At 40.2% G+C, this 144,179-nt stretch overlaps 5 protein-coding genes and 1 non-coding gene across 17 annotated transcripts; 3 read left to right on the forward strand and 3 right to left on the reverse strand.

Moving 5' to 3' along the window:
• Nucleotides 1–14,839: 14,839 nt before the first annotated feature.
• Nucleotides 14,840–41,554, forward strand: LRRC31 (leucine rich repeat containing 31). Its single transcript, XM_045863687.3, has 9 exons — nt 14,840–16,263; nt 21,499–21,642; nt 23,368–23,535; nt 26,175–26,342; nt 26,580–26,747; nt 27,525–27,692; nt 30,013–30,180; nt 33,858–34,025; nt 40,173–41,554. Exons 1-9 carry the CDS (start codon nt 16,074–16,076, stop codon nt 40,502–40,504), a joined length of 1,674 nt encoding a protein of 557 aa, XP_045719643.1. The 5' UTR covers nt 14,840–16,073; the 3' UTR covers nt 40,505–41,554.
• On the reverse strand, nt 21,657–55,864 carry LRRIQ4 (leucine rich repeats and IQ motif containing 4). Its single transcript, XM_064585595.1, has 6 exons — nt 54,826–55,864; nt 50,717–50,890; nt 49,339–49,477; nt 48,221–48,417; nt 42,806–42,975; nt 21,657–21,781 (listed from the first exon to the last, which is right to left on the reverse strand). Exons 1-5 carry the CDS (start codon nt 55,846–55,848, stop codon nt 42,823–42,825), a joined length of 1,686 nt encoding a protein of 561 aa, XP_064441665.1. The 5' UTR covers nt 55,849–55,864; the 3' UTR covers nt 21,657–21,781; nt 42,806–42,822.
• A 6,645-nt stretch (nt 55,865–62,509) lies between these two features.
• LRRC34 (leucine rich repeat containing 34) lies at nt 62,510–78,293 on the forward strand. Of its 4 annotated transcripts, XM_045903412.3 has the most exons (11): nt 62,514–62,650; nt 65,594–65,714; nt 66,411–66,529; nt 66,630–66,694; nt 67,732–67,815; nt 70,379–70,507; nt 72,227–72,322; nt 75,356–75,510; nt 75,873–76,028; nt 76,584–76,710; nt 77,964–78,293. In XM_045903412.3, the coding sequence occupies exons 1-11, from the start codon at nt 62,548–62,550 to the stop codon at nt 78,165–78,167; spliced, it is 1,359 nt and encodes a 452-aa protein (XP_045759368.1). In that variant the 5' UTR covers nt 62,514–62,547; the 3' UTR covers nt 78,168–78,293. The 4 variants fall into 4 exon arrangements, with proteins under 4 accessions (XP_064441712.1, XP_045759368.1, XP_064441701.1 ...); XM_064585642.1 differs by lacking the exon at nt 65,594–65,714 and having other exon boundaries at nt 62,510–62,650; XM_064585631.1 differs by lacking the exon at nt 75,873–76,028.
• Nucleotides 67,786–107,631, reverse strand: MYNN (myoneurin). 9 transcript variants are annotated; one of them, XR_010409715.1, is made up of 10 exons: nt 106,981–107,631; nt 105,829–106,125; nt 100,669–101,462; nt 99,761–99,920; nt 97,937–98,115; nt 96,958–97,041; nt 95,873–95,959; nt 93,874–94,194; nt 86,383–86,461; nt 67,786–68,809 (listed from the first exon to the last, which is right to left on the reverse strand). XR_010409715.1 is itself a non-coding variant. In XM_045903414.3 (8 exons), the coding sequence occupies exons 2-8, from the start codon at nt 106,092–106,094 to the stop codon at nt 93,932–93,934; spliced, it is 1,833 nt and encodes a 610-aa protein (XP_045759370.1). In that variant the 5' UTR covers nt 106,095–106,125; nt 106,981–107,630; the 3' UTR covers nt 93,048–93,931. The 9 variants fall into 9 exon arrangements, 3 of the variants coding, with proteins under 3 accessions (XP_045759370.1, XP_045759371.1, XP_064441684.1); XR_010409718.1 differs by lacking the exon at nt 86,383–86,461; XR_010409711.1 differs by lacking the exon at nt 67,786–68,809 and having other exon boundaries at nt 86,254–86,461.
• Nucleotides 107,632–108,607: 976 nt separating this feature from the next.
• On the reverse strand, nt 108,608–108,680 carry TRNAV-AAC (transfer RNA valine (anticodon AAC)). Its single transcript has one exon. It is a non-coding gene; the product is annotated as a tRNA-Val (tRNA).
• A 1,502-nt stretch (nt 108,681–110,182) lies between these two features.
• Nucleotides 110,183–112,092, forward strand: ACTRT3 (actin related protein T3). Its single transcript, XM_045863688.2, has 2 exons — nt 110,183–110,643; nt 111,174–112,092. The coding sequence occupies exons 1-2, from the start codon at nt 110,444–110,446 to the stop codon at nt 112,090–112,092; spliced, it is 1,119 nt and encodes a 372-aa protein (XP_045719644.1). The 5' UTR covers nt 110,183–110,443.
• Nucleotides 112,093–144,179: the final 32,087 nt, after the last annotated feature.

Below are 144,179 nucleotides of genomic sequence, written 5' to 3' on the forward strand. Positions count from 1 at the left end.
GGGGCCCTAATAGAGACTCTGGACCCCAAGGCTTGGGTAAACCTCCTTGGTTGGCAATACTCACTGCATATTGTGTCACATCAATGCCAAGAAAGTGACAGTGTCATGGGTTCATGGGGAGAGGACAAAAGTTCAGGATTTCGTACTTCATCTTGACTTCTGCGCTAGGTACTTCTTCCCTCACCTGATTCTAATCAGTACCATTCAGCTGTGTTATAGCCTAACCATTGCATAATAGCTTTCAATGAGTTCTGTGAGTTCTAGCAAGTGATCAAACCTAAGGATAGTTTTAGGTACCCCTGAACTTGCACCTGGTATCAGAAATGAGGGTAGTCTCTTGTGCAGACTGTTTGTTCTAATTTCTCAGTTGGCTAAACTCACACAGGTATAAAGGCACATTAGTATGTCCTACAAAACTCCCTGTGAGTTCAACTTTACTGCCTGAAGGCTGTCCATCCTGGCCTATCCTAATAAAGTACAGACTAGGATTTTTCTCCCCAACATTTTGGTCAGGAGAAGTCACATTAAAATGAAGATTAAGGGCAGTTTGGGAAAAGAGGACACATACACACATAAAGATGTCCATTGGGCGTTTGGCTTTCGGCTCAGAGGAGGAGGTGAAGATGCAACTGTCTTTGGTCATCCTGATTCTGGGCTCATCTGACATCAGCCACTTCCACCATGCCACCTCAGTTCAACCTCAGCAAGATCAAAGTCATGTACCTGAGGTGCACCCATGGGAAAGTCAGTGCCTGTCTGCCCTGGCTCCCAAGATCGGCCCTGAGTCTGTCTCCCAGAAAGGTTGGTGATGACATCACCAAGGCAACTGGTGATTGGAAGGGTCTGAGGATAACAGTGAAAATGACCATTCTGAGCAGATAGGCCCAGACTGAAGTAGTACCTTCTGCCTCTGCCCTGATTATGAGAGCCCTCAAGGAACTGCCAAGGGACAGAAAGAAGCAGAAAAACATTCAGCACAGTGGAAATACCATTTTTGATGGATTGTCAACATTGCCTGACAGATGTAGCACTGATCTTTAGCCAGAAAACTCTCTGGAACCATTAAAAAGATCCTGGGGACCCCCCATTCTGGGGGCTGCCATGTTGATGGCCGATAACATCAACACTGTTGCACTGGAATGCCTCACTAGTTAAGAACTACAAAGGAAAATATTTCAATAAATATTTCAATCAATTTGATGATGCCCCCTAAAAAAGATGTCCATTGAAGTATTTATCATAAGAATGAATAGAGAACTGATTATATGAAGTATGATATTCTGTAGAGTGAATACTATTTTAAAAATTAGAAATACATGTACTAATATGAAAAGATCTCCAATATAACTTATTAAATTATAAGAGCAAGGTGCAAAGAATTTGCTTTTTTTTTTAAACTTTTTATTTTTTTATTTTTTTTAAAGATTTTATTTATTTATTTGAGAGAGAGAGAATGAGAGACAGAGAGCATGAGAGGGAGGAGAGTCAGAGGGAGAAGCAGACTCCCCGCTGAGCAGGGAGCCCGATGTGGAACTCGATCCCGGGACTCCAGGATCATGACCTGAGCCGAAGGCAGTCGCTTAACCAACTGAGCCACCCAGGCGCCCCAAGAATTTGCTTTTTTTTAACCTCAATAAATAACCCTGAGGCAAGGGGGTAAATGTTTAATGATGAAATAAATAAACAAGTTTATTATTTATTTATTTATTTTTAAAATAAGCAAGTTTAAAGAGTTTTCTTTCCTTATTTGGGCATGAGGACTTACTTCTTTGGGGACCTGGAAGATGAAACAGAAGAAGGAAAAGCCAGTCCAGAGTGTGTTAAAGAGGGCAGTGGTGGTTCACTCCCTTTGGGGACCCCCTGTGGAAATATGTAAAACACCCTCAGAATTGTCAGCCCAAGAGACAGAAGAGGGGAGCATGTATCTGCTGCATTTCCTCCCCGCAGAGTTCCCCTTTGGTGAGGTTTGCCCCAGAGGTGCTAACTCCCTGGCACTTGAGGCTTGTGCCCACAGAAGAATGTCTGGGCAGCTTCCTCCAGCATCTTTCAAGATGGCGGCAGAGCTCCAGAGCAGGGAAGAGCCCTTGGGTTCGGCCAAGGCAGTGCTGTTAGCTTAGGCCTGCTCATGCCTGCTTGTGGCAGCAATGGCCAGGACGGCCATGGGCTGAGAGGATGTCAGACACACACAAAGATGTTTGACGTGACATAGGATTTGGATATTAATCCCAATGCTGGACTTCCTAGAAGACCTAGAGTTTCTGGATTCTCAGGTGCAATTATGACCTGAGGACAACCCGACATCAGGACTGACATGGCTGGACCAACTGGAGGCCACCACTGGGCTAAGTCCCCTGCTTTCAGTATTTCTCCCCACTGCTTCGGCAGCATCCTCTCTGCATCCGTTGATGGTAAATGTTCTCTCCCTATCACTGTTGCTGATCATGCTACTCTCTGTCCTCTCTCAGGCTCTCCATAGGGAAGCCCAGGCCTGGTGGTGGGGTGGGGAGAACCATACTCTGCTTGCTGAAACCTACCACCCCCCAAGCACAGATCACTTTCCACATACCCCCACAGACCTGACTATACAACACTATGTGGAATTTTCTTGCCTCTGAAATTCTTTTTATCGCCCCACCACTGAGTCTGTGTTTAAAATTTACATGGCCATGAGTTTAGGTGATATTTAGGGGGGTTTACATCTTGTTTTCTCAGCTGGAGTTAGTTCCTTGAGGACAAGAGCCATAAATTGTATTTCTTTGTCCCTCTTAATACCTAGTAAAGGAATTACAGGTAACAGATGTTCAATAAATGTGTGGTTGATTGGTGATGCAGGCCCCATTCTGCAAAGCCCCAAGAACAGCCAATTTCAAAGCAAATGAATGAAAGCAACAGTACACCCATGGTTCATGTGTAACAAAGGGACTAAATCTGCTTGTCCTCATTAAGGCAATGAATAGATGATGAGCCAGCTTGGGTAAGCGAATTCTGCTATTGACCTAAAGTTCATTTTCACAGGGACATTTCTGGTAAAGCCCTGAGCTTAGGACTGCCAAGATATGAATGCACATTAGCCAGTAGAGAACATAACAATAAAAGTGAAATGGGAAAAATGTGCCTTAGAACAAAGAATGCAATGTGCTTGCTTTAGGAAGTAAAACTCAAGCCACTACTTACAGACTAATCAGTTCTTCTCCCTATCCCAGCCTTAATGTTTGGGTTAGCCTCTCGGGTGGGGAGCTGCAACAGGCCAATATTTGCAGTTCTCTTCCCATTCTCGATCACCCTTTTGAATGCAGATGGCCTCGTGACTTGCTTTGGCCAATGAAATGTTAGTGGGAAGGGATGCATGTCACTCCCACGCAGAAGCATTTAGGAACCTGTGGCCGATCCTGCAGGCTATCTTCCCTTGCTGCAACAATCTGGGGGCAGGTGTTCAGATAGAGATACGACAAAATTGAACCAGGAAGATGGAGCGCGTTCACTCAAACTACACTTATTGAGTACCAGCCATGTGCAAAGCACTGTTAGACACCTTGAATATGCTAGCCCACAAGGCAGTTTCTGCTCCCATGAACTTCCTTGTCTGCAGGGCAGACGTCTATTTTTAACTTCCATAAATCAGTCTTTAATTCTGGCTGTGACTTATTATGAAGGGAGATAGAACATGTCAAGAGAACACATAACATGAACATGCCAAGGTCTGAGATTTGATGGGAGGATTGACTTAAGAACAAGTAGGAGTTATCAGTTAAGAATGTCCCAGGCTGGGGTTCTGAGGCAGAGAAGGGCATAGTGAATCTGAAAAAGAAAAGGCCGGCATGGCTGGGCAAGAAAAAGTGGGGGAACAGTGCACCAGGCTTGTGAAACGCAGAGAAACCACACTGGATGGGCCTTGTGGGCTTTGTTAAAGATCTCAATATCTTATTCTAAATTCATTTGGGTTTTCTTGAAACAAACAGTGGTCATGCATCACCCTTCTATAATCCTTCTCTTTACCCCAGCAGCCCCTGTGGAGCGGCACTGAGTTCCTCCTTGTTGGGAGGCACAGAACCAAGTTGAGAGATTGAGCATGTCCCCCTGTCCTGAGTTCAGCGAGTGGTGTCTCCCACCCCTTCAGAAATTACCATCACCTCCTACCATCGGAGGTATCCAGCCTGATCCAATCTGGCTAGATTGGTAGAAAGGCATCTGTTACAGGTATTAAATGGCTTATGGAATCATGGAGAAATGGGTTCTACACTGTGTTTCCAGGAAGAACCTAGAGCCACCCCACATGACTGGCCCAGCAAGAACGCCACTGCCCTGGAGCCATGAGGATGCTGCTTGTGAAACTGGAAGCAGCTGTCCCAGCTGCTGGCTTGAAATCACACAATCAGGAAATTGGGCATCACGTGACCTGCCCCTGTTCCCCAAGTACCTCGCTTGCAGAGTCAAGGCTTGCACAAATGAGAGGGATCAGCAAGACCTAGATCACATCCAGAACCTCACTTCAGGGGAGGCTGGGAAAAGTCCTTCAACGTTTGTAGTCTCAGGGCTCCTGGGGGGTTCAGTTGGTTAAGCGTCTGACTCTTGCTTTCGGCTCAGGTCATGATCTCAGGGTTGTGAGCCCCGAGTGGGGCTCCACGCTCAGCATGGAGTCTGTGTGAGATTCTCTCGCTCCCTCTCCCCCTTCCCCCAGCTTGCATGTGCTCTCTCTCTCTCTAAAAAATAAATAAATAAATAAATCTTTTTTAAAAAAGAAAAAAAAAAAGCTTGTAGTCTCTGCAATATGGAAAAGCTGCTGGAAGAGGGTTGAAGGAGATTCTGAATGTGCAAATCATGGTGCTCATCACACCATGTCTCAGAGGAACCGAGTTTAAATAAGAGCCCGGCTTTCGAAAGCCTTCCCAGCTCTCACTTTAGCTTTTGCAAACCCTATACTGATCTGCATTTATTTTATGCAGAATTGACTCCCAGGCCATAAGTTTTTGTTTCTTCAGTTTCTTCTGGGATATCTTGTTCTTCTGTGCGACCTCCTCTTCTGGTTTAGGAACAACCTGCTCTTTTTCAGTAAGGATCATCATCTTGATGTGGCAGGGAGGGCTCATGCACAGGTTAATCTGACCAGGAGCCCCGTAAGTTCTACGCAGCCTCGTAGGGGCTTTGTTTTCCTGGATGTGCTTGATGATCAGAGAATCTACATCTAAACCCTAAAGTTCAACATTACTCTCTGCATTTTTTAAGCATGCTCAGTACAAATTCAGCACTCCTTTTGAGCCCACAAGCCTGTGTCCAGTCCCACTGTTTGGCCCAGGCACACCTACTAGGTCCACCACAGTAGGGATGGAATGGCACACGTGGCTTCAGATACCTGGTGGCTTCTCGGATCTGCATACCCTTGATGGCCTGGGCAGTTTCACGTGTGTTCTTAAAGTGAACACGAAGATTTGAAACTCTTGCATGATTTTGTAAGGTTTTCTGGGTCAAGCGAATAGCGAACCATTTTCAGAGCTCACCTCAGGCCACTTAGGGGAAGCTGAAAACCCTGTACGGATCTAGTGCTGCACTTGTTGTCTTCCGTCTTTTCTCTGCCAAGAGTGAAACCACTGTCTTTCTCCATTTCTCCTGCATTTCATTAAAGCATGTACCCTTCTGTTTATCTGTTCCTTATGTTAGGAACGTTAGAAGCTATAAGAGGACAAGTTCATCAAGGGTGAGCTTTGTCAGAACTCAGCGCTGTGTAGTGTACAAACACATGCTTATCATACAAATGTTGTTTGTCTCATTAAGTTCCTCTGTAAGGGAGTCACTACTCCAGACTGCTTGGAGAAGGTTTAAAAGGGAGTATAAGGAATACAGTTGGGATGAGCTACATTGAGCATCTAGCTTAAGGACCAGAGGGGAGTAGATGTTTCAAACCTCTCTGGACCTATATAATTTTCTGTGACTAACCGGGCAGTGTTTTTACAGCTTTCTAATTCTCTTAAAGCATTTTCTTTACCTTAAGCTGATTTCACGATCAGGATTTGTCTAGATAGACCTTTGATGTTTGGGATTCTGTTTGAGTTTTAATGTTTTCCTGGCACTGAGTACAGGGGAACTGCTAGTTTATTGTCTAAAGTGATTGTGCCCCTCCCCAAGAAAACAAACAAAAACAACAAACAACAACAAAACAAAAACAAAAACAAAAAAAGCGAACAAAGTGGTTGTGCCATTTTCTGTTCCCACCAGCAGTGTATGAGGGTTTTGAATTCTCCACATCCTTGTTATTATCTGACTTTTTGATTCTAACCATCCTAGTGAATGTGAAGTGGTATCTCATCGTAGTCTAGGTTTGCATTTCTCTGGTGACTAATGATGTTGAGTGTCTTTTCATGAGCTTATTGGCCATGTGTCTGTTTTCTTAGGAAAAATGTATATTCAGATCATTTGCCCATTTTAAGTTACCAATTGGGTTAGTCTTTTTATTATTGAGTTGTAATAGTTCTTTATATGTTCTAGAGACCAGTTTCTTATCACATAAATGATTTACAAGTATTTTCTCCTATTCTGTGAGTTTTTTCACTTTCTTGATAATATCCCCCAAAACTCAAAAGTTTTAAATTTTGATAAAGCCCAATTGATCTATTTCTTCCCTTTGTTGCTTTTGTTACTTGTGTTTTTGGTATCATATCTACGAATTGGCAAGTCAAAGTTCACAAAGATTTACTCCTATGTTACCTCTTAAGAATTTTATAGTTTTGCCTATTACATTTTTTTAAAAAAGATTTTATTTTTAAGTAATCTCTACACCCAATATGGGGCTCAAACTTACAAACCCAACATCAAGAGTCACATGCTCTACTGACTGAGCCAGCCATGCGCCCCACCTCTTACATTTTAGGTCTTTGATGTGGATGGAACTAGAGGGTGTTATGGTAAGTGAAATAAGTCAGTCAGAGAAAGACAGTTATCGTATGATCTCACTCATATGTGGAATTTAAGAAACAAAACAGAGGAGCATAGGGAAAGGGAGGGGGAAAAAAAGATGAAATGAGAGAGGGAGACAAACCATAAGAGACTCTTAATCATAGGAAACAAACTGAGGTTGCTGGAGGGGAGGGGTTGGGGGGATGCAGTAACTGGGTGATGGGCATTAGGGCACTTGATGTGATGAGCACTGGGTGTTATATATATGACTGATGAATCACTGAACTCTACTTTTGAAACTAATAATATACTATATGTTAATTAATTGGATTTAAATAAAATAAAGTTAAAAAAAAAACTAGCTGAACCACAAAAAAAACCCTCAAAACATTTTAGGTCTTTGATTTATTGAAATTAATTTTTGTAATGGTGTGAGATGAGGGTCCAATCTCATTCTTTTGCATGTGAATACAGTTGTTCCAGCACTGTTTGTTGAAAGAACCTCTCTTTCCCATTGAATAGTCTCAGCACCTTGTTGAAAATTAATTGACCATAAATAAGTGAGTTTATTTTTGGACTCTCAATTCTATTCCATTCATCTTTGTGTCTATTCTAATGCCAGTAGCACACTGGCTTGATTATTGTTACTTTGTAGTAAGTTTTGAACAGGGAAAATGTGAGTCCTCCAACTTTGTTCTTTTTCAAGAGTGTTTTGGCTCTTGGGGGTCCTTTGAGTTTCCATATGAATTTTAGGATCAGCTTATCAATTTCTACAAAGAAGTCAGTTGGGATTCTGATGGTGATCGTGTTGAATCTTTGGACCAATTTGGGGAATACTACCATCTTAACATATTAGGTCTTCTGCTCCTTGGACATGGAATGTCTTTCCATTTATTTAGATGTTCTTTAATTGCTTTAAACAATGTGTTATAATTTTCAGAGTATAGGTTTCACACTTCTTTTGCTAAATTTTTTCCCAAGTATTTTATTCTTCTGATACTATTATAAATGGAATTGTTCTCTTAATTTCATCTTCGGATTGTTCATTGCTAAGTTATAAAAATTCAATTGATTTTTGTATATTGATCCTACAATTTTGACAAACTTAATACTTCTAATAGTTTCTAATAATTGTTGCAATTAATTTTTTAAAAAATGTTTCAAGTTTTTATTTAAATTCTAGTTAGTTAACAGATAGTGTAATATTAGTTTCAGGAGTGGGATTTCATGATTCATCACTTACATATAACACCTAGTGCTCATCACAAGTGCCCTCCTTAATACCCATCACCCATTTAGCCCATCCCCCTACCCCCCTCCCCTTCAACAACCCTTAGTGTGTTCTCTATAGTTAAGAATCGCTGCAGTTTAAAATTTGCTTTCTGTTGTACTTATTACTAATTCATGCACAGACTCTGGCAGAGCTTCAAAACTTCCTCCAATATGGCCAGATAAGTCAGAAATCACTCCTGCCTGTTTTTTTGTTTTTTTTTTTAACTGAGAAATCCCTCTTAAAATCCTCTGTTTTTGACCACTAAGGGACTGATTGACCCTAAACCTAGGGCCTGTCATTCTGGGATTTCCCTTTGTAAACATCTTGGGACTTTTTCCTTTCTGGATCCTATGTTTTTTCTTTATCTTGGCTAATTGCCTCATTTTCATGGAGCACATAATCCATTGGCTTCCTGAGAAAGTATACATGAGAGGGAAATTTTTTTGAGACTTAATTTGTTTAAAAAGCTCTATCCCTTACCTTCCACAAAACAGGTTACTTGGGAATGTAGACTTCTACGTTGGAAATAACTTTCCATAGAGTTTTGAAGACACTATTCTATAGTCTTTTAGCTTTTTTTTAAAAAAAGATTTTATTTATTTATTTGTCAGAGAGGAAGAGAGAGCAAAAGCAGGGGGAACGGCAAGCAGAGGGAGAAGCAGGCTCTCCGCTGAGCAGGGAGCCCGATGCGGGACTCGATCCCAGGAGCTTGGGATCATGACTTGAGCTGAAGGCAAATGCTTACTGACTGAGCCACCCAGGCATCCCTATGGTCTTTTAGTTTTAAAGTTAATGCTAAAAGTCCAATGCCAGTTTGAGTCCTAATCTTTATGGACCTAAGTTTTTCCTCTATAGCAGCTTCTAGGATCCTCTATTAGTCATTGTTTAGAAATGCCAGGAACAAGTGCTTTTTTTTTTTTTTTTTAAAGATTTTATTTATTCATTTGAGAGACAATGAGATAGAGAGAGCATGAGAGGGGGGAAGGTCAGAGGGAGAAGCAGACTCCCTGCCGAGCAGGGAGCCCGATGCGAGACTCGATCCCGGGACTCCAGGATCAAGACCTGAGCCGAAGGCAGTCGCCCAACCAACTGAGCCACCCAGGCGCCCAACAAGTGCTTTGATACAAGTATTTTCTTCTTCATTCTTTTAATGACTACTCGGGAGGCTATTTCAATGTAGAAACTCATACTTTCCAGTTCTGGGCAATTTTCTTAAAAAATTTCTTTGCTTTTTTTCTCTTTCTGGAGAGAATAGACTATTATTGATAGTTTTACTTGCAGCTATTTCTTTTTAGCTTTTTCTGTAATACAGAAACCATATTCTGTTATACTATAGTTGCTATTTCTTTTTCATAGTTTTCATAATTTAATATTCATAATGTCAGAGCACATAACCATTAAATACTTGGTCTCCCTTAAATGTATCAATTATTCCTAGACCCACACATAAGTATACATTCAGTGATCAACATCAGTTAGTCCTTATGCTGATGTCATTTCAATTACTTTTGTTGTCTAAAGATCATTCTTTAGATTAAGATTCCCCCAGGAAGAGTTCATGGCAACAGTATTTCCTTATTCTTAAATGTTCATAGCAGAGTTCAACTTGGCTAATTATAAAATCCTTGGCTCATTTTCTTCCTTCAGTATTTTAAATATGTATCCCACTATCTGGAAAAAATAGTAAACTATTGTTGAAAAGTCTGCTGACAGTCTGATTACTTTCCTTTACAAATGACATCATCTTTTTGCCTATTCTTTATTTCTTTTTTTAAAGTTCATTTGTCTTACTCGAATATGTCTTGGTGTTATCCATTCCAGGTAGATTGTCCTAGGTATGCTCTATGCCATTTAAATACGCCAGTTTAAGTCTTCGTTGAGAAGTAGTTTCATGAATTAAAGGTTTTAGTATTAGCTTTGGGTTTCTTCAGGGAATCCCCTTATGCAGATATTGGTTTGTCTTTGCCTATCATCTATTTATATCTCTCACTTTCTAATTTTTTTTAATATTGTAGGACTGTTTCTAATGTCCACAAATTCTTTTATACTCCTTCCTTGAAGGGGTAGAACCTAATTTCCCTTATCTTGTGTGAGGGCAGGACTTAGTGACTTACTTTTAATGAATAGAATGTGATGGAATGGATGGTGAGTTACTAGGGCACCATAGGCCTCACAGCTTTCTCCTAGTTCTCACTCATGAATCATGTGCTCTTTTTGTGAGCTGCCATTTTGTGAGAACACATCAAACAGCCCTATGAAGAGGCCTGCAAGGGGTACCTTAGGAGAGGAGAGTGGGCCAGGACTGCTTCCCTAGCTCAGTGGCTATTCTGTTGTTACTAGAAAGAGTTAAACCTGGGCGCCTGGATGGCTCAGTCAGTGAAGTGTCTGCCTTTGGCTCAGGTCATGATCCCGGGGCCCTGGGATCAAGCCCCGCATCGGGGTCCCTGCTCAGCAGGGGGTCTGCTTCTCCCTCTCCCTCTGCCGCTCTCTCTCTCTCTGACAAATAAATAAATAAAATCTTAAAAAAATTGCCTTGTGCTTTTTCAAACTACCTTTTCTGCCTCCTCCCCCACTTTATCTGGATCTTCTCTTGCCTTTGCCCACAGTGTCTCTGTGCTGCTCTATTTAGATTCTACTCAGCAGACTCTCCTCTGAGAGGGACTTTGTTCTGCAAAGGAGATTCCATTGGTTAGTGCTGAGACTTAAGAGGGCCTAGACCATCCCATACAATGTAACCTTTCTTTTGCCTCCACCCTCAGGAATCCCTTTCCAGCTCTGGCACCGCTCCCCAAAAAGTTCAATTAGCTTTCAATGCCGAGTGGGAACATTTACATTTTGGGATAAATACCTTTGGCAGTTTGATTATGAGTTTGCTGGCACTCAGTGCCCCCAGAAATCCTTTCTTTGCCTGCTTTCGACTGTCTCCTTCCACTTGATGATATCATGTGGGTCTTGCTGCTGCCAGTTAATCAGCCCTCTCCTTGTACTTGGAAACTCACAGGATACCTTATTACTTTTATAGTAGGTCACCGTTGTGCATTTGTGGTGGTGATGGCTATTGTTGGAGGATTAGGTAGATTCAAAACAATACCACTTTACTCTTATACAGAAAATATCACATTTTTCATTTCTAGAAGTCCTTCTGTTCTCTGGATTTTCCCTTTCTTACATCTTCTGGTTCTTGGTTTATGGACCCTCCATCAACTCCTAACTCTCTAATAGTGATTTTTAAAAAATCTTTTAGTCTCCCTACATTGTCCTTATTTTCTCTAAGTTCCCTTTCTCTTCTTGTTTCTGCATCTCATTTGCATGTCAGTCTTCCCTCCACTATCTTGAGATGTTTGGCCCTCCAAGCATATATAGAATTTAGGCATATTTTCAGGAGCTCTGTGTATATATTTGGAACTTCTCAATCAGTGAGCATCTCTGTAATTGCTTGGCAGAGACAGATTTATGTAGTTGAGGGATGCTGCACAGTCAGTATTGGTTTCCCCAGATTGGTGTCCTCCCATATGCCACTTTGGGTTGGGGAAGTGGGGGATCAAGCTTGGTTGCCAGTGTATTCTTAGTGGAACTGAAGGGGGAGTAGGGAGGAGTCTCATGGTTCAATATACAGACCTTACTTAACTTCCCTATCCAATAAGGTACTCAAAACATGACCAATGTTTGAGTCCAGATCCTCTATGTTTCAACCTGTCCTGAAAATAAACTTTCTATCTTTTGCCAGGGTGGAGGAGAGGCCATCTCTTGTCTGCCCTGGTGTGAGAAATAAAATTTAATTGTTTAACCTCTCACAGATTGGGGCACCTGGCTGCTCAGTTGGCAGAGCGTGTAACTCTTGATTTTGGGTTTGTGGGTTTGGGCCCCATGTTGGGTGTAGAGATTACTTAAAAATAAAATCTTAAAAAAATAAAAACCAAAAAAAGGTCTTACAAATTTTTAACTAATCACTCTGTTTTCAGTCCACCCATACTCACCTCTTCCTTCAGAGTTACCTGGTACAATTATTGGTTCATTTACCAGTCTTTCGGGATACTGAATTTTTAAAAATTTGTTCCCCAACTCTTGCACACACTTAACTATAAAGTCAGTTCAATTCTTCTTATGCTCTCTAGATTCCAAAACTTTGCTGGCATCTATCCAGTTCTCTTTATCCTTAGAGATTTATGAAGTGGGTTTTTTTTAACCCCTTAATTATTATTTAAGTGGGGTTCAAAAGGATGCAGGCAAATACATGTTTACCTCTGCCACCCTCTTAATAAATTCTTTTTCTGCTTAAACTGAGAATAGTAATATTAACAATAATGCTAGAAATATATCTACAAATAGTGTGTTTTCTAGAGAAGAGTTCTGAATAGGGCTGAACTAAGTCCATCAGATATATAACTCAAGACACCATAATACTTTTTTAAACAATTACCTAGGATTTTTACTTTGTACTCAATAAAATATATTTTAAAAAATCATATCATACTTGTACACACGTAAGAAAAGTAAAATCAGAAATTAAGGTACTTCTAAAACTTCTTGCATTTAGTGTTCTAGTCCTCTGAGTCATATATCTAAAATGTGTAATTGTGTTAAAAAACCCACATTACATAAAATTTACCATCTTCACATTTTTTTTTAAAGATTTTATTTTAAAGCAATCTCTACACCCAACATGGGGCTTGAACCCACAACCCCAAGAGTTGCATGCTCCACTCACTGAGTCAGCCAGGTGCCCCCCATCTTAACCATTTTTAAGGGTACAGTTCAGTAGTTTTAAATATATTCACATTGTTGTGCTACCCATCTCCAGAACTTTGTCATCTCGTAAAACTGAAACTCTGTACCCATTAAACAACTCCCCATTTTCCCCTCCCCTCTACCTCTGGTAACCACCATTCTATTTTCTGTTTCTATGAATTTGACTAGGTTAGATCCCTCAAGTAAGTGGAATCATACTGCATTTGTCTTTTTGCGACTGGCTTATTTCACTTAGTATAATGTCTTCAAGGTTCATTCATGCTGTAACATGTGTCAGGACTCCCCCTTTAATGAAGCACATTTTGTGGAGAAAGAAAAATGCAATTCCCTTTAACAAGCAACAGTGGAAATATGATTCACTCTGAAACACTGGATCAGAAATGTTAAATAAGTGTTAAGCCCAAACCTGAGGATGGAAAAGAAAGAAAAGGCATTTCTCACTTTTGCAAAAATAAATAAAAACAGCTTAGATGCAAGAGAAACAACATGCCAAATATGTATTATCCTTGGGGTTTCATGGCAAATAACCTTATCTAGTGATAATATAGTAAATATAAAAAAATAACCGCTCAATTAATGTTGTTAAGTTGACTTGGAGTACCAGCCCTTAGTTTTCCCAAAGGGCTCTTAAATGAATGTGTCTGATCCTAGGAGAAGAGACAAAGCCCAGTTTTTAGCTGCTGTAGTCTGGTTGTTATGTTGTGATCTGCAAATTTCCCAATTCTGTTTCCAGGCTTTGCCTTCACACAGTAAAACCCAGCGCAGGGACAAGGGGAAAATGGAAGGTCTGTGTAAGCCTGAATTGGTACAGGAAGCTGGAGTACTTGTTCAAGTTTGTATATAGAGAGAAATTTCCTGAACACATATTGGAAAAAAAAAAAAAAAGATGTTTTTAGAGTGAGCATGGTAACCTACTACTCACCCACTGTAAGTTAAGCAACGTGCAAATGCTTTCTGCTTGACATTGACACGTCTGCCTTCCTTATATTTGGTCCTTTTCTATCTCCCTGGCTTCCTGTCTGTTGTTTCTTACCCTTGCCTTTCTCTTCTTTCTGCCTTCCCCCACCGAACTTCTGTTTGCTCTTCTGTCCCCTGAGTCCTGAGTCCTGCATCCTGGGTTGTGTCTTGCCTCCCCCGCCCCCTCTGGCCCTTCCCATTCTGCCTGCAAGGGCTCTCCTCTGCAGAGGACCTGGAGGGGCCTCCCAAGCTGGGTGGGGTTTCACTTGGCTAAATTACCACATCCTGGAGCACTATCCAGCAGTGTTTTCTTAAGACTTGGAAATTGAAGTCAGTGCAGTTAGTGGGGGGAAAAGTGAAACCATTTCGTGGGATGACACTCCAGAGAATGGCTCTGTGTTCATCTCTAAAAGGTGCAGTTGCATGACAATGACCATGGAGGTAAATCTTTGTTGTGGGGGAGGGCAGAGGACCAGCCAAAGGACAAAGACCCCTGAGGTGAGGGTGGAATCAGGATGGGACAGCCAGTGCTGCTGGTTGTGGCTAGGTTCATTGCCAGTGGTCTTTTTTTCTTTCCCACCTAACCCACTGACCTTGGTCAGCTGTGGGGCTGTAGCAGGAGGCTACTGTCTGGTTCCATTGCTGTCTGTTCCTGGGTAAACCTGGGCCACACCCTGCTCTAATTTGAAAAGAAAATGCAAAAAGAAAAAGATGCCCAATTGTGACTTCTAAAACAGTACTCCAGGTATTTTGAATATTCCACCTCCCTGGCATGGAGGTGGGCTCTCCAAGGTCATTTTTAGGAGCCCCTATGCAAAGGTTCTTGAGTCATTCTAGAATATAGTATTACAGAAGGACCTATTTAATAGGGAAGAAGCCATGAACAATGTAATTTCAAGAATACCTATTAGACTCTGTCCCAAGGACAGGATCTAAATTTTATTAACAAAAGCTAAAATTCCAAGAGGGAGTAGGGGATGGAGTAACTGGGTGATGGACATTAAGAGGGCACGGGATGTAATGAGCACTGGGTGTTGTAGAAGACTGATGAATCATTGAACTCTACCTCTGAAACTAATAATACACTACATGTTAATTAATTGGATTTTAATTTTGTTTAAATGCCAAAAAAAAAAAATCTAAAATTCCATTGATGTTTTATCCCCAGTTTAAGTATTCAACCCTCCCTTAAAATGTAAGCAAATCCCAGGAGGGACAATAGATTGACCCTTATGAATCTTTAGCCTCAAATCACAGCAGACCCATTCCTTACCTCCATCCCCTACATCTTTTGCGCCAGGTAAACCAGAATTCACTGCTGGAGCCAACCCTAGGCTTTTTCCAGCCTTCATTCCTGGAGACTTCTGAGCTTGTTTTTTCTACCTGGGACACTCTTCCCTCTCCTCTTTTTTTAGCTAACTCCCCAGGCTAAAAATCAGGCTCCAAATTTGTTCTCCAAGGCAGGCATAGTCCATTGGAGCCTTCCCTGACTATCTGGGTCCCTCCTCCCTGGCAGCCCTTACCCTGGGGTGTTCTCTGGCTTACAGGTTAAGCCTCCATCAAAGACAGGAGCTGTGTCTTGCTCCTTGTCGAATCTCCCATCTGGAACAGTATCCGACCCAGAGTAGGCTCTGCTTATGGAGTGAGTGAACGTTTTACTGCCAGTGTGTTTTTTGTGGGGTGGCAGAGGAGGGCTGGAGTGGAAAAGGGAAGATGCCAGGAGAAAAAGCAGCAATACGTGAAGAGAGGAGGCCGGGCTCACCGAAGGCAGACTCTTCTGGGTGACAGTTTTGCAAAGGGCCAGATAGTTGAGAGACATGCTAAAATCCTCCTTTACTGTCGTCCCTTAGAAGGTAACTGTAATTGACTGCTGAAATATCAAATGTATTGGCACATTTGATGCATTTGCCGGAGTGGTTTTAAATGACCTGTATCTCACACAATAGAATAGGGCAAAGTTAAAAACCAAGTTTGCTTTAGATTTGTATCTGCCACCATCTGTTGGTTCCCAGATCCTGGCTTACGTCATTCTTATTTTTACATTAAACATTACCAGTAATAAAAACAAAGGAAGGGGGGAAATAAAAACTCGTGTAGGGAAATTCTGATTTCACACAGGCTTGACAGTCTTTTTCTTCTCAGTAATCCTAGAAACAGAAAACAACAGGAAGATGTCTTACTGAGAAAGGCCCCCTTTAACTTCACCATGAGTCAAACACGGAAGAAAAATTCTTCAGATGGAGAAACTAAACCCCGGACTTCATTTGTCAACAAATTCCTCAGGGGCTCAAAACTTATGTCCTCCAAAGCTGAAAGCAGAAAAGAGAGCAATGACCTTGCAACAACTGATTTCCAACCCAGCAACGACGCACAGAAAACAGCCACTTTAGATACGGGTAAACTTCTGACTGCTGTTATTTCTTTACTTTTTTAGAGTAATGTTTTTCCCTACAGAGATCATATGGGTTAAACTAAACCTAATCTGAGTCTCTATTCTAAGCATTTACTGTGTGACTTAAATGCTTTAAATACTTGCCTAATTTGACTTTTAAATTATCAAAAGTAACACTACAGGAAGGTATAGAGAAAATACCTTGTTTCCTTTCATTCTAACACAAATGGTCATTTCTTCAAGATTCTTTTCAGTCTTTTGTTCATATGCATGCATTTACGGTCAGTCAGCCAGTCAACACTGACTGAGTACCTACTGTATGTCAGCTACTGTTGTAAGTGTTAGAAATGCAGCCACGAAAAACAGGACCTCATGTACACAAAGAACCGAATGCAGACATAATTTCAGTGTGATAAGTAATAGGAAGAAAAATAAAGCAGGCTAAGGAGACAGAGGATGGATGGGGTCCTACTCTAGGTGGGGTTGCAAGGAAGGAGTCTCTGATTTGGTGGCATTTGAGCAGAGATCTGAATAAAGTAAGCCAAGTAGAATGAATGAATCAAGCCAGTCCCATGGATGTCTATGGCAATGGCTTCCCAGGCAAAGGGAACCGTAAATGCAAAGGCCCGAGGTGGGACTGGGCCTGGCATGCTTGAGAGTGAGCCCAAGGTCAGGGGTGCTGAAGCAAGATGAGAGAGGAGAGAGGACAAGAGCAGTAGAACAGTCACCCACCCCCCAGGGGTTCCTGGGGGCCAGAGTGGGCATCTTTTGTAGTTATAATAGCTTACAAATCCCTCTTGAGCTTACACAGAGCTGATATCCTACTTCTGGAACATATGATTATATTGCTCAGTCCCCACATGGCAGACATACATAAAATGATGTTCGTATGCCTAATTTTAACAGCTGCATAATATTCTATCCAGGCATATGCCATAATTACTTAAGTTCCTTTTTTGCCCTTCAGTGAATATTTTTATTTTTCCCTCTTGCTTATTCCCAGCTTCATTGTATTTCAGCCTTTTTCTTAGAACAGAGATTAAAAATTCAAGGGTTATGAAAATAAATATTGGCAGGTCTCTCCCCAAAGCTATGTGTCATACACAATGCCATTAATATAGTATCTATTAGATTAAATGTATTTTTTAAACATCTATATACACAGAAGTAGAGAGAACAGTCTAAGAACTCCCCATGATCACTTCCCTCTAACAATTATCAACCCGTGGCCAATCTTGATTCATTTATACCTACCCTCAATTCTATCAGATTATTTGTATCAAATACCAAAAATAGTATCATTTTATGTGAAAGCAGATTAAGTATCTTTTTAAATCTATTTTGGAAATAGGAAGTTAAAGTCTACTTTTTAAAAAAAGGACAACCTCTATCAGAAAATTGTTGATACTTGTTCTAAAGTAGGAATTGAACCTTCAGGAACATGGCTCATGAATACCTGTAACCATGATGAAATTAACAGTGCAAGGCTAGGCACTGGTTATCCCGGCTGGGCAACACTGGCCCCTCAACCTTGCATGGCTTCTCCATTTCCATAATTCAGTGGCTCCTGGAGTCATGTCAATTCTGCCCCCAAAATGGCTCTCAGACCTGGTTCCTCTTCTCCGTTGCTGTTCTGGCTTTCATTGTTTTTTGACCGGACCACTGGGCCAGCTTCCTAATTGGTTTCTCTACTTCTAGTCTGGCTTTCTTGCCAACTTGTCCTCCACAGTGCCATGGGGTGCTCTTTCTAAATCACAGACATGATGTCTTTCGCCTGCTTAAAATCTTTCCCTGAGTCTTTCTTGCCTTGAAAAGAAAGTCTACACTCCCAAGCATGGTCTTCAAGGTATTTGTGATCAGATGGATCTCTCTTCATGACCTCTGCCTTCCCCCAACCTCATGTTCATCCTCGACTCCTGAAATTCAGATTCACTTGCAGTTTCCTGAACTGGCCATATTCTTCCAAAAGGGTTCCCTGGGCTTATAAAGACCTTCCTTTGTGTCACCATGCTCCTTCTGCACCCCTCCCCCATTTATTCCTCCTTCCTCTCCACCCACCTGCCTGACGATTGCTCACCCTTAAGGTGCAATTCATGTACCCCTTTCTCTTGAAAGCTTGCCAAGACCTGCCCATGGGACCTGAGGTGCTTATTGTCACTACCATGTGTTCTCATGCACCCTCCACATGCCTCCATCATTGCACGTCTCCTCTGTACTGTAAGCATGGCTTTCGTGTCTGTCTCTTCCATTAGACAGGTAGCTCCTTGAAAACAGGAACTTGTTATCTTGGTTCCCTGTACAGCTCCACCCATGTTACAAACATGTAATCATGTTTTATGAAACCACTGGGATTCTTGGTTGTTTATAACCAAGAAACCAACCCTTAGAACTTTAGGTTAGAAAAGAACTTAATGTGAAGATACTGCTTAGCTCATAGAATCCCGTGGAGAAGGCAGAAGCTCAGTTCAGCAGTAAAGCAGCCAGGAAAAGGCCCTGAGTCACTCCACAGAATTGCTCACGTGTGATAACTTTGTCCTCTTCATGATGTGCCCATCATCCTACCTCAGCCAATGGGTAGCAACTCTGACTCAACTGTTTTATGTCTTGAGCTGTGATATAAGCTATCCTTTGAAGAAAGGGTTTTATGTATTTAAAAAAATTGAAATATGTGGCCTGTAAGGACATGTCCAGGGATCTCATAAATTGGTACTCATATTTATACTTAGGCATTTGATAAAGATTTGCCATGTTGATTTATTTTGGTCATTAAGGAGCTTTAAAGCTAATATTCCTTCCTTCCTTCCTTCCTTCCTTCCTTCCTTCCTTCCTTCTTTCCTTCCTTCCTTCCTTCAATTATCTGTGCATTCAACAAATATTTACAGAATACCTCTCATATAAAAGACACTGCAGAGTCCCATCTCCCTGGGAGGCCCCAATAAATGAGAAGTGAACCAGGCAGGAATTATAATCTCTACTTTATAGATGAGTAAACCAAGGCTCAAAGAAGTTCAGTGACTTGCTCACCTGAGGGACCCGTGATTTGAACCAGGTCTTCCACTTATGCTGTCTTAGCCTTGCCAGTCCTATCAAACATTACGGAGGACCCAAGTAGGATGCGGTCTGAGAAGAGATTCCTTGATCTGTCAATTGGTAGGTCACTGCTGGTGACCTTTGAGAATGTGAATGTGGTCACCAGAACATAGAGGGTTAATTGGCAAATGTGGTGAATTGGGACCAGCAAGTACAAACCACCCTTTCCAAACAGATGACAGTAATCATTTCCTAATGATAGACAAAACAGTGGCTTGAGAAAACAAAGAAGCTTTTGTGAGGCTGGAACTTGAGCATGATTGTAAGTTGAGCCTATGGAGATAAAAAGTTCAAAAAGAGAAGGGAGAAAGCATCAGATAGCATGCAGAGAGATTTTTTTAACACAAAAATTCAAAAACATACACATATATATAATGGGTTTTGGAGCAGACTGTTCTGGGTTCAAATTCTGACTCTGCTACTTAATAATTGACAGTCTCTCTGTGTCTCAGGTTCCAAACTTATGAAATAGTGCGATTGTGTCTCCTTGCATGAAGTTTACACAAAATGTCCTGACACATAAGAGTTAGTCCCTCTGCACCCCCCACCCACCATTCTCTTCTGCTCCACCCAAAATTAGAGTTGCCAGATAAAATACATGCAATATTTGGGATATAGTTTTACTAAGTAATGATTCCTTGTTTACTTGAAGTTTAAATTTAATTGGACAGGCTGTTTTTGTTTTTCCTAAATCTGGCAACCCTACCCAAAATGAAATACGTTTTATTTACCAGTGCATGATACAAGTGGAAGACCAGAATGGGAAGAGGTAAAATGGTGGTTGGTGCTGTCTCCTACTGGCGGAATGTGGCAACACCAGCCATCCCTGCAAAGATGTACACCCCATGGGCGTCAGGGCGTGTTTTCTTAAAAATAGCCAGCCACCAGACACACCGCGGAGGAGAGGTTGAGTTTGTATTACTCTCCTAATATTTAAGTCTAAGTTGATTACTACTGAAATCCTACTATTAATTTTCACTGGTACCAGTATATTTCTTTTTAGCGATGTGGTTTTATACTTTGGAAGGTATAGTAGAATATCACTGCATATTTGGAACTTAACACTTTCATGTTGGATTCCAGTATACTCTTTTTATATGTTTTAAATTGTACATTTTCATCTACAAAACCTCCTTAAAGTCACTGTCAGTACCTGCATATTCGTTTCTCCTTACAAAAGTATGATGTGTTTTTTTGTTTTTGTTTTTGTTTTTTTGTTGTTTTTTTAAAGATTTTATTTATTTATTTGAGACAGAGAGAATGAGATAGAGAGAGCATGAGAGGGAGGAGGGTCAGAGGGAGAAGCAGACTCCCTGCCGAGCCGGGAGCCCGATGCGGGACTCGATCCCGGGACTCCAGGATCATGACCTGAGCCGTCGCTTAACCAACTGAGCCACCCAGGCGCCCAAAAGTATGATGTGTTTTATATGTGTCTTAAATGCTGGCACATACTGGGACATAATAGGTGTTCAATAAAAGTAAAGCTTTTCTTATTTTAGTGTTCGCATGTTAGCACAGCGTTAGTACAGAGGAACTTGATGAGGGTGCCATGTAAGTGGTCTCTAATAACAAGAAGGATAAACGGGGCTTTCTGAGCATATTCTCTGGCAGGGGTGGAGACAAGCTCTCCCCGGCACTCCCCTCTCTGGATCTGTCAACTGAATGGTCTAGGAGACGAGCAGTGTTTCATTAGCTCCTAGTAGGCAACTGAAGCTCCCAGCCGGGTGACAACGCTTCCCCTTCTTCACCTGTTTGGTCAAATACCTGTGCTCCCCACCTGGCGTGCACCCGGCTGTGTGTCCCTCAGCAGCGCTCGGCTTAAACGCTGTGCTAACAAGTTCGCCACTTCGTTCAGGAAGACAACACTTTCTACACGCTGAGAACCCTGTCAGGCCGTGAAAGAAGAGCCCCTGAGTGCCTCAGTTTCATTGCTAAGAAGAGGGTCACTGGAGCGATCAGTGTCCAGCACCTGGAGGCAGGACAGCGGTCAAGTTCTGTCTCTGGTAAATGTTTCCCCTTCAGGGTTGAGGCTTCACAAAGGACCTGCTCAGGATTGTTGTTAGTCTGTTGACTTGTCTTACTGCGATCACTGTGCATCTTTAACACGATCTGTCATTCACGCAAGTTCTTCTTTATTCTTATAATGTAGCTCAGCCTCTCACTTCAGACGAGGAATGGGGATCCAGGATGGAGAAAAATGAGCAGTTCCTGCAGAAGCTGGGCAGAACGGCTGTGGACAAGTGTCTAGATCTGAATAACTGCAGACTAACGGCAGCGGACGTGAGGGAAGTGGGTCTGTATGCAGTTGACTTCGCACGGAGGGCCACGGGAGCCCTCAGGTTGAGATGAGCAGGCAAAACACGCTCATTACTCACCTGGCAACCCAAGGTCTCAGGGTGGCCCCAGACAACTCAGGAATAGCAGCTGTACCACTAAAACAAACAAACAAACAAAAAAACAAAAAACAAGTTAATTGATCCTTCTTCAAACTTCAAAGATTTGAGCTGAGTTTAGGAGGAAGGTTCATTTGTCTGTTTGTTCTTCCCAAGCATTTTACCTCCCTACTGATGGCTCCTTACTCCCTGAAAAACATTTGTCTTGCACACAATATGAGATATAAACTCGTGCAACTCATCCATTAAGCTGAGCCCCGCTGGGAATGTAACGGGGTGTTGTGCTCAGTTGTCTGTGGAATGAAAGAGGAACTACCAGCAATTATTGCTTACAACTTGTGTACTCAACAGCGTAATCACCACTTGTCACACGTAAGCGGGCGTCTGGTTGTGAAGACGCCCCTCCCCACACAACTATTACCACCTTTCTTTTCTCTTTTTCTCAGAGACCTTAAGTCGAGTCTTTCATCAAACTAGATGTGTCTACCAGCACAGAGGTATCAAAAAAACTGAATCGGGAGTGAGGGGTCCTTGACTATTTTAATTAAAATCCATGCCACTGTATTTTGGACAATTCTCTGAAGAGAGAACCCTAACCGTGTCTGTGTTTCCAGATACCTGTGTGTCAGAATCACTAGCAGAGCTCGTGTTCACTGCAGCTCAACCCAAGCCCACCAACTTGGAGTCTCTGAGAGCGGGCCCCAGCAATATGGTTTTTAATTTTTTTTTTCCTTCTTAATGTGTTCAAAAGACTTTCAGGCTTGATAAAGTTAGGATTTTGGCGAACAAGTTGAAATTGAAGGCTAGTAAAAAACCAAAAAGCAAAAACAATTTCACTCCTAATCATGGGCTCAGAATTTTGGACGCAGCTGTGTCTGTAACTGTAAAAGCTCAGCTTGCTACTTCTGACGGCTGCCCTTACCTTCAAGACAGAGATTTAAAAGCAAACAAAGATTTTTCATCCACTCTTCGTTGGCATTTCCACCCTTGAGTCTTGTTGCTTCAGGAGATAAAGATGGCCTTAGCAAATCTTTTTTCACAGACAGTAAGGTCACTTAATGGGCGATGGCAGATACTCAGAGAAGGTTCCGGACAGGCTTTGTGCCTGTCTAAACCTCTACATGTTGGTCTATTTACATATAATGGGAGCTTTTTAAGGTGATGATACCCAGGTAAACAAGATATAAAAGAAAGGGTAACAGGTACCCTCAATCTCAGCAATCCTGGCCAACAGAGAGTCCTCTGGCTTTCAGCCCGAGGGTCCAATAGGATGAAGGGGTGAGGAATTATTTTTGCAAAATAAAGGGCTAGTATACATATCACAGTGGCAGTGGTAGTAACAGTAGAATTACCATTTCTGCTACAATAAAGGAGCTCCTATGAAATCTTATGAAGATACCACTCCATTTTTGGAGTGCATTTATTTGGCAGAAATAGAAAATATCCTAGGAAATAGGAAATATAAAGGTCACATTCTCCCCAGTTGCATGGCTGAGGGATCCCTGCTTTGCTGAAAGCCAATACATCCACCCCTCCCTTCTTACAGTGCAATAGGCATTGGATCCTATTTACTACCAGTCGCACATTACATATGCAAATCTGTATATCCTCTTGTTCTTTTCCAGTTGCTTTGCTGCCTTTTCTCCCAGACTTGGAAAAACTGGATATTTCCTGGAATGATTCTGTAGGTGGAAACCTCCATTCAATCACCCAGCAAATGCATCTCGTCAGCAAGTTAAAAATCCTGAGGCTGGGAAGTTGCAGACTTACCATGGATGATGTTCGAGCCCTGGGTATGATGAATGCTTCACTGGAAGCAGCTTTGAAGTGTCAAGGGCAAACTATCTGGGTCACACCCCCTCGGGTGCTCATGGATGAGAGCACATGGATGATGGAATGCCATGCTGAGCACTTGCATAACTTCTAAAAGGCTACACAGCCTGTACCTACTAGCACTGTGGTAAGCCCCAGGATAGAGAAGGGAACAAGGCTGGCCAGATAGATACCTGCTCTCATGGAATTTAAATGGAGATAATTTGTCAAATTTGCTTACTCTCAGTCTGTTACTCGTCTGTAAAATTAAGGAGTTGGGGTAAGTAATGATTATTTTCCAATTCCAAAATAATCTCTTCTATTTTTCCACTCCCATTTTAAAAAATGGATCAAAACAAGATATTTAAATTAAAAGCAATGGTTTAAATAGAACTAGAACCTCAATTAATTTATATACTGAACATAGAATTTAGGATAAAATTTGTCATGCTACTAATCCAACTCTTTACTATGATCCTTGATGGTTTTAGATGCCATTCATATTTTTTAAAGTCCTTTTGGTCTGAAGTTTCTTATTTCAGTGATTATTTTGGTCATTTACATCTTGGCAAACATTTCTGTAAAAACAACACAACTTATGTCAAATGTCTTCTCTCTGATCTCTCTGTAGAAAATCAGGATCCGTTTATGCCCCCTGGCCTTCCTGTAGCTGAGGAGAAACACCATACATCTCAGAGCCAGGTCTCAGTTCAAATTCTATCCCTACTTCTAACTAGCTTTGTGACGATGGACAATTATTTAAACTTCGTAAGCCTCAGCTTTCTTATCTCTGAAATAAGTTTGATATCCACCTCAAAAAACTACTGTGAGGATTAAATAATTTCTGTGACGCACTTACTACATGCCTGGCACATAGTACGTGCTCAGTAATTTAGCACAGTTCCTCCTTTCACTACTCCCACTGAAATTAACTTTCAGTGGTTTTATGTGACCAGTTGAGCCCCACTGGTTAGCAGCTGGTTATTGTGTAGTGGAGTTGCAAATTTAACTCACTGCTACTCAGGGGTGAAAAGAAAATGTAGTTTCTTTATTTCCTATGATTAATCTAAATTTTGTTCATGGTCTTCCATCCTTAAAAAATGGGGAAGTGGGGACGCCTGGTTGGCTCAGTCGTTAAGTCCTGGGATGGAGCCCCGCATCGGGCTCCCTGATCAGCAGGGAGCCTGCTTCTCCCTCTCCCACTCCCCCTGGTTGTGTTCCCTCTCTCGCTGTCTCTCTCTGTCTGTCAAATAAATATATAAATAAAAATCTTAAAAAAAAAAAAAAAGAAGAAATGGGGAAATGGAATTTCTCTCCTGGGACTCACTCCAAACTTATCCGGTTCAGGAGAGAGTCTGCATCTTTGGTGCTGTGATGTTTTGTAACCTGCTCCCTCTCCCAGACTCCCTCTCCACTCTGGAAGGGCTTCTGCATCTTCTCCATCAGAAGGGACTTTCCTTAGCATTGATGGCAGATGGGGTACAGGGAGAATAAATGGCTTAATGAAAAGAGACCATAAATCAGGAGGCATTCCAACATTATTATACCTGTTACAACTGCTGAGTGTGGGATGACAGAAGCATGGCTCCCCAGTACCATGTGCACTGCAGACATGGCTGATCAGTCATGTACTCTCTGTCGCTGAAGCTGAGGAGTGCTTCAGGGCTATCGAAAGCCACCCCAACTGACTGGTGATGGCACACAAAATGGCACCTGTGCTGGGAGAACATGCATTTTAACGTGAGGCTCCTGGACTCCCGAAACCTCAGTCCTCACAATGAATAGCCAATGGCAGAAGTCCACGTCCAGTAGTGGACCATGGAGGAGAGGCTTCTAGACACAGGGGACTTTCCAGTACTCTTAACGCTTCGGTGTTGAGATCGACTCTGCACATTGCGTAAGTGCATTTTCCATGTGTGTGCCTCTCCGCCCTGTTCTCCCCAAGGCAGTGGAAGTCATTCCTAAGGCTGATTTCCCTGGTGACTTCCCTGTTCTCGCCCAGCCTCCGTTCTAGCCCTCGGTTGCTTTCCTCTGCTGAAGGGTTTCAGAAATGTGAAGTTCCACCCCTTTCTCACTGCACCCTCCTCTACCCTCCAAGGCTGCGTGGCTGTTATGAGCCGCTAGCGCCTTCTGCTTTATTACTAGTTCTCTGGAGGGCTCGGTTCAGTTGTACGTGATATTCTTGATGTCAAAGTGAGCTTTACCCCCGTGGCGGCCAGGGCTCTGCGTGGCCTCACCTCATCCTCTGGTCCAGCTTCCCAGTGATGCTGACCCCAGACAAGGTGGGCGAGAGAAAGGAGTTGGAATAGTACATGTATTTACTACCATAAAAACAACTCTGTGAAACCACCCTACTGACAGGTGGGGTTTTCTTGACAATAATTTTTGTACAGAGGCATGGCTTCTGAACCTTGGAGGGTCTAGAATTGCTGTGCCTGTAAATACAGGGGCTTAGCCTGCTGGGAGCGGGCGGTAACTGGGTCTGCTCTGTTCCTCGGCACCTGACCAGTCCCTGGCCCAGCCATTATCATTCCATAAATCACGCTTGTGCTGATTTCGAGGTGGATTCCCTGCTTTGTGGATTAGCAGTCGACCCCATCTTCGGGCTCTTTTGTAACAGGAGAAGCACTCGAGGTGATACTTGAACTGAAAGAGCTGAACTTGTCCTGGAACAGTGAAGTGGGAGGAAATTTGCCTCTGACCCTCCAGAAGTTCCAAGAAGGGAGCAAGATACAAACACTTGAGCTTGTGGATTGTGACCTCACATCTGAAGATGGGGCATTTGTGGGTAAGTGGAAATCGGAAGGGTCCTTCCCAGAATATAAATGTGAAGATACCCACAAGCAGACAGCCTGAGAGTCAAAGGGTCAAAGTTGGCTGTGCTTTGTTTCACCCTGAATGGGAGGAGTGGCTCACTATAGCCCCGGGGTCACATGAGGCTGCCCTCCCTTTCCTGCCCCAACATTCACAACCTGGGTTTTTACTGAGTTGCTCTTCTCATTTGGATTCACTTCCTTCCCTCTAGGTCAGTTGCTACCCATGATGCAAAATCTCGAAGTCCTTGATCTTTCCATTAACAGAAACATTGGTGCCAGTCTGAACAGTATTGCTCAGGGATTAAAAAGTACCTCAAATCTGAAAGTACTGAAGTTACACTCATGTGGACTATCACAAGAGAGTGTCAAACTACTGGGTGAGTTAGCAGTGACTGGGGTTTTTACATACACATGTAATTTTAGTTTATATTTAATTTTTTAAGGTGTTAGGAAATTCAACAAAATATACACAGTGGTTATGTTGGGGAATGAGATTATAGGTAATTTAAATCTTCTTTGTTTTATCCTTTTCAGAGTCTTTTACAGTAAGCACATACTTTCATGATTCTAAAAATAACCTCTTAAAATGGCTGCCTCTGAAAAGGCCAGGATATTCTGGGTTTGAGATAGACACTGGGCAAAAGAAAAGTTATGTGGTACAAAAGCTCTCCATTTTTCTCTTACTTCTGAAAATGTCAGCATTATTTTATGCTCAGTAGTAGGAAGGAATTGGTACTGATAAAAAGAATAGCTCCAGTGGCATCTGTGGGGAGAACATGACATGAAATTGTGTGTTCCCCTTTGACTTACAGAGTCTATAATATCCTTCTCACTGGCAGTTTGAGGAAGTCTAGAATTCTGTGAAATGCCAATGCCTCCAGTGTAGGAGGAGGAGAACCATCCGTTGCAGGGTTCCACCAAAGCCATTGGCAGTCAACGCAGATCACGGGGTGCTGGGGGTGGGGTGTTTGAAGCCATGGTCAAGTCCAAAGAGGGCCAGATGGCAGGGAGTCTAAAGTTACTCCTCTGTCTTGGCTTTTCCCAACCCAGTGTATTTTCTCCATCTCCCTTCTGCACACCTGCCCCCTCCCCTGTTCCACACCTGCCTTCCACCTTCTAACCTGTCAGAATGGGACTTTTGACTTTCTTTGTAGATGCTGCTTTTAGGTCCTTGTGTGAACTGAAGAAATTAGACCTTTCCTGCAACAGGGAGCTGGGTGGGGGTTTTGAAGACTCATCAGCTCAGCTGGCCACGTTGGAGCATCTAGAAGTTTTGGATCTTCACCAGTGCTCGCTAACGGCAGATGATGTGATGTCACTGAGTAAGTGTGAACGATAGAGCCAAGGAAGGACTTTTGGAACCTCAGTATATGTTTGGAACTTGGCAAATTTGAGGTGTCCCCTGAAACTTACTTAAACTTAACCAAAAGCATCAAACCATAAAAGTTCTGTGAATGCCCCAATATTGTATTTGGCATATATTACGTGCCCAGTAAATGTTAGTGAATCTAAATTCCTCCTATACATGTTTGTAAATGATGGATGTGGCACTTGGTGGAGAACATTTTGAATATATGTTACTGTTTAGAAATGACTCTGTTAGTCACAAAGTTTGTTTCAAACAGGGATGTAGAGAGAAAGCCAAACAAAGGGCGTTGAGGCTTACTGACTAACAAGTGAAGTCAAGCCCCTTAGATACAAATGAAATTACAGAAGAATTTAGGGTGGTGCATCACAGGTGTATATTTTACCTTTAGGTGCCTACGCTTAACTTCCCACTGTAGGCATAATCCTGTAATTATAAAACGTAATGTATAAATGCAGTTTCCCATAACAAGCAGTGTAAGTGCAGCCTTGCCATTAAGGATTTTACTCCATCTGTGGCCACAGTAAACTTTCAAAATACCTCCAGGATCTCACCACAGCTCACCATCTAGACCTTTACCACCCTGGTTCAGGCTACTGTCATCTCGTGCCCAGATTATTACGAGTCCAAATGGTCTTACTGTTCCTCCTCTGTCGTTCTGACTTCGTTCCCTAGCCTTCCCCTCCTGGACTCCACACCAGCCACTTGTCTGGGCTGACCCTCTGTCCCTGGGGCCTTTGTCCTTGCTCCCTCTCCAGATCATGGGCCCCTCCTGTGTTGGGAGCCCCTTCAGCATCTCTCCTTTGTTCAGGTACGGGGGTTGGTACATAGTTGGCACCCAGGAAATGATTGTTGAATATGATCGAATGAATGAATCAATTAAGAACAAGAATAAAAAGAATTTTTTAGTTGTTTTTAGTACAATTTGGGAAGGAAAAGAGTAAAATAGGTTCTTAGGTCTAACATCTGTATTTTAGACCTGCTAAATTACATTTGGGACTCATGCCTCAATTTGGAAAACAGAAAAGTTCAAGGCTTTCATAAGGATTTTAAAGGAACAAAACAATCCGTTTCTGAGCTCCAGGTGGAGCGTATGGGGTATCACCATCCCCTTTACTTCTGAGCATCATACCTAGAGGAAACACTCTTGGATTATCAGCGAGCAGATTCCAAAGAATGAATTTCCCTTGGTACAACGGAGTAACATGAATATCACCTCTCATCTTGTTACTCAGAGGAAGGTTCCAGGGCCAGAGGGACCTCAACTGTTACCAATAGCCTAAGAGGGGGATCAGCTTCTCTTACCAGATTCACCACCACCAACATGGGTGAAAGGCCCTGGAAAGCTCATGATTTATTTAAGAACTGTAGCAAATTGCATCGTTCTACTGCCTAATTTTGAAAAGATGGAAATGAAAATACATTCCGTTTATACCTTAGGAGGCTAAATAACTCACCATTCTTTTATCTGATCATTCTAGATAGCTCCAAAGAAATGGAATTACAGATTGTTTAGCCAACAACTTTTGATTAACCATCTAGTTGTACGAGGCACTGTGCCATGTGCTAAGGGAAATTCACAGTCTGGGAGCCTCCGTCTGGTAGGGACAGGAATAAACCAACTACATGGTGAAGAGGAAGAAACCGTGACATCTCTTGGGATCCCACCTGCCTGTCTTCCTTTCCTTCCCATCTTCCTCCCCTCCTTCCACAAATGTCTGTGCCTCTAGTGTTCTGGATTCTTCTGCACACTCTGGGGAGGAAGCAGGCCCTACAGACAGAGCTCACCTTTGGTGGGGGAGGACAGAAAACAAACACATAAGCAAAAATAAATAGGGTGATGTAACAGTGACCAAGGGCTTCTGTGGCTTAGGGGGCCCTGAAGGCTCTGTGGAGTTGAGCCAGCCCAACAGAGATCCCAACATACCTACCTATACCAAGTCATTTTTTTCTTCCCGGTGACCCTGTGAAGTACTGTTGTTGTTATTATTATGGCGATAACCGAGGTTCAAAGAGGTTAAGTAACTTTCCTAAAATCACACAGTTCTTTAGCAGCAGAGGCAGGATTAGAACCCAATTCTGTCTCCAAGGTCTTTGCTCTTAACGTCTAGCCTGGAGAGAGGCTTGGAAGTAGAACAGCCCAAGCTACACACTGGGGAGTGTGGCTGGTGTGCGTGTGTGTAAGGGACGGAGACTGTGGGACCGTGGGACCCAAATATCCAGAAGACTCTTTGTGAGATGGTGCCTAAAACATGTCACTGCTGACATTTTAACAGCCCAGGTAATCCCTTTACTCTCGAGTCTTCAAGAGTTGGATTTATCTGCCAACAAAAAGATGGGCAGCTCTTCTGAAAACCTCCTCAGCCGGCTCCGATTTTTACCAGCACTGAAGTCCTTACTCATCAACAGCTGTGCTCTGGAGAGTGAGACTTTTACCGCCCTCGGTAAGAGAATTCCCCAGATCCCTGCAGGCATGTACAGTAACACATGAGTCCACATATTCCTACATAGGAATTTCATGCCAAGCCTCTGCCAGAGGCAAAGTTGTGAATTACTAATTTGTCTTCTTCTCAGGAAATGTGCTTTCTTAAAAGTGGCTTTTGGGGGGCCAGATGAATGATTCTGGCTGGCATTTGCAAATTTAACATTTAAAATCTAAAGTGTATGTAGCCGACTCTGGAGGCCATATCCATGGTAACTTGGGATTTCACCGAGGTGCCAATATAAACTGGATTGCTGGGAGTCTGATGGGAAAAGTGAGGCAATTGCTAGTGTGTGAGCCTAGTTGACTGCCCAGCACCCACTTTCCAGCAGGATTTGTTGTCCTTTCTAGGAACCTGGGCCTGCTGGAAGGTCACAGACACAGTCCAGCTTAGATCAAGGGCCTACAGAATCTGGAATGTGCCTCTTCCGGGGCAAGAACATCGTCTGCAAGTAGAGGGAGATATTTTGAGGCAAAGGCACTTTGCATTATTTTGCAGAATCTGCCACCCAGGCAAAGAACTTTGGGCACACATTGCTGGATGGGGGTCCCCAACGCCACCTTTAGGTTCAGTGATTCGCTAGGAGGACTCACAGGTCTCAGCATAGAGTCGGACTCACTGTTGGGATTTATTACAACAAAAGGGTACAAAGCAAAATCAGCGAAGGGAACAGGGCGTGGCACAAAGTTTAGAGGAAACCAAGTACAAGCTTCCAAGAGACCTCCACCTGTGGAGTAACATGGGACACACTTCCTTCTCCCAGCGACTTCTGACAACACGTGTGAAATGATGCCTTCCGGGGAAGCTCACCTGAACCTTCCATCTGGGGCTTTTACTGGGTGGTGGTCACATAGGCACCCTCTACCAAAATTCCAGAGCATAGAAGGAAACCTGGTGTTCCACATAAGTCATGGAATTTGTAGACACACAGGGGAGGCACAGTGAGCCACTCTTATTAGGTAAGGAATGGCTGGAACAGAGCCAAACTGCAAGTGCTCAGATGCCAGCCAGCCTTGCCAGGAAGTCTTTAGGGGGTCGCAGCCTCAGGCCTGGCAGGTTAGCTCTCGTTTTGCACACATACACAGACTAGAGAGCTTGCATTCCGGGGCTTCCTGGATAAAGATGAAAACAGAGTCCTTCTCTCTGACCCTCAAGTATTGTTTGTCAGTTGACACTTCTAGAAAAATGAATTGTACCATGGACCAAACATGGATTATTATTAATGAAATAGGCATATTCTAGTAATAAAATAAGCTATTTATTGATATCTATTAACAGAAATGAATGCATATAACTCACCCCAAATTCTAAGACCTTTATATTTAAGGCACTCTTGCCTCCCTTTCAGCCCAAGTATTTTGTTCAACCCACATAGACTTGGTCTTTGCTGTGAACTGCGCCCACGCCTCTCCCAGCATTGCTCATCTCCTTGTCCCCATGTCTGGTTGGGGAAAATAGCAAGATATGTACCTTTCAGATCTGGAGTTCTCAACCTGGGTCAGAGAGTCAGTCTAGAGTTGTGCCCTGGGGGAGGGGACTGTGAACTCCCGGAAATTGATTGTAATTATTTTGTGGGGGACATATGTGGTACATTTTCTGGCTCCAAAGCACCTAGAATCAGGCTGCCTAAAATCAAATCCTGGCCCTGGCTCTTGTGACCTGAGATAGTTAACATCTCCGTGCTTCAGTCTCCTTGTCTGTAAAATGTAAAATGGAATAATAGTACATACTTCATGGGGTTGTAAGAAATAAATGTGTTGATACATGTAAAGTTCTTGAAAAGGTACCCGGCACATAGTAAATGCTCAGTGAATGTTAGTTGTTAATATTATTATGGGGAGGGAATCTATAAATTTCATTTACCAAGTAATTTGGATCTTATCACTCCCCAGTTTAAAAAGACACCAGAGGCTCATAGCACCTCTGGTAAAATCCACATTCCTTCATGGGGTCTAAAAGGCCCAGGTAATCTGGCCCTAGTACCTCTTGGCCACTCTCCCTCTTGCTCCCTGAACAAGCCTCGGCTGGCTTCTTTCCATTCCTTCCTGTCACTGAGCAATCCCTTGTCTCCAGGCCTTCCTGTTCTCTGGATGGAATGCCCCTCGCCCGCACCTGCCTCCTGTTCTTTCCTGGGGAGATCTGACTTCAGGTCTCAGCATAAAGGCTCCCTGTGAGGACAGCATCTCTGATCTAAATGAGGAGGCCCTGTATCTTTTTTATAGCCTTTATTAGAATTTCTAATTATCTATTTATTTGTGTGTTTTTCTCAGTGTATGTATTTCCCACAGTTTATAACCTCCTTGAAGGCAGAGATTGTTTTTATTCTTCACTGCATACCCTAACCCCATTTTAGGTATTTCTGAATATTAGTTAAGCAAGTAAACAAACTAACTTTTCAAAGCGGTCTGTAATCCCCAAAATGGTTAGGTAAACACACATATACACATCACACACACACACGACACATTACACTGTTTAGACTAATGTTCAGTTAGGAAAGTTCCACAAAAAATAAATTTAGGGACAACATGATGTCCCTAGTTGGAAAAAGTTGGATATTTTTTAAAGAAAATTTTGTTTTTAATTTTGTGTCTTTTGCCATCAGAAGATAGAGCTCTTCCCAATTATTGCTGCATAATGAATCATAATCAAGTAGATATTACATTAAATTATATAATCTGAAATAAATGTATCATTCAATTTGAATTAAGAAGTAAATCAAGCAGGGGCACCTGGGTGGCTCAGCTGGTTAAGTGTCTGACGCTTGATTTTGGCTCAGGTCATAATCTCAGGGTCATGAGATCAAGCCCCACATGGAGCCTGCTTAAGATTCTCTCTCTCTTGCCCTCTGCCCTTCTCCCCCCACCCCCCCCAACACTCTCATGCTCTCTCTCCCCTCCCCTCCAAAAAAAGAAGTTAGTCAAGTAAACATATAATTCTCCATATCACTTTTAGAAGAAAAAGTTCCATTTCTTATTGGTAGGTCTCTGCACCATGCAGGTGGGAGGAATTTTCTTAATAGATATCATAAAAGGATATATATTTGCCGCTTGGACACCTGCTATTCTTTAGAAAGAAGAGTGGAGTTAAAGTATAATTAACTATATCTTAGGAATAAGTTGTTAGGGTTAATTTCAGCATTAGGGGCAACTGAGAATTAAGCAGAACCTTTTAAACCTCATTTAAAAATCTCTCCAAAATCCACTAGTTCTCTTCCTTGTTTCTATAACTGCAGGTAAGTCGACACAAACACATTTGGGTGTTTCAGAGTCCTGAGGAGGCTTGGCCCCATCTCTGAACTTCAGCCGTGACTGAACACAGGAATATATAAAACCAGGACATGCTCTGGAAATCTCAACTAGCTGTCCAAATCCTCTGCCTCTTTCTCCTTCCTAGAAGGGAACTAAAGGAGAAAAATCCCAATTGATAATGAATTCCACTTAATCAAGTTTTACTTTTCTAAAGTTTCCAACATTTCTCCCAATTAAAACTAGACAGTGTAAGTTGTGGTCATGAATTTCGGGCAAAAGAAAATAGTCTCTGTAACTTTCTTATCTCAGTTATATTAATATGTTGCCCCAGGTTCCTCAGTTTCAAAGAGGGAAACCTAACGATTGCTCTTCTGTTACCAATTTTAGCTGAAGCCTCCACTTACCTCCCTGCTCTGGAAATATTCGACCTTTCTTGGAATAAATGTGTTGGTGGCAACCTGAAGCTGCTTCTGGAAACACTGAAGTTTTTAGGGTCCCTTCGAGTGCTGAGACTGAGCAGCTGTGGCCTGGTGACAGAGGACGTCGCTCTCCTGGGTTGGTATCTACTGGTCCCAAAGCAGTCCCGGCCCGCGCAGCGCAGTGTGCCTCTGCCGCAGTGGAAGGGCGGGCGGGGAGCTGGGCCAGGCCTGTGGCTGAGCCCTCTGCGCAGCTTCCCTTCTTTCTCTCCGACATCTGCTTAGGAGAGAGCCGGCGAAAACGAAGAAGGGCAATCCCCAAGCCAGGAAGGCAGTGGAGGGCATTTCACAAAGGGAGAGATGAGCATAGCCGTGGCAGTGGGTCGTTCCAGCTTCTGTTCCTTGCCTTCCAGGTACAGGGGAAGGATCCTGTTCCCCGGCCAGCCCAGTGTTACTCAAACTTGGGTTACCTACAGTCTGCTTTCACAAAGTTTGCCCTGTCCACGTGGTACCCACACCGTTACTTAATTTTTTCTTTATATTGACTCTTTAACCTAAATGTTTTTATTTAAACAGGAAACTCATCATCACCATAACTGAAATCTAGGAATCACTTCTCATAGACAGACATTATTAGACTGTTGCCAGCTGAAGGCTTTGAATAGAGGTTCATTCTCTCTCTGTTACAAAAAGGGGAAGAGAGGGCTTTAAAAGCATACTAGCATCAATCTGACCCTTTCTCCATGTCAATTTAGAAAGGTGGAAAGAGATTTGAATAAGGAATAACTTTTGCACTGCAGGATTCCAGAGTATATAATACCTTTCCCAAATATCCCCTAAAATCACCTCTATTATGTCCACTTCTCATTGGCAAACAGTGAATTGGAGAGTACGTCTGTGTCTCTCATCTACCCTCGTGCCTATGTCCCCAGCACTACGCAGCCATCTACTCCCAGACCTCTGAAGCAATGAGCACCCCTCCAAAAAATTTTTCGTGAATAACAAGTATTACTATGTGTGGTTAGCCATTGCCACTTTTATATTGCTTGGGTTATTTTAACAAGCATTCTTTAAGAATTACTTAATCACTTGTAGCTTTTTTTCTTTTAAAATTAACAACACTTTCTCAGAGTAAACTACAAAAGTATTTCCATAACCTATGATCCTACTACTCAGATTTTAAAAATATATAATAAGTATAAAACAGTGAAATATAATAATTAGGATACTCACACGATTGGAAAATTCAAACAGTACAGAAAAGTTAAAACAATGTCTGGGATTTGTTTTAAAATACAGTAATATCATCTCAAAAATCATATAATCATCTCAGGACACGCAGAAAAAGCATTTGACAAGATTCAACATCGATTTGTGATAAAAACTCTCAACAAAGTGGGATTAGAGGGAACATACCTCAAAATAATAAAGTCACATACGTCAAACCTACAGCTCACATCATACTCAATGGTGAAAAATGGAGAGACTTTTCCTCTAAGGTCTGGAACAAGAGAAGGATGTTTACTATTGCCACTTTTATTCAGCAAAGTACTGGAAGTCCTAGCCACAGCAGTCAGACAGGAAATAAAAGGCATCCAAATTGGTAAGGAAGAAGTAAAACTTTTACTATTTGCAGATGACTTAGTACTATATCTAGAAAACCTAAAGTCTCCACCAAAAACTATTAGAACTGATAAATGAATTCAGTAAAGCTGCAGGATACAAAATCAACATACAGAATTCTGTTGCATTTTTATACACTAATAATAAAGCAGCAGAAAGAGAAATTTAAGAAAATAATCCCATTTAAAATTACACCAAAAATAATAAAATACCTAGGAATAACTTAACCAAGGAAGTGAAAGGCCTGTACTCGAAAACTATAGAACACTGATGGAAGAAATTGAAGATGACACAAACAAATGGAAAGATATTCCATGCTCATGGGCTGGGAGAACAAATATTGTTAAAATGTCCATACTGCCCAAAGCAATCTACAAATTTAATGCAATCCCTATCAAATTTCAACAGCATTTTTCACAGAACTAGAACAAATAATCCCGAAATTTGTATGGAACCACAGAAGATCCCAAATGGCCAAAACAATCAAGAAAAAGAACAAAATTGGAGTTATCACAATCCCAGATGTCAAGATATACTACAAAGTTGTAGTAATCGAAACAGTGTGGTACTGGCACAAAAACAGACACGTAGATCAATAGAACAAAGACCGAAGGAAAAAAATCTATGCATATGTGGTCGAGTAATCTATGACAAAGGAGGCAAGAATATACAATGGGGGAAAAGACAGTCTCTTCAACAACTGGTGCTGGCAAAACTAAATAGCTACATGCAGAAGAATGGAACTGGATCACTTTCTTACACCACACACAAAAACTCAAAATGGATTAGAGGCCTAATCTGAGACCTACAACCATAAAACTCTTGGAAGAAAACATAGGCAGTGATCTCTTTGACACTGGCCTTAGCAACACTTTTGTAGATGTCTCCTAGGGCAAGGGAAACAAAAGCAAAATTAAACTATTGGGACTACACAAAATAAAAAGCTTTTGAACAATGAAGGAAACCATCAAAAAACATGAAAAGGCAACTTACTGAATGGGAGAAAATACTTGCAAGTGATATATTTAATAAGGCGTTAATATCCAAAATATATAAAGAATTTATACAATTCAACACCAAAAAAACAAAAACAAAAACAAAAACAAATAATCCAATTTAAAAATAGGGAAAGGAACTGAAGAGACATTTTCCCAAAGAAGACATATAGATGGCCAACAGACACATGAAAAGATTCTCAACATCACTAATCATCAGGGGAATGCAAATCAAAATCACAATGAGAGAGCGGCTGGCTGGCTCAGTCGGTAGAGCATGTGACTCTTGATCTTAGGCTTGTATGTTTGAGCACCACATTGGGTGTAGAGAATACTTAAAAATAAAATCTTTAAAAAAAAAACCCACAACACTATGAAGTATCACCTTCAGAATGGCTAAAATAAAAAAGATAAGAAACAAGTCTTGGAGAAGATGTGGAGAGAAAGTAACCCTCATGCACTGTTGGTGGAAGTGTAAATTGGTGCAGCCATTCTGGAAAACCATATGGAGGCTCCTCAAAAAATTAAAAATAGAAATAGCAAATGATCCAGTAATCCTACCACTGGGTACTTACCCAAAGAAAACAAAAACACTAATTTGGAAAGATATATGCACCCCTATGTTTATACCAGCATTATTTACAATATTCAAGATATGGAAGCAACCTAAGTATCCACAGATAGATGAATGGGTAGAGAAGAGTGGTACACACACACACATGAATATTACTCAGACATAAAAAAGAATGAGATCCTTTTTTTAAGATACACACATTTTATTTATTTATTTTTAAAGTAAGCTTTATGCCTAACATGGGGCTTAAAGTCATGACCCAATGATGGGATCATTGACTCAACAATCTTGAACTTTTGTAGAGTCACATGCTCTATAGACTGAGCCAGCCAGGTGCCCCAAGAATGAGATCCTGCCATTTGTGACAAAGTGGTTGGGCCTAGAGGGTATAATCCTAAGTGAAATAAGTCAGAGAAAGACAAATACTATATGATTTCATATATATGTGGAATCTAAAATACAAAAAAACAAGACAAAAAATGGACTCTTTTTTTAAATTTTTTTTAATTTTTATTTTTTTAAAGATTTTATTTATTTGAGAGAGAGAGAATGAGAGAGCACATGAGAGGGGGGAGGGTCAGAGGGAGAAGCGGGCTCCCCGCCGAGCAGGGAGCCCAATGCGGAACTCGATCCCGGGACTCCAGGATCATGACCTGAGCCGAAGGCAGTCGCTTAACCAACCGAGCCACCCAGGCGCCCCCAAAAATGGACTCTTAAATGCAGAGAACAAACTTATAGTTACCAGAGGGGAGGTGGTTGGGGATGGGTGAAATAGATAAAGGGAACTAAGTCATACAAAAATAAGTCATGCAGATGAAAAGTATAGAGAATACAGTCAATAATATTGTAGGATAAATAAAAATAAAATACAGTCATATCTCAGAGATATTGTGGGTTTGGTTCCAGACTACCACAATAAAGCAAATATTGCAAAAAGGCAAGTCAAGTATATTTTCTGGTTTCCCAGTACATACAAAAGTTATGTGTACACTATACTGTGGTCTATTAAGCGTGCAGTTCATTATGTCTAAAAAAATGTACATACCTTAGTTCAAAAATACTTTATTGTGGGGTGCCTGGGTGGCTCAGTCAGTTTAGCATCTGATTCTTGATCTCAGCTCAGGTCATGATCTCAGGATTGTGAGATCGAACCCCACTGGGCATGGAGCCTGCTTAGGATTCTCTCTCTCCCCTTCCCTCTGACCCTACTCCCCCTAAAAAAAAAAAAAAAAAAATTCTTGCTAAAAAGTGCTAACCAACATCTGAGCTTTCAGCAAATCCTAATCACAGATCATCATAACAAATAAGGAAAAAGTTTGAAATATTGTGAGAATTACCAAAATGTGACACAGAGACACAAAGTGAGCAAATGCTGTTGGAAAAATAATGCTTGACGCAGTGTTGCCACAAAACTTCAATTTGTTAATTTAATAAAAGCAACATCTGTGAAGCACAGGAAAGCAAAGTACAATAAAATGAGGAATGCCTGTACTAAAAAAAAAAAAGTAGAAAGGAGGGAAATAGGTGGAACAGATTGGTGCAATGAAGGTAAGTGTTGAAGCTGAGTGATGGGGACATGGGAGTTTATGCTCCTATTCTGTCTGCTTTTTGTACCCTTGCAAATTTCCATAGTAGAAAAAATTGTAAAAAGGAAAAGCATGTACATTGTCTTTAACAGTTAGGTCTTGAGAACATGGTGAGTAATATTGCAGAGAGAGGAAGAGACACACATCAACACGGACACCTACGAATGGAGTGCAGCTCTTGAGTGTACAGAATGCTAAGCTTTCGAATGCACCAAACTGTGGGCAAAGGAAAGCAATGGGGATGGAGCATGCTGCTTGCTCTGGGAGCCAGGACACATGAAGAATGACTGAAGGATTCAGGGCACATTTAATCCTAAAGGGAGAGAACTTGAGGAAACGGACTGTCGTCTAACATTCCAAGGCTGGTGTGAGGAAGGAGCTGAAGTGTTCAGCAGGCTGTGGGGTAATCAGTGAACGTCACTGGAAGGCAGAAAGGGACCCAAAGGATGGGGGCTTTCTCCTGCTGAGAGCCACCTCATTCTGTCAGGGCAACAGGAAAGGGTGCCTCAGGCAGGAGCTGGCTGGTGACCAGTAGAGAAGCTGTGAAAGAGTCATCTCTGATCATTGATCTGGAGGTTGAATGAGGAGACCTCCAGGGTCCCTGCCAACTCTGAGATCCCATGCTACTCATCTGATCTCTGTGGTCCATCACTGCATTTGGCTGGCAAGGGAAGCACGCGCTGCTTGCTTTGGGTAGCTCTCCTATATCCTCTTACAAGCGTTACTATCTTTTCTTAGCTTCATCACTATTATTTATTAAGTGCCATTTTAGGTAGTACTGTGATATGTGCTCTTCAAAGGGAAAATTGTTCTGTGAATTGGAGGTCCCTAAGGTGACTTAGAAATTACCCACGTGTTGGGGTGCCTGGGTGGCTCAGTCGGTTAAATGTCTGCCTTCGGCTCAGGTCATAATCTCAGGATCCTGGGATTGAGTCCCATGTCGGGCTCCCTGCTCAGCGAGGAGCCTGCTTCTCCCCCTGCCCCTCCCTCTGCTTGTGCTCTCGCTCTCAAATAAATAAAATAAAATAAAAAAGAAATTACCCATGTGTATTTTGCACGTGAAAAGTGCTCAGTTAATTACTTGTTGAATGAAGAATGACTGAATGAGCAGTGAACAATTAAACAGTATTAAACAGCAAGATGACTATTTATAAATGGTCCTCAGTTAAAGCCAGAGAGCCATCACTCCTCACATTTAACTGGAGAGAGTCTGCAGGAAGAGCTGGGACTCTAGTGGAGCCAAGAGCAAAAAAGATATTCTTTGGGTTGGGATTTGGAAAGAGAAAAAAAAAACAATTTTCAAGCTGTACCTGGGATGTGCAGAGAACAGATTTGGTACTAAAGTGATTTCGGATGTCCTGAATAAAGCTGCTCGCTAATAACAAATCATTACTAAGCACCAATCTTGTCATTTCTAATCTTGGAATGACTGTGTTATTGGAAGTGGCAAACAGCCACAGGAGAAAGTATTCTTGTATTTTAGCATTTAGTGTGATTTTATTTTTCAGCTTCCGTAATACACACAGGTCACCTGGCCAAGCTACGGGAGCTCGACCTGAGTTATAATGACAGCATCTGTGATGCAGGATGGGCCATCTTCTGCCAAAATGTGCGGTTCCTCAAAGAGTTGACCGAGCTGGATATTAGCCTTCGGCCATCAACTTCTCGGGATTGCGGACAATGGTTTAGACACTTGTTATGTGCTGTCGCCAAACTTTCCGAGATCACGGAGATAGGAATGAAAAGATGGATCCTCCCCACTTCACAGGAGGAAGAACTAGAACATTTTCACCAAGGTCACAGATGCAACATTCACTTTGACCTTGGTGAGTTTCAGTAAGCTGATTTCCCAAGGCTTAACTAAGCTATAAACCATTATCTGGAGGAGGAAAAGAGCATGAGTGAAACTTAGTGTAATCAAAGGAGTATCAGCTTCTGGGATGTTTAATGGGATTGATGTTACAAAAGTTTTGTAAATACGTATATGGTAATCTAATATAAGTACAACTTTACTTTCTAATGACACGTATGACATGTTTCCATGAAGTTTCATTTATTTTGGATATATAGTTCACTTACTGTTTAGAAGACCTGCCAAAAATGTTTAGATTCTGGTAACACATTTCCTTTTTTCTTTTTTTTTTTTTTAAGATTTTATTTATTTATTTGAGAGAGAGAGCACATGAGAGGGGGGAGGGTCAGAGGCAGAAGCAGGCTCGCTGCCGAGCAGGGAGCCCGATGCGGGACTCGATCCAGGGACTCCAGGATCATGACCTGAGCCGAAGGCAGTCACTTAACCAACTGAGCCACCCAGGCGCCCCTCCTTTTTTCTTGACCTGGAATTTTCTGTCTCTTCTTTTCCTACATGATAAATGTTCTAAATATAAGCATGCGTGAATGTGTGTATGTGTGAGTGTGTGTGTGAAATTCTACTGTGAAAGGCACTAGCTATGATAGTTTCATGTTATCTTTACTATTACATGTGTCTTCATGTAATCTACTTGCATTTTTGTCAGAAAGTATACCCTTCCATGGTTTATTATTTTATGTTCTGGTGCTTTTTATCTCAGATATAAACCATGAACGCTAATAATGGTCACAGACATATAAATCTTAGTTAAAAGTGGTCAAAACTTCGAAACCCAGTATCAAAAACACATCTTATTAAAACAAAGTAAAATCTTCTAGTGCTAAAATAAAATAACATTAGCTCTGGGCATTTTTTGGCATGGAATATTCTATGTAAAATCTATTTAATTCATTGATTAAAGTTTTTGTCTTGTTCTAAGTGATTTTTGAAATTTCTGGTTATCTTTTGCAGGAGCGTGAAACTCATTACACAGCAGAAGTGTTTGTTTGCTCACACATTTCTATTCTGATACACTCTAAGCAAATTATGCTTGGTTTCTTATCGTTACACTGGTAATTTATATTGCAATTACTGCTTGAAAGACATGTAGAATTTGAAATCAATATTACTCCAAAAGAAAGTCATCAGGATGGGGAGATTTTGGGTGGTGTAGATGGGGATGTTTTAGGCAATCGTGGTATTCTTCATTCTCTGGGCATTCCCATGAATTCCATGAGGACCTCTGCTCATGTGTTTCCATGAATATATGCAAAGCCTATGAACAACTAGCCAAAAACTGGGAACAGTCCAATATTCTTCAATGGGTGGATGGTTAAACAAATTATGGTACTAGGTGATATTACTCAGCAACAAATTGATCCGTGCAACAATGTGGATGGACTTTGAGTTATGTGGAATAAAAAAGCCAATCCCCAAAGGTTACACATTATGTGATTCCATTTACATGACATCCTTGAAACAACAAAATTATAGAGCTGGAGAAAAGTTTAGGGATCGGGAGATGGGGTGGACAGTAGGTGTGACTAAAAGGAATAGCACCAGGGAGATTTGTGGTGATGGCTACATAAAGCTTACATGTGACAAAACCTCACTGAACTACACACACATACACACGCACACACGTAAGTGCACCTACAACCCATAGAATCCGAATAAGCTCGGTTGATGGGCAGATATAATATAATCTCTGGTTTTGGTATAAAACCAGATATATATATATAAATATAATTTATATATATATATAAATTCTCTGGTTTTGGTATTGTATTAGAGTTATGCAAGATGTCCACACTGAGGGAGGGTGAAGGGTGCACGGACCTCCCTGTCCATTTTCTTTGGAACTTCCTATGAGTATTTCAAAATTAAAAGTTTTAGGGGTGCCTGGCTGGCTCAGTCCAAAACGCATACAACTCTTGATCTCGGGGTCATGAGTTGGAGCCCCACATTGGGGGTAGAGATTACTTAAATAAAGAAACTTTAAAAAAAGTTTTAAAGTAGACAGGATAGTACAATGAACCTCCATTTACCTATCACATGCATCTACAATTATCAACTTATGGCCAATCCTGTTTCATTGGGATCTCCCACACTTACTTCTCCCTGATACTTTTCTGCTGCAGTTCCCAGGCATCAAATCATTTTATCTATAAATATTTCAATAAAGTGAGAACCTTTATTTTTATACATAATCATGATTCTATGAATAATTTTAGTGTGATAAGCATCTAATTCCTACATATTTTGCTTTCTTAATCCGACAGGGTTCATTACCTCAATTCATTATAGAATTATTTCCTATTTTTCTTTGCAGTTTTTTCTTTTACATCCTTTTTTCCTTTCTTATCTTTTGGAGAATTCTTTCCCTTCTTTAGCAATTTTTGCAGTTCTTCAAATCTCCCCAATCCTTTCTGGACCATTATTCCACGCCACCATGCCTGAATCTGAAAACAAGATAAACCCAAACAGCATTAGCTGGTATCACTTAGGACTGGGGAAGGTTATCTCTTCATTCTGGTATGTAGTTTTAAAGATGTGAAGAATGGAATATCATTAGAACTCTACACCGTATTTTCTCTCTCAATTGGCCAGTCATCCTGGCAAATGTAAAAAATAAAAATAAAAATAAATCAGTGCTTTTACGTCCCAGGCACTGCTGTAGACATTTAGGGAACAGCAGTTAAATGCCAACGTCCCAGACCTCACATTGCAGCGAGAAGAGACAAACACAGGGATGTACGATTTGATAGATGGTAGTAAATGCCACAGAGACAACAGTGCACACTAAGGGGAATCAGGAGGGCCTGCATCTGCCCTCCCTCTCATCACTGGACTGCTGGGCTTCTACCTACAGCCAGCCCCCACTCCTTCCGAGATCCTATTCCCTCCCACCTACTCAGAAACATCCCTGCCCTAGTGCTAGGCTCTGAACCTCCCCACTTCTCTCCAAATAAAAGCTCAAGTCCTTACAATGGGCTTACAAGGCCCTATCTGATCTGCTCACTTCCTCTTGACCGCACGGACCTCTTTGCTCCTTCGCTCACTCTGCTCCAGCTGTGCGGGCCTGCTCACAGTCGGACACACCAAGCACAACCCCAGCTCCAGGCCTTTGCTTTTGCCGCTGCGTCTGCCTGGAATGCTCTTCCCAATATTCAGATGGTTTACCTTCCAGTTCTTCAAGTATTTGCTTAGTTGGCACGGCTGTGGACTGAACTGTCTCCCCTCATCCCCAACTCATATTAAAAGCCCTAACTCCCAGTGTGATTGTCTTTGGAGATGGGCCCTTGGGAGGTAATTAGGCTTGGATGTGCTCACGAAGGTAGGGTCTTCATGATGGGATTAGTGCTCTTATAAGAGACCCCAGACAACTTACTCTCCTCTCTATCTTGTGAGGGCACAGCAAGAAGACAGCCACATGCGAGGCAGAAAGAGAGCTCTCACCAGAGACCGACCATGCTGGCACCCTAATCCTGGACCTCTTGTCTCTAGCACTGTGAGAAAATTTCTGTTGTTTGAGCCACCCAGTCTATGGTATAGTGTTATGGAAGCCAGAGCTGACTAAGCCAGTCATTTTTCCAATGAGGCCAACCTGACCATCTCATTTAAGTCGAACCCCCCAACCCCCCCAACACACACACACACACACACACACACACACACACGACTCCTGGGCATCTCAGTTCCCCTTAGCTTGACCTTTTTTCCAATGCCACTTATCACTTTCTAACAGACTATATAATTTTATGTTTTATATTTCATGTTTTTATTTCCATCATACTAGACTTTAAGCAATATGAGGATAGAAAAATTTGTTTTGTTCACTGATGTACTTCTAGTGCCTACAGCAGTGCCTGGCACATAGCAGAAGCTCAGTAAGGATTTGCTGAATGAATGAACAAATGAATGAATGAGGTGGGTGGGGGATGCTGTTTTATATAACGTGGATCAAGGGCAGGTATGAGGATATTTGAGCGGGGACTGAACTAGGTGAGGGCTGGAGTCTTGTCCATATCCGGGGGAAGCGTCTTTGGGCAGAGGGAGGAGCAGGCTTGGACTTTGGGAAAACACCAAGGACCCGTTTGTGACATGAAAATGGGATGGAGGAGATGGGGAGTGAGAGCAGCCACACAGGAGTTCGGGTGGTGCTTTTCCAGGGGAACAGTACCGCCCCCTAGAGGCATTCTAGACTTTCGGGGCTTTTTGTTGTCTTGAGGTTTAGCGGTCTTCAATTGTGGGACGTGCGCCCTAGTGCAGACTTTCCCAGGGTGTGCGTGCTTGCATAGTTTGGAGGCAATCCATTTCCAGAGCTTCAGCTTCCACATGCACCCCTTGCTACAATGTATCTGCCGAGGAACACAACTGCTGGTTCTCCGTTCCCGCCTCTGCTTCACGACTGACCCTCTGGCACACCTCTCAGCCACCTGAATCTGACTCCAGTGTGTTGCCCTAGGCTCCAAAACCCTCTGGGACACCGCAAATACAATACAAAATAGTAGTATCGAAAAAATAAGACGAACAAACAACAACAACATAAAACAGACTCTTAAATACAGAGAACTGTTGGTTGCGGGGCGGGGGGGTGGGTAGTTGGGTGGTGGGATGAGTAGAATAGGTGAAGGAATGAAGAGGTACAAACTTCCAGTTATAAAGTAAGTAAGTCATGGAGATGAAAAGTACATCATAAGGGAACATAGTCAATAATATTGTAATAATGTCGTATGGTGACAGATGGGGACTACACTTGGGGTGAGCACTGTGTAGTGCATAGAATTGTCAATATGTTGTGCACCTGAAACTAACATAAAATTGTATGTCGATTATATATCAATAATAAAAGACTAGCAGTATTGATGTTGGCCCTACGGATTAGGCAACCAATTCTTTTGTAAGGCAAGTGGTTCCCAGCTCTTTGCCTTCAAGAAAATTGAAAGAAGACCAGTTGATTTGCCAGCCATGAGCCTGCTATCTGGTTTTTGGGGATATAAATCTGGAAGAAGTTCAGAGAAGTGTGAAGCATTACCATTTAAAACAAAATAATATAAGCACACACACACAAAGGCTTCTTCCATTCTTGTCAACTTATCTGTGTCAACAAGGTTTCTCAGTGCTTCATCTGTAAAATGAAAAGTAGAAATAGAACCAATGTCAACCCTAGCAATAAGTAACATTTATGCAGGGATATATAAACTATGGGGGAAAGTCTCTCATTTGTGTATGTATTTTCCCCAAGTCCTCTAGGTCAAATAATTAAATACCAAAATTTGTAATGGATTTTATAGTGGTTTGGTCAATTTTATACCACTAATAATTGTAATATGACTTAATCCAGGACATTAAAAACCCTATGGTCACAGAAAAAAATTTTAATTTTAAAACTTAACTTGTATAAATATTTGTGTTGCCTGAAAATATGAAAGGTGATCTATAAATTACTTAAAATTATACACATTAAGCTCAATTCATAGGGGAAAGTGAAATAGAAATACATGTTCAAGAAGAAAAAGAAAGGATATAAAATTTCTGCTGGGCGCCTGGGTGGCTCAGTTGGTTAGGTGACTGTCTTCGGCTCAGGTCATGATCCTGGAGTCCCTGGATCGAGTCCCGCATCGGGCTCCCTGCTCGGCAGGGAGTCTGCCTCTCCCTCTGATCCTCCCCCCTCTCATGTGCTCTCTCTCTCTCATTCTTTCTCTCAAATAAAAATAAAATAAAATCTTTAAAAAAAAAAATTTCTGCCTATGGTTGGCTCAAGTCCGGCTCGTGATATCAGCTCAGGTCACCATCTCATGGGTTGTGAGACTGAGCCCCACCCATGGGCTCCGCATTCAGCATGGAGTCTGCTTAAGCGATTCTTTCTCCCTCTTCCTCTGCCCCTCCCCCACTCAGCTACACACACACACACACACACACACACACACACACAGACTCTCTCTCTCTCTCTCTCTCTCTCTCTCTCTCTCAATCTCAAATAAATAAATCCTAAAAAAAAAATTTCTGGGCGCCTCAGTGGCTCAGTCGTTAAGCTTCTGCCTTCGGCTCAGGTCGTGATCCCAGGGTCCTGGGATCGAGCCCCACACCGGGCTCCCTGCTCGGCGGGAGGCCTGTTTCTCCCTCTCCCACTCCCCCTGCTTGTGTTCCTGCTCTCACTATCTCTCTCTGTCAAATAAATAAAATCTTAAAAAAAAGAAATTCTGCCAAAAAATAAGAGCTTGCTCAAGTATTTTATAAATTGATATGACTGACATATCAAATCATAATGGTATTTAGATTCCACTGAGTGTGTTTAAAATACTGATCTAAGAGCTCTATTTTAAGATGTCAATATTTAAAAGTCACTGAAAAGTAAATCCTTTGCAATAATTTAAACTTAGTGGCAAAAGAATTTAAATACCAATTTCAAAATGTGCAAGAGGGTACATGGTTTTTCAAAATACTTTTAGGAAGTATCCAAAAAATATTATTTTCATTCTTCCAATGTAGCCACTCTTGAGTATATACATATTAAAATAAATATTTTAATATAAATTACTTTCCTTTCTCCTTTATGTTGCAGCTGAGGCATTATTTTCATTTGTTGAAATGATGGGTTTTGGTAGGTTATATTATGTGAGTTTAATTTCAGAAGAGTAAAGAAGGTATCACATACTATTTATCATAAAAGAGAGGATATTAGGTTTGATATGGTTGAGGGCCATTGACAGAAGAGGGTCTTGCAAAGCAAAGACTCACTCTTGCTTCAGGTGAAAAAGAGAATCATGGATTTCAGTAGAGTAGTGATAAGATCCCCCCTGTATTTTAACAGCACTGGTCTGACTGCTGAGTGGAAGGTATACTGTAAGGGGAGCAGGTGTGGAAGCAGGGATACTAGTTGGAGGACTAGGGTGGTCATGAGGGGCTTGGACCACCTGCATAAAGAATATTGAATCCTGAGGGGCGCCTGGGTGGCTCAGTTGGTTAAGCAACTGCCCTCGGCTCAGATCATGATCCTGGAGTCCCGGGATCGAGTCCCACATCGGGCTCCCTGCTCAGCAGGGAGTCTGCTTCTCCCTCTGACCCTACCCCTCTCGTGTTCTCTCTCTCATTCTCTCTCTCGCTCTCAAATAAATAAATAAAATTAAAAAAAAAAAAAAAGAATATTGAATCCTGACTGAAATGGACACAGGCCTGGCCTGGACTGGCCTGTCTGGGGTATCCTATTATCTCCATGGACTAGGTGGGCAAGGAGGAGATGACAAGGTTCTTTGCTGCCCCTTCCTTTTAAGGCTCTTTGCCCTTTGATCCTATTAGTGGCAGAGCAGAACTCTGGTCTCTACAGCCTTGCTCCATAAATACTTTCATTCCTAATTTTTCAGCCTTATCTTAGTGACTTTGTGAACATAAGCTTTTCAGTCCAGTGAACAGTCCAAGAATTTTAGACTGCTTTGGGATTGGAAGTTTGGGTTTCTTTCGCCTGTATGTTGTCTTTTTAACTGACAAAGAGCTGAAGAACGAAAATGCAAAAATGCTAAGATGATGTTCAAAGACCCTCTTGCTTAATTCTGAGGTTAAGAAGGAAATAAGAGGGTCTACTCTCGATAAGGACAAGGTATAGATGTGTAAAGAGCTGCCCCAGAATAGTCTGTAATATGTTTACCCCTGGCCCTTCTCCAAAGCAACTGTGAATGTGCTAGCCAGAATTTTTGCTGATTTTACCTTTGTTGCCATTATCTTCATGTTTCTTTTTTTCTTAAAGTCCGCCCATATAGCCTGGATGCTTTCAGTACACACTTCTTTTGGGGGGTCATCCAGGGGGTTGTCCATCAGTGTCAAAACTTTTAGATTCACCAGACTATCTAAATTCTCTGGAAGACAGGTGATCAAGTTGTCTTCAAGCAGTAATTCTTTCAAAGCTGAAACAATTTGTTTTTAATGATAGATTTATCTTAAGAAGAAGCAAAGTTAGCATTCTTCAGTCCAGTGACTTTGAAATGTGTGTCTCCTGCTGTGTCATGTAATAAAAGACACAGGTTTAAGGAGGTAAACCAAGTTATCTTCCTTATAACAATTCAGAGGTGTGGGAGCCAGTGTATATAAGTATTAGAGACAGAAAAGTAGTACACACGGAAAAAATCTGACAATGTTTCAGTCCTTCAATGACCAAGGACAGGATAAAAACGGATGGTCAGGAGCATTACTAAGGAGTACTGCATGCCCACCCTCGACTCTATGGCAAAAATCACTTTTTTATTTGGTCCCACTGAAAGGTCAGCAAAAGGCTGTTAAATGGATGGACAGATTGACAGAGGTACGAATAAAGAATGGTTTAGCCTAGTGTAAAATGTTTGAGTGTTTAAATATGGATCATATATGATTCTTCATGCCAATCATACAGCTCCAAAAGTCCTCCCTTGCTGATTTCACCACTCTGGGTCAACAGTTTTCCTTTTATTCAAGTGACTTAGTGACCTCATGCAAATTTGCTGCAGGAGCCCAACTCCAAATTCTGGCATATAGTAAGTAGGCAGTAAAGTATGATTAGTGGTAAAATGACCGTGTGGATGAATGCTAATTTTCTTAGCAGGTCCTATTTACTCCTCTATTCAGTTCCAAATAGACAATCTAACTGCCTTTGTGAAGTTCTTAGCTGTCCTAATCAAGCACCTGGCCTTCCCTGTCTCACCAGTGAGGTCTGCAAGGAGGTGACGGGCTAGGGCTACGCTCTCTAAACATTGAGATTGGTCTTCAGTGAATCAAGGAAATGGGAAACGCTTCATCATGGGAAATGCTGACCTCACGCTTCACTAGGCTGAGCATCTACTAAGATCCCTCACCTTGTGCTTGGCAAATGGAATCTGGAAGTTGCTTAAGCCGGTTGTGGCGGCAGTCAAGAATTTCCAGGTTAGGCATTGATCCCAAGGAGGTGGGCAGGTACTCCAAATAGTTGTTCTCTATATACAGCTCTTTAAGACTCTGCAAAACATGACAGTAGACCATAATGATCCTTGCATTGATAAAAGAATTAAAATAACCAGAATCACCGGTGAGTTCCCATACTCTTTCAATGGGGGATACTATGCACTGGGATCAAGGGAAAAACATACTTCTTTAAAGAACCATCATCAAACATAAAATTATTTTTGGGTAAAACCATTAGACATGGTTCCCATCTATGCAGGGAAAAGAAAACATGGGAATCTAGTGTTTGTTTCACATGAACTTTATGGAAAAATAATTGTGATAATTTAACTATATATATCATTTGCTCCCTTTCAATAGCTAATTATCTGCAGCAGTTGATATAGAACTGAAATCGCATCAAGTATCAACCTAACGTTGTCCAGGTTTGAGGTAACCAAAATGTGCAGATAACAAGTTAGCTATTTTCAAATCCGCTGAGGAAAAATGTAGTGTTTGCATCTGACCCAAAGACTTCAGAGAGTGTCACATGGCCTGTCAAGGAGCCAGATGATGAGAAGGGTTCTGAACACAGGACAAAGCACTGGAGAATCAGGAACCGGACCTCTGAGTCACAGGTAAGAAGTACCCGTGCTATACATGCTGTCGCTCAGTTCCACGACTTGGGGGGCAGGGGGGGTGTCGCGGCCGTATCTACTTTATTGTTAGTAGGAGTGCAGTACCACAAACATGGAAAAAATCTCAGTTCTTCATGCATACATTGAGACGTAGGGGTATGGCTAGTTTGAATGAAGTTATCTTGTTGCTTTGCTAGGATTTAGCACAGGGCTGTGGACCCATCTCCATAGGAACCTGGGACAATGTTAAATATATCCTGATTTGCCTGCCATCAGGCAGGGAGGGAGGTCACTTTGCCCCATCCAAAATGCAGGCTCCTAGCCATGTCACCTGTATGACACTTTAACTTCAAAATAGTACAATTTTCAGGGGCCTCTTACAAAAAGGTAGAGATCGAATGGAAAGCAGAATGACTCAATTTCTGTAAATAAAACATGCCAAACCACACAGTGGAAAGGAGTATGGCATGGCATAGCCTCTTGGCTATGTTCTTTGAGGATGGATCCAGGGGCTCAGGAAAACAATGTTAGAATTACCGCTTGTTTGGGATTGGAAATCTAGTATGGATGATTCCACAGGCAGCCTACAGGGACACCATCATGTTTTCTCATTATCAGCCAACTTAAGGAATCAGTGGGCACGTACTTCTTTGCCTACTCGTTTGGAGAAGCTTACCTGTAGTTTACTAATGTGTTCTGGCAAAGAGGTGAACTTGGCTCCCTGATCTTGCCCAATGTATAATTTCTCTAAAGACTCTAAAGAAAGGATTTCTTCTGGAAATGAAAGGAACTGATTTCCCGTTAATCCAAGCATCTTCAGCTTTGAAAGTGAACCGAAGTCTGAGGGTAACTAGAAGTATTCCAAAAAGATAAGCTTCAGGTCAAGGTTATTTTAAACAGTAAGATAATAAATGGGGTTTTTAGTTTTGAGGCCAATTGATAAACATAAAGTAGAGCAATTTAGCAATTCCTACTGGTGAAAAGTTGGCACATATGTTTGCATATAGAGTATTTATATTTGTAGATCTAAAGTCTGGAGTCCCACTCTTTCCCCAAGCCTCTCTGCTCTTCACTTTTAGGCACTGCTTTAAATCGAAGCAATTTTTAACCTACGTTATTGCACATTTTTGAACTGTAGTGTAGCAAATGCTTGACAAAACCGAAAAAGTACTAACTTTTTTAGTGTAATATTGCAACTATAATATTAATAAGTTCAGTTATTGGAACTGATCAATTTAGGAGCATGACCTCTCACCCTGAAAGGCTTTAGGTCAGCAATTTAGAGACTTCAGTTGAATTTTCAGTTGGGGGTACCTGGGTGGCTTAGTTGGTTAAGTGTCTGCCTTCAGCTCAGGTCATGATCCCAGAGTCTTGGGATCCCATGTCACGCTCTCTGCTTAGTGCAGAGTCTGCTTCTCCCTCCCCCTTTGCCTCTCCCCCTGCTCCTCCTCTCTCTCTCTCTCACTCTTTCTCTCTCAAATAAATAAAATCTTAAAATCTCAGTTGGAAGAAAACAGTGAAGACTACTGTGATTTTTATCTTATCATATTCTGCTCTCCAATGAACACCAAGGCTTATGTGCCCTTTGTAGGTATTGGGTAGCCATTTCCCAGACTCCCAGACTGTTAGGCTTAGGAGGCCTTAGAAAGGTTATCTATTCTAGTCCTTTAATAGGATGGTTGAATATATTCCACAGCTAGCCATCCAGCATACATTTAAACACCACCTCCTGGAATGAAAAGCTCATTACTTGGATGGAGACCTCTAATCATCAGATTTCCTTCTTCTGTCAAGTCAAAATTTGTGTCACTATTATGTTCACCTATTGGTCTCTTTCTAGCCCTCTAGAACCATATGGAAAAATCTCATTCTTAAAATGTGTGACAGTCTCCCTATTGTTTATGTTACAGAGACACCTATTTTCTTATAGAAAAAAAAAAGCCCAGCTATATATCTCAAGAGCTTCTTAACTCACTTTGAACCACCTTCCTTTATCTGGCTTTATTCCTAACAGGGAAATCATTCCCCACAGTTGCCTGTCCTAAGCCCGGGCTTCTCCTCCACCCATTTCTCTCTTCTTCATGAGAATGGTTACAGTTCAACTCAGCCTGATCTCTCCATAAATGGGGGATAGATAAATAATTGGGGAGTAGTCAAAAGAAAGCCCCTTAGAGGGATAACATAACAGTAAGTCTCACACACCTGCAATCTTGCATAAGATATTTTTCTCCTCATTGTGTAGGGTGAGGGCTCATTTTCCTAAAAATGCTATAAAATGTGTATAGTTTTATTTATTTTTTTTAATCAGAGGAAGTCAATCTCCAGAGAAACTGATGTTTAAGCTTTTCTTCTTGGCTATTTCAAAATTCTTCATCAGGCACTTAGATCCCTTTAATACAAAGCATCTGCATCAGTGCAGTCCAAAATAATAGGAAAAGGTTTTTCAATCTAACCCCTTCATTATAATCTAGTAATGTCCCTCTTACTGCTGTTCAGTTAGCTCATAGGTTTAGCTTTTCTTTTTCAAAGCACATTGAATGTTTAAATATTTTTTTTCAGGATATTCAAGATCCAATAATTAATCCCATTACGGTCACATTAAAGTAGCAGGAATAAATCTGGAGGTAGAGAAAACCTACAGAGCATCGAATGAGGACAATCATTATGGATGCTCTAACTGAGCTTTAGTCATTTGAGGTTGAGTTGTCCCTTAACAGAAATGTACCATACAAATAAAATCCATCTAGATACACACTGAAAGTCAGCTATTTTGCATCCACCTAGGCAAGAAAAAGCTACTGGCCAGGCTCCAAAAGCCAGAAACCCATCAGGTAAGTCTTTGGGGTAGGAGAGGTAAGGAGCTGGCTTAAAAACCATGTGTCATTATACAGAGAGATGCACTGGGAAGTTACTGGAGGGATTAGTATAATAGGAAATGAGAGAAGAAGACAAAAAAACACAGAAATACCTTCATACGAACTGAAGAATAACAAGCAATGGTACATAGAGATTTTCACATTCAACATAATGATACTGAACATGTCCACATTTCAGCACGGCTTTTCTTGTGGTAAAACCTGGTATTGGATGAGGCTTATCTCTATTAATGCGCCATCTGTGTGTGATTCCCTCCTCTATTCTGATCTCTGAAAAAGTCTCACAGGAAAGGATTACGTATCATTCAAGACTCAGTAGGAATTAAGTCAATGTGTTATTCTTCCCAAGGGCACTTTATATTTTGAGCCTTTCACTCCCAGTGTAGAACTGGACAGACTTTGTCCACTGTAAAAGGAATTTCTTACCTCAATGGTGGAATAGCTGGGGGGTTGGGCAGAGGGCCTCTGATAAACCTCTGAAATCCTCCAGTGGAGATCAAGCCCTAGATTCTCTTCCTAAATCCTAAATTACCAGCAGAATGGTTACTTCCTGAAAAGCAGTTTTAAAACTATAGCGACTAGGAAAAACAACAGCACCCCCTACGAAGTTCTAAATGAAAAATTGAGTAAGAGATTAAACAAAAACAAAAACACCCCTAACAAACCTTTAAGGCCTAGGACTAGTATAAAGTATGGTGAGCACAGGAGATCCGAGTCCATGGCCAGGAAAAGCAGACCTATTATTAGATAACAGTCGTGGATTTCCAAATCTCCTGATTTCTCCCTCTACATTTGTAACAGAACTAACTGTTCTTTTTAATTTTCAAATATTAAAAATAAAGAGGGGCGCCTGGGTGGCTCAGTCGGTAAGCATCTGCCTTCGGCTCAGGTCATGATCCCAGGGTCCTGGGATCGAGCCCCGCATCGGGCTCCTTGCTCAGCGGGGAGCCTGCTTCTCCCTCTCCCACTCCCCCTGCTTGTGTTCCCTCTCTCACTGTGTCTCTCTCTATAAATCTTTAAAAAAAAATAAACACATGTGTATGCACCACCCAAACCATTTGTTAATAAACAAAATGAAATTTGTGTCAACTCTACTCAAAAAAAAGGAATTTTCAAATCAATAAAATGAAATGCTGCAGTTAAAACTGAGCTTCCCCGGTGACCCCTCCTCATTTCCTTCACTTCCTTCCTCTTCCCACAGGCAGCCACTATTAAGAATTGAGCGAGTGTTTTCCTAGTTCATATGTTTTATACTTTTATTACATATATACATATCCACAAAATAGGTGTTGTGTGTGTATGTATATAGTTTTGTGTAAGAATTTATAGTGTCAGGTTCTGCAATTTAGTGTTTTCCTTTTTAATAAATATCACAATTTTGAGGTCTATCTGCCCAGGCACACAGTGCTCTAGTTCAGTTAAATTATTGTAGGGTTTTTTAATTTTATGAATATAGCACCATCTGTTTGCTCATCGCTCTACTGACATTTGGGTTGTCTCCCACACTTCCTGACTGTCAATAGCACTATGATGAACATTTTTGCACACGCCACCCTGCACACATGGGACAGAGTTTCTTTAGGGACTGCTTTTGCGGTTCACCAGAGTGGAACATTAAGGCCTGAGGTCGTAGGTGTCAGGAAAAACCCCTGCCGTGTGAGGAACCCCCATTAGGAGGTGGTCTCGATTCAGAATACAGACTCTGGGGCCCAGGCGCTCTGGGTTGGAACAGGCTCCGGCTCGGACAGGGGTGTGGCCTCGGCAAGTCAGTTAAGCTCCCCGTGCCTCGCTTTCCCCATGTATCACTGAGGATAATAGCACCCACAACAAAATGAGGACATCAACACCAGCTCAGGGGCAGGAAAAGCCCTTGTGGAAGCACCGTGACAGCCAGGAAAGGAACCAGTACCTGCCATATCTTATTATCATCCAGCGCCAGCATTTCCAGGTTCTTCAGCGCACCGATCTCCGACGGACAGCGCTCCAGATGGTTCTGGCTGAGGTCCAGGAAGCGTAAGTTGGCCAGCCGTCGGAAGGAGCGCCGCAGCCCCCGCAGGCCGGTGTCGCGGAGGTAGAGCAGGTGCAAGGAGGGCCACTTGCAGAGGAGGCGCGGCACCTTCTCCAGGTGGTTGCCGCTCAGCCCGATCTCCGTCATCCCCGTTAGCTCGGCCAGGGTGTGCGGGATCGAGTGGAGGCGGTTGTGGGACAAATCCAGCACCGACAGTTTGCTGCAGTGGCCCAGCGACTCGGGGAGAACGGGCAGGCTGTTAGAAGCGACATAGAACTTCTGCAGCCTCGTCAGGCTCCCAACCTCTTCTGGGATGACAGTTAGTTTGTTCTCATCCAGGTCAATGATCTCCAGGTTGTAGAGAACACAGAGCTCCGCAGGAAAGACTTCAAATTGGTTTTGCTTCAGGTAGATCTCCCTCAGTTTGGTCTGGTTCACTATTTCCCTGGGCAGAGACTTCAGGCTGTTGCCGGTCAGCCCGAGCAGCTCGAGGTGGTGCAGGAGTTTGCAGATGGCGATGGGGATCTCGGCCAGGCCCGTGTGGTAGAGGCGCAGCTCGCGCAGCGTGCGCAGGCCGCTCAGGACCGGAAGGGACGAGGGCAGCAGCGGGTTGTGGCTCAGGTCCAGGCCCTCCAGGCTGCTCAGCTTGCCCAGCTCCGGGCACAGCTCGGTCAGCCTGTTCTTGTTCAGGTAGAGGATCCGGGCGTTCTTTAAATGCTCAATCCCTTGGGGGATTGCTTCAAGCTGGTTGTTTTCCAGATGCGCTTCTTCTAAGTCTTCTAATTCTAAGATCTCTGAGGGAATGGTAGTCAAGTTCTGATGAGAAACATCAATGAAAAATGTTCTACCAGAGGCCTGTTGTGGATCACCTTTCTGATGAATTCTAGATGCACGTCCTATTGACTTTATGATGTCATTTGACATTGTGTTGATGGAAAGTTCAAGTATTCAGAATCTGAAATATTGGGAAAAGAAAAAAAATCTATTTACTTGCCGTGAGATTCCATATCCTTAAGAGAGATAAAATTTAAGCTTAGTTGATTGAATCTAGGGCTTGACATTCTAACAGGGCATGAAATGTAGGTTTTTGTGTTTTGTGTTGGGAGATGAATTCAAGCATAGACTCCTCCTAACAGATTGACTTATGTGAAAAGAAAAAAGATTGTCTAATTTCAATTTTTTAAAAAATCCCTATCTTGATTCTATTTCCAGGTAGAATGGAGAAGAGAGCCAAAGATCGCTCTTACCATAAACACTGAGAGAACACTAGGAAAAAATAATATTTTAAAATATTGCATTTTTTTTCTTGAAGTCACCAGAGAGTTGTGGATGTAAAGAAGGCCGAAAGAATTAAATTCTAGAGATGGACTACTCTTTCCTAAGTAAGTAGAGACCAGTGGGCACTTTGATGCCTGGTGGCATTTTTCAACTTTGGGGACCAGCAGGAAGAGAATCCAGCCTTCCATATGCACAAGCAAAGGAACTTCTGAGACAAGGAGAAACCAGCCAAACTTTTTAAAGTCATGTATGGATTAGCATGGAAGGGCCTCAGATGCAGAGCCGGTTCTCCCCCGCTAGACTGGGGCTGACTCAGTGGCCTAGGAAAAGTTGCAGGCTAGGTGAAAGAGCAGAGAGACCTCGTGGTCTTAGATCCCTAAGCCTGGCTGGGGGTAGGGGCTTAAATCCCTAGGCAAGATAATCTGAAATTGCCTCGAATTGAAATGAACTACAGCAGCAACCTAGAAAGAAATTAAATGAGAAGTAAATCATGTCCATGGATTAGAACACTCAGTGTTAAGAGGTTAATATATTCCCCAAATTGATCTTCTGTTTCAGTACAATCTCAATCAAAATCTCAATAGGCTTTTTCTTTTTTGGTAGAACTTAACAAGCTGATTCTAAAATTTATATGAAAATGCAAAGAATGCAGAATTGCAAAAGACAATCTTGAATAATAACAAAATTGGCAGACTTGCACTACTGGATTTATAAATCTTATAAATCTAAGATGTTAATATTGTGTTACAGAAGACTAAGTCCTCGGTCATTAACACACACACACCTCAAAGCCTAACAAGGAAGGCTGAGAAGACGATGAGGCGATGGTGGCCCGGTTAATTGTAGCATCTTTGACTTGCCTTCTAGGATGGGGGCTTTCCTGCTGAAGTACTGGACCTCTCCTCCCACACAGAGCCTAGGCCCTAGATGGAGGTGATGTGCTTCGAGCCCCACACTTAATATTACTGCGCCTTGCAACACAAAGTATGTGGTCTAGATCCTCATTACTATACGTCTAGCCTCCAACAGAGTTCTGGGACAGTGTTGCTCTCTGTTATTTAGAGAAAGGAAACGACTTATCATTGATTAAATCATGTCTAGAAAAAGCTGTCTCCAACATTTCTCATTTGATCATTAGATTGGTTTAATACTGTTCAGTCCTGTGGATAAAATTTCCAATGTCCTGAATATAAACTACGGACAATGCTGAAGACTCCTAAACAATCTGTGGTGTATGGACTAAGGCCATGGTAGAAATGAAAATAGAGAACACTGGGGACACTATATGCTCTAAGCTTTACTTAATGTATGTAATCCTCACTAGAACCCTAAGCAGCAGGCACCATTATGATCTTGGTTTTACAGATACAGAAACTAACCAAAAGGGCTTTTCTCAGAACCTAGTAGGAAGTGGGAGCAGGAGCGAAGAATTTGCCTTAACCTCACAGAGGATATTAACATCATTTGTTTACAAGAAGTCTGGTTTTTATTAAAATCAGCCTTGGGTGTGAGTATTCAGGCTTGATTTTCTTTTGCGGCCTTCTGGGGACTAGCCATCTGATTAGGGTTAGCACAAGTGCATCTGGGCTTCCAGACACATAAAAGAACTTATTTCTCCTAACATTCGTCTTGTTCCATGATGAGACCGGCCTAGAATGTCTGAATGTGTGTGTACATATGTTATCTTGCCAGAATCATTTACCCCACATGTGTCTGGAACCAATTTGATGGACTCTGAAAGCTATATATATTGCATATCCATTAATGGACTTCATAAAAGGAGGTTGTAAAGTCAGATTTGCAACAGGTTGGCCAGTAATTCAGCCACAGTAAATAAGAACAGAGAAGATTGACTCCTTATTGGCTATGTTTTTCATAAGGATTGCTACCGCAACATGGTCAAATTAACTTGTTACAACCCAATATTACTGTGGAATTTCTAGGTGTAATAACTGTGGTGTCATTTCAAGGAGTCAGGGTTTGGATAGTTTAATAATTGGCCCTTTTTCGTGTAATTTTAATGCCCGAGAAAAACCATTTAGGAAAATGATCAACCTTCTCAAATTTCTATCAAGTGTTGACACTTTTGTTTCCAAGTCTGTTTACACACCAACTGGATAGGTAAGACTAGGGTCCTGAGGTTAACATGGCTCTCTCTGATAGCATAAATAACCATTTCTAGTTAAAATAATTTCAAGATTTTACTTAAAGCTTCACCTGGGAGATCTTCTCCCTCTAACACAGACAAGCCAAAAACCTCAATATACCTAGGATGGAGAACCATATAATGGTAATGGTAACACCCTTTCTTTGATAAAAATTTCTGGGAAACTAAAACCCCAGGAAAAATTTTTCGGTCTCCTCTCAAGTAATACTGAGTAATAAACTAGAGACTTGAGTGGAAAACTTTTATAAGCAAGCAACTTTAGATTTGGCAGGGGCAAGGGAGAATCTAAAGGGCTCAGCCAATAATAAAGGCAAGATGTTGTGATATAGTAATAAATATATATTTGGTCTTTGTTCCCAAGTTCCTGATACAAGAGCTTCTAAAACCTTTGGTATTTTCTGAGGAGTTGGAGAGGAGTGTCTTTTGTTATTCATAATAAGCCCCAGTCAACCACACCTGAGCCCATACTAAGGGGTCGCCCTCCTTAGGCCCCCAGATAGCCTCACGAGGGCAGCTGTTTGCCAGAGGAACCATCCATGCGATTAGAGGGGTGGAACTTGCAGCCCCACCCCACGACCTCAAGAAGGGGTCCCTGGGAGAGGGGTTGGAGGTTGAGTTAATCACCAATGGCCAGTGATTTAATCAATCGTGTCTTGGGAATGGAACCTCTATAAAAACCCTAAACAACAGGGTTGGGGGAGCTTTTGGGTTGGGGAGCACATCAAGGTGCTGTAAGGATAAAGTGCCCGGAGAAGGTGTGGAAACTCTTCGCCCTCTCCTCGTACCCTCTCTTCCCCACGTGCATCTCTTCCATTTGGCTGTTCCTGAACCATAGTTTTTAGAATACAGCGGTAATGGTAAGTAAAGTGTTTCTCTGAGTTCTGTAAACCATTAAAGCAAATTATCGAACGTCAGGAGAGAGCTGTGGGCACCCCTGATCTGTAGTCCACTGGTACCAGTGACCACCTGGGACTTGTGACTGGCATCTCAGGTGGGAAGCAGTCTTGTGGGACTGAGCCCTCAACCTGTATGGTCTGGCTAACTCTGGGTGTGTCGTGTCATAATCAAACCTTAGGACAACCACTTGGCATCTGCAGAGAACTGGAGACTGGCTTGTTTGGAAAACCCACACCGTTGGTGTCAGGTGTTCTGTAAGTAGAAACTTCTTAATTAGAACTGGGATATGGAGATGTTTGGTATGTTAAGAGAAATAGAAGGGAAAAAAGTCTATAATCTGATAATGAACTCTGAAAGTTTTGTAGAGTGGAGTCTTTCAAGCACGGGCCCAGTGACTCTGGCCTTTGGAAAACCTCAGATCAGTCACCTAAAGGTAAAAGAGGCCTTAGAGAAACATTCATTTCCCAGAATTGTTAGCCGTGTTGCACGGTGTGCCCCCATCCCCATTGTCACCAAATAATTAATCTGAAATAGCTTCTCAGGACTTGTTTTCTTTAAATAGACTCAGACAGGCATTTTACCCATTTTCAAAAATGTTTCTACCCTTTATTCCTCTACGTGTACCACCAAACTATAGATCTAGTAATTCCTAGGCAAAACTTTATTCTTTTAGAATGCGGTTTTTCAGATTATTGTCTTGCACAATGAATGAGAAGGTTTGAGGTGCTATTCTATTACTAATCACCAATACTTTCTTGTCTCGTCAGATAATAAAAATGTAAACTTTTCAGACCACTCGCTCTTTTATCCATGGGCCAAATCAGTTTTTTTAATAACACTAATTTTTCCGCCTGCATATTTAGTACCTAAACAGCACATATGCATGAACAACATGGGAAGTCAGCACTTCAGATACTTATCAGAAAATTCAACCAGGAATTTGCTCTGTTCTGACACTTGCTAGCAGCTCAGTTGAGCCTTCTGGTAGTTGGGGAAAAATAGCTAATGGGTGTGTTAAATATTAATTCTCCCAGATCCTTTGAGTTCAATCTCCATGTTAGCAAGAAACAACTTACCTAGACCTTATTATCTGTGTTTCCTCAAGACAGGAGGATCATAATTAGATCCTAATAAAGCCTCATGCTGTTGGGCTTTTTAAATAGTTACAATAAAAGAAACATTTGAAAAATATTTCTGGATTTTCTATAAAACTATAGTCAAAGACCTGTCTATTAAGATGTAGGTGTATATAAAGATACACCTACTAAACCTTCCTACAATAAGGTGCCAGAGAAATGTAAATGCTGCCTTTTATTGAAGAATGGGGATTACATACCCTCCTATATTCTCTTTGGCTCTGACTTCTAGAAAGCTGAGATTCAAGTTAGACCTCCACTCTGGGTTCTTGACACCTAAGCACCCAGCGAATCCACTTAAGTCTCCTTGAAACCAGCTCAGCAACATCTGTTTCCCCCACCACCCTACCCTCCCCCCCAGTCAGTGATTCTCAAGGGGAGGGTTTTTAAAATTACATCCCTCCTCCATCTGGAAATCATGGGGTTAATGAAAAATGTACTGATGGAAATGAATTGTACATGTGGTCAGGTTTTTTTTTGACCATCCTACTTGATATGCATTTTGATGTGCAGGCTGTAGTTGTATGCAAATACGGTTGTTGTGTTGTGTTTTTTGCTAAGGTGGATAGGGAGAACAGTGCTTTAAGTGCTGTTTGTCTAGTTAAAAGCAGCTCTTTTCTGCTTATTCTGTTCTGACCCTGTTTTTTAGTCACTCTCTAGAACAAAAGTGATTGGCACTTCTTGATCCCTTAGAAGAGTATCCCTCCCTTCCCCTAGAGCAGCAATTAATAAATCCTGAACCTCTCTTTACTTTCCCTAGTTCACTCCAAATACTCTTGAAAGGGGTTGGGAGGGTAGATGCTGAACTGTGCCCACACGCATGCTTTAGTATTTCAAGCTACCTCTCGGCTTTGTTGGTAGAACATGGGGTAAATGAAAACAGTATTTTCTATTCATGTTTAACCTGAAAGAATTCAAGTGATGTTTAAAATCTGTGGGTTACACAGGGTGTGAAGAGACCCCTGCCTTGCCCAGCACAATTTCTTAGCAGTGGAGTGCTGTTCTGGAATTGCCTAGTGGGGTAGCTTCAGGGACAGAGGTCCTGGACGTTTTTGTTTTTCACCTTTGAACTGTGTTCAGAAACGTCCTGGTTTCACCTTGAAGGTCTCCCTTCCTTCTCCCAGGCAACGAGTCTCTGGTTGGCTCCAGAGCTCTCTACAGGGGCCCTTCAACTACTTCCCCTATGGTCTATGGTAACCCCAAACAGAAGACCTTTCCTTCCCTCCTTCCTCTTTTTCTCTCTCCCACGTCCAATTACCTGAGCATGTTGCCCTGTAACGATGGCTGGGTTTTGTCCCCTTCTCCTCCTTTCCCCAAGTCCAGCCTCAGCTGGATCTTCTCTCGGCTGGGCTACTGCAGGTGCTTCAGACCTCATCTCCTCTAGGTCCTGTCAAATCCACCCTCCACCAGCTGCTCCCTGTCTGAGGGCTCCCAGCATCCTTGTCCCATAACAGCTGTGCTGCTCAGGGGATGCTCCACGTGGGTCCGACCCTGCCTGCCACCCTTCCCCCCCCCACTCATCTGGGCGGCCCCAAGTTTCGTTTCCTGGGAAACTGCGCTTCTCCAGCACCCACCAAGCAGTTCCGCCCTGGGGTGGCTTCACTGGGACCACTCAGGAAGTTACGTCCTACAGAAAGCCCTCCCTGATACCCCCGCCCCTCCACAAGACGATCTACATACCCCTTTAAGCTCCCTTAGCTCCGTGCCTTATCGGTGCTGCTGCTACTATCTGCTTCTGCACTTGGCCCCCACAGGTATGTACACACTTTGGGGAGGAGACTGTGTCATAATCGTCTTTGTAGCCCCGGCCCCTGACCCATCAGCCGTGCCCCCTAAACCTCAAGAACTTCCCTCTGCAGAGGAGCCGGAGCACCCTCCCTCTGTTTTTCCCCCAGGTCTGGGTGATCCGGAGCCAGAGGGGGTGGCCAAGGAACTTCCATAGCATTGGCAATCACCGCCTGCCCAGTCAGGCTTCAGAGCCCAAGCGGGTCATGGCAGGGAACGCGCGGCTGGCTGGAGGTGGCGCTCAGGGTCTGGCGGTCATCCGAGCCCAGACGCGGCAGGCGGGGCGCCTGGGACCGGGCAGGCGCATGCGCACCGTCGTCATGACAACGCCTGCGCGGCGGCCTCGGAGTGAAAAGGAGCATGTGGGGCAGCGGGAAGGAGGCCGCCTGCGCGGGGCCCCGGTCCTCCCTTCCCGCTCCCACTACGACCCCTAATCCGTCCTGGGCCCTGGCCGACGGTAGTGGTAAGAACTAGGGTGTCCTTTGGCGCCTGCCTGGCCCACCGGAAGCGCACGAGGGACTCCGGCCCCAGCTGCAGGGTTGCTCGCGCCAGCCCACTCCTCTGAGCAGGCTGCCGGCTCGAGGCGGTGTGGCAGGAGGGTGCCCCTGGGAACCCCAGCTTTGGCCAGAACTCTGGGGCCCCCCAAATGTGGGCGGGAAGGGAGCCCCAAGTCCCCCTGGTGGGTCTGCCCTTCACATGAGCCCTTGTCCTGGAGGAAGGTGTGTCTGTTGCTTTGCTCTTACGGTCTCCGGGAAGGGTGTCTAGGTGCTCTTCTAGGGCTCTTTTTTGTGGAAGCTCCAGAAAGCGGGGCCTAGGTGGGCAAGAGGGTCTTGAGACAGCTCTGACTTTGCCTCTCTGTGCAGCCTCCGTTTTAAGTATTTCTGCAGATGTGAATTATCTCTAGCAAGTTAAGCGTAGCCTGCACGCCCCTCCTCCTGCCACCGATTCCATTTTGGATGCTTGTGTTAAAGTGTGTGCTTGTAGATGGGGAACTGTGCTAGCAGCCTTACGTATTCCTCACTGCATCCTTGAGATGGGCACCGTGCTCTGCTTTTAGCGTAAGAGGAAATTTAAGACGGGAGAATTAAGGTAACTTGTACAAAGGCACACAGGTGATCCTGGGTAGGTAGCCCAGTCTGACTCACTCCCAACCCTTGGATTTCCTGCTACTTGGCTGTTCCTGTATAGAAGGGATGGGGGACCACCTCCGAAATGAGCCCTTTCTTTAGAAATTCTAACACGTGCTGCCAGGTGAAAAATATTTGGAATACAAGACTGTGGCATGGATGAAAAATGACATTTGAGTTAGAGTCTTGATATTTTCTTGTGTAACTGGCTAGTCCTAGTTTAAGCTTTACAATTTGAAGACGGATTTATTATTTTCCCCTAATATGAATACAGGAAATAAATTATTGGTGCCATAAAATCCTGACACACAACACTTAGGTGAATTTTAAATGAAAGAGAGCATAGCAGAAAAATATAGCAGAAACTTTTAAATACTTTAAATCCATGGTCAGGTAATAAGAATTTTCTTTTCTTTTTTTAAAGATTTTATTTATTTATTTGAGAGAGGGAGAGCACAAGCTGGGGAGAGAGGCAGAGGGAGAAGCAGACTCCCCACTGAGCAAGGAACCTGATGGGAGACTTAATCCCAGGACCCCAGGATCATGACCTGAGCTGAAGACAGATGCTTAACCAACTGAGCCACCCAGGCACCCCAAGAATTTTCTTGTATTTTTCTTTAGCTATATTTAAGTTGTAGTCTAAGATTCCTTTCTTCAGAGAAACATGAGTTCTGACACATTTCTTCTGCATGTGTTGGGTTGGTGCGGCCAGCTGAGGGCAGGCACTGAACCTCAGAGATTCTCAGGCCAGTCTTTTTAATAGCAAGGAAGGTAGTATGCAAGAAGGGAGGAAAGAAGCCCAGTGGGAGCCCAGCTCCAACAAGTAAATTTGTTAAAGATCTATTTACTGTGTTTCCTGTGGAGAATGCTAAAGTAGCATTGTGTAGTTTGAATTCCATGTGAACCATGGTCACATAAGTCTGGGAAATGGAATATTTTTTTTCTCCCTTCCCTCCAGGCTCAACAATTTGAAGAGTCTTTGTGCACCTGAGTGTTGTAAATGTCCTGAGAAGTATTATAGAGGTCTGCTTAGGTTTAATTCAGCACTTCCCAAACTTACTTGACAATAAAAATCTATTCTATTTAGAACATCTTTGATCATCTCCTGGAAGATTAGTATTCTGAGGAACACAGTTTGGGAAATATTGTGCTAAAATGTTATATAAATTCATGGAAACTTCCTAAAATAAGTGTAGGGTTTCTTATGTACATCCACCCATAAGACAGGAAATTCTGTTGACATTAAAATTTTTCCCAGACCGACATGGGAAAGCTCACAATGTTAACTGGAATATTTCAGTACAGTCCTATATCTTTTCAATTTTTTTTTAAAAAACGGCTAATATGTACGTAGATGAGAAAAACAATGAGGAGGAAATACCCACAGACCTTAATTGTAATAGTTCTTTAGCAGTGGGATTGCTGATAAATATTTATTTCTTTTTGATATTGAAATTTCCAAGTTGTCTGGAATAAGTGGGCTAATTTTTTTAAAAGCTTATTTAAAAACAACTATTAAAAGTTTACTGCTTTCATTTTTAATGTAATGTTCCTCATTTTAAATCTTGTTCTGCAAGTTTGTTTAGCAAACTCTTGAGTTCATACAGTGCAGAAATCTCAGCAAAGAACATCTCTTGAGATACAGAGACTTAGAGAGGCTGGCTCCTGAAGATACCAGGCTGGTTGAATAGCGAAATCTCTGAGCCAATTTTTTTTTTTTTAAGAGACCTATACAAAAGATAGGACAGAAAACAAAGATAGTGGTATGTGCTTCTAAGAAAAGGGACATCATTTCCACCCCCAGAAGGCTTGGGTCTTGCAAAAGATCCTTTAGTATCAAAGACAGTGAGACCATTAAGGAAAGATGCAGGCATAACAGAGGAAGGAGATTTCAACTCCTGCTTTGTTTCTGTCTTCTTTATTAAGGACTGAACAGAGAAAAATCAACCTTTAGAAATTTCTTTGAATATCCTTTTACTCTGCTACCTCTGTTAGTTCTCCGTTTATGTCACTTCCAAGTTAGTGTCTGCCTACCCTCAGTGGGTGCTTCTATGGCCCTGCTTCTCCAAACAGCATTCTTATTCCCCCCAGTTCTTCTATTTCCCTCTTCTTTCTCTATTCTTAATTCTGTTGCCTTTTCTTCCTCACCCCTGACTCTATGCATACACACATTCGTATCTTTGAAAGAAGTGTGTTTTGGGGGAGGGGAGGGAGGGGAACAGGAAAGGTCCTGGTATAATTTGTATGTGATGAAGAGTAATGCACTTATTTTTCAAAAGCTCCAGAAGTTATTGGCCATCTCCAGGAAAATTATTATAATCTCTGTATGGAAAAGTCCCAGAAAATTAATTCTTTTATATTGCATATACTCCAAGAACTGGATGAAGAAATTGAAAAGGGGTAAGGAAGACACTTACTTGACTACATAAGTAATATTCACTGACATCCATCTGTGTGAAAATCCTGGAATACCGAGTGATTTGTTTAAAGCCATCTGCCCGTGCTTTTTAAAACAGACCTACCTTTTGATTTAGGACAGTGGCTGATGGGCACTGTTAGCTGGTCTTGGAGGTAGTGGAGTACGTGGGGAAGAGCACTAGACCAGCCATCTCCGAGTCTAGCCTTCACATTTGTCCTAAACTCCTGTGAGCTGGATTGATTTATGAAAAACCTTGAAGTCTTTGATATCATTTATCTATCAGGTGGAGATACTTTTTTTTTTTTTAAGATTCCATTTATTTATTTGTCAGAGAGAGAGAGAGCACACAAGCAGGGGAAGCAGCAGGCTCCCCACTGGCTGAGCAAGGAGCCGGATGTGGAACCCGATCCCAGCAGAAGGCAGATGCTCAACCGACTGAGCCACCCAGGCATCCTGATACATTGGGGGTTTTTTTGTTTTGTTTTGTTTTTTGTGAAAGAAAAATTATATAGTATAAAAGTGTTTACAAAATCTTTAGAATATTCAGTCATCTTAAGTTACTTAGTGTGAATCTGTATTGTGGTACATACTTGGTTTCAGTAAATGCTATTCATGTTACTATTTATATAGGAGGAAAAAATACTTCTTTAGTGGGTTTCTTTTTTGTATTTTAATAGATCGGAAGGAATCACATTAAACATTGCTGGTAACAGTTGCTTAATGCCAGAAGAAAGAGTAACAGGTGAAGATTTTTGGATTCTTTTCAGAATTTTAAAGAAGAATCCATATATTAATGGTATATGTCTCCTTAACAATCATTACCTCTTGCTTTCATTTTGCTGATTTTAATTATTCAGTATAAGGAACATCAGCCTGTATTCATCTGTGTTCTTCAGGTTTGGATGTTAGATATAACTTCATAAGTGATGTTGGTGCATACTATGCTGCAAGACTGCTTCAGGTATTTTACTACAAAATGTTCTTAGTTCTTTTTGTTTTCTTCCAGGAGTCAGTTAAGAACCAGTCCTTTTTCTTTGGAATGTACAGGGTTTGAGCACCCCAAGCCTGCTAAGTTAACCCTTTATTGCAGCCTTCACTTTGGAGATGCCCATGCTGCATTGCAGTTCATTTTATTTAAGACAGACAGTGGGGTCAAAAAACAAAAACAAGGACAGTGTGGTCCACCAATTAGAGTAGGTGTACTTTAAGAAAAGGCTTTATTTCAGCGTCAGAAGATTGGCAAATACGGGTATATGTCTGTATTTTCACTTAAAATGTTTAAAGCAGCATATATAATTTTTTGATACCTCTCTTAAATTGGTTTTTTAAGTTCCTAACTACTTGTCCCAATCTCAGTTGCTAAATGTGCTTCCAATGAGCTTAAAAATGATCCTAAAATTCTCATATCCATGCGATGGCACACGGCACAAGAACAGAGTAAAGATTAAAAAATACGAACTAATTCTCAGCAACTACAAAAATGCTGCAAAAACAATCAAAATGTTCTTGAGTTTTCTTAGTTCTCTTTGTGGTGAAACCACCTACTCTAGTGGCGCACACACACAAAATGCTAGTTTTGTAAAATGTCCAGGGTCCTGACCTTGCACTATATTTATAACACTTGAAATAAGCGGAACACCCACTTGTGTATTTGTTACTGGTAGGTTGCTGGTACCTAGAGCTCCTGAGTCCTCTTTTGCAAACTTGTACACTATGGTTAAATCAAGGACATTCATACTTTGAATGATTGATCAAAATAGAATATAGTCTTTTTCTTTCATTTATATTGCAACTATGTTTAAATGAGCATGGTGACCCCCCCCGCCCCCCGCACACCTTAATGGTAGCTTCTTTTGCTGGACTTTCAGATTTTCTGTTACAAAGATTTTCTTTGGAGGTAAATACTTTTACTTAAATACTTTTACTTAAATAGCTCCTATATTATTTTTTTTCCTAATAATTATATACGTAATAGCTTCTTTCCTCTCCTTATTATAGAAACAACATAACCTCATTTACTTAAACCTTATGTTTAATGATATTGGGCCCGAAGGTGGAGAACTGATTGCTAAAGCACTACATGTAAGCATTTATATACCTCAAACTAGCATTTTCTTTGGGAATTTTAACTTCTGATGGCTTGTAATTAACAGAATGAAATGTAATTGTGATCTCATTGTGCAAATGTGTACTTTTATTACACTTCAATTTATTAAAATGTAACATGAGCACTTTTGAACTCCCTTAAAAAAAGCTTTATTAAGATACATCCAGCACATCCAGGTACATCGTCTCTACATCCAGCACTTGTTACTGTCCTCTTGATTTTAGCCATCCTAGTGGATATGCAGAGGTTTTTTGGTTTTGGTTTGCATTTCCATCATGAATAATGATGCTGAGCATCTTTTCATGTGCCATTCTTTGGAAAAAATGTTCAATGCCCATGTCTAGTTGTCTTTTTAAATTCTAAGAGTTCTTTATATGTTCTGGGTATAAGTCCCTTATATATGATTTGCAAATGTTTTCTCTCATTCTGTAGGTTGCCTTTTCACTTCCTTAATGGTGTCTTTTGAAGCACAAAATTAATTTTGATAAAGCTCAACTTATTTTTTCTTTTGTTTGTGCTTTTGGTGTTATATCTAAGGCCTTGCCTAACTCAAAGTTATGAAGATTTACACTTGCATATTCTTCTAACAGTTTTTGTTTTAGCTCCTTTTAGTTCTTCGATCTGTTTTAAATTAACTTTTGTATATTATGTGAGGTAGGAGTCTAACTTCATTCTTTTGCATGTGGATATCCAGTTATCCCAACACTACTTAAGACTATTCCTCCCCCATTAATTTTCTTGATGCCCTTGTCAAAAATCTATTACAAATGGTTTATTTCTCTACTCCTCATTCTACTCTATTAACCTGTATGTCTATCCTTATGTCAGTCCCACACTATCTTGATTACTGTAGTTTGTAGTCAGTTTTGAAGTCAAGAAGTGAATCCTTTTTGTTCTTGTTTCAAGACGTGGTGACTCTTCAGGGTCCCTTGCATTTCCAAATGAATTTTAAGATCAGTTTATCAATTTCTGCAAGAAAAACAAGGATTTTGAGAGGAATTGCTTTAAGTCTTAATTTGGGGAGTACTGCCATCCTAACAGTATTGTCTTCTGATCCATGAACGTGGGATGTGTTTCCATTATTTATATCTTTCATTTCCTTCAACAGTGCTTTGTTTTTAGTGTGCAAGTCTTGCTTTTGCTAAATTTATTCCTAATGCTTTATTCTTTTTGATGCTATTGTAAATGGGATAGTCTTAATTTCAATCTTGGATTGTTCATTGCTAGTGTGTAGAAATACAATTGATTTTTTTTTTTTTAAGATTTTATTTATTTATTTGAGAGAGAGAATGAGAGAGAGAGAGCACATGAGAGGGGGGAGGGTCAGAGGGAGAAGCAGGCTCCCCGCCGAGCAGGGAGCCCGATGCGGGACTCGATCCCGGGACTCCAGGATCATGACCTGAGCCGAAGGCAGTCGCCTAACCAACTGAGCCACCCAGGCGCCCCAATTGATTTTTATATATTGATGTGTCCTGCGGTCTTGCTGAACTCACTAGTTCTAACAGCTTTTTTTGGGTGGATTCCTTAGGATTTTCCATATATAAGATCATGTTATATGCAGACAGAGATAGTTTTCTTTTCCAATGTGGATGCATTTTTTTGTTACTTTTCCTTGCCTAATTGCCTCATCTAGAACCTCCAGTACACTTGAAGTATTAACAGTAGACATCCTGGGGCACCTGGGTGGCTCAGTGTGTTAAACGTCTGCCTTCAGCTCAGGTCATGATCCCAGGTTCCTGGGATCGAGCCCCACATCAGGTTTCCTGCTCACTGGGGAGCATGCTTCTCCCTCACCCTCTGCTGCTCCCCCTACTTGTTCTCTCTGTAAAATAAATAAAATCTTTAAAAAAACAAACAGTAGACATCCTTGCCTTCTTCCTGCTCTTAAGGGGTTTCAATTAATAACTATTTGCAGTTATATATCCTCTAATATTCATTAGGACACTGAAACGTCTGATTTTTCTTTGTGAAAGAATTAAGAGTGGAATGAGAGGAGTTAAAATTTTGCAAGTGTCTGAGGAATTATATTCCTTTAAAAGTGATACAGGGAGAATATGGAGTGATTGCTTAATGGGTGCAGGGTCTCCTTTGTGGGGAGTGGGGGGGGGGGTGAAGTATTTTGAAACTAGTTAGGTGATGACCAATAACATTGAATTTATTAAACACCAGTGAATTGTATACTTTAAAATAGTTAACTTTGGGTTATATGAATTTCACCTCAATAAAAAAAAGTGGTATAATTTTCTTAGAAAACAAATTTATAGATTTCCCAATTAAAGGAAAATTTATTAAAAATCTGCTTCATTTACTGGGCATTGTTTGGACATGTTTCCTGGGCATTCTTCCCAGTAAAAAACTAGATTTCTTATCTCTTATTGGGAAACTGAATGTTACCTTTAAGGAGTATATCTTATTCTATCTCCATGAAACCATGAAAAATTGAGGAGTCTGCAAATAGTAAGTCTCCTAACTCATGTATACCAAAGAGAATTCTATGGAATAAAAATTTAATGAAGTTTTGATTCTTTTCCTTTTCAGAAGAATGCAACTCTGAAATACCTAAGAATGACTGGAAACAAGATTGAAAATAAAGGCGGAATGTTTTTTGCTGCAATGCTACAAATTAATTCATCTTTAGAAAAATTAGATCTGGGTGACTGTGATCTGGTGAGTAAAATGGTTGAGAAAAATCACCCAGGTACTACATCATTCTCCTTGGAAACCAGGATAGGGAATGTTAAAGAGACCAGCTAAATGACAGTCTTATGAATTATTAAGTTTGCCCCTAATATCTAATATCAGAGAAAAAGGTTTTTTTGTTTGTTTGTTTTTACTATTAGGCATAATAGTGCTATTAATCAGATTGTATTAAATAATACTGTAGAGGAATAACTAGAATAAAATTCTTCCTAAACTTCTATCTATAACCCTTCTTAACCTATGTGGGACTTCTTGAGAAATTGTTTAATTAAAAAAAAAATGCTATTTCATTAGAAAGCCTATATTCTAGTTGGGAAAACATCAATAAAGAGAAAGGTGCTACAAAGATGGCCAAGTACTCTGGTAGGAGGTAATCTGCATGATAAGACAGTTGCCTAATATCTGAGGAGGTAATACTTGAGTCATGAAGGGTGAGAAAAAAACTGCCTTGGAGAGGGTCCATGGCAGAACATTCCAGGCAGGGGTCCAGCACACATAGACTCTAAAAGATAGTGTTACCCCAAGTGTGATATGAGTAGCATTGCTATTATAGATTGAGGTAATTTTACTACTCATGTATTTATTTTTACAAATGCTCTATCTTGAGGAATTACAGTTTTCCATTTATGGTAGTGATAGAGCTTTAAAATAAAGTGGAAAAAGTGAGTTGATTTAATAGAGCACTATTAAGTAAATACTAAAACGGAGATTCCAATATGGCAAAAATCGTGAGTGGCACATGAATAATGAAATGTTGAGTCTGGCAGGTTTTAAGAACTGAAAAGCTAGAGTGGCTAGACAGAAGGAGTTAAGAGTATCTCAAGTGAAGGTGAGAGGTGTGCAGAGGCCAGATCCAGCAACGTTGTATGGGTTGTGGGTCACAGGCCAGGGGAAGAAGGGATTGTGTTATACGTATCATGGTAAGGCCTTGAGGGGTGACATGATTTGTCCTTTAAAAAGACCACTCTGGTTTCTATGGAGAATTAGAGGGTGGCGAGAGGAAGCTCACTGACCACTTAGGAAGTTACTATAGTCCAGGCGGGCAGTAAGGACTGGGGGTGGGGTGGTGGCACACAGATGTGTTAATTTGAGACCTCTTTTGGAGACAGAATCTCTAAGACTTATTAATTGGATGGGAGGGTGAGTAGACTGGCGGAGAGGAGGCCCAGGTTTTCTGGCGTAACAGATAGGGGTGTGTGGTGGTGTCCATCACAGAAATTGGAGAATTAGGCCCTTCCAATAAGGTAAAGAGGGAATCCTGTGGAAGCTGTGAAAAATGTGATTAGTAAACCTTTCCCACTGCACAGACACTGGAAGTGAGTATGCATATAAAAGAATGCTTGCATAAGGTCTGTTCTAAGTAGTGTAGAACCCTAGCTGGGATCCGCATCTGTGTCTGGGTATCTGAGGTCCGAAACACACAGAACCTTGAGGGCTTAGAAGCAAACCTGGAGGTGAACGTCCTAGGAAATGGATACCGAAACTTTAAGAACTCCCCCGTGCATGTTATAGATTTTAGGGCAGGGAGAAAAGAACATAGTAACAATTCACTTCTGAATCTGACCAAACTATAATTCAGGGTTTACAATTTAAAATACAATTTATTTCTAGGAGTCCAGATTACTAATTTTGAAATAGGGAGGTTATATACTTTGTCAGTTTCTTTAATGAATTTACTGTTTCTAGGGAATGCAAAGTGTGATAGCATTGGCTACAGTCCTAACTCAAAACCAAACAATTAAGGGAATAAACCTAAACCGACCTATACTGTATGGTGAACAGGTATGTATTCAAAGTGATGACAGCTAATATTACTACATGTGAATAAAATGAAGGTACTCGTTACTGAAGTTTATGTCAAGGTTCATATTTTTAGAATTTACTGCATTTACAAAGAAAAGCTTATTTGAAGAAAAATTGAGTTAAATTACGATTTTAGATGTTGTTTAAGCAGTAAACATGTCTTTTTTCTTCCTTTCTTTCTTGTAAACTCAGATTACAGTTAGTAAACCTGTAAAGAGGCAGAGTAGTTAAGGCAAGAACAGTGATTAAAAGTTTTAAAGGTTGGATAAGAGCTCAGTGTAAATTGTTTTGTTGTTTGTTATATTGATATCACTAAACTGCTTTGAAATCAAGAGTAACAGTGGCCACATATGTGTGAAGAGCAGCATGCGAAGTCTGGACTTGATCCTATAGGTAAGCTGCATGCTGGAGACAAGATGATGAGTAAAAACATTGTAGCTGCTTTTAAGGCTTCTCCTTGCTCTTTAACATTCTTTTAGAAGTGGCAGAGCAGGTTTTCAGATTGAGGACATGAGATTTGAAGGCTAAATCAAAATTTTCTGGATTAGACCTTGAGGAAATAAATCTTTTTTTTTTTAAAGATTTTATTTATTTATTTGAGAGAGACAATGAGATAGAGCATGAGAGGGGGGAGGGTCAGAGGGAGAAGCAGACTCCCTGCCGAGCAGGGAACCCGATGCGGGACTCGATCCCGGGACTCCAGGATCATGACCTGAGCCAAAGGCAGTCGCTTAACCAACTGAGCCACCCAGGCGCCCTAAAAAAAATTTTTTTTTTTAAAGATTTTTTATTTATTTGAGAGAGAGAGTGAGAGAAAGAGCACAAGAGGGGGGAGCGGGAGAGGGAGAAGCAGACTACCCGCTGAGCAGGGAGCCCAATGCGGGACTCCAGGATCATGACCTGAGCTGAAGGCAGTCGCTTAACCAACTGAGCCACCCAGGTGCCCCGGAAATAAATCTGTTAAACTATATGGAAATCACACTAGAAGCACGATTTTTTTTTTAAGATTTATTTGACAGAGAGAGACACAGCAAGAGAGGGAACACAAGTAGGGGGAGTGAGAGAGGGAGAAGCCAGCTTCCCTGATGTGGGTCTTGATCCCAGGACCGACCTGAGCTGAAGGCAGACGCTTAACGACTGAGCCACGCAGGCACCCCAATGATTCCTCTTTTAAGTGTGTCAAGTGGTGTCATTATTCCCAAATCAGAGAATAGTTAAGAAAAGCCCAAGGTCTTTCTCAGGTCCAGGCCCTTGCTGTTAGCCTGGTGCTTCTAGCAGTCAGCTAAACTCCAGCCTGCTTTCTATTCCTCTCCAAGGCAGCCACTACCCTTTGTCCCTGTGAGTACTAGTCTCTTCAAGTGGCTGTGGAGTAGAGGCCTCCTGTGCTTCTTCCTACTTTGCTGTTCCCAAACATAAGCCCTGCAAACCTCTCTTCCATTTCACTATCTGGGGAGCCTGGAAAGATATGGATGCCAAGTGCCATCCTAGGCAAATTGTCAAAGTTGGTAAATGGATCTAAAAACACTACTATTTCTGATTTTAGTTCCCTTCCTTAATAAGGGTGGTCCCTGAACCAGACTTCTTGAGCTAAAAAAAAAAAATGCAATCAAAGCATAAAACACAAATATGTATCCTGTCCTCTGTTCCAGGCACCATGCAGAGCAATACTGGACCCCCTAAGTGGTCAGTTTGCATTTGTTAAGATCCCAAACTATAGCTTCCCTTTGGATCTCTTTCAATGCCAGCAATAATTTAAACAAATCAGACATAGGATTATAGACTACTGAACAATAAAAAATGCTTTATAGTGTTCTACAGAACAGTTATTTTATGCCAGGTACTTTTTTGTTACTTGTGAGGGAAGTATAATTTTATCTATCTTACAGAAAAGAAAACTGAGACTTAGCTTGATGAAATAATTTGCCCAAAGTCAGACAGCTAGTATAAAGCTAGTATTTGGACAATTTTATTATAAAGCTCATATACTTTTATTATAAAACTCATGTACTATCTGCTACTGCTATGTGGTTTCATTTAACTTTTGTAGTTTTTCTGAGTTATTATGTAGAAGTACATAATTTGAGCATACGTAGTTATCCATGTTCGTGATCAGCATTTCCAGTGACTATAAAACTTATAAAAAGAGCAATCTTGGGGAACCTGGGTGGCTTGGTCAGTTAAGCATCATACTCTTGATCTCAGCTCAGGTCTTGATCTCAGTTCAAGCCCTGCATTGGACTCCATGCTAGGCATGGAGCTTACTTTAAAAAGAAAAAAAATGCAGCAATCAAGTAAGAGGACTTTTCCTTACCATAAAATACTGACCCATTCATTTTAAGACCTGGTTTGACTCTGTTAAAAACTTAAAGTGTTTAGTATTCAAATCCTCACTGAAGTTATATACTTTTTGCCTGGAAGCAGCTAGAATTTGGAATTAAAAATAAGTCTTCCAGTGACTAGAACAGTAAAACATATTTAGAAATTTGGGATGATTATAAAACGGAAGAACTGGATATCACAGGACTAATGAGTATATTTTTAAAATAGAATCAACATTGAGAAATGTCTTTGTATTTTATCTATAAAGAGTAGAGATCAAGAGAAAAGTTCAGGAACATATGGAGGGTATAAGAAACATTTAGAGATTCTTGAGAGGACAGCAATAAGGGAGCTTAATATGCACAAAATATCATGGGGCCAAGTTTTTTTTTTTTTTTCCCCCCTCCCCTTCTGGAGTGTTGTTTAGAATTGATTTTTTAAAACCAGCCTCTTTTACATCACTTAGTCACTGTACTTTCCAAGGGCCTGCTGCCGGTTTTTAAAACGATGAACTATCATTTGTGGCAAAAGTGATTTTTCTTAAAAGCCAAGCCAAAACAAATACAAATTATAGGCTAATAGTCTTAACTGGTATCTTTTTAAAAAGCTAATTTAAGTAACTTAGCATATATTTGGAATAAACATGTACAGCTTCAAAACTGTATTTTAGAAAAAGATTTTACCTATTTTTAGGAAGAGTCCACAGTTCATCTAGGCCACATGTTGAAAGAAAATCACTGCCTTGTTGAACTACACATGTGTAAGCATAATATAAAGAACTGTGGTATTAAACAGTTATGTGATGCACTGTATCTGAACAGAAGCCTACGCTACCTTGATGTCAGCTGGTAAGTGATAATACATTAATCCAGAAGTCCTGGGAATAATCTATGTAAATATTCACAGTACACAGGATACACTGTTAGATCAGAAAATGCAACCATTGTTGTCAACTTTTTGTCCTAAGCCTTAGTATTTAGTTTATATGCTATTTTATCTCCTAACAATGTGAATGAGCAATTTAATCATGAGTAAACCAAAACGGAAACATTTTATGGCAAATCTGCATTAACTTTTTTGGAAACTGAGTGATTAAAATCTTTACTAAACTAGAAAGTAATGTTCTATACAGCTGTTTTGAAGCATGTTAATCTCTGTGAATAAAATACTTCGTATTTTCAAATGTAACCATGTATTTTTCCCTTCCCAGCAATAAAATAACTTGTGACGGAATGGTGTGTTTGGCTGATGTACTGAAAAGCAATACTACCCTGGAAGTATTAGATCTTTCTTTTAACAGAATAGAAAATGCAGGAACAAAGTATCTCAGTGAAACTCTTGCTTCACACAACAGGAGTCTTAGAGCGTTAGTATGGTTTTATATTTAATCAAAATAAGAGAAAAACTTTTAAAATACTAACCGCAAGCCCCTTAAAACTCAAGATTCATGATGAAATATGAGAAGTTTCTAAACTGACATTTCATTAAACATTTCAATTTCTTTTTCAAGAGTAATGTCTATTAAAAATTAGACTGATTCTAGTTATGATTGCTTAAGATTGAGAAAATTCTTACTGCCTACAGTATTTATCCTGAATTCTATAGAAAAATCATAATATGATCAAGACAAAAAATAAAGTATTATTGGATGATTTTATCCTGAAGGGACCCCAAACATTTACTGAATGAGATAAAACAGGCTGTTGGTTTCTAAAATGTAGTTAACTATACTGGATACATGAAGCATCCACTTAGAAAATGAAGTTTCTTGGATTTTAGTTAGCATTATTCTTAAGTATTTTTAATATAATTCCTAAGATTTTACACAATAAAATGTAATAAATGTTTTTGACTAACTTACGCATCATCTTTGTGGAAGTATGTATTGGTTTTCAGGGTTATTACTTCTTGTTTCTCATAGGTTGTCAGTAGTCAGCAACAACATAGAGGGAGAAGGACTTGTTGCACTTTCAGAGTCAATGAAAACAAACCCCACATTATCGAATGTCTACATTTGGGGAAACAAATTTGATGAGGCTACATGTGTGGTGAGTTGTTTTTTTTTCTTCACTAAAGGCTTTTTCTGGGGTCTTCTCTATAATATCAGGCATTTACAGGTGGCCTTGGAAATGATTCCAAAATGTAGTAAGACACTTCAGTTTTGATAAATTTTAACATAAATCCTAAAAATTAAGCACTAGAAAGTTTTGTGGTTGAAATAGAAGATATCAAATACTACATATTAATAGAGAGATCACTGAATTATACAGTCCCAATTCCTCCAAAGTTAAAACATTTTAAAAGTCACAACTGTTGATTTATTCTAAATTTGATGTAGCACAATCTCCAGTCTGCTGCCCAATAATTAAACCAAGACATGGAATTTGGAGACATACAGTGCTTTTATGTTGCTTATGTAAATAGAGCCCTTGATACGACTTTCAAAACAAAAAGCATTGTAACAAATAGTTTTTATTTGGAAAGAATGAAGATGCTTTTTTTGCAAAAAGACTATCCAAAATCCCACCTCTAAAAAGAGTAATAAAATATACTACTCAAACCCTTGATTTCAGAGAAAGATCATATTCTACACATTAGAATTAGTTTGGAATAATAAGCTAAAGTAGAAAGCAGCTAAAATTTTAAATCTTTTATTGTCTAAATATCTGCCTTTCTCTATACTCACAACCTTATGGACCAACCATTTTAACATGTTTGTATGACACCCTTACAAAGATACCAATGACCCATAAGAGATATACAAAGAAAATTCTACAATGAAGACGGAATTAGGCTACCGCCAGGCCAGCATCTAATACTACAGAAATTGTCTAAGTCTCAGTCTATAAGTTAGCTTCAGGGAGTTCATGAACTCCATACAGTTGTATGCCAAAATTTGGTTGCTTATTTTTCTGAGAAATGGGTCCCTGGCTACCATCAGACTTTCAAGGTATATACAACTCCCACCTCCCTCATTTAAGAACACCTGTAGGACTTGAAACTTTTGACCATGGGACCTTTGGCCCATAAAATCTGTAATACAGAGAACTGTTAATTCTGGGAGCCATAAAACAAAATACCTTAAAACTTAGAAATAATTTTTTCAAGATTATAATTTCATTATGTGATATTAGGTGAACAAAAATCATATGTAAAAAATACTAAAATTCAGTAATTTACTCAGAATATTTTAAACTAAAAATCAGCACAGCTAATCTGAATACTGAAATTAGCTTATTCATTTTTGTGGTAATTAAACAATTTTCTTAATGATAGGTTTTTCTTTTCTTAAAAATCATAGGCTTATTCAGACTTAATTCAAATGGACCGTCTAAAACCAGATAATACAGATGTGGAGCCATTTGTGGTGGATGGACATGTGTATCTTGCAGAAGTCTCCAATGGCCTTAAAAAGCATTATTACTGGAGACCAACTTATGGAGAAGTTTGCACGAACTCACCTAACGCAGGTTTTACTCTTGTACCAGTAGGTGGACATCTATGAAAAACAAGCTCTAAAATAATTTTCACATATTTGTCTTATGTTAATATTTTATTGCCTATTACATTTTTCTTAAATTAGAATGTTTTACCTTTTATACATTTGGAAATGACTATATTAAAATGACTTTGTATAACTATCCATTGTGGAAAAAACAGTAGTATTTTTTAAAAGAACTTTTAGAGGAGAGGGAAGATGGCAGAGTAGGAGAACCCTGAATTTACCTTCCCCACGGACACATGGAGGCAACAGCTACATGTACTGCAGCTCACTCTGAAAACCACCTGAAGGGTGTCCACAGCTAGGTGTAGACACAAGGTCACATCAAAAAGGGTAGGAGGGACAGATGCATCAGGAATGAAACTCCCGGAGTGACTACTCAACAAAGGTGAGGGACATCACAGGCAAGGAGGAGCGACCCCACAATGGACACCCCTGGCCCTGGGGACTTGCACTGGGAAGACCCAGTCTCCATAATGTCTGGCTTTGAAAATCAGTGTGGCTTAACTCCAGGAGAGCTGGAGGGCCTAGGAAACCAAGTCCTCACCCTTTAAAAGCCAACACATTACATAACTTGGCCCGAGACAGACCATAGAAGGAACAGTTTGAAAAGTGCCTGGGGTATATGTGAGGGAGATTTATTGACTAGTTTTAGGATGTGTACAGGAGGGGCAGGAATCTACAGGAAAACAGGAGCTTTCTCCAGGCATGAAAGTGCTGGTAGGTGCCCTTTTTCTTGCTCTCTCCCAGCCTAGATAGCCAGGCACTTGGAGAAGCCAGTTCTGACATTCTCCCCCTACCTTGCTAGCCCTGTGTGTCCTGCCCTGTCCAACCTGCTCGCTGTGGTAGGCACCCCTCCACAGCACCTCCTGCCCTGGGGAGGGGGGAGCTAACCCCACACACCAGTGCAGGTGCAACTGCTGTAGCTATGCTCCTCAGCTGCCTATGGATGGAGCAAGCCCTACCCTCAGTGTCTGCAGCAGTCACAGAGGCTCGTTCCAGACAGCTGGGCTAACGGCTAGCCCTGCCTACCAGCAAACCCACAGGTGCTGCAACCAGGTCTCACAGCCAGCCAAACAGGAAGCAAGCCCTGCTTACCAGTGAGCCCAGAGCAGGCAAAGCAGACCACTGGAGACAGGCTGAGCACGTAGAGACTACTAGGGCTTATTAGCTAGCTGTGCAGCGGACAAGCCCTGCCCACAATTGTCCCCTTAACACGACAGGATGATCATTGTAGCCAGTGGGGCAGAGGGCTAGCAACATCCACCAGCATGCCAGCATCTGTCATGGCTCAACCTCAACAGGTTCTGGTGACCAGGGAGGACTGTGTTGCAGGAAACCACAGGATGCCTTCCACACAAGGCCACTACTTTCAAGAGCAGGAGAAGCAGCTGACCTACCTAATTTATAGAAACACAAAATGAGGACACACAGGAGTATGTCCCAAATGAAAGAAGGAAAAACCACAGAAAAAGAGCTAAGCAAATGCCTGACAAGAGCTCAAGGTAATGGTCAGAAAGAGACTCACCAGACTTGAAAGAAGAGTGGATGAACTGAGAAAGAACTAGTCAGAGGTGAAGAATATAATAAAATAAAAAATGTGTTAGAGGAAATCAGTAGATTAGAGGATACAGAAGAACAGATCAGTGATCTGGAAGACAGGGTAATGGAAAACACCCAAGCTGAACAGCAAAAAAAATAAAAAATGAGAATAGGTTAAGGGGCCTCTGTGACATATCAAGTGTATGAACATTTGCATTATAGGGATCCCAGAAGGAGATAAGAGAAGGGGGACAGAAAACTTATTTGAAGAAATAACAGCTGAAAACTTCCTTAACCTGGGGAAGGAAACTGACATCTAGGTGCAAGAAGCAAGGAGAGCCTTAAGATGAACCCAGGGAGGTCCACACCAAGACACATAATTAAAATGACAAAAATTAAAGAGAGAATCCCAAAAGCAAGAGAAAAGCAAACAGTTACATACATATATGGCAAACCCCATAAGGCTATCAGCTCATTTTTAGCAGGACTCTACAGGCCAGAAGTGAATGGCATAATCAAAGTGCTGAAAGAAAAAAAAAAACAAAAAAACAAAAACCCTGCAACCAAGAATACTCTATCCAGCAAGATTATCACTCAGAATTGGAGAGTGTCCCAGATAAACAAAAGTTAAAGGAGTTCACCACCATTAAACTAGCTTTACAAGAAATGTTAAAGGTAATTCTCTAAGTGGAAAGAAAAGGCCACAGTGGAAGAAAATTATGAGAGGAGAAAATTTCACAGTAAAAGTAAACATATAGTTAAGGTAGTAGATCAATCACTTATAAACCTAGAAAGGAGGTTAAAATAAAAGTATTAATAAGATCAATTATTTTTATAAAAACTAATCAAGGGATACACAAAGAGGCATAATATGACCTCATATACATAAAACATGGAGGGGGGAATAAAACTTTAGTGCTCTTCGAGAACTTAAAAGACCATGATCTCAATATAGACTGCTATACACATAGGGTGTTATATATGAACCCCATGGTAACCACAAACCAAAAACCTGTAATAGATACACAGAGAAAAGAATCCAAACCCGACACTAAAGAAAGCCATCAATCACAAGGGAAGACAGAACTACAAAAACAACCAAAAAACAACAAAATGGTAGTAAGTACATACCTATCAATAATTACTTCAAATGTAAATGGACTAAATGCTCCAAGGAAAAGATATAAGGTGACTGAATGAAAACAAGACCCATCTATATGCTGCCTACAAGAGACTCACGTCAGACCTAAAGAAGCATACAGATTGAAAGTGAAGGGATGGAGGGATGCCTGGGTGGCTCAGTTAAGCATCTGCCTTCAGCTCAGGTCATGATCCCAGGGTCCTGGGATCGAGCCCCGCATTGGGCTCCCTGTTCAGTGGGGAGTCTGCTTCTCCCTCTGCCCCTCCCCTCTACTTGTGTGCTCTCTCTCTAATGAATAAATAAAATCTTAAAAAAAAAAAAAAGTGAAGGGATGGAAAAAGATATTCCATGCAAATGAAGCAGAGGGAAAACAGGACACCAATACTCGTATCAGGTAAAATATACTTTAAAACAAAGACTGTAAAGAGAGACCAAAAAGGTCATTAAATAATGATAAAAAGGATCAGTTCACTAAGAGGATATAATAATTATAAATATCTATGCATCCAACATAGGAGCACCATCTAAATAAAGCAAATATTAACAGACCTATAGGGAGAAATTGACAATAACACAGTAATAGTAGGGGGCTCTAACACCTACTTACATCAATGGATAGATCATTCAGACAGAAAATCAAACAGTGGCTTTGAATGAAACACTAGACCAGGTGGACTTAACAGATATAAACAGAATTTTCCATCCCGAAACAGCAGAATATCTATTCAAGTGCACATGGAACATTCTCCAGGACGGATCACATGGTAGCCCATAAAACAAGTCTAAGAACACTGAAATCATATCAAGCTTCTTTTCCCACCATAACAGTATGAAATTAGAAAGAAATCAATTACAAGAAAACTAAAAGAAACATAAAATACCTGGAAGCTAAATAAAAGATTACTAAGCAACTGATCGATAAACAAAGAAACAAAGAGGAAATCAAAACATACTTGGAGCCAAACTAAAATGGAAACACTACAGTTCAAAATCTTTACCACACAGCAAAAGCATTTCTAAGAGGGAAATTTATAGTGATACAGGCCCACCTCAAGAAACAAGAGCATTTTAAATAATCTAACCTTACATCTAAAGGAACTAGAAAAAGAAGAACCAACAAAGCCCAAAGTCAGTAGAAGAAATAATAAAGGTTAGAGTGGAAATAAATGAAATAGAGACTAAAAAAAAAAAAAACAACAGAGACGATCAATGAGACTAAGAGCTGGTTCTCTGAAAAGATGAACAAAATTGATAAAACTTTAGCCAGACTAATCAAGAAAAAGAACTCAAAATCAGAAATGAAAGATGAGTTAAAATGACACCATAAAAATATAAAAAATTATAAACAATTACTACAAAAAACTATATGCCAACAAATTGTACAACCTAGGGGCGCCTGGGTGGCTCAGTCGTTAGGCGTCTGCCTTCGGCTCAGGTCATGATCCGGGGTCCTGGGATCGAGCCCCACATCAGGCTCCCTGCTTGGCAGGAGGCCTGCCTCTCCCTCTCCCACTCCCCCTGCTTGTGTTCCCTCTCTCACCATGTCTCTGTCAAATAAAATCTTTAAAAAAAAAAAATTGTACAACCTAGAAGAAAGAATTCCTAGAAACATACAATCTTCCAACTGAATCAGGAGGAAATAGAAAATCTGAACAGACCAATTAATAGTAACAAAATTGGACCAGTAATAAAAAACTCCCAATAAACAAAAGTCCAGGATCAGATGGCTTCACAAAAACCATCTACCAAATGGTTTTTCTACCAAACATTTCTACCAAATGTTTGGTAAATTCTACCAAACATTTAACAAAGAGTTAATACTAACTATCCTCAAGCTATCCCAAAAAACAGAAGGAGAAAGTCTTCAAAATTCATTCTATGAGGCCAGCATTACCCTGATACCAAAACCAAAGACACTATAAAACAAACAAACACAAAAAAACCTATAGGCCAATTATCCTTGATGAACATAAATGCAAAAATCCTCAATAAAATATTAGTGAACAGAATTCAAAAATACATTAAAAGGATCATTCACCATGATCAAGTCATATTTATTCCAGGGATGCAAAGATGGTTCAATACTTGTAAATCAATTGATGTGAAGTACATTAACAAAATGGATAAAAGTCATATGATCATCTCAGTAGATGTAGAAAAAGAATGACAAAATTGAACATCCATTAATGATAAAAACTCAAAGTGGGCACAGAAGGAACATCCCTCAACATAATAAAAGACATATGACAAGCCCAAAGCTAACATCATAATGGTAAAAAGCTAAAGCTCTCTCCCCCTAAGATTAGAAACAAGGATGTCCACTTTCACCACTTTTATTCAGTATTGTACTAGAAGTCCTAGGCGTAGCACTCAAGACAAAAAAATAAATAAAATAAAATAAAGGCACCCAAATTGGTAAGGAATAAGTAAAACTGTCACTGTTTGCAGATGACATACTATATATAGAAAACCCTAAAGATTCCACCAAAAAATTATTAGAATAAATGAATTCAGTTAAGTTGCAGGATACAAAATATAGAGATCTGTTGCATTCCTGTACACTAATAACAAAACAGCAGAAAGGGAAATTAAGAAAACAATCCTATGTATAACTATCAAAAATAATAAAATACTGGGATGCCTGTCTGGCTCAGTCAGAACAGCACGTGATTCTTGATCTTGGGGTTGTGAGTTTGAGCCCCACATTGGGTGTACAGCTTTCTTAAAAACATTAATAAAGGTTAAAAAAAAAAAAAAAGACATTGATGAAAGAAATTGAGGACAACACAAACAAATGGAAAGATATTCTGTGCTCATGGATTAGAAGACTTAATATTTTTAAAATGTCCATATTACCCAGAGCAATCTACAGGTTTAATTGAATTCTTATCAAAATACCAATAGCATTTTTCACAGAACTAGAACAAAAAAATCCTAAAGTGTGTATGGAACCACATAAGACGCTGAATAGCCAGGGCGCCTGGGTGGCTCAGTTGGTTGAGCGACTGCCTTCGGCTCAGGTCATGATCCCGGGGTCCTGGGATCGAGCCCCGCATCAGGCTCCCTGCTTAGCAGGAAGCCTGCTTCTCCCTCTCCCTCTGCCTGCTGCTCCCCCTGCTTGTGCTCTGTCAAATAAATAAAATCTTAAAAAAAAAAAGTCTCTTCAATAAATGGTGTTGGGAAAACAGGACCACTTTCTTATACCATACACAAAAGTAAACTCAAAATGAGTTAAAAACCTAAGTGTAAGAGACCTGAAACCACAAAACTCCTAAAGGAAAACAGGCTGTAGTCTCTTGGACATCAGTATTAGTAGTATTTTTCTGGATATAGGTCTCCTCAGGCAAGGGGAAAAAAAGCAAAAATAAACAATTGGGACTATTATCAAACTAAAAAGCTTTTGCACCGTGAGAGAAGAATCAACAAAACAAAAAAGCAACCTACTGAATGGGAGAGATATTTGCAACTGACATTATGATAAGATGTTAATATCCAAAATATATAAAGAACTCCTATAACTCAATGCCAAAAACCCCCCCAAATGATCTAGTTAAAAATGGGCAGAGGACCTGAATGGACATTTTCCCAAAGAAGACATAGAGATGGCCAACACACATGAAAAGATGCTTAACATCACTAATCATCAGGAAAATGAAAATCAAAACCACAATTATATCACCTCACACCTATTAGAATGGCTAGTATCAAAAAGAGAAGAGATAAGTGTTGGCAAGAAAAGTGTTGGTGTGGAAAAAAGGGACCCCTTATGGACTGCTAATGAGAATGTAAATTGGTATCACCACTACGGAAGACAGTATGGAGTTCCTCAAAAAAACTAAAAATACAACTACCATATGATCTAGCAATTCCATTTTTAGGTATTTACCCAAAGAAAACAAAAACACTAATTTGAAAAGATGCACCCCTATGTTTATAGCAGCTTTATTTACAATACCCAAGATACAGAAGCAACCTAAGTGTCCATCAATAGATGAATGGATAAAGATGTGGTACAGATACACAGTGGAATGTTACTCAACCATAAAAAAGAACGAAATCTTGCCATTGGCAACATCGATGGACCTAGAGGTTATGCTAAGTGAGACAGGTCAGATGGAGAAAGACAAATAACATGTGCTTTCACTTATATGTGCCATCAAAAACAAATGAACAAACACGAGACTCATAAACAACTAGTGGTTGCCAGAGGGGAGAGAGAGGAGAGGACAGACAAAATAGGTGAAAGGGATTAAGAGGTACAAATTTCCAAATGTATTAAAATAATAAGTGATGAGAATGAAAAAGTACAGCATAGAGAACATATTCAATAATATTGTAATAACATTGTACAGTGACAGATGGTAACTACACTTATCATTTTGTAATGTATATAATTGTCAAATCACTGTGTTGTAACCCTGAAACTAGTATGTCAACTATACATCAATTAAAATACAAAAGAAAAAAGGACTGGAAGGAAAAAAGAATAGAAACTAAAATTTTAACCATGGAGGGGGAAAAAAAAAAATCAAGGAATTAAACTAATTTGTTTTTAAAAAGAAAATATCATTAAGTAGTAAAATAGCATAAAAAGAAAAAGTCATTATAGGTATCCTAACTGAAAGTTGTCATGAAGTGGTAAAAAGGGTTCAGGTGGCAGACTGCCAGGGAATTTCAGAGGGTTTAGAAGTTGAAAAAATATTTTATATATTTAGGTAATTATGATTGTTGATAAAATTTCACAAATACAGGCAAAGATATAATATAAACATATATATTACAAATACATATAAATATATGCTTTCTAAACAAGTCAGTAATGCCAGTGAACTTTTTAAGATCATTCTCTTTTAGAAGATGCCAGTAAAATTTTAATGATTTGATGGCAAATAATTACTGTTGTCCATGGCCAATCTCGTTTTCAAATTAAGATTCCTATGAGGAGGCAACAAACACTATGATGCTTTGACTACAGACCTACATTCACAAATTTATTCACACATGCCAAGAAGAGGTTGCTTCACCTGAATGATTTACTCATCAAGCAAAGTGTGAAAAAAAGACATGTGGACAGTTTTAAAAGGGTACTTTAAATTAAGCTGAGGTTCTGCAGTCTAAAAGAAAATACCATCTATCTCCAGGTGTCGACAGGGAGGAGGTGGAATAAAGGCAGTGGTCAACTTTACAGCTGTCAAAGTACTGGCCTTCACTTAAAGTATTGTGAATTCCTCAACATAGCTGTATTTATTTTTTTTAATCAGCATATCAAAAAATCACATCTGTCCACTTCTTTAGTAGATTAAACAATTAAGATCAATATCCCCTACTCACTACTTATTTTTGAAGGTTTATAGGTCTTTCCTTACAATTGGCACCTAACACCATGTTCCTATACTCCCTGGGAGGAATGGGGGGAGGGTGGGCACAGAGGGTAGTGGTGGCTATGTAAGGGGAAGAACATCTAATAAACTGTACGGGCATTATTTCACTTAATGTTACAGAGTCACTGAGCCAGAAAAGACCTCAATGCCTTACCAAATCCATTCTCACGCTTTCAGAGATAATCTGAATCATCCAGGACAGGACAGATGGTTGCTATCAGGTTGAGTCTGTGCTGAAAAACAAAATCTTAAAACATCTGGAATTGGTTGAAAAATACATACTCAATAGTTCATGTTAATTAACAATGTGTGAAATGGATTTGAAGTTGTTTTCATTTTTTTTAGATACTGTTTATATGTTATATCAAAGAAAACTATCACAATCTGGTAACGGATTTCAGAAATAATATGACCTTCCATTGATGTGAAAATCATGTAAAAGATCTGCCAATGTTTACAATGGAACTAACAAAACTGTACTGTATAGATTACAGAATTCTATAAATGATGTTGTGTATCCTGACACTTAAACTGACTGATTTTACTAGTTACTGATTTTACTTATTAGGTTTTATCAAACCTTACTTGGCAACATTCTGTGTGTTCAAATCTTATTTTAGTTCCATTTTAAGATCTCTGCTCTGCAGATATAAAGACTGGTCATTCTTTACAGACTTCTTTTACATTAGCACATGCTAAATAGTCTAGAACTAAATAGCTGTATCTAAAAAGGCTATATATCCCAGGAAAATCAAACGTCTTTGTATTGTTAAAACTGCAATAGGAAATGAATAAAGTCTTTTGTCGTTTAATCAAATTTGAAAATCTGCAGAATTTAATGGATGCAATAAACCATGCTATAGGAAAAAAAAGAAAAGAAACATTTTAAACAACTGTCATTACATTTGTAAAACATTAAGGTGGTTAGGAAATGCTACACCTAGCAATTAGAGATCCAATAATTTCAGACTCAGGTAACCATATGACAAACCTCTTATACTTGAATATCTGTCCAGAGAGTTAAGGAGAGTTTGTTGAACTACAGATGCTAAATCAGCATTTTTAAAGTGTGGAGCATCAGAACCACTGAGGCAAATGTTAAAATAGATTCTGAGAGTCAGACCTACTGAATCAAAACTTTTGAGGATAGTTTGGGTGATCTGCATTTTTACAATCCAGGTCTTTAATCTCATTAAAGTTTAAGAACCGATGCTCTGGTTTTCTTCATTCTTCAAATTTGTTTTTTTAATATGTACTTTTTAAAATGGAAGTATGGCAATCATTCAGAAAGTACACAAATTTTTTTTTTTAAAGTAGGCTCCATGCCCAGCGTGGAGCCCAATGTGGGGCTTGAACTCACAACCCTATGCTCAGGGCCTGAGCTGAGATCAAGAGTTAGATGTTTAACTGACTGAGCCACCCAGGCGCCCCTTGAAAAGTACACAAATCTTAAGTGAACAGGTAGATGAGTTATCACAAAGCTAACCCATCCCTGTCAGCCATGACCTAGATAAAGATAGTAAATGCCACAGGCTTCCCAGAAGCTCCTCCAACCTTCTTTCAATAGGAAACCACTCTCCTGCCTTCAAACACTACAGCGTAGTTTTGCGTGTTTTTGAATTTTATATAAACTGAATCTTAGAGTACACACTATTTCTGACTTCTTTTGTACAACATTAATGTGATTCATTCATGTTTAATGTGGCAACAGCCCATCTTTTATTGAAGGATCTGTAATATGCTGGGTAGTAGAGGAGTTTACAGGATTCTGGAAAGAAGTGGCCTCATCAGGCTAGGTAGGGCACAGTCACACGAAAGTAAACCTTGGTAATGAGATTTGTTTGTCTAGGTTAATCTCTGTTCTTGTGTGGTATGGAGGGGACCCACAAGTTTCTATATTCTCCCAAGGGGAGACTCAGAAGGTAGCTGAGTGGGAAGCAAGTTGATGAATGGGAAGCAAAAAGGCTTACTTTGAGCCTGCAGGATGGTGGGGCAGGTTAAACCTGCACCCTGATCTACACTGGCCTGCTTGAAACAGAGCTGCAGAAATGCCAAGAGTTCTCCACATTTGTTAGAACAAAGGTGAGGCCAATTCAGTCAAGAACTACTGGGCTCTGACCAAGCTAGGAAAAACCTGATCACATGTTTTACAGGCTGTGGCCTACTGCATCAGAGCCCAGAGAATGGAAGAAATGAAGATGCTGTCCTCCCTGATAACATTATATCATGTTAAGTCCCCTCCATATATCTGGACACCAGTTTAAAGAGAAGACAAAGGACAGAAATAAGAGCATTCTCCCCAAAGTTTAAGCATTACCTCAAAATCTTATAAATTGTATCTCCTTTATATCAGACTAAGTTTTAAACTGGCTGGGACTAAAAGTTAATTTTTTCCTGATTTCCCATGGGGTGGGAGCTCAAGAGGAAGGAAATGCAAATTCCATCAGAAAACTCCACTTCCTCTGCACATCTGAACTGTAATGAGTAAATGTGCAACCATATAAAGTTTCCATCTATCTTCCTCTTACCATCCTTTAAGATCAGGTTCAGATACAGCCTCTGATTACAGTGTTGCAAATCATACTATGTTCATTATTTTACAGTGTTTCAGATTTGAAAACAAGTAATGACATGCTTTATATTTTTTACATATTTGACAAAAAAAAATCCTGCTCCACACTGCTTTTCAGCTAAATAGTAGTATTCAATGTCTTAACTACTTGAACCATATCCACCTAACTTCTACTCCCGCTATTACTATTACTGCCTTCTCAAAGGATCATCATGCTTCAATTACCCAACCTAAAGTTGTCTTTGATTTGCACCCTATTTAGTCTCTGTACTAGTACAAAACCACTTCTGTCTTCATAAAACTTGAACTACCCTGGTGTTCTTTCTGTTATCACTTTTTATCTCCATCTTTTGCTCATTTTTTTTTAAGAGTATATTCTTCTTGAAATTAAATACTACACTGGGTGTGGAGCCAAAGTGGGGCTTGAACTCATGACCCTGAGACCAAGGCCTGAGCTGAGATCAAGAGTCAGATGCTTAAATGACTGAGCCACCCAGGCGCTACTATCTTTTGCTCATTCTTTAAATGTATTTCCCCAAAGATTTTCTTAGCTTTTGTTCTATACCATCTCCCAGGGCTGCCTTAATCATTTCTATTGCAATAATTATTAGCCTTATGCTATAAGATCTGTATCTCTAGCTCTAACCTCTCCTGGATTTTGGGCTCCATTTCCAAGGACTGCTAGACATTTTCACGTGGCTGCTGTACCACCAACCAAATTCAGTGCATCTAAAATAAAGTCTTCTCTTCCATAAATGTCTTCCATATCTTCCCTATCACAGTTAAAGGCATCACCATCTTCTCAATCATTAAGGATCAAAACTTAGGTGTCTAAGTCGGGGCTAATTACAAGGAAAAGAAACGGATTCGAGCCTGTGTAAGAGAAGGGGGATTTACTGTAAGGATATAACAGGAAAAAGTCACTGGCACCCAGGGACAAGGAAATGAAGCATAGAGCTGTGCCACCTCAAGAATGGGACTGCAAAGCCAGACACCAAGGCCACACCTCTCTCTCACAGGTAATCAGTGGCTTGGTTCTGTAAACCTATTTTATTCCCTTGCTTCACTCTATAGATCAGCTTTCTCTGCTTGTTCATAATTTCTTTTAGATTTTGGCTTGCTTCACTCACTCTGGGCCAGTTCTAAATGATCTTTTCATTTACACGTATACCAAAACCTAACAGTCTCTGAATTTCAGAGCTCAAATTCTTGAGAATCTAACTAGCTCGGTCAGAACTAAGAATTGTTTCCTTCTGGTAAGGTGTTCAGTTAAACTGTGGACATAAGTATGGCATCATGTGTTATAAATGTGGCTGTCTAATCCTCTAATCCCTGACCTTCAGCAATCAACTGTGCTTGGATGTGTGAGATTAGGGGTTAAAAACCTGGGTATCCAATCCTACTCCTTCAGCACAGGTTAAGGACAGAGGACTATTTCATGTAAGATGGTGAAGGCATAGTGCTGGACATTTCTTTGACTCCTATCTCCTCCCTGTTTCATACTTTCTTCATTTGGCCTATTTCAGTTGGCTGTGTGCACATTCCTTCCCATCAGCGTCATCCATCTCTTCTGGTTTGTCTATCCAGAGGAACAATGGCCCTTTTTCTGTCCATTCAACTCTTCCTTGCCTTCCCCCATAGCACTTGACATTCTGTCTTGTTTTACTGCCATTATATTCAGGTTTGTCTTTCCCATTTGACTTAAGGGTAGCATTTATCTTATCTTTGTTAGGTTTATGTATCCTGATTTCAATAATTTTCCAGCATTTGAAATACTGGCCAGACACTTTAATCCAAGTATCTGTTCACATCCATGATGTAAGTATATTCTTCTTGAAATTAAATACCCTATTTCTGGATCATTATTATGTCTACCTGATAATTACCAAATTCCTTAAGCGAATATAACAAATCTCTCTTGAATAAATGGGGGCAGGGGTTGCAGAGAATAAAAGAGTAACCATACCATTGTCTCAAAAAATTAATGTTCCAATAACTAAATCTCCATACTGTTCATAAATAGTGAGTAAAAATGCAGAAATTACTAGGTGGTATTTCTAGGGAAATTCTAAAGACTCAAAATCTGAGTATAAGATGGAAGTTATATCAAGAGCTTCAATTTTAAATGCTTCCCGAAAGAACACCAAGAAACATTTAGGATATTAGTTCTCAACATCTGGTTACATTAAAACCACCTGTGGAGCTTTTCTAGCATGTATGTCCCAGAGATTGTATTGATTCAATAGGCCTAAGGTGGGGTGGGGCTTGGATAGTGTTATTTTTAAAATGTTTCTGATATGCATCAAATGTTAGAACTATTATTCTAGGATATTTTAAAAAACAAGAACATGTATATTGTCTTTATACATGTACATTTCAACTACTCTTGTTTGTACAATTTCTGCAGAATTGAAACATACAGAAGTGATAAACTACTTTTATAAGAGAACTGATAGAACCTTTTCTTTAAAAAAATTTTTTCTAAAATTTGTCTATCAAAATCATCCTATGAAATTAAACATAAAACAAGTACCATTTAAAAACAGCAAAAAATCATTTATATATAATCTATGGTTTCTTTTTAAAAAGTCTACAATCTAACAATACAGTAGGAATAATCTAATACATACAAAATTATTTTAGAAAATAATCTCTCAGTAAGATCTTCAACATCCTAAACAGACTTTCAAAAATGTAGTCATATTTAATTAAGAATAGAGTTTTCCACAAACTGCATTGTAACAAATATATTTAAAAATAGGCTTAATAAAAATGATAATTACGAGTGTTAGGACGATACCAGATACATCTGAAATATATCCACATTATGATAAAGAAGAGTATAGTATTATGAGAGCGACAAGACAGGAACCTCAGCCTTCAAGACTTCTTACATGTCACTCCGGAAGAGCATCAAGCCATGTCAATTTAAAATAAAATTATTTTAGCTATGAAACATAATGTGATGAAGAAAAAGCACAGTAAATCAACCTTAGTCATTCCAATCCAATAATATTAAAAATAATAAATCTGAAGACTAATCTATGCAAAATGCTAATTACCATCACATTAGTGGAAATTTGGTTAACTACTGCTCTCATAAAATTTTGACATCACTGTAGCAGTTTTTGAAATTTTATTCATTAGATGCTTGGATTAATGAAGATGTGAATTAAATATAACCTCTCCATTTCAGCAGACTTCTTAAAGAGGCTGAGTCTTTTAATTTTCTTTAATTTCTTCACATTCCAATAAATTCCTATTGAATTTAAGCCAGAATAGATTAGTTGAACATTTTATAACTTTGTAAATTGTATTTAAGCCAGTATATTAATACACATGCATAATTAGATTTCTTAGATAAATAATTAAATACTAAGCTTGATGTCTATTATACAAAGGCAACAGTTCAAAATCTATTGAGTTAAGTCAGTCCCATTGGTGGCAATCCATTCTGAAAATGCTGAGTGTGTTGGGAAATAGTGACAATCTCTACAAGAATTAAGTTTTACTACATCCTCTTTTAGTTGGTTCCTCTGACTAGGACACCAGAGAAAATACAATTAAAGAAATCAATACCAAAAAAACCCTGACATTAACTTCATTATAGGTGTAGTTTAAAGCCAGAAAACAAATAAGGCAAAGCTAATGCACGGCAGAAATAAGAAATGTCACCATGGTGTTTGATCAGCAGTATAGGAAATGGACTCTGTGGAACTGATAATTTAATGTCCAAAGATTAGGCAGCAAAATAAATCAATTATGTGGGAAAAGTGGGATGGGGAAGACTGGTAGTAAGTATCAGAAGGATACTCAATTTTCTACGTTCAGCAGGAAGGAAACAGACTACTGCGAAACTATGACAACAGCCAAATGTTGTGGTTTAATTTATAAAATTTTAAAACTCAAAACTTATAGAAAACTTAAACATAAAATAGTTAATAAACTGGTTTTATGATAACTCAAATGTTCACTTATAATTGAAGCTAGTTTCTTAACTCTTTATATAATTACAATGTGTCAATTCAGAGGCCAAGTGATTTAGAGTATGCATTAAGTTTATATTTAAAAAATTCTTTTTAGGGGCGCCTGGGTGGCTCAGATGGTTAAGCGTCTGCCTTCGGCTCAGGTCATGATCCCAGGGTCCTGGGATCGAGTCCCGCATCGGGCTTCCCGCTCCTTGGGAGCCTGCTTCTCCCTCTGCCTCTCTCTCTGTCTCTAATGAATAAAGAAATAAAATCTTAAAAAAAAAAAAAAAAAAATTCTTTTTAGAACTTAGTATTTTAAAAAGAGAGTAGCAGGTATAAGAGAGGCTTATCAAAAATTTTCAAAACTCAGTATATTTTCCTCATCACCAGTAATGTAGAAACCTATTAAAACATAACCTGAATCAATTTTGAAACTGTCTTTTAACAAGTTAAAAACATCAAATGATTTATTTAAAACTCGTTTTGCAAATGTAGTCTCAGATAACTCAGTTAAGTCGAAAGTACTGACCCTTGCTTTTCTCCAGAATACTGAATTCTAAAAGAACAAAATTGTACATACAGTTTTCTAGCTTTTAAGAAAAACACTTTTTAAATTCATTAGAAAAGTTACCTCCAATGGAATATACTAAATAGCACAATTCTTATTCAGTACCTAAATTCTCTTAAGTAGAAATATGAAAATTTACTTCTCCGCCATAGTTTATATATTGATCTATGGGGCTTAGTAACAGCAACACTCTTGGCCTGATACTATCATGGATTTTGCTTAAATTTTGAGGGGAAAAAACTAAAAAATCCCACAGGCCAAAACTGACTCATATAAACGGAAAGATTCCACTTCAATAAATGACAGGCAATTTAAAATGCAAAATAAAAATGAAGTAAGGCAGCTCTAAAAGAAAATATAACTTATCCATCCAAAATAGTGCTACTACTGTATAATTCACTTCTTACACGTTGTGTTTATAATCTAGACATAACAAGCATTGCAGTTACGATGCAGCATCAGGTGTTTACTTCAGTGAATGAAAAAAATAATGCTTACAACTCGAATGGTAATTTAATATGAATATATGCATCTTACCAGAGATGTTTATGTTTACTACCAGAGACGTCTTAGAAATTCCATATTCCTCACAAAGTCAGTATAATTGCTGTAAAAAAATCAACTGTGGTTCTGAATACCCATTCACAGTTGATCTCAACAATGTATCTGATGTAGGAGACTGATTATCTGTGACAGGCAGAAGGATGTGGTGGTCCTCAGTTCCAAGTGGAAGAGAGAGCGGTAAAGTCATATCAGAAGGTTTCACATCCAATGTTTCTGATAACGGACTTTTTTGTATGGAATCTTGTTCACTCAAGGGATGCTCCTCTATACTAGAATCTAGAATTTTATCTGCACCTGAAATAGAAGGGAAACAAATTTATGCTATCTCTCAAAACAAAACAAAAACCCTTAGACTAAATCTGCTTACCATTCCCAGAACTTGCATTCCAACCTCCACACTTTTTACTCACGCTGTTTCTCTTATGCTGATTTACCCTCATTATCTATTCAAATCCAATTTGGGCCTCAAGCCTAGGTTCAAGCACCAACTTGAACTTAAAATGGACTTAACTGTTCTAGACTAGGGTGAGCTGTTATCTATTTTATCACTCGCTTGTCAATTTCTCATGTATCACCTAGTAACATCTATCGCTCTTATTGCTACTGAACATTCTACTTCAGTATGCTCTGAATTCTCAACCAGACTAAATTCCTTAAGGGCAAATATCAAGTTATGTTTTTCTAACTCCTTCAAAGTACTTAACAGTGCTATACACATAATAAATTTGTTCACTGAACATATTAGTGAGTAAGTCATACTATTCTCTGAGTTCAAGTTCAGAGGTATGGCACTTTTGTATATTTTCAGAAGTGAGAAATTCTGCTCTCCTTAGGGAGTGATTATCACACTATCATACATTTTTGCCTTCAAATTTCCCATGAGTTTACCATGCTCCTGTCACTCAAAGGATTTACATGATTTCAATCTCCCTGTCTTCATTAGACAAAACTGCCTATTAGCTTTCATAAAATTATAATTCTCTCTGTTCTTGCCAAACTACTCTCAGTTCAACCAGCCAAGAATATAACCTGTACTTCCTTGTCCCAAAGACTCCCTTTACAATGTTCTCTCTGCCTGGGACAACTGCTCCTTTTCCTATCTCCATCTTTTGAACTCTCCTTCAAGTTTCCTAGAATTAAGCCTTTCTAGGACTTACTTCAGAAGGACTTTATCTCTTCTTTAGCACTTTTGTGTCTCTATTATACCCTACATTTTATCTTGTAATCAGTTATTTAGCTTTCTGGTCTCCCACACTAAATTGTAAATTCTTTGAGGACTAAGAATGTGCCTTGTTCAACTTCATATATCTTGCAGTTATGTGTACTTTGGAGACAGAGGCATTTAATGTTTGTTGAATTAATGACACTGCAGTTTTCAGAAGTTACTGACTTAATCCTTATTATGTTTCAGTTCACTATCAGACTTGTTAACATCTCTACACACTGAAGAAGCCTAGTATTTTGTTTCTAATCATGACAAACACAGCGAAACTTTTTCAAGGATTCATTTTAAGCAACAGATTCAAAATTTTGTAGTCTCGCTTTCCATTTCTATGTAACAATTTGGGGCTACCTATTTCCCTATTTATATGTTTCTATTATATTCCCTCTTATATGTTTCTGGATTAGGGTTCATAATGCCCTTTTCTTCACATAACTATAGTAATCCCCAGACTCTAATATGGAGAATAGTGATACATATTTTTTTTTCATATTCTTTCATTCTTGAAACTTCATAAATCAGGTTTTTAAAAGAGGAAATATTTCAAGTACTGTTTATTAGAAGGTCAATATGGAAGGAAAGAAATTCTTACTGAACTTACCTACAAATTATAAAGCTACATACCTAATATGTGTATATCTAGTTTTCAAAAATATATATCTAATTTAAACTGTTATAATGTGCATCTCAACATGTTAGGAATAGCACCAATATGAGAGCACCAAATTTTTATAAAACACAAACATTTACCGGAATGGACTTTTGTTTTGTGCTTCTTTAAATTTTTAATATCTGTGTAAGAATTTCCACATAATTCGCAGATAAATGGCCTTTCTCCTGAAAAGCAAGTTAAAAAGTTTAAACTCACTATTTTAGAAGCTGCTAAGACAAAAATATCAATGTCTATGAACACAGTGCAAACATTACTATACTGTTTAAATTTAGTTTCAAATGACCTTTTTAATCACTTGGTTATAATACAGTGAAATGAAAACTTCTATACATATTAGGCACTCCTTTACTTTATACAAGGCATCCCCATTTCTGGGAAAATGGAGCATTTTCATAACAGAAACTTAACTTACTCTTTTACTTCTATTAGACATTTCATTAGTGCCAGTTATCTGCCAGACCCTAAGAGGAATAGCTAAGGGAAAAAAATGTGTAATTATGGTTTCTGCTTTCTGGCAGCTTACAAATTAGAAAATCCTTTAAAAATAGTGACAGAATAAAATGCTACAGAATTATAATTCCTTTGAAATAAGAACTGTTCAATACTTTATAAACAGAGGAGCATGAGAATATAGACGTTTATTAAATGTCTACTAGGTAGGTGCTCACACTATTCTAGATAGGAATTATGAGGAATAATTTTAAAAATGAAAAAGTCACAACAGTACATTTTCGAGGTGGCATTTTCCTTTATTCGTTCCGTTTTTCTTCATACTACATAATACTATTACAAGAAACATGTCAATACTAAAATTCATTCTGAAAACTTGCTTACTGAACACTATTTGATAAGAAAATATATTATCCACCTATTCCTTTTCATTTCTTGGTACACCTCTGCAATTTAATCCAAACCATCTAAAAACTATTATTATCTGGCATATTAGAAAATCTATACAATTCTAGACCAAACTTAATTACTACTACTCCAAATAACTAAAAAAAAAAAAAAAAAAGTAAAAAATTGATATTTATACATGAAAATATTGCTATAGGTAGAGTACGACTAGATACCATAGAGTCCATAATGGTTTAAAAGTCAAGGTTTACATAAAAAGAAATTAGAGAGAACCAAAAATAATACGTTCTCCCTAAACACAGACCTGTATGGGATCGAAAGTGTTTGTTGAGCTCTCCTGAGGAAATAAAACTTTTCCCACAAATACCACATATGTATGGTTTTTCACCTAGATGGAAAATAAAAGATAGCGAAGTGGTGTACTATACCAATATAATATTTATCAATTACAATAATCTAAAGTAACCTGTTCTAAAATATTATTTAAATTAAAACCTCCTTATATATTGTACTTTAGAGGTATCTTCAGTGTGATCCTACTTAGATGAATATTAGTAATTATTTTACACTGTTCATGAGACCTGATGCTTTTCATATAATAAAACTTTATTTCTGCAAATATCCTTCCAGTAGACTAGAGTTGGGCAAGAAGTTCAATTTTTATATGATTACAAACATGTGATTAAAAATTCATCAATCCATTACTTTAATTCTTGCTATCTACTATATTATTAAGAGGAATAAGATTATTTAGGAAAGATCTGTTTTAAAAGGTAGGTACCCTATCAAAACTGAAAATCTTTGAGTATAATTTGCTTCAAAACTGATACTCTGCATTTGAAGTATCTGTTTAATTTGCAAATCTTAGAATGTCTGCGTAGGAAAAGTCCTAAGAAGTCATAAAAATCAATGTTCTACCTAAGCCCACCCCCACCCCATAATTTCACTCTACAGTTTCATCCAAGGAAAGTAAAACAAGAGGCTAAGGAGTTTTTCTAAGGTCATAAAATATGTCTCAACTCAAGTTTATATATTGTCAAAACTCTCTGATGTTAATGTACATAAGTTACATAATAAAAAATTCCAACCACCGTTAGTACTCTAGAAAATCTATCTGCTTTTACAGCTAATATTTATGTGAAAATCACAAACTGAACAAGCACAAACACAACAGATATACAACACAGAGTCTATAATCTATTTTCTTTAAGGGCTCAATTTCCCTTTTTCTTTCTTTTATTTACAACTTTTCCTTATTTTAAACATCTCTGTCAAATTCTTACCTGTATGTTTTCGAGAATGAGTGATAAGAGAACTAGAGACAGCAAATGCCTTCCCACAAGTATCACACACGTAAGGCTTTTCTCCAGTATGCCTACGAACATGATAGGTCAAAGTGCTGGCTTGAGCAAATCTCTGTCCACACCTATCACAGACATATGGCTTCTCTCCACTATGCTTCCTATTCATAAATAAATATAAAGTTATATGCTGGTAAGTAAAACAATTTGGGTCCCATCTATATAATAAGCATTTTTCATATAATTTTCATGCAGTATTTTCTTTCATCTTAACAGACCAAAAATATGTATTTAAAATCAACAGTTTCAATGTACATGTTCTGGTTATCAAAACATCTGTTCTAAGATCAGTTAAAAAAAAATTGTGCCATCATATTCATATGGTTGTCAAGTGTGCCCCTAATACCCCAATTATTTTCACTTGTCCATTCACTCACTCTTCAAAACTCTTTCCTTAAACCTTCAGCACCTCCTCACCCAACCTCACCCTTAGCTGATGTCCTTGCTTCCTCTTTTACTGAGAAAAATTTAAGCAATCAGAAGAAAATTTCCACCATCCCAATTCTCTACCTATAGGCATCTGCATCTATGTATTTGCTGTTCTTCTGTTAACTCTAACATGAGGGTGACAGTTCATCTGAATCCAGCTACTCCCATTTGCATAATGAAGATACTATCCTATCCCCCATGTCTACTCAATGATTTTACTCCTGCAATTTCCTCCACCATTCACTTTTCCCATCCCATTGTATCGCAGCATACAAATATACTGATGTCTTCAATCTTTAAAAAAAAGACCCCTGATCTCTCTTGCTCCTCCACTTCTCTGCTCCCCTTTATCAAAAATTTGAGTCTCCAACTGTTCTACTTTCATTTCTTCTCTACTAATCTCTTCTCTACTAGCCTCTCCTAACATTGCTTTTGTCAAGAGCACTGCTGACCTCTTACTGAGCAGGGAGCCCGATGCGGGACTCGATCCAGGGACTCCAGGATCATGACCTGAGCTGAAGGCAGTCGCTTAACCAACTGAGCCACCCAGGCGCCCAAGACTCCCAAATTTTTATCTTCAGCTCAAACCAGTCCCCTGAACTACAGACTTACATAACCAATGTACATATCCACTCAGATGTCTAATAGTCACCTCAAATTTAACATGTTCAGATCTCTACTCCCTCTTTAACTGCTCTATCCACAAATCTTCTCCATTTCCATTAACAGTAATTCCATTTTTTCAGGTGCTCAGGGCTATAAACCTCAGAATCATCTTTGGATACCACTCTTCTTTCCTTCTTTCATACCCCACATCCAATCTGCAGCAAACTCTGTTGTGCTATCTTTAAAAATATGTCCAGAATCTGACTACTTATCTCTTCCACTGTTACCACTTTGGCCTGAATCACTATCACTCTCACTTGAGTTTTATCTATAGCTTCCTCACTGGTAACTTTGCTTGCATTCTCGCAATCTTACATTCTTTTTCTAATATTGCAGCCAGAGTCATCCCCTTAAAATGCAAGCAAAATACATCACCTACTTCTCAATCTCAAGAGTAAAAGCTTTATAATGGCTTATAAAACCTTATACCATCTAGATGCTCTATCACCATTCTGACCTTATGTCTCGCCCTTATTTATTCCTCTCCAGTCACCTTGGCTTCCTTCTGGTTTCTTGACTACGTTAAGAAAATTTAATGGTGGAGCCACAATTAGAACTCTACTGTCCTGAGTGCTAATACAGTAGTCTATTCAAAAGACTATGGTGAATGACAGACTCAAAGATCAAACAACTTATTTTTTTGTTTTTTACCTTGCATGAATCTTGAGATTGCTAGAAGTTGCAAATTGTAAATTGCATACATCACATTTATAGGGTTTTTCCTCACCATGATGCATACGACTATGGAAGACCAGCTGGCATTTCTGAGCAAATCCTTTATCACACAATTCACATTTGTATGGCTTCTCACCTAAAAGAACAAGCAAATAAAATTTATATTTAAAAGGAGATACTCTGTTTTAGTTGCTTGAGCCACATAAGCTTTCAAAAGAGTTCATAACAGTACTATTTTCAGTATTCAGAAAACGTTAACTGCTAGAAGTAAAAAACAAATAGGATTTTTTCTGGATTGTCTATTGAAAACATTGGTAGAATTAAAAGAAATCAGTGTTTCTCAATTCATAATAGTGAAAGGTGATCAATGAGAGAAATACACACTGCATCTTAAAATGTACAAATCTAAGTGTACCAACAGGTAAATGTAGAGGCTGAGGAATGAATGTGTGTGTAATTCTAAGAAACATGTTCAGAAGTTGACAAAGTCTAGGAAGCAGAAGGTAAGATGTGTTGGCAAAGTCTGAGAACTGTCCTGAGTTGTAATTACTTTGTCTCTTTATCAGTTCTCTTAATCTTTGTCTCTGTTAAATACTTAGCAAGCTAGAAGCAAGTTTGTGTTTATTTTAACTGAGGGAAAATGGTACAAAGACCTCATACATTAGGACTTCAGAGTTACCAGCAGCAATAAAACCACCATTAAATACTTGGTCACAATTAAAAAGAAAATTTCAACAATCTAATATGCTAAATACTTTGTGAATGCAAGTATATACCAAATGTTGGTCACAAATAGTCAACACTCCATATTAATATGTTCTATACGAAAGTATTATTTCAGTCACAGTACAAAAGCAATTATATCTCCCACAAACCAGTCTTACCTGTATGAGTTCTTACATGCGTTTTCAGCTGGTTACACTGGGTAAATGCCTTTCCACACAAGTGGCAGACATAAGGTTTAACTCCTTTATGTATTCTCATATGCCTTCTCAAGCTGCTGGCTTCTGAAAACACTTTCCCACATGTGTTACACATTGGCTTGGCCTTGGAATACCTCTGATCCAGCTCTTCCCCAGAGCTCTCCAGCTCATAAGAATTCTTGACACTGGCTATATTAGACATAGAGTGTTCTTTCAGAGCACAGTTTGGTTGTGATTTTCCACGTTTCCGTTTCACTGTAACAGTTTGCACAATATCTTGTGCTGGAAAAGTATTTTCCACAACTGACGTCAATTCGAGTTCTGAATTATCATTTCTTTGTGCAACTTGTTCTATTACAGGTGTGGATAATTTATTTGCATCTAAAAATAATTCAACAGATGCATTCTCTAAAATGTCACTGGGATATTGCACTGTTTTATTCTGTCCTGTTTTCTGGGAGTTGAAGGCCTTCTTCTTCTTTTTAGTTTGAGATGACTTCTTTGCTAAAGCCCCTTGTTTAGGATTTGCCTGAACTAAATCTGTAGACACTTCTGATTTTTCCCGACTGTTATAATCTCGTAGAGTAAGGAGACAAGTCTGTTGATTCAATTCAATGTTCCCAGTAATACTAGATATCTCTGTAGAAGAGGGATTAGCAATAAAAGCAAAATCTTCCATCTTTATTTTACATTTAGTGACCACCTCTTCCACTTTGAGATAGTCAGCAGCCTGATGAATTTCTTTAACATTCCAACTGTAAGGAAACAAGGCTAAATGACAATATTCTGAACAAAGAAAAACTATTTGTGAAACAGAGCTGCACATATATTTCAATGTCTTTTAAAAACCTAATGAAGCAGAATGATGAAAAAGGCATAACTAGAAGAACAAATTTACGAAAACTCATTCACTCATTCAGAATAACGTGTAGGCAAAAATCTCCAGTTTTGCAGAACTTGAAAAGATGAAAAAAAATGGTTACAAACTACATTATGTACCACTATGGAAAAAGAAAATGTTAAAATTACTGTGTGTTTTAAAAAATACTTGCAACACAAAAGTAGCTGTTGGCAACTTACTGCCTCCTCCCATTATCCTGAGCCCTGTTCAGATATAACCACCTTTTCTGGACTGGCAACAGCGAGTCTAAAAAATTATTTCCTATTATCTTTCTCTGCTCCCCTATGAGGGACTTTAACTGTGCTTCTCAAACTTTCCCATGCATCTAAGTCACCCAGGTATTTTGTTAAATGTAGATTCAGATTCTGTGGGGAGGTCTGTGATGGGACCTAAGTGTCTGCATTTCCAACACACTTGCTGGTGATGCCAATGCGGCCGGTTTATTGATTACACTTGGAAGGAACAAGGATTTAGAATGCACTAAGGTCTAACAACCCTCCCGTGTGTGCGTGTGTGTGTGTGTGTTACTCAACTCATGTTAGTTGGAGAGTCTGTCATCATTAGAATTATATAAAAAGACTTAAGTTCATCCTGTTCAACATTCCAGTCAGTATTTACTGAGCATCTACCATGTGTGGTACACTAGGAGGGATATTAAGAAATATCAAATAGTCCCTGCCCTTCAGAAGCTTATAATGTAGTGAAAAATTGTTTGATTACTCTAGCATTACAATGTCCATTAATCAGGGTAAGTCAGCACCTTTAGGCACTTCGATTTTCTTAGCTATAAAATCTGAGAGCTGAGGGGCGCCTGGGTGGCTCAGTTGGTTAAGCATCTGCCTTCAGCTCAGGTCATGATTCTGGGGCCCTGGGAGTGACCACCACATCTGGCTCCCTGCTGAGCAGGGAGCCTGTTTCTCTCTCTTCCTCTGTGTGCTCTCCCTCTGTCTCTCAAATAAATAAACAAAATCTTTATTTAAAAAAATCTGAGAGTTGAGTCGGTATTAATTAAAAAATATGATTCTTTTAATTATCGGAGGACAGATATACATACACACACACAAACACACCCTTCAAGTAACCTTACTACTTGCCATTTTCCCCGAATGATATTTAACTCTTCAGAAAAAAAATATATTTTCCCTTTTCCCTCTTCATTATACATATAAGCCAGAAAAGGGCTTTAGTCATAGCTGATAATATAAATATAATGCTATTAATACATCTTTTTTTTTCTTTAAAAAGGAGTAAAATTTGAAATGAAATTAAAAATTAACTAGTGTCATGAACCACTCGGGTCTTTGAAAGTATAGTACAGTATCTACAGATCTCTATCCATTTTCTCATCATCTAATGAAAACGTCTTTATTCCAAGTGCCACTTGTTTCTTCTTTTTTAATTTAACATTACACTGGCTTTTAAAAAATTGCCTTTCATCATATACATAATCGTTTTTCAGCTCATTAATGATTAAGTAAGTTTATAGGCCAGTTTGGAAACCTAATCACAAGTTTAGGGAACATTTTGTTTTCTGGGAAAATATACCTAAAGTTCCTAAATATACTATAAATAAACTTTTGGAGTATAATCTATTTGCAAATGGAGTCTTTCCCCTAGATAAGAAAATATTACTTAAAGATTTCTTTTCTTATGTCCCTTGGTTATAATTTTGGAATATATAACGAATGATCTTTGTAATGAAGTTAATTCTCTATTTGCAAAGATGTAGCACAAATGCCCCAAATATAAACACAATCTTGTTCATCTTTTATACAAAATGTTTTTTGCCATATATACAGTAGCATTATCACTTTCTAAAAATACGTTTTTCCTTAAGCATTTTTATTAATTTTGTTACATAGTCTGTTATTAAATTACAATAAATGAGAGATACCACTAGAATGAAACCAAATTTATCACTTATTATACTTAGGCCTCCAATTATAATTGTGCTTAGTGCTCCATAAAAATGAACCACCAAACACGTAACAAGGTCTGGTAGCCTTTAAGACCAATACAAACTAGCACTGAGTGGCACATTGTTTAGAACTGATACAGTATTTCGTACAAATTATTCATCTATTTCACAGACAGCCTATAATCTCAGTTACAGTTAAGGGAATCAATCAGCATTTGTTTACATCAATAACTGCTTTTGTTTACAAGCATGAAGTTACACTGCTTGCAAACTTGCTTTCATCTTTTGAACAGTCACTGAAAGTCATTTAATTACATATTGCCAGGTATATGGCTAAACGCTTTACATGAATAGTCCATTTAATCCTTAGGACATATCTATGCAATCTGTAATAATCCCATTTTACATTCAAATGAAGGCTCGGAGGTCCAAAGAAAGTAACTTGTACAAGATCACAGTGTGTTAGAACTAAGATTTGACCAAGGAAATCTGGCTCATGAGTCCACTTAATTCTTTATTATTTTGTTTTCTTTCACTAAATTTAATCACTAAGTTGTACAGACTTTCTACTTTTGAGGTAAGCCGTCTCACATTTGTGGCTGGGCTCAAACAACTAGTTCTCAGGAAAGAAGATATGTACCAAAAAAGATTGAGCAAAAATCTGGCTCTTTTTCACACTGGTTCTTTGCATGAAGGCTCAAAGTTAAGCTGCTCTTCAGTGTGTTCAAATCAATTCAAGATTGTTCTGGAAAAGTTAATTGAGAAAGGGAAACCACTAAATTGAAGATCAACCAAAATTGACTAGTTCTGTGGTTATTTTATAGTACATATTCTAAATATAGATAAGAGGCACCTGTAGAGTCAACTACTCAGTAAATTTAAATAATTCGTCATGTAGGTTAATCTATGACAAAGGTCTGTTCCTTTAATCAATTCATACAGAACTGACTCAAAGATATCATTACACCAAAATTTAAAAATAATTCCAAATAGTATGAATGTTTCCTTTTCAAAAGGATTAAGGAACATCCTGATTCTAGCTTTTTAAAGAAGTATAGTTCCACAATAAGCTGCAGTGTAAAACAGAGAGAAGGATTCTGCTTAATGTGTATATGCATATATATAAAGATCATCCGGAAAAGAATGAAAGAATATTTATCAAAATGTTAACAATGATTATCAGTGGGTGGCAGAATTTCAGGTGTTTCCTTTTGGTTTCTTTCCTAATTTTTCTCCAAAAATTGTGGAGTTAAAGGGAGAGAGGAGAGTAGAAATGAGAAAATAAATGAAACTAATGTTCATCGGGAGAAGGGCCTTTGAGTAGATCCTTGATCTTCACAGTAACACCAAGGTAGTTATTACCATCACATTTTTACAGATGGGGAAACTGAGGCCCTCAGAGGTTGCATCTTGCTCAGAGACACAGCGACTGACAGGCTGGATCTAACCCTAAAGCCCATAATCTTTTTAGGTCAGATTATGATCTAGTCATGTTCACACTTTCATCATTAAGAGATGGAGGAAAGAAAACAGGAGTAATCTGATTGGTTTCTCTTTCACCTCCACCTTTCTCTCCACAACTGATAAATGCATTAGTATTAAACCAATTATATAGTTCACTATGCATGGGGGAGACACAGTGCCTGCATTATCAAATTCCTCAGAACCTACTTCTTGTAGTGCAGTGAGAGCATTAAGCATTTCAGAAAAGCCTTCTAGCACCTTGGATCTAATTTAAGCATTAGTACTGATAGCTTTACAGAGATGACAGGAGTCACCTGCCATTTACACTCCAAGTAAATTATTGTCCTGAAACAAGATCAGGAAGAGGTCCTGCACATTGCTATCTATGGTTAGAAATGGGAGTACTATTAAACGAACACAGAGAAGCATCCTTCTTTCTTCATCTACACTCCCTTACCTCAAGCACCTTAAGAAGTAAGGGACAGAGTAAGGAAGAGAGAAGAAAAGAGGTACATAAAGACCAAAGAAACTGGAATTCATTTAGAATTCATTGTGTGTGTTCCCTAAGTTTTCATAACTGAAATCATAAGCTTTAAGTAGATAAATCAAATGTGTCAGAAAAAAGGCTTTAATCTTATTAACACCTGTGCTTTTTGTGCTTAAGAAATGTAGTCTGTTCATTCCCAATCAGTAATACGGACTTCTTTATTAAAAACAACAGTAGCATTATGCACATGACTATATGAAGACTCCAAGTTAAGGGGAAAAAATACAAATATATTTTAGCTCTACAGACTGCTGACCAGCTTTTGTAGTGAAAATAAAATGTGTACCTTACCTGTCAAGATTTAAAGTTCCTGTGTATATAAACTCCAACAGTTTCTGAAATCCATCAGCCTTCACCTGACTCTGATCAAGGAAGACATTGTTCTCAGAAGTGCTTCTGTAGATCGCACCAAAATACTCACTAAATGAGGCAAGCACATTCCTATGAGCTTTAAACTGGAATTCCCCAATCACTACGGTGCAGTCACAAAGAAAACCTGCTTCCCGTTGTTTGTTCAGTCTCTCTAAAAGGTGCTCACAGTGGTGCGAATACTGCATTTTGATATCAGAATGGAATTTTACCCTTGTTCTAAAAGACAAAAAGAAATAGTAAGTCAGTAACCCTAAGTTTTCATCAAACGTTTCACCCAAGCAATTGGTAAGGGGAGAAGGGACATGGGACAGAACATGGACAAAAACAAAGTCAGTCCTCATTTATTCCCCCGCCCCGAAAATTCTTATCAAACAGAATAGTTACAAATGCTGAAAGTAAGTTCCTGTATATCTTTGTTACATCTTGGACAATTAACACAATCCTTTGGACACACAAATAAATGGCGATGAATGAAAACACTTGCACAAGCTGAAAAAAAAACACCGCAAAATTTCACGTTTTTGCAGCAGCTGAACCTTCAGACTTTCAAGCTCAGTACGCATGCACATGCTGGGGAAAAAACTTAACGAACCACTAAGAAATGACCTCCTTTGAACAGATGGCAAAAAAACACGGTACGAGTTCTTTAAAATTGTTCTCGAATCACCGAAACCTGTTAAGTTTCCGTGGTGCACAGCTGCTTCAAAACGCGAGGCGGCTGCCCACGGGGCGGAGAAAGAGCAGAGCCAAGAGTTGTCAAGGTTCCGTCACTCGCCCGGAGGAGGCCACACCCCCTTTCTTCCCACTTCTCCATTCCCGACCGCAACGGAGAGTGACAACCGAAGCCGGTGTCTCCCGGCTTCTGCCGCACTGCCCTTCGCCAAGCTCCCACTACCTCAAGTTCCCATACCAGAGGCTGTGGCCAAGGCCAACACGGGGCTGCCTCCCCAGGCTTTCCGCGTTAATACCTTCGCCCCGACCTGAATTCGAACTCCAAGAAGCCTATCCTCCAATGGCCCAGCGTCTGGAGAGAGCGGGACTGGCAAGCTGGGGGGTGAAAAAAGAACTCACCTAGAGCAATCCAAGGGGGAACAGTTTCTTCACGCTCTCTCTGCCATTTTGGAAGGACGTCACCGCGCCCGCTCCGCCTCTTCCTTCTTCCTCTACGGCGACATCATATCCGGCCCAGGCGTCACATGGAAACGGTGGAGGCTCTGGGACTGTGGAGGTCCGGCACCGGGGAGGACAGACAAGACTCGCCCACAGAAATTCCACTCCTCAGCATCCTAGGGCCCCCACGCGAAACCGCAAACGTCATGAATACGGGACTTGAGGGCTCATTCATAGCGCCCCACTTGTCTTCCTCATTCTGAACACTGTGGTCGGCCGACAGTCAGCATCTCTCCTACGGCCCGCGGTCGGGCGGCGCCGCACGGAGGCCCTCTTTCCAGGAGCCAGATTGTGCACTGCATGCTGGGGCTTGTAGTTTCTCGTCTTCTCCCATCATCCTCCCCTTCCTCGGGACCCCGCGAGTGCAAACAGCTTGTGTACTTAGGCTCCTAGCCATGGGAGATTTTCGAGCTGAGACAGATCACCCCTTTTCAGTTTACGTGCCCGAAAGCTTCTGGGGCCCTCCTGGGTTTTGTTTGCATCAGCCGACTGTAGCCTAGTTTCCAGGATATCCTTACCTGTTACAAGTCTGCGATGCAGCAAAGCGGAGCAAAGCAGTAAGGTACACTGAGCACGCGCAACATTGCAGGAAGGTGGGCTTTATACCGGAAAAGGTTCTGCGTCGGGACCAGAAAAATTTTAATATCATGATTTATATCGAATTCAGATTTTGTACAGTGAAGGAAAAGGAAGCCAGTTATCTGCGTAACATACAAAAGGCGCAGAAACAGTAAGATAAGTCCTGTTAATATGTTACAGTGAATTTTTCCCTAGTACTTGTGGACATCATAAATCTCAGAAAACCAAAACTTCATTTATTCTTGTTAAAAGTTGTGTCAGGACTTTAGGATATTTACTCATGACTTTATTTTAAAGGACAGTCAACTGGAATTTACTCGTTTCTTCTGAGATTTTTCCAACGACATTCTGTTTGCTCTTTAACTTTTCTCTGGTCCGTAAAAATCATATTTGTGAATAAAGCCACTACCCTTATGTTTATAAGGGGAAAAGTTGAGTCGGGTTATTGATTTCATCTTTCTGATTCCACTTTTATATTTTGTCGGAACCCTTTTCAGTAGTTTATTCAGAAATATTTATGAGTCTCTACCAGGTGTTAAGCACTACACCAAGTATTTATAAAATAAGAGTAAAATATGGTCTCCTGGCGTTTAGGGATATTTGCAGTCTGAAGGGGAAAACTAATGGAAAACTAAATGACTTGTAATACAAAGAGTGCTAAGGAGGCAACAGGGTTAAAAGTTTTTAACACCGTGTTTGAGGTCCTCTTCTAGGTTGTACATTACATTCTTTTTCAGTAGTAGGTTGGGAGTTGAATTGTTTTTTTGAACCATTTCTGCGTGGCAAGCTGTCAGTAAAAACATTTGCTGAATAAAATAACCAACGCGAAAGTTCAAATTCCCACTGTTCCACAAGTTTGTATTTAGGTTGTCTTTTAAAAAACTAATAAATTAGTGAAAAATCCCACGGCCCTGTTTGAAGGAAGCCAGTACGGAAAAAGGACAGCAGTTGTTTCCGCCCGGTTTCGAACCGGGGACCTTTCGCGTGTTAGGCGAACGTGATAACCACTACACTACGGAAACCTAACTGGTGTCTGTGGTTCAGAATAGCCTCGATATGGATGTCGTACCGTGAAATTCCTGGGCATTTAAAGTAATATTAAGGCAGCTTTTAACAGGAAAACAACAACAAACAAACAGAAAAGGAAAAATGACTGTACTTCTAATTGTGTAGTGCTGAAACTATTTCGAAAGTTCAATTTGCCTGCGCTTTTTTCCCCCAGAGGCTCCTACGGACCGCTGCAAAAACCAGGCACAGGTTCCTTGCACTTCCTTTGGGTACACTTTCTTCTGTGGGAAAGAAATGTTTTATTTGACGTTCTTTCCCCGCCACGCATTGCTGAGAAGCGCAGGGCAAGTGCCGGGCTTCGTTGGCGTTCCCCGTCTTGCCGCTGTTTGCAGCACCAAATGCCACCGCTGTTATTTAGTAACGTGACCTTTCAGCCTCTGGTGGAGAGACAGGTAAATAGCTTCTGAATTTCCTCCCCTGCTTCCATAGGCCAACCAGAGGTTCGAACTTGCCTCCTTTTAAAATTCTCTACACGGTGTGTACAATTAGGGGGTAAAAAAATCAGACATCAAGATGCACTTTTTGGCACGCAGTGTACGTAAATTATTCTAAACCTGAACTTCGCATGACCTAAGGAATATCGCTTTTCTTGCAAAGAGGCAGACACATCCTTATGCCTAAAAATAAAATATTTTTAGGAAATGAGAATGACCTTCCATATCACATGAGGGATAACCGGGTGAGATTGTTAACAATCAATCAATCAAAACAAAACAAAACAAAACAAGATTCTACCTTTTTGGTTTTGAGTACATTTTGCTTAGAAACTGAAGGAAAGATACACAACAAAGTATTTGCCCATTATATAGAAACATTAATAAAAGTGTATAAAACCCACTTTTTTTCTTTCAAGATTTTATTTAAATTCAAGTTAGTTCACATATATTGTAGTATTAGTTTCAGGGGTAGAATTTAGCGATTCATCTGTTGCATATTAACACCCAGTGCTCATTACATGAAGGGCTCTCCTTAATGCCCATCACCCAATTACCCCATCCCCCACCCTCTCTTTTCTAGCATCCCTCAGTTTGTTTCCTATATTTAGGAGTGTCTTAAGGTTTACCTCCCTCTCTGTCTTTATCTTATTTCATTTTTCCTTCCCTTCCCCAATGTTCATCTGTATAAAACCCAGGTTAAATCCTAGCATTCTTTCCTTTTTCTTTTCAGAAGTTGAGGAGGGTTTCAGAAGAGCTTCTGAAACCGAGCTTCTTCTCCGACAACTTTCCCCTGTCAAATCTCTCCACCTTTTGCTAGTTTCAAGGGCACATTCCCGAGCTTTCCGCAGGCCCCTGGGCAGATACATATTAAGCAGAATTTAAAGGCTTTGGAAAAGAAAATTGTTTTTATGGCTCATCGAGGTATTAGAGAAAGCCACTTGTAAAGGGTTAGATTTGTATCGTTAAGGAAGAAAGTTGGGTTTTCCTGATATTGGTATCCCTGGATTCCAGGGGGTGGCAAGTGACCCACCCCCTGTGAGATGCAATCGGTGGGCAGCACTTTGGAGAGTCAATGGGCCAGGCCTCTCCCTGGCCCCTGCCCTCACTTGCAGGCGCAGGCCTCATGGGGCTAGGCCAGGGCCTCTGTGACGCGACGTTCCAGGCCGTGGGCCTGTTAACGCTGCCCGGAGTCCGCGGCCCGCACTGTCCGCGCTCCTGGCACAGCCCGCAGGCAGGGCGGCCGGTGTGGCCAGGCGACGGGAGGCGGCGGCGGCGGCGGTATGAGCTACTACCAGCTACCAGTGGTGATCGACAACGGCTCGGGAATGATCAAGGCGGGCCTGGCTGGCTCACGGGAACCCCAGTTTGTCTACCCGAACATTATCGGCCGAGCCAAAGGCCAGAACTGGGTGGCCAAGGGCGCGCCGGAACTGTATGTGGGCGACGAGGCGCAGGAAAGGAGAAACTCACTGTCCATCAGGTATGGCCGTCTCCCAGCAGGCAGGACCCACGGGGGGGCAGGGTAAGTCCAGATGAGGGGCGCAAGGGTGCGAGGATAAGGAAGCGGGGAACAGGAAGGTCTCAGCCTGCTAGTGCAGGCCACAAATCTCCAAGGGTGTATAAATAAAGTTATCGTTCATAAAATACAAGTTCATTAAGAATATCACTTAATTCATAGTACCCTCATCATGTGGGTTTCTTCAGTTAATTGATATTAAAACTGTACTATATTATGTAAAGATTTCCCAATTTTTTAAAAAAGATTGTCTTCTAAAGGGGGGGGACAAATGGAAAGCAACAAAAATTGCAGAGGAAGGTAGTAGCTATGCTAACTTTTGCTGGCAGTTACATTTTCTGACTGGCAGTCACTGCCCACAAAGGGATACTGGTAATAAATATGGGGATTAATCCAAGCTTGAAGAGAATAGATGCTGGAGAAATTAAAAGCTGCCATTGTTTAAAAAAAAAAAAAAAAAAACGCTGCCATTTATCTTACTGCTTTTCCTACAGCTACCCAGTGGAGCGTGGTCTGGTTACTTCTTGGGGAGACATGGAGATCATGTGGAAGCATATCTATGATCATAACCTGAAGCTAAAGGCCTGTGATGGCCCAGTCTTGATTACCGAGCCAGCACTGAACCCACTGGTGAACCGGCAACAGATCACTGAAGTGTTTTTTGAGCATCTGCAGGTTCCTGCCTTCTATATGTGCATCCAAGGGGTGCTGGCTCTCTTTGCCGCTGGCTTCACAACCGGCTTTGTGCTGAGTTCAGGTGCTGGGGTTACCCAGTGTGTGCCCATCTTCGAGGGTTACTGTCTGCCTCATGGTGTCCAGCAGCTAGATCTGGCAGGCCTTGACCTCACCAACTACCTCATGATGCTGTTGAAGGACCATGGCATCATGCTGCTTAGTGCTGCAGACAGAAAGATTGTCACAGACATTAAGGAAACCTCTTGTTATGTGGTAATGAACTATGAAGAGGAAATGGCCAAGAATCCTGAGTCTATAGAGAAAGTTTACCAACTGCCTGATGGAAAGATGATCAAACTCCATGACCAGCTCTTTCATTGTCCAGAGGCCCTCTTCTCTCCACATCTTATGAAACTTGATACGCCTGGCATTGATAAGTTGTGTTTCAGCAGCATAATGAAATGCGATACAGATCTGAGGAATTCGTTTTTCTCCAATATTATCCTTGCTGGGGGATCAACCTCTTTCCCTGGTTTAGACAGGCGGCTAGTTAAAGATATAGCAAATATGGTACCTGCCAATACACCCGTGCAGGTTACAGCTCTCCCAGAAAGGAAACTATCAGTGTGGATGGGAGGCTCTATTCTTGCATCCCTGTCTGCCTTCCAGGACATGTGGATCACCGAGGCAGAATTTAAAGAAGTTGGGCCCAACATAGTACACCAAAGATGCTTCTGAATACAGATAAAATGGTTAGAAAAAAAAGGTTTTGACAGAAAACTGGATATTATAAGTATCTGGGGGGAACAGGAAGTATTTCAATTATTGGATTGTCCATGTCTCTTGCATTTCTATGATGGGGGAAAATAATGTGGAAGTAAACCATTAAGGAGAGACAAATTAAATGCTAGAGGAAACTATTCTTGACCTTGGAGATCTTGTATTTCCTTTGGAAAAAGAGCAATTTGTAGTACAACACGTGTGCCCAATGAATGATATAGATTTAAGTTTGTTAAGGTTTACAGAAAGAAGGTTGCTGTGAGCAAAGATTTCATAGCAAATGTATGCCATCATGGATGGGGTGGCATTAGGATGGGTGTATGATAGAGGAGGAGGAAGAGGGCAGATATCCAGAAGAGCATAATGGAAATGAGCAAGGGCCTAGGGGTGAGAATGAACAAAGCATATTCAAAGCATGCTTAATAGACTGGTTTTAGTGAAACGAAGATCTCATAGGGAGCAAACTAAGAGCAATGACTAGGAAGGTAAAGGAAGGCCAGGGACTGGACTGGAAGGCTTTGTGTTAAATGTCCTATAGGCAAAGGGGAACAATTAAAGAATGAAGACACAGGAAATTAAGTTAAGATGAATGTGGCCGTAGTTTGGAAGATAAATTGGACTGGGAAGGCCCTGGAGATTGGGTGGTCAGTTAACAAGTTACTAGTCTAGATATAAAATAGTCAAGTTTTATACTCAAGATTATAGGCAATAGGAATTAAAAAGAAGAAATTACAAAACCTGACAAGTCTTGGTGTCTAATTAGATACGAAGGGGGGGAAGAAGGGTGTAAAATGACCTGGATTCCTGATAATGACGGCAGTATTAACATAACTCAAAGTATTTCGTATTTGCTCTATGCAAAGCACTGTGCTAAGTGCAATGAATGCTAAATCAGGAGTCAGATCCTTTCCTTAAGAAGTCAGCAGTCTAGTATTACAGATGAAATTTTTACCTTAATTATAATAATACCAAATAGAAAGTGATTTAATGTTCTCAGAGAAATATAAAATGCTCTGAGGGCTCAAAGGAGGGAAAATACCTTGAGGGCTCATGGAAGACTTTCTAGTAGATGTGGCTTTTGGGCTGGGCTTGAAAGACAGTTGGAATTGAAACCTCATGCAATGCCCTTTCCTCAGAATTTAGGGGCAGCATATGTGGATTTAGGTCCAGGCCCTACCACCTACCAGCTGCAGGAACATTTCATCCATCAAGTGGGGCTGCTAATCCCTATCTGTCTCATAGTCACTGTGAGGTTCAAATGGGATAATGTCCCTAAAGATACTTTCAAAATACAATAAAACAAGTTATTTTTTGTTATAGAATTAGATAATTTAGAGGTCCAGCTTAGATGCTACTTCCTCCACGCAACCAAAATTCATTTTATACTCCAGCACATTGTATTACTTGTACTTCTATTGACCACTTAATTTATGCGGCCTTACTTGGTTTGCTTGTCTTTCTCCCGCACTAGATATGTTCTTGGAAGATAGGGATTTTGGGATTTCCTTTTTCATCTCTATCTCCTTCCCTAATGCTCTCTATGGTGCACTCCCAGTAGGTATGTAGATATGTAGAATTGACCAGAAGCACATTCTGGGCAGAGGTTGGAACGTTAGGGCAAAGGCTCCAAGGTGTAAAAATGATGGGCGCATTGTACAAGTAAGAGTAAGTAGACCTGAGTCAAGCATTTGTGAAGAGGTGCATTTCATTCCTTGGTACTTCTCTCCCTCTTTAGTGATTGTAAGCAAAACCAGATTGGATAAGGTGTAGAAAATGATTATCTGCGGGCAGTTTGAACAGTTGAAGCTGCGCTCACTAGATTCACAAGCACTGTAGAGAGCATGAACTCACTCTTCACTTTAGAATTCCTAAAGTACTTTTTTTTCTAAAAGAAAATAAGGCTTTTTATCTAATTATCTAATTTAAACTTCAACATCCCAGAGAGGTGGGTAAAATTATTCCTATTTTACAAATGAAGAAATTGAGATTTAAACAGGTTAAGAGATTTAAGTTTAAAGTGATCCCAAAGTAGCTTGCTAGGTTAGGCAGGCAAATGATCCTTAACCGTGGTCTCAGGTAGTTAACCCAACAACCAACCTGGAATATTCTGTACTGACTCCAGCCTCTAACATGGGGTCATAAATGATCCTTTTCAGGTAATCTAGGGATAGGGAATAAAATTCGAAAATCACGTTTATATTTTCCCCACCCTTAACAATCGCTGGAAACCAACGCCCCTAACATTTTGCTTTTCTCTCAGATTTAAGTGTCAACAGCGACAACTCCACAGAATTCACCCAGTGGAACAATGAATTCAACAATTAGGATCTGCCAGTTGTATGTAAAACAGTATTATACCGGCCATTAGAGAAACCCGCTACAATTTATGGTGGATTGTTCTTTTTAACCTAATCACAATATTAAAGCAAAGCCAACGACTGAAAAGCTTTTATTCCTAATAAAAGGTAGATTCAATCCTGAATGTCAAAATTAAGAATGAAGTAGTTATACTTAATAAAACCCATCCTTTGTTCAAGGAGAAGTTGAAGAGCGGCATTCTAATGAGAAGGGAGCAGGGTAGGAACTCCAGGGCAGTCCAACGAGCCGAGCCAATATTCTGGTTTAGTCAAGGCTGTCCGGGAATCTATTTTCTTAAAGATCTCTAACAAATGTGATTACAGTTAATTTCCCCAGCCCTAAAATCCTTCTGTGAACTCCATTTTTTAAGGTGGTCGAGCGCACCGTACCCTGTCTGTAGTTGATGGAAAATGGAGCGGTGCAGTACTGCAAGTTAGTTTTTACTCTCCAAGTACAGACGGAAAGAAAGACCTAACACTTGCCCTAACGAATGTGGAGGAGGGGCGGGATTGTCCGCATGGCCGGAAATAGAACTTCGGGGGCGCGGAGGGGGAAGTGCCGACGCCGGGTCTCGCGAGAGCCGAGACGGGTAAGCTCCGGCCAATCGGCGCGGGCCGCGGCCGCTCCCTTTATAGGCAGACGCGGCCGCTTGTAGCTCGGATTGCGGAGGGTGGGCCTGGGAGGGGTGGCGGTCAGGTTCTCTCTAACCCTAACTGAGAAGGGCGTAGGTGTTGCGCTTTTGTTCCCCGCACGCTGTTTTTCTCGCTGACTTTCAGCGGGCGGAAAAGCCTCGGCCTACCGCCGTCCACCGTCCAGTTTGGAGCAAACAAAAAATGTCAGCCGCTGGCTTGCTCGCCCCTCCCGGGAGCCTGCGGTGCCTCGCCCGCTTAGCCCCCGCGTCCCGCCTGGAGGCCGCGGTCGGCCCGGGGCTTCTCCGGAGGCACCCATTGCCGTCGCGAAGAGTTGGGCTCTGTCAGCCGCGGGTCCCTTGGGGGCCAAGGGCGAAGCTCTGGCCGCAGGGAGAGAAACGGAGCGGGTCCCCGCACGCGGTGCGCTTCCCTAAGCTGTGGGACTTGCACCCGGGACTGGGCTCACACACATGCCACCTGCTGAGCGGCTGCTGGAGGCCCGCAAGTCGGCTTTCCCACGGGAAGGGGTTGTGGGCACTCCCTTTTGTGCGCTTCGCTCTCCCTTCCCCATCAGTGGTGGGCCTGTGGATCCCCAAACCTCCGGATTGGACCAGGGTGCGTGCAACTTGATAGACAGGTGGAGGGCATTTATACAGTTTGCCCAAGTGAAAGGGCAATGAGCCAAGCAGCCAGCTAGCCATTCTTTTGTAGGGTTTTTGTCCTAATCCCCCTCTTCTGGTTTTGTTGCCCATTTGTATCTCAGGTATTTTCTGCTCTGCGGATTTTGTTGGAAGTTTTTGTCTTTACCAAAGTAGATTTCTCGGCCAGTCGCCTCAATCGGTTGCGAGATTGTGAAACATTTCATAAGTATTTGTTAACTAGAACTAGCGTGTTCTCCAAACAGTGAAAACTGTGTTCCTTGATGGTGGTTGCGTTTTAATTTTCTTTGCCTCTGCCTTTGGATGCGAAGTGTTAAGTGGTGGCAAACTGAAGGGGAGTTTACGGAGAAATGTATTCCCCGCCCCCCATTGGATCTGGTTTTCTTCCCGAAAAGAAAACAAGCTGGTGGCCGTCTAGGTTAAAGGAAACAACCTACAGGCTCTTCTGCCCACTCATCCCCAAAACCCAATTCCTAATTCCAGGCTTATGTATTGGATTCACCCCAAATTTGGGCCTTCACATCCTTAAGACAGCTGTTCTGGGGGCAGTTGCTGGGAGAGATAGTAGCCAGCGGCCTGCATTACGAAGGAAATTATCAGGGGTGATACCCAACTCAAATCTGACCTGACAATGGAAAGGGTCAGTCAGGAGAACCATGTCAGCAAATTTGTAAATGTGTAGGTCTGTAGCATCTCAGCCCATTACCTAAAATAGGTCCTTCAATGTTGTCCAACACAGTTCTTAGCCCTATTGTGGGGAAAATGGGAAATGGGGTGTGGGAAAAAACTGGAATTCACTTGCTGGTAATGTTCTCTAAGTAAAAAAGGAAAAAAATTTCCCTAGTCAGCTTGGTTTTGTGGAAAGGACACAGGGTGAGTAACCAAATGAAGTGATAGTTCTGATTTTCTAGATTCCTGAAGTAACTCAGCTTCACTAAGATTCCATTTACTCAGAAGTTGATCTTTGAAGATCTCTTGAGGATTGCCTGGGTTCCTTGACTAAAATAAAAGTCTTTTGTTCCTGCTCCATCTAGTGGTACTTTTGCTTCTCCACATTCACAAAATTGGTGGTGGTATGGGGCCCGAGGCAAGGATGGTCATCTACAAGGGAATGTTTTTGTCTCATTTTTAAAAAGAAAATGTAGGGTGCCTGGGTGGCTCAGATGGTTAAGCGTCTGCCTTCGGCTCAGGTCATGATTCCAGGGTCCTGGGATCGAGTCCTGCATTGGGCTCCCTGCCCCGTGGGAAGCCTGCTTCTCCCTCTGCCTCTCTCTCTCATGAATAAATAATTAAACTCTTTAAAAAAAATAAAAGAAAATAAAAAGAAAATGTAATTGAATAAACACAACTTAAAAATAAGCCCACAGCTGTTGTTGTTTTTTCTTGTTGTTGTTCTCATATTTGAAGTCCTCCCTGAATAATGTAAACATTCCAAAGGAAAGTTCTTAGTATTATAAACACTTGACATATTTATTCTATTTTGGTAAAATGATTCTCTTCCTTAAGTTATATAGTTTTGGAGTAAGAAGGGGCCATTAAGGTCATCCAATAAGAGAATTTACATGGAAACCTTTTGTAGATAATAAATAATTATGGCAAATGTGACTTACTGCTATAAGATTTAAATCCCTCTAGCAGATAAAGAAACTGAAGCTTAAATGGGTTTAGATGACTTGCCTGAGTTAATTATTTGCTGAGTTGGGACCAGCAACAAGGCTTCCCAACCTTAAGTTCAGTCTTCTGTTTACTATGTGGCATCTTAATGCTGTGTTGGTTTGGCTGGGAGGGATTACTAGCATTAACTCCACCATCGTTTTCTCATTTAAAATAAAATAGCATCCTTAATTGTTACTTGCCTGTGAGCTTAGTTTTCATCCCCATCCCCACTCCCTCCACAGTGTCTTTGATGTGATTTTCTGCTGGAAAGTCCCATGTGCGCTGCACTGTTTTACAAGTACAGTTTATCTTTGTCATTTATGGAAGTTATGTTCTATAAAGTCATCATAAACACTGAATTAGTGAACACCGAACCATTTCTCTCAGGGGAAATATAGAATTCGGTTTCTGTGAGCCTCTGGTCACAACATCTTCATCAACTGATTAATGCATAATCTTGTTTTATGTGTGTTTCTGTTTAAAGAACTATATTAATATATTCAATATATTGTTGACTTACTATTTTTAATATTCTATTATTTAATATATATCGTTTATTCATTAACACTCAACTCATGTCTGTACAAAGCTTATCTAGCACATGTGTTTTCTCTACAGGTCATATCACAGTCGTCTTGCACTTAGGAACACCGGATAGCACTTCAACACTATGCTTGGGGGTTGTTTTAAAGGGCAAAATCATTAAGAAAAAGCACAAAAGTGCAAAAATAGTGCCACTAAATAGAACACAAAAAGGGCAGTTATTTATAGTGTTCTTTTGGAAGAAGAGTGTAAAGTGTCACCTTGTTTGGCCTCAGCGGGGAAACTTCATAATCAGGTGACTCAAATTTTTCACTGCCCTGCACGTGTTTGTGATGACCATGAAAACATTGCAGGTACTGATTTTGGGGTTACAAATTTTAGTAGATGAATTCCAAATAGGAAATACACAAATATTGAGGATCAACTCAAGGGCTATGTGACACCCAAACCTGAGACTACAGGCCACTGATGTAGATGAGGCTTGTTTCCTGCCTTTTATATTCTTTAAACAAGTGATTTACAAAGGGGTTTACAAAGGGAGAAGGGTATATAAAGTTTGAAAATAACGGTTTTTGTCCCACTTATTTATTTTCAGTGAATGATGTTGAATTTCAAAGAATAAAGGAGGATGTGAGAATTTCATGCTCATGAAATAGCCTTGAAAATATTGAAAAACCTAGGTTTTGCTTTGTCTTTAGAATGAGAGGCTTCTTTTCTAAGGTCCTGGGTTGGCTATAGTCGTTGACTCTGAAAATGACACAAGTTTTATTTCAGGTTGTCCTGGTTCTGCAGTCGAAAATGTCATGCTAGCCTGGCTCGAGACTTAAGAGACACATTCATGGTACAGGCATGCGTATGTGCGCACATGCACCCAGCCTCACAGAGAGTGTAGAGGAAGAGTAGTTTGCAACAGAGAATGAAATGAGGTGAATTGTCATTCCTTCCCTACCTATTCCTTGAAGTTAATAATGTGTGATGCAGTAAAAACAGCCCAAATACCCAAGGCCTAGGCCAGAGTTTGCAAATGTAAATATTTGCATGAAGGAAACAAAGGAGCCAATCACACCAAGAATAAGAAAACAGAGAGATGGGAGATGGCAGGGAGCGTGAGTGTCCCTTTTAAAGGGGGCAGCAGCTTTATGGGAATGGAGGCCTAAAGTTGCCAATATGTTAGGGGAGGACAAAACATTTAGATTTTCATGTGAACACGGATTTTTAAATGTTGGTAGCTCTGGTGAAATAAAATTTAAATGTTGCGTGGGTTTCTAAATAATTTGGCTGGTCTTTGTTTCTGAGTTGTGGGGAGTAGTTTCTATACCCTTGGAATTCCCCCTCAGTGGTAGGAGTGCTTTTCTTGTTTATGGTGGGCCTCTTACAGTTTCTGAGGTGCCTAATAGTATGAGATGACTCAGTTTGGGGCTGGTCATGCCAGGAAGAGCAAACATGGGATTATCGCCCAGCCTCCTAGGAAGGGCGGGGGTGGGGCGGGGTGGGTGGGCAGAGACTGATTCATGATTTAGCCGATCATACTGATAAAATGAAGCCCCAGTAGGAACTCTGGACACACTGATGCTTGAACGAACTTTCCTGGTTCGTAATAATCTGTCTTGTCACATAGCAATGTGTTGGGAGAATAAGTCCCTGAGGACCCAGGAGAGAACAGTGGAAGCTCCACATCTGGGACCCTCCCAGACCTCACTCTATGCATCTTTCCTTCTTGCTGGTCCTGATTAGAATCCTTTTGCTATAATAAGACTGTAATTGTAAGTATTGCATTTTCCTGAGTTCTGTGAGTCATCCTAGTAAATTATCAGACTTGAGGAGGTAGTAGGAACCTCTAAATCTGTAGCCAGCAGCTTAGAAGGGAGGGTGGCCTGGGACCCTTGAACTTGTGGCTAGTATCTGAAGTAAAGGCAGTTTTGTGGCCTATAACCTGTGAAGTTTGGCCTAACTTGGGTTGTTGGTGTCAGAAGTCATTGCAATGGGCCAATAGAAAAGCCTTTTGAGGTAAAATCTGACCCATTATAGGCTACTAACTTATGACCTTTGGCCTAGGCAAATTCAGCAATACCAGACCTCAGTTATGCCTTCCTTAGAAGTATAGGGGTTTGGGCCATCTCACCAGTTCAGGGCCTACCCAGGATAATTGTATTTGAGAAGAAGTTACGCTGTTGGCATCTTCTGTAGGCCCCTAAATATATCCCTGGAGACAGACATTTCAAAATTCAACTTTAATAATATTCTGAAATAGTGCTACCCCTTCCCCCATGTATAGGGCCTAGGGTATTTTCCCCAGGGTTCTTCTTGAGGGATAGGCTTATTGTCCGTCAGTGTCCATTCTGTCAGGTCCCGGTGGGGCTGTGAGCAGGCTTCTACCATCACTTGGTGGAATTGCGGTCATTTTCTCCCTACCATTCCTCTATTCTGGTTTAGCTCTCCCCTCCTAGAAAGTTATCAAGAGTGTACAGTGTCTTCATTTGTGTTGCGTCAAATTCTAATTTCTTCCTTGAGAGAAAAAGGAAACAGGAAGGAATGGGAATGAGGGTATCCTTGTGGTCAAGCATTTTTATTTAGCTTGTGTTCTGACCTAGCTGGGAGACCTAGTATAAGTCACCCTGTTTCAGATTCCACATCTGTCAAGTGGATATATTAAGACTTACCTGGAATGGTGTTATTTTAGAGAAGGGAGGTAGGCCTTATTCTCTTACTTTGCAAGGAATGATTTTCTAGCACTCGACTGGGAGTGTTTTGGCTACTCTAGCAGGGAGAGTTTTGATTTGTGTTAGGCATATAGGTAAGATATGTATGGATAAGGATGGAAGTGCTAATGGTTTGTGAGTTTTTTAATATAATCCTAATTATGAACTTGATGCACATCTGTAATAAGAACTGTTGTTCTAGATGATGTTTACTCTCCTGTATTTTGTCTTGAGGCCTGCAGGTTTTTACTTTGGTGATATTTATGTGTGTACCCTGGCTATCTCTATAGATCTTCCTTGATTTACGATGGAGTTATGTCCTCTTAAACCCCCCGTAAGCTGAAAATATCATAAGTTAAAAATGCATTTAATACACCTAACCTACCGAACATCATAGCTTTGCCTAGCTTACCGTAAATGTGCTCAGAACACTTACATTAGCTTACACTTGGGCAAAATCTCTAACTTAAAGCCTATGTTATAATAAAGTGTTGAATATCTCATGTAGTTTATTGAATACTGTGCAGAAAGTGAAAAAACGGAATGACTATTTATGGGTACAGAATGGTTGTAAGTGTATTGGTTGTTTACTCTGGTGATTGCGTGGCTGACTGGGACCTGCGGCTTGCTGTCACTGCCCAGCATCTCGAGAGAGCATCTCACCACATATTGCCAGCCCAGGAAAAGATCAAAATTCAAAATTTCAAGTATGGTTTCTACTGGAAGTATCCATATCGCTTTTGCACCTTCCTAAAGTAAAAAAGTTGTAAGACGAACGAACCATTGTAAGTCAGGGACCGTTTGTATTCGAAATGTTAAAATGCACAATTATTGCTATTAAAAGCAATTTTAGGAAAACCTATCAGAAAAAATGCAACAAGGAAGAAATGAAAATACTGAATTTTTCATATCAATTTTTGAATGAGGATATTGTAGCTAAAATGAGAAACATTATTTATATATATCATTTGCATAAAATAGTTATATTCACCTCACAATTACTTTTTAGAGTGCAAGTAGCTTACTAAAGTGAACCAAAGGACTTATTTTCCACCTTGGAAGAAAAACTCAATTAAAGCTGCAATTGAACTATAATGGCTCGAAGGAGTTCAACTTGACCTCACATGCCAGATGATAATCATCTTTCAAGTGTACAAACAAGGAAGCATAGTTATCAAAGAATGAGAAAGACATTTGTTCAAAGACCATTTACTGCTTTAACAAGAGGTGAAAGCTTGCCAGAAATGTATAAACACCTAACACGGTGCTATTCATAGGCTTAACATGTTCAAAGACTTGGGGGGCAATTTAAAAATATCTTTGAAGTTGTGAGTATTCATCATTACATCTAATAATGCTTACTTTCTAGAGCCCCTTTCCAAGGAGGGCAAAGCAATTTATCTGACTTATTTTCATGACATCCTTGTGAGATAAGGCAACTACCATTATCTCCCTTTTGCAAATGGAGAAACTGAAACACTGGGAGGTAAAATCACTTGAAGTAGGTCAGTAGCGGGCCCAAGAATTTAAGCACACACATTAAAGCTTTTAATTCCCATTTTAGTTTAACTACAGAAAACTAAACAAACAAAGAATTAAAAAAATAGGAATCTCGTACTTTTTCTTTCTCTTTTTAAGTTGAAGGATAATTAATGGTCAATCAATTTCTCCTTGTCAGCCTTGGTAAGGAAAATTGTCGAAGACCAGGTTTTTCACCATTACTAGAATCTTATTACGTTGGAATGAATGAAATATTTGCAAAGCTGTGACGTTCGCTTACCAAATACTTAATGGTACTCTGTAACATGTTGCATTGTTCAGGATGTTAAGATTTCAAAGGTGAAAAACATATTCCCCATTTTTAAAGGTCTTCCTGAAGAAAAAGATTATATAAGCAGATTATATATGGCAGTTCAGCATTACTTAAATTTAACTAAATTCTTCATTTTATCCCTCCAATATATTTCTTCTTCTATTTTCCCATCTGTGCAAGTGCCACTGCCATACACCCAACTGTTCAAACCATTAATCTGGCCACCATCTGTGACTCGCTTGCCCCGAATCCCACCATATCCTTTGGTCTATCTTGAAAACATACCCCGAAGCCTTTTAGTCTAATTCATCTCTTCGCAGGTGGCTGCAAACACCCCTGACTAGCCTCTCTGCTTTTTATTTCATCCCCTACTCACTACCAAATCATTTTCCGGAATACAGGGTGATCTTTTTTTTTTTTTTTTTTTTTTTAAGATTTTATTTATTTATTTGAGAGAGAGAGACACAGCACAAGCAGGGGAAGCGGCAGGTAGAGGGAGAGGAAGAAGCAGACTCCCTGCTGAACAGGGAACCCTATTGTGGGGCTCGATCCCAGGACCCTGAGATCATGACCTGAGCAGAAGGCAGATGCTTAACCCACTGAGGCACCCAGGCGCCCCCAAGGGGTGAGCTTAATTAAAGTGTAAACTGAATCATGTTTCTTTTCTATACAACCCATCAATGATTTCACGTTGCATTCAGAATAAAATTCCGAATTCTTATCAAGGTTTGGCAGGAACTGGTCCCTGTTTACCTCCCAACCTCATTTTACCGCTCTTCTCCTCTTGCACTGTGCTCTAGCCATGCGGGCCTCCTGCTTCTAGTTACCAGGACTCTTTCTCACCTTAGGTCCCCTGCTGAAATTGCCCGGCCTCAGCACTTGCAGTTCGTGGCCACCTTCTCATTCTCATCTCATCTTAGATACTACTTCCTTGGAAGCGTCTCTGACCTCCTTTTCAAGCAGGTTCTCCTTCCTATTATGACGTTATTTGGTTACCTTCATACCATGTTTTCCTCATTTGTAACAAATTATTTGCCTATAGTTTGTCTTCTTCACTAGGCTGTAAGGATAGGTCCAGGGACCACGTCATTTACTCATTGATATATCCCTGGTGCCTAGTAGGTAACAGTTGCTCAAAAATTATTTCTTGAATAAATGAATGAGTGCTGTTGGGACAGAGAACAGACCACTTAAATGGCATTGCTGCTTTTTTTTTTTTTTAATTTAATCTCTACACTCAACGTGGGGCTCAAACTCACAACCCCAAGATCAAGAGTCACATGCTCCTCCCACTAAGCCAGCCAGGCGCCCCTGTAATTACTGTTTTGCCAGCATAGGGGTAAACTGCTAAGTAGATATAAGTAATAATACTTTCTTTTGTTTTTTTCCAGTTATAAAATTAATGTAACAGTATCACAAAGTTGAGAAGTAGAGAACAATCACATTTCAATAAAACTCAAGTATTATTTGGTATATTTCTTTCCAGTCTCTTTTTCTTTTCCAATCATGTATATTTTACATGATTATATCTGATATGTACATTTTACATACTTATTTTCCAAATTCTGTTTTCATTCAGTAATTTGTGATATTACAGAGACTTCAGATCCATTAGTTAATATTGTTGCCTAATGTTCCATTGAATGGATGTACCACATCTACATAACACTTTGCCTGTTGATGGATATTTAGGTTGTTTTCAATTTTTTCCCCGCTATTGTGAATAATTATTATGCACAACATTTGCCATGTTTTTAGATTATTCTTTCACTTAATTACTAAGAGGGCATGACTAACACAAGGGGTAGTATTTGGTTTGAAGGAGAATCACGCATGCTTGTATAGTGCCTTTGGATAATCTACCTATTTTGCTTTGTCGTCCAAAATTTCCCAAAATAGAATTTTTCTTGATCACCATAAACATCTACTTATATAGAACATTAAATCTGGCCATAGCTGCAAGCGTTGCTTAACTGTACAGATTGAGTCATTGAATCTTTCTCAGAGTCTTTCTACTAAAATGAAGGGCACAGTATATATTCCCTGTCTTATCTTTCCTCATTCTCTTTCCTATCTTGCTTTCATGGTCAATCAGTTTTAACGAAGCAGGAGATAGAGATGACGGGAAGACCAAGATGGGGTGGGAAGAGAGGGAGGGATGCAGGGAGAGAGAGAGAGAGAGAGGAGAGAGAGGGTGTGGGAGCACAGGGGCGGGGCGGGGGGGGGAGAGAGAGAATGGTTTAAAAGGCTGCGTCTATTTCTCAGACAGTTTTGTTTGTGGTTCTAAGTTATAGGGACCAAGGAAATCAACACAGAGCCTTGATATGGACATGGACATTCTACATTATTCTTTCCTCCTGCATTCAGTTGCAGCTATGCATTATAGGTGGAAAGGACTGACCCTTGCCTATATCTGGAATGTTCTAATCCCATCTTCCTTGCCATCGTGATCAGTTCTGGTATGGTCCAATTGGAACACGTCCAGCACTTCACTTTAATGGTTGAGTGAAATTAGAGTCTCTCTCCTTGGATGGGAATGAAGAAGCTAGAAATCAATGTTGCTGCTATTGGCTATTAGAAGGAAAGCCAGTCTGAGGACAGAGTCAACATGTAAAGGAAGGCAGAGTCTAGAGAAACACAGAGCAATGTCGGGGTGGGGGAGCCCTTGATAGACTGTACTTAAAAGTTTGCTCTACTTCTGGAATTTCCAAATACATGACCTGATACATCGCCCTGATTGTTGAAGCCATTTGGAGTTGACGTTTTTGTTGCTTCCACTCAGAACTACCTTAACTGATGCAGAAGGACTGGCATGACTGCAATATGATTGCTATCTTGCACGTAATCTTATTGTGGCCCTGTCCCAAAAGAAGGGTTACGGTGGCTTCTGTCCTAGAATGAAATGTTCTCTCCAGCACAGGAGGCCTGCCTCAGAGACTTCTGGACCTGCTCTTCTCCCACTTTGTACTCTCAGGCCCTGGACACAATGATAGGTGGCATTGCCATTTATTAGACTTGCAACTTTCAGATTCTGTATTTGCAAGTAAATGTTCTATTAGAGGGTTTTATAACTACCAAATGCCATGGATGTGGTTTGTGATGATTTATAATATATAAAGATAATATAATTTAACTTATACATATTTTATTGTAAAATCATATAATTTATAAATATATAAATAATATAATATATCAAATAGCAGAGGCACGGAGGCTGTAATTCTGAGGCAGAAGTGATCTGAACAGCCCTAGGCTATTCAGGGATGTAGGTCTGAAGGCTAGGGACTTGGAACCACAGGGCATGCTTGGAGTGCTTATTCTTAGAGGTGAAAAAAATTGTGTGTGTGTGTGTGCACGCGTGTGTGTGACACACAGCAATGAAAACTCGCAGTTCTCTGCCCTTCTCCATCTTCCACTCCTATTCCATCCTTCCCCCATCACTAGTTCTCCCCTTATTCAGCTGGTTGTTTATGACAGAGAGATTCACATGAATGATGTAATCGAAGTAAGAATATCTGTCTAGTTTAATTTTGTCTTAAAGTTAATGTTTTAAAAGAGTTAATGCATGTTATTAGATGACTGTCCAAGGTGTTATTCCCGTTATGGAGTAAGTCTTCCTTTGGTATTTTTTGCAACAAACTGACTCTAGCAAAAAATAGCACTGCTGATGATAATGCTTCTGAGTGGTGACTTCCCTATTAACAGGCCTCCTCTTTGCTACCAGATAGAACAGTGTTCCTTAATCAGAAAGATTGTTTTGACCTCTTTATTGATGGAATTTTCTCTGCTAGTGAAAGATACAGAATTAAAACAAAATTATATAGAGAGCAAAGGAGAGGAACAGTGGGAATGGTTTGAATTCACCAGGACTCTCTACTTTTCTCCATGCCTGGCTTCATTTTGCCTTTTCCCAGCACTAACTCTGACCTTACTTGGTTGTTTGGTCTTTGTCTCAGAGATTCCGATGCTGATTTTTGAATAGGGCACAAAGACCCAGCTATATTATTCTCAATTTCACAGTATTTATACCAGTATTTCCCAAAGGTGTTCTGCAGGATGTTTGATTATTTTTTTCTATTTGTTTATTCATGTATTCATTCATCTAATAAACATTTATTGAGTACCTGTTATGTTAGGTGCTAGGAATGCCAGGCACTGGGTGATCAAACCTCAGGGTCCCTGGCAGTAAACTAGAGAAGACACATAGTGACAAGTAAGCTAGCAAATATGTAATTACAGAGTATGAAGGAAATGAACAGGGTGATGGACTAAGGTACAACGGGTGGAGGAGGAGGACTTTCTTAGTGGCTGGAGGAGAGAAGTATATATATTTGGATTATACTTTGTAGATAGACCTATGAGAGAAATTTTATGAAATCGTTGTGAGTGGAAGAGAGAATTGGGCATGATTCCCAGGTTTCTGGCTTGAGCAAATGGGATAAATATAGATGGGATTTAATAATATGAGGAAAACAGGTTTTTTTAGAAAAATCAATGATTCAGTGTTATCATGTTGAATGAGATGTGAAACGCCTAAGTGGAAATATTTATAGAGTTGCCATAAATCCCAGTTTGTATATAAGACAGGGCCTGCTTGTGCTGATTATTCCAGTGTAATTTTTTTTTTAAAGATTTTTCTTTATTTGAGAGAGAGAGCGGGGGGAAGGGCAGAGAGAGAATCTCAAGCAGACTCAGCGCTGAGTGCAGAGCCCAACGTGGGGCTTGATCCCATGATCCTGAGATCATGACCTGAGCCAAAATCAAGAGTCAGAAGCTTGACCAACTGAGCCACCCAGGCGCCCCTATTCCAGTGTAATTATTAATAATGTTACTTTTTATTCTCAAAAATCCTGCTTTGTGCAGTACATTACAGGGTGATCCTATGTATTGGTGAGACTAGTTTTGGTCAACTGGAGAGGTGTGATATTGTTGTTTGTAATAAGAAATACATATTGGTCTCCCACCCCATTTCTGGCACAGATCTCCTAAAACTTGGAATTTCCTGAGTGGTAAGAGTGATAAAGATGTCTCGATATTCTCTAACAAACCCCTTTTAGGCATATCTGAGTTTACACTGATAAGGTAACTTTTGGAAAGCAGCTAAGGATGGGTCTGGTTGCTAGGGGGGAATCACAGGTGCTTAGGGGGTTGGAACTTTCAGTCTCTTCTCTTCCCCGACCAACATGTGAAGTTAGAGCCTAGGTCATGTGTAAGGATTCCTTCATTCTTCTAATACTCAAATAACTCTTTGTTGAATATTTGAAAATAAGTACCTTATTTTAGTAGCACAAAGACATTGTACTATAGCTACTATTATCTGAATTTTATACAGGATAAAATCGAGGGTGAGCAAGGTCTGTGACACCCTCCCTTAAGTAATGCTGCTTCTGTACTTCCAACCTCACTATGCCCCATGTACTTGTTCTTCTTTCCAACCTTTAGTGGAAATAAAGACAGAGAGAGCCATGTTTTCATTGCACTGAAATTTAGAGTTTTAGCTTGAGTGTCTGATGGGATTCCTCCTTTGGGAGCTCTCCCACAATTTGATCTTCATGCTTGAGTATTCTTTTTTTTTTAAAGATGTTATTCTATTATTATTATTTTAAGATTTATTTTTAAGTAATTTCTACACCCAACATAGTGCTCGAATTCACATCCTTGAGATCAAGATTTGCATGCTCGACTTACTGACAGAACTAGCCAGGCACCCCTAGTGCTTGTGTATTCTTAATTTAAAAACCAACTCTTGGGGCGCCTGGGTGGCTCAGTCATTAAGCGTCTGCCTTCCACTCAGGTCATGATCCCAGTGTCTGGCTCCCTGCTCAGCGGGGAACCTGCTTCTCACTCTCCAGCTCCCCCATGCTTGTGTTCCCTCTCTCGCTATCTCTATCAAATAAATAAATAAAATCTTTAAAAAAAAACCCATTTCTTACTCTGAAAAACAAACTGAGGGTTCTAGAGGGGAGGGGGGTGGGAGGATGGGTTGGCCTGGTGGTGGGTATTGAGGAGGGCACGTTCTGCATGGAGCACTGGGTGTAATGCACAAACAATGAATCATGGAACACTTCATCTAGAACTAATGATGTAATGTATGGGGATTAACATAAGAATAAAAAAAAAAAGAAAAAAAACCCCATCTCTTATATTCCAACAATTATGAGTGTAGTAATGAGGAGACTATGGCTTCACATGTGAAATCTGACTGGCCCAGAAAATCAGACTTATTGTCCCCGGAAGTAGAAGGAACACTGAATTGAGAGGATATCTGGGCTTAAATCTCAATTTTGCCACATAGTTTCTCACTGACGGTGGGTAATTCATTTTAATTTGAGCCGGTTTCCTCATCTCTAAAATGAGCTTATTAATATCTGCTCTTTCTAACTCACAAAGATTTATACAGATTAGATTAGGCAAACCATGTGAAAGTACAGTGCTATGCAAATTTAAGTTATATAACTTCTTTCCTTAAAAGAAATATTTTGAGTCATCCCTTCATGTCCTGAAAATGAGAATAAAGGAAATTCATCTACACTCATGAAAGTGGCCTGATCGTAATGTTAGAGAGGAATCTGGGGCAAAGTAGAAAACACAAAGAATGATATAAAGAATTTCAATTACTTAGAATTCAGCTAACCCAAACCTTTAATTAATCCGGATTAGTTTTTAAATTTTCTGATTCTAAACCCCAAAAGAAATTTCTTGGATCTATCTTGTGATTTATCCCATTGTCCACCCATCTACATTACCTCACACCGGGTAAGTGTGAGGATGATGGTGGAGGGACATGTGGGATGGAGGGGGTCCTTGATGACGCTGATGCACTGCTATCTTGACTTGCTCTGGAATCCCCTGCCCCTGGACTTTGTTACATGAGATTATAAATTTCTTTATTGTTCGAGGCTCCTTCAGTTGGTCTTAACTGTTATTTGCAACCCAAAGCATCTCAATATATTTGCCTCTACTAATTTTACATCAGGTAATCTTTATTCTCACCGAAGATAGGCTTATGTGAGTTTTTGATCTCTTCCTCACTAGAACTAACACCCAAAGGCACAGGGCTTCCTAGAAGCAGCACATGGCAGAAAACAGGTAAAAAGCAAAACTTCGTTCTAGAATCAGAAATTTATCTCCCCCACTCACTTCATCTGTTCTCTTGAACTCCTGATAATTGACTTGGGTTGCCTGGACTTGGGTATATCTCTGCCTTTTGTTGCCTCTGCTGGTGATTTGAATTTGGCCGTATATTGTCTAACCCAGTACAGTCTTTGCCTATTTTAATGTCATCTTCTCCTACATTCTCACTTCTATTCGGTCCAGCTCCTCTTTTCCTTACTTAATAACCGCATGATTATACATTTCATCCCTAGGAATCGTAACCATCCTTATTCAAGCAAAGCAGGAAATGATCATTCTGGTGCTTTTCTGAAGCTGTAAAAGATCACAGAAATTTACACATGAGAGAAAATGGCCCCTAGCAGGGTTACCTCATTTACCGAGTCTCATGGTGGACATGGCAGTGCCAGATTCAACCCTGAGTCCATTTGTCTCCCAGCCTATTTGGCTGCTAGTCATCATGCTTTTCATTTTTTTACTTTCAAAACAGGAATAAAATCATCCTTAACTTGAAAGGTAAGCCTCATTTAATTTCTTTATTTGACAGAGAGAGACACAGCGAGAGAGGGAACACAAGCAGGGGGACTGGGAGAGGGAGAAGCAGGCTTCCCACCGAGCAGGGAGCCCGATGCGGGGCTCGATCCCGGGACCCCGGAACCATGACCTGAGCCAAAGGCAGACGCTTAGCGACTGAGCCACCCAGGCGCCCCAAGCCTTATTTAATTTCTTAAAAAAACTAAACATACACTTACCATATGGTCCAGCAATCACACTCTTGGACATTTATCCCAGAGAAATGAAAACTTATGTTTTTACAACAACCTGTACATTAGCGTGCAGAGCTGCTTTATTTTCAATAGCCCCAAACTGGAAATAACCAAAATATCCTTTAGTGGGTGAGTGGTTAAACAAACCGTGGTCCATCTGTACCATGGAATATTACTCAATAAAAGACCAATGATACAAACAACGGATAAATCTCAGGCATTGTGCTGAGTGGAACAAGCCAGTCACCCAAGGTCATGTACTGTGTGATTCCATTTCCATGACATTCTCTAAATGACAGAATTACAGAGGTAGAGAACAAATTCGTGCTGGCCAGGAACAGGGATGGTGGAGAAAGGGGAGGGTGCATGTATCTACAAAGGGGTAGCATGGAGGAGATCTTTGTGACATAGTTTCATGTCTTGATTGTATTGTGGGTTACATTAAGTCATATTTGATAAACTGACAACTGTGCACATACATTGTACCAATGTCATTTCCTGGTTTTGATATTATGCTATAGCTATGTAAGATGGTCCCATGAGGGGAAAGTGGGTGAGAAGTGTGAATTGATAATTATTTCAAAATAAAAAGTTAAAAAAATAGCCTTGTCTCTCATCTCCCTCCCTACCCCTCTTCCCCAGTCCAGCTTGTCACTCAGCCAGAGACTAGGCAATATTAGTGTAGGGACCCAGGACAGGCTGCTTCCAAATACAGCCCGATGGTATACTGATTATTTGGGGTTGAAGCTCCTCAGGGAAAAGCTGATGCAAGGACACTCAGACCCTCCTCTGTCATACCACCCCCCCTTGCCCAGAAAGCAGGAAATAAATCTCCCATATGAAAAATACCCTCCCTGTACTAAGAAGTAAAAAGATATCCTTGCCACCAGAGTTAGGAACTTTAAAGCTGAGAAAGCTATAGAAACAAACCCGGTTACTTTTTAAAAAATCTACTACCTCAGCCTAAATTCTGCTTGGAATTTCCTACTAATTAAAGCTCCCAAACATCTGTTTTCTTTATTCTGTCAACTCCTCACAAATTTATTGTCTCTTCATTTAAAATGTATGAAAACTGCCTGCCCTGGTCATTTCTTTGGTCTCAATTTCACGATTGGACTTCCATGTGTATGTAATAAAACTTTGGTTTTTTTCTCCTGTTGGTCTGTCCCATGTCAATTCCTAAGCCAGTTGGAAGAACTTGCGAAGAAAAGAGGACATTTCTTCCTCCTGTACATTAGACTCTCTTCTTTCCCTCCCCCGCTTGGTGTAACCAGTCTTGGAGTCCTGTCCATCCGTTCTACTCCTGAGCATGTGTCTTTCTGTCTCTGCCCTGTGGCACACCCTCCAGCCTGACCTTCTGCGATAGTTCCCTGGTTAGCTTCCTAGCCATCACCTCTCTTTTACAATGCTGGTGACTTCGTTAAAATATGAATCAGATCCTCTTGCTTCCCTGCCCAAGAACAGTCGGTGGCTCCCTGATGCCCACAGCTTCGAATCAACTCGACTTGGGAAACAAGAGTCTTCAGTTCCTGTTCTCCCCTCTTCTTAAGAGCAATAAATCTGCATGTCCTGGAGGTGACTCCTTCCCATTGTTGGTAGATTAGTAGACAGCTGGCTTAGCAAGTCAGAATTAGTGCACCAGAAGGACAAGCTGATCCCAGTCTGTGGGCTTCAAAGGTTCTCCCTTTCTATCAAGACCAGCTCTTTGACCAGGGAGCGTCCACGGGGCGTTGCTGTTCCCTAGAGTATTATGGAGTAGGGCCCCTTTCTACTGGATGTTAGCCCTGGGGCATGTGGACCATCTGTGAGGGGCCTGAGCTGTGGGATAATGAGAGTTCAGGGGACAATGAACACTCCACTTCTTCTCTGCTTGTAAGCTGTTCTCCTCTAACCTTTATTTTATATCTCTTCCCTGCATATATGGCACGTAGGCCTCTATGCCTGGGACTACTCTGCATGATGCTCCCTCACCAGACTCACCTGCTGATGCCCGCTGAGCACATGACATCCAACAATGGCCTGTATTTCTCAGCACGTGTAGCCTCTGCGGGCTCATGTGCTGTTTGGTTTTCTGTCATCTACGCTTTCCTGGTTCCTAGCATGTGCCCCAGACAGAAACAGATCTGCTATCGTTCACTTTTACCGAGCGCCCCTTCATCCCACTGTCAGGGAACTTCTCACACTGTTTTATAAACCCAGCAGTGAGGTTGCTCCCTTCTCACCTCGCCTAGACTGTGAAGCTCGTCAAAGGAGGGGATGCTTTCATGTTGAGCTTTGTGGGAGGCTAGCACACGGCTGGTGTTCAGTACACATTTGTTAAATGGGCAGATAACTTGTCCCATGTGTGAGGGCCCTTTAAACAGTAAATGCTATAGCAATGCTAATTATGATGAAAACACCTTAATGAAACCAGCAAGATAAACCACCTGAGCCTGCTGATATAGCAAAATCAGTTACCAATACATTAACTCCTCTGCAGACAGACAGACAGACACACACACACGGCCACATGTATACACACACGCCTGTCTGCACCATACACGGCGCATAGTGTGCAATCAGTTTTCACACTTGGACTAACACACTGCAAGACTGGGGTCTCTGTCCTTTCTCTTCATAGATGTCCCCACTGGGGGTGTGTTCTGCACCATGTACACATGGCGCTTCACATCTGCTTCTCCAGACTGAGATAGCTCACACAGGACGTGGTGTGGTGCTTGGCTGCTCACAGAGTTAAATAAATATTCCTTAAAGGGGAACATACTTTTTTATGTGCAAAACCAACTGAATTTCGGCCACCGAATCATGTCCTCCAGCTCAACACCAGCCATCAGAATAAAGACAGGTCATTCTTCACATTGATAGATCCGGAGTCACAGAACTCTGTCTCCCCTTACTAGTAGGTGAGTTTTAATGTGCTGGGTTCTCTGACTCAGAGGCATTGCTTTTGTAGTAGCTTTTTGCCCTAAAGGGGATTTCTCGAAATTTGAACTTAAGTATGTACTATAGGCTAAGTGTTAACTACCTTATTTTTCTAAGGAAAATTTATTTATAGCTGAATCTAAGGTTAAAAACTGATTTTGTCTTATGCATTTCTAGTGGCTTTATGAAAAAATAAAGAAAATAAATTATATCGTAAATTTGGAAATGAAGTTAAGATAACGAAAAAGGGATAGTTTACTTATATTTCATCTTAATTATAGTATCTAAAATTGTGCGCCAGATGGGCCCTGATGAAACAATGATTCGCTTTAAACTTCTTTTTTTTTAAGATTTTATTTATTTATTTGTCAGAAAGAGAGAGACAGAACATGCATAAGCAGGGGGAGAGGCAGAGAGGGAGAGGGAGAAGCAGGCTTCCCGCTGAGCAGGGAGCCCGATGCGGGGCTCGATTCCAGGACCCCGGGATCATGACCCGAGCCGAAGGCAGTCGCTTACCGACTGAGCCACCCAGGTGCCCCTTGCTTTCAACTTCTAATCTAAGGTGAAAATAATTACACATAGGAATTTTTCACTTTTTAGGGAAGAAATTTTCCTGGTTTGCTATATTTTCTGTTCTCTTTAGTTTTCAAACTACTTTATGAATACTAAGTAGCTGTGTAAGCGACGAGAAACTATTTTCATAAAGCCATTTTTTCCCTTTTAGATTTATGATCTGTCAAAACCAGAGCAAGCCTGAAAAGTTCGGGCTTAGCCATTTTATTTTTTCTCAACAGTAGATGGCAATATCTGTTCACCTGTAGCAAAAACCTCAATCACAGTAATGACCATGGACTTTGATTTTTTCCCCCCCTCTCTCCTGTAGAGTGGAATCAGTCTATTTAAAATTGTAAAATTGAAGACAGAAGCAGTTTGCATGTCAAATATAGTCTTTTAAAATTTTGGCTGAAGGAGCACAAAAGTATAGGAGTAGATGAAAACTATGCCTTCTTTCACTCCAGGATAGAGAGGCTGGCGGTTCTGTGAAAGGCTGCTGGATCCGGTGAACAAAGCCAGCCTAGAGGTAGTCTGAGGCAAGAACAAGAGGTTAAGCTAACAGTTTTTAGCTAGTTCTGTTAAAATTTATGCTCAGATCTTGTTACATATCCATAGAGATTTTTTTGCTTATTTTTTTTTTTTAAATTCTAATGTGTGGTTTTGCCTAGAAATTTTTAGGCTTTACACATTTTTTACTTTTTGAGAAATAAAACAAGAAATAAAGAAATAAAACAATGCCAGTTTTGTACCCAAAGCCCATGGTTAAAGAAGTAAGTGGGGGGGGGGGATCAAGGAAGTAAGTGGGGGGAGAGGGTCAAGACTAGGATTTGGGAGAGGTTTCCTTCACATCTGACTCTCCCTCTGATGTCCTCAACCAGAGCAGTTGCATTTCTTTATAAAGTGGGTTTCTAAGGTATGTTTGAAGAAATGGCTCCGCAGTTTCAAAAATTTCAAAAATGACAGTTAATAGTCTATAAAAATAGCTGCTCTACAGGTTATACATCTTCGCTTCTATGATAGAACAAGAAACAAATCTTTTTTTTTTTTTAAAGGAGGTAATACGTAGTTGTGTCCTCCTTAACATGTGACATCGTCTATGCCTCTGAGACCTCTAAGGTGTGGCGTTGTGTGCTATGATGAGAGATATCGATTGACCCACCACAACTCTCTAGCTTGTACTTTAGGAATTTCCGCAATGACTGTTATCTTCATTAGAATCTATCTTGAATATGGAACAGTGGGTACTAATTTGATTGTTCCTTGGCTATAACTTTTTTTAACTACAACTTTTCCATAACTCTGCTTTATTTATTTTAAAATAAGTCAGCCTTTTGTGAAAATAGTTCCGTTGACTGTACAACTGAAACTAATAGAACACTGTATGCTAATTATATTGGAAGTGAAAAAAAGACAAACAGTTCCACTGATAGTGGCTCTTTGGAGGACTGTGGATAGGAGAACAGCTATTTTGGACAAAACTGGCGAGAAGCATGACAAGAGTCTACTACTACATCACCAAGCAGCAAGCCATATGCAAAGTACAAAGAAAGAGAAAAAGAAAAAGTGGGGCATAGCTGATGCTATCAGGTAGGTCTAGCTTCTTTGACATCACAATGATCGAGACTTCACACGTTTTCATGGACCACATCAATAGTGGGCCAATTTCCGTTAAAAAGATGACTTTCCTTGTCTTGATAGTGATGATCAGCCTCTCAGACTCAAAATATCTGAAAGTAGTATATAAAAGGATTATAGTCCTTTTGGATTCTTTTTTAAAAGTGGCTCACTTTAAGTTAGATTTTAAGAATAAATGTTCTGAGGAGTCAAGGAGGAATGAGATACCATCTATTTCTAGGTTAGTCTGTGCTGGCGACTGTTGATGTCAGTAGAAAATTCGTTAGGATTCTGGAGATTTGCACTGATACTTGAGTTCCTATTAGAGAACAGGGCTGATGGCAGTCCGTCTGTCTCTCTCATTATTTAAGAAGTCTACGGCATGTGTGGTTAACTGAACACAGTTACTGCATAAATAAAGTAACCACATTCCATGAAGTTTTGATGGGTTTATGGTCAAATGAAGGAAATTATCTTGGCTATTTCATGGTGGATCTTTTCCATAGAGTACGGCTGTGTTTCTCTCATTATTTCCTATGAAGTGATGGGTTTCACAGTAGAAACTTAACTATTTTTAGGATCACTGGACATCTGGCCAGTTTTACTATTTATAACGAGTCTTCCTTAGGCAAAGAACTAAATTATATCATTTCTTTTATCATCTTAATATGCCTGTAAATGAATGCATTATAGGATCTATTATACTTAGCTGAGGAGTATCTACAGTGTGTATGTACATCTATGTATATTTCATCATAGGAAGCAGCTTAAATTCCTTTATAACCCATGGAACTCTCATTTATCTTATTTCACAACAGCCTTTTGCTGCTCACCTGGTTTTATGGCCCCTACTATGTACAAAGAAAAGTGAACCTAAGAACAGGCCTTATGATTGTAAGCTCCCCCACATCAGAATACATTAAAGGTTCAATTTAATATTATGCATCTGTGGGCAGCTTTGAACAAACAGAGCGTGATGGTTCTGAGTGTGAACTGGTAAAGCCTGCTAATTTCTCTTCCTTTCCATTCACTCTTATCTCAAATTCTCCAAGGTGGAACTTTTATCTGCATGTTTCCAAGAAGGAGTTCAATTAATAACAGAGAAGAATTAAGGCTGATATGATCATTTCATGTCTTAATTTAGCTCTTTTAAATAGACTGCTGGGAAGAAAATACCATTTTCATGTCAGTTTTTTTTTTTTTTTAATTCCAGGCTTTTTTCCATTTTTGTTGTTGTTATTGTTGTTGTTATGTTACAGAGTTAATATTTCCTCTCAGCAACTTATCCCAGGTAATATGGTATCTGATCACATAGCCACATAGCATATCCCAAATTTAATTTTAGGTGAATAATATTTAAAATGTAATCTGTCTAGAGCTTGCTCAAGCCATGGATGCTCCTCCTTATTCAGAACAATGACCTCCTGTTAAGGTGTCCCCGTTTGATGCCCCTCATGTATCATCCCCTCCAAGCTTTCTCTTCTAACCCCACCTTATGTTACCCTTCTCCTGTCAGCCGTGGGTTGAGGCTCTGGGTCCTGCTGTAGCTTTTCCCCACTGTTGGAGAGCCGGGGTGAAGGAGAGCTATGCAGCCAACATGCAGCCAGCTCACTCCAGCCTTTGAGACTTAATCAAATGGACGTAGCCCTTCCTGATGTACGTAGTGGGTAAGGAGGTATCCCTTGCCCCCCACCCCATCCTCGCTATGTCTGAAGGCTTTTGAAGGAGGCTATCTGTTTCTGGAAGTCTCTACGGTGTGTTTATCTTACCGTCTGTATTTCCTGCCTGGTTTTGCATGTGTCTTCTTCCTGGACATCATTCAAATCCTTTCACTGCCCCAAGTCCTGACATCTCAGGGTTACATGTGAGATCTTATGAAAGGTTTGGGGCCACGAAGCTGTGTAAATACAGCTAAATTTCAGACATTTCTGTTCTCAAAAGCCCTTGGCCATTCCTGCTACCAGGCAGTTGCTCTCCTCTGGACTGGGAGGAGGACCCAGCGCTCCCTTTCTTCCTCCTTCAAAGTCTGCCCTTTTTCTCAGACTAGCATGTGCTCCTAAACCGCACAAAGCCCTGTTCTCTTCGTACGTAGAACAGTTTTGCTCCCTTTGTCTTATTCCTGCCTTATTCAAGCTGTGACCCAAGGACTCTTTCCACAGCTGAAAGGGCACATCAGGATTCTGTGTCTCACCAGAGACTGTGCTCTGATATGAATTCTGCTACTAGCTACTAAAGTAACATTTATTTCAATTTATGTAATACATTATCAAGTTTATTTATTTAATGCTCTATGCTAAATATTAATAGTTACTGGATTAATATACTTCTAGAAATATTAATAGTTACTGGTTTAATATCCATCTAGAGATGTTTGCATGTTCACAGGGGATTTGGCTGAGGAATCGGAAGACTTCTCAAATAGTTTCTGGACTACTTGTGAGTCCTTTTGGTGAGATGTGTCTGACTAGGAGAGTCAAGGTTCATAATGAAAATAGAGTTTAAGTAGGTGCCTGTGCTAAACCATTTATGTGCATTATTTTATTTAATGAGCAACTTTATGAGGAATCTATTGTGTATTAGGAAACAGTTCCTATGAAGTAACTCACCCAAGGTCACATAGGCAATGGATTCAATCTAGATGGGTCTTACTCCAAAATCCCATGCCCTTCACCACTGGGCACTAGGGAACCTTTACCCAAAGACTAGTTCATTACATTCCTTCAAGGGCAGAAGTCCACTGACTTCAATGTGTTATTTTTTTCCTAGTTAGTAAATAATGCATTGTTTAAACACACACTCTTTCCTTGTATGTAAACAAGAATCAATTTGTTGTGGGTTATGTTGGTTGTGTGACAAGTTTAAACCAATGATAAAGTTTTGAGATAGTGCAACATTGTCTGAAAATTAACTTCAGTTCCTTTATAAATATGAATTGTGTATAATACACAAATAATATAAAATATATTTGCCCTTTATTTTCCTGCACCTGTCTCAATATCAAAAAATTTGAAATTTTTTTGTTTGTTAAACTATGGTAATGTGGTATGCTTCATGTTAAAGTTAAATATGAGAAAGCAATTAATACTTCAAATTATATTATAATTGCCTTCATCAGGGTAAAAAACAGATTTTTCACAAACACATTTACAAAGTCATCTCATGGTGTAAAGAAGATGGGTTTTCAAATAATTCATGAAGAAAAAATGTCCAACTAAAATTTAGTCAAAAATTTTCCAGTAGGTAGTACATTCACACTATTCAAAAATCCAAAAGTTATGAAAAGGTAAATCGTGAAAATTCCTCTTCTCACCTCTGGCCTTCCCTTGTATTTCCTGAAACCCGGTCCCCTTTTCCAAGTCATCATGGTTATATTCTTATGCACTTGAATCTATAGTTTTATTTCCCCCTCTTATACACAAATATTAGCATATTTAAACACTCTCACGTACTTTGCTTTCTTAATAATATATCATGGGACTTTTCCCATATCAGCACATAAAGAATTTTTTCCTTTTCTTTTCAGCTGAATGATATTTTTATATGGATGTTCCATATTTTATTTAAGCAGTCCCCAACCAAAAGACATTTAGCTTTTTTCAATCTTTTACTATTTTAAACAGTGTTTCAGCAATTAATTTTGTGTCATTTTGCATGTATGTGAGTACATCTGTAGGGAGTGGAATTATTGGATCAAAGAATACATGCATTTATAATTTCAATAAATAACATGCAATTACCCATCATAGAAATGTAACTAATCTATAACATACAAGCAATATAATAATATTCAACCAGTGTATAAAAGTTCCTATTTACCCACAGCCATGTTAATAGAGTGCTATCAAACTTTGGTTTTTGCCAACCTGGTAAGTGAAAAATGGTGTCTTAGATGTGTATTATTTTACATTTCTTTTATTACAAGTGAGGCCAAGCTTCTTTTCATGTATTTAAGACCAACTTGTATTTCTTCTTTTGTGACCTGGTCATATCTTTTGTCCTTACCCAGAGGAGCTCTGGGTCCTCCTCCCAGTCCAGAAGAGAGCAACTCCCAGTGGCAGGAATGGCCAAGGGCTTTTGACAACAGGAATATCTGAAATTCAATTGTAAGTGCATTTTTTTCTATAAAATTATTGTTTTGGGGGGCACCTGGGTGGCTCAGTCGGTTAAGCGTCTGCCTTTGGCTCAGGTTATGATTCCAGGGTCCTGGGATCGACTCCTGCATCAGGCTCCCTGCTCAGTGGGGAGGCTGCTCCTTCCTCTACTCTTCCCCCCTGCTTGCTCTCTCTCTCTCTCGCTCACTCTCTCTCTCAAATGAATAAATAAAATCTTTTAAAAAAATAAGATTATTGTTTTTTTCTTAGCAGTTGCTGTTTGGAAGATTTGTCTGTCATATATGTATTGCAAACATTTTCCCCAGCCCCACTCCTGGGGTAACCACTACTGACAGTTTTGGATTAGAATAAACATATAGATTAGATTGGTATTATTAAAATTTTTTCAGGGGGTACCTGGGTGTCTCAGTCAGTTAAGCGTCCGACTCTTGATTTCAACTCTGCTCATGATCTCAGGGTCTTGGGATCGAGCCCCATGTCAGGCTCCCTACTCAGCAGGGAGTCTGTCTCCCTCTCCCTCTGCCCCTTGTGCTCTCTCTCTCTTAAATTTAAGATTTAAATAAATCATTTTTTAAAAAGATTTTATTTATTTATTTGAAAGAGAGAGAATGAGAGAGAGAGAGAGAGAGAGCATATGAGAGGGGGGGAGGGTCAGAGGGAGAAGCAGACTCCGTGCTGAGCAGGGAACCTGATGCGGGGTTCGATCCTGCGACTCCAGGATCATGACCTGAGCCAAACGCAATCGCTTAACCAACTGAGCCACCCAGGCGCCTCGATTTAAGTAAATCTTAAAAAATAAAATAAAAATTTTTCAGAATTGCTCTTTCCTATTTAGAAATAAGGTCTGTTTCAGGTTTTCCTAACCTCATTTATTGCTTTTGTTTGTTTTATTGTTGTGATTATAGTAGTCTTGAACATTTCTTTTATATATATATTTTTAGATATTCTGTGGATTTTTGTTATCACTATTGTCTTTTTGGCCCCAAAATTTCCTCTCATCTTTCTCTAGTTCAATGTTTTATTTATTTTTTTTTTAAGATTTTTTTTTTTTATTCATGAGAGACAGAGCGAGAGAGAAAGGCACAGGGAGAAGCAGGCTCCCCAGGAGCAGGGAGCCCGATGCGGGACTCGATCCCAGGACCCTGAGATCATGACCTGAGCCGAAGGCAGACGCTTAACCATCTGAGCCACCCAGGCGCCCACTAGTTCAATGTTTTAGTGTTCTGGTATGTAGGTCTGTCAGTTTATAACTGTTCTGAACCTTTTTGGGGGAGGAGGATCTCGATGCCCCACATGGCTATTGGTGGTTGAAGAAGAGCAAAGAGAAAGGCCAGTGTGGTTCTTATTCATTACTGTCAAGCTGAAGAACATCCCCTTTAGCATTCTGTGATTAGGAAGGAAAGGTTCCAATTCTAAAAGTATCATTCCTTTTTTTTTTTTAATTTTTAAAAAATTTTATTATGTTAGTCACCATACAATACATCATTAGTTTTTGTTGTGGTGATCCACGATCCATTGTTTTCGTATAACACGCAGTGCTCCATGCAGTATGTGCCCTGCTAACCAATCCCCCAAAAGTATCATTCCTTAATATGAAAGTTCTAAATGCCTAAAATGAAAACGCAGTACAATTATTCCAGTTTGCTTCAAATGGGTTAAAACGTAGACAGTGGTTTTGAAAGTTTTTCCTTGGATTAATATAGACTGTAAAATAGAATTATTTTCGTGAAATCAATTTTTTCCCAATGATCACATTTCTAAAAAATGTGAGGCTTCATTTTATTCTAAATACCAGCTGTCTTGGACAGTAAAAACCCCTATCAAGTTAGTTCTGTGCACTGGACATTGTCCATTCTCAGAACTAGTGAAAAACTCATGACATCAAGACTTGTAATTGGTCAGATGATCACAGTTGAGGCAATTTCTTATTCTGTGGGAATTCCAGTGCATTACAAACAAGTAACAACAGTAGCAACATACCTTGGGGGAAAGGTTTCAACACCTTTGGCAATGGCAAATTTTTATGTTTGTCAATACCGAGTCACTCTGCTCTATCAATTCATAATGTAGAGCATTTATGTTTATATAAGCAGCTATGGATTTTTTTAAAGGTTTTATTTATTTTGAGAGAGAAACAGAGAGAGTACAAGCCAGGGGAGTGGCAGGGGGAGAGGTAGAGGGACAAGCAGATTCCTGGCTGAGTGCGGGACTTGATCCCAGGACCCCAGGATCATGACCTGACCAAGCCACCCAGGTGTCCCAGCAACCATGGGTTCTTAGGAATTATGCCATACCTTTTAGTTTATGTTCAATAGTAGTGTCCAAAAAGCTTTTATTTGTTATTAAAAAAAAATCACCTGTGATAGCATGAATTCTGACCGTGTTACCCTTTTCTTGTTGCCTTTTCTTTCTTCTTTGAAATTCTTTATTCTGGGGATTTGCGATCAACCCCAGCTTTTCATGTGGTCTGCTGGCCATGCCCCTTTGCTCACACTGTCGAGAACATGTTTTTCTGCAAGTGAATGATCAGGTGGCCAGGATGTGGCTTCTGTGCATCAGAACATGGTAGCTGGTTTAGTGATTTATCTGATGGGAAATTTTCTCTGGAGGAGTCATGTTGATGATGTCCCTCTAATTCAGCTACCTCTGCTTCATTGAACACAACTAAAGCAGATTTGAAAGCAAATGGGAGACAATGTGGTAAACCACAGGCAGAAAGACAGCACTCTTGAGTATTCCTGACCAAATAAAGGCCTGACAAGGAAGAATATGTGTTGACAGCATTTCTTGGGACATGCTTCAAGGATCACATTAAAACATTTCCACAGGGTACAAGCTTCAATCAGCAGAAGGTGTTCTTATAGCCCAAGTACCACAGGGTCGAGTTTTCCAGTGACCCCAGCCTAGCAGCCAATATAAGGGCTGCTGGAGTAATTAAACAGATTTCATTAAGTGTCAGCAAAAGCTCCTGGCCAGCTATTAGAAAAACTTTTATGCATTATTACAGTCAGGTCCTTCCAAAAACATCCAGGCTAATCTAATTGAATTGGATATTGCAGTAAGGAAACATTTATTAAAAGGGAAGATTTGTCCTTCTGCCTTATGTGACAATGTTTTAAGAAATTCTGCTTTATTCGATTTGTAAAATATATAAGTGGTTGGGATAAATTCTTCCCAAGGACACTTCTCAGACAGATGTATATACTCTCTTCCAGAAGTTTTACTGACCTTTGGATTCATATTTACCTAACGTTAATTATCTACTATGTTAGGCATTGAATTCTAACAAACTCTACCATAGCTATTGGTCTCTCAATTTTATAATTGAGGAAAGGGGGACTCAGAGAGGTTAAATAATTTATCCTGGATCACACAGCCAGTAAATACACCCAGGTTGAAACATGCAAGCTAATTACATTCCCTTCTTACATTATTTTTATTATATGTTTTTAAAAAGCAGTTAGGGGGACCCGAGGTGGCTCAGTCAGGTGAGCGACCAACTCTTGATCTCGGCTCAGGTCTCGATCTCAGAGTTGTGAGCTCCAGTCAGCATTGGGCTCCACGCTGGGTGTGGATCCTACTTAAAAAAAAAAAGCAGTTGGTATTATGGGGTGTGTATTATCCTCATCACATTACTGAAGCCATATTCTACTTGATGTGAAAAATCTGTATGCTAATCACACTAGGAATTTGTTAATGGAATAATAAAACTATTTTTTAAGAAATAGACTTTATTATTATTTTTTAGAGAGAGACAGAGAGACCACAAGTTGGGGGGGGTGGGAGGGGCAGAGAGAGAGAGAGAGAGAACCCTAAGCAGGCTCCATGCTTAGCATGGAGCCCGATGTGGGGCTCGATCTCGTGACCCTGAGATCATGACCTGAGCCAAAATCAAGAGTCTGGTGTTTAACTGACTGAGCCACCCAGGCGCCCCAATAAAACTCTTTTCTTATCCCGGTTAGTCTATTATATATTTTTCTATTGACTTTACCAATGTGGAAGAAATGGGAACAATTTGAATAGGAAATATTTCTCCACAGACAACAAGGTGGGATATTTGGACTGTGGCCATTACAGTACATTTTAGAGATCATGGCTTTTATTTTCCTTTCATAACTCATGGAACTCTGGAGAGAAGCATGAAAGTAGGAACATGCATAGTTTTAATGGTTGCAGGAGGGCAAAAATTTGACAGACAAGAGCTTATAAACAATTTGGTTTCTCTTAGTGATGCTTTGGGTTGTTTGATGGTATCTCCTTGATATTTCAGTTTTAAGAGTTCACTGAACTCACAACATTGAAAGGAGACTGCCCATTCCTTTTACCTTAAGCTATCTTCAAGTTAATGATATTGACTAGACAAATAATTATCTTAAAAACTACAGAGAAATAAGTTCTCCAATTTCTCTGGTAATCCATGCATTCTAGTGTCAGGTGGTTATTTATTTATTTTTAGGTAGTTATTTTTTTTTTAATTGCACAGTGTCTAGAACAGTATCTAGCACATGATAGGCATTTAATAAATACTGAGTGAATAAAAGATTAAAGCATGAATCCATTTGTTATCCTCAGAGGAGATAGAATGACAAGAAGTCTCCCTGCAAT

Source organism: Mirounga angustirostris, unplaced genomic scaffold (assembly GCF_029215605.1).
Source record: "Mirounga angustirostris isolate CCGP_5_RB_7025 unplaced genomic scaffold, mMirAng1.0.hap1 SCAF_1, whole genome shotgun sequence".
NCBI lineage: Eukaryota > Metazoa > Chordata > Mammalia > Carnivora > Phocidae > Mirounga > Mirounga angustirostris.

What these genes read in the sequence shown, in the direction of transcription:
- LRRC31 (XM_045863687.3), top strand. Translation starts at nt 16,074, where the DNA reads ATGAGTCAAACACGGAAGAAAAATTCTTCAGATGGAGAAACTAAACCC. An exon ending in AGCGGACGTGAGGGAAGTGG is followed by an intron (nt 21,643 to 23,367) that starts GTCTGTATGCAG and finishes GTTCTTTTCCAG; the next exon opens with TTGCTTTGCTGCCTTTTCTC. An exon ending in AGATGATGTGATGTCACTGA is followed by an intron (nt 27,693 to 30,012) that starts GTAAGTGTGAAC and finishes ACATTTTAACAG; the next exon opens with CCCAGGTAATCCCTTTACTC.
- LRRIQ4 (XM_064585595.1), bottom strand. Translation starts at nt 55,848, where the DNA reads ATGTCAAATGACATCATAAAGTCAATAGGACGTGCATCTAGAATTCAT. An exon ending in AACACATTAGTAAACTACAG is followed by an intron (nt 49,478 to 50,716) that starts GTAAGCTTCTCC and finishes CATGTTTTGCAG; the next exon opens with AGTCTTAAAGAGCTGTATAT. An exon ending in TTCCATTTGCCAAGCACAAG is followed by an intron (nt 48,418 to 49,338) that starts GTGAGGGATCTT and finishes AAATTGTTTCAG; the next exon opens with CTTTGAAAGAATTACTGCTT.
- LRRC34 (XM_045903412.3), top strand. Translation starts at nt 62,548, where the DNA reads ATGTGGGGCAGCGGGAAGGAGGCCGCCTGCGCGGGGCCCCGGTCCTCC. An exon ending in GGCCCTGGCCGACGGTAGTG is followed by an intron (nt 62,651 to 65,593) that starts GTAAGAACTAGG and finishes ATTTTTCAAAAG; the next exon opens with CTCCAGAAGTTATTGGCCAT. An exon ending in ATGCTGCAAGACTGCTTCAG is followed by an intron (nt 66,695 to 67,731) that starts GTATTTTACTAC and finishes TCCTTATTATAG; the next exon opens with AAACAACATAACCTCATTTA.
- MYNN (XM_045903414.3), bottom strand. Translation starts at nt 106,094, where the DNA reads ATGCAGTATTCGCACCACTGTGAGCACCTTTTAGAGAGACTGAACAAA. An exon ending in GCATGTAAGAACTCATACAG is followed by an intron (nt 99,921 to 100,668) that starts GTAAGACTGGTT and finishes TTGTTCTTTTAG; the next exon opens with GTGAGAAGCCATACAAATGT. An exon ending in ACACTTTCGATCCCATACAG is followed by an intron (nt 95,960 to 96,957) that starts GTCTGTGTTTAG and finishes CTTGCTTTTCAG; the next exon opens with GAGAAAGGCCATTTATCTGC.
- ACTRT3 (XM_045863688.2), top strand. Translation starts at nt 110,444, where the DNA reads ATGAGCTACTACCAGCTACCAGTGGTGATCGACAACGGCTCGGGAATG. An exon ending in AGAAACTCACTGTCCATCAG is followed by an intron (nt 110,644 to 111,173) that starts GTATGGCCGTCT and finishes CTTTTCCTACAG; the next exon opens with CTACCCAGTGGAGCGTGGTC.